The sequence below is a fragment of the Molothrus ater genome, chromosome 3 (assembly GCF_012460135.2).
Source record: "Molothrus ater isolate BHLD 08-10-18 breed brown headed cowbird chromosome 3, BPBGC_Mater_1.1, whole genome shotgun sequence".
NCBI classification, from domain to species: Eukaryota; Metazoa; Chordata; class Aves; order Passeriformes; family Icteridae; genus Molothrus; species Molothrus ater.
Genome location: NC_050480.2, coordinates 102,790,558 through 102,934,736, shown reverse-complemented (window position 1 = coordinate 102,934,736; position 144,179 = coordinate 102,790,558). Strand labels below are relative to the sequence as shown.

Sequence of the window (144,179 nt, the reverse complement as noted above, 5' to 3'; positions counted from 1 at the left end):
ATCACAGAGAAAGGGTCCAAAAGTCTAAAGAGCTTTGCTGCAAGATAATGACTGTCAAATAGTGATAACTCACGCTGTCAACAAATAGCATTAAGAGCTCCTGTTTAATGAATAGTGACTTGAGCTGGAGTGTGACATTCTAGAGATTAAAAAGCTTAACACCTGCACAGTCTACAGTTCTGCTTTTGTGAGTGGACTGTAATTTGCAGTTTTGACTTCTGGGTCAGTACTTAAGCAAAAGGAACAAAGATTTCTAACAATGGTAGCTTTCTATAGTTTGGCATAAGAAAAGGAAAAAAACCCTTCCTTTAGAATGAACCTGCCATTGAGGCTTCACTCAAAAATTTCAAGTATTAAAAAAAAGAAGTTGTTTTTTCATGGGGAAATTGGAGCATTTGGATTTCCCCTAATTTTATTGTAAAAAAGTAGAAATTAGGTAATTCCATCATCTAGCAAATGTAAAGCTTCATGGTTCCTGAGAGTATTATATATATTTAGATATTTCTATCCAGATTCCACACAGAAAATGCTTAGTTGTCAGCTGCTCTTGGCTGCCCTCACAAGAAATCACATAATCTCTGTGGCCAATTTTAACTGAATTTGACAGACAGGTTAAGATGTGAAACATATACCCTACAGTTGTTGTAAAACAGAAAGATACAAAGAAAGTGAACAGAGTAGTTCTCCAGTAAAGGAAAGGGAAAAGCCACAGATGAATTTTATTAAAGACATCAAAGGATCTATATGGGACAAATATGTAGGAATGAACTGCAGGAAAATCCTTTATCAAATTCATGTTTTCAGAACATGTTGGGTCATCCAAGGACAGCCAAAGACTCATGGGAAACCATCAGGCTCATACCTCCCCTTTCTGCTTCAGGTTTGTCTTGACATGGACAGACGTGGAAATGTTTTATTCAGGCTTCTAGGACAACACTCAGGAATTTTCTCTATGGTTTTCCTAGTTGTTTTTGCAACTCTCCAAGGCCAAGGAGTGAGGCAGGAAATGCTGTGTATCCTGGTCAGTGGCTGGGTATTACTGGGGGAAGGAACAAGGGAAGGAGCTGGGGGTCTGCATGGCAAAAGCATCGCTCTGCAAGAAGTCCCTGTGGTTACAAACAAATTCTTCCATGCCTATAATTTTAAAAGGCTGATTAAACTTGAAACTTTTCACACCAAGTGCCTGAGAGGATGACACTTGCTCAGCAGCTGCTGCCTCAGGCACTGAGAGTTGAGCTTCCAAGGCTGATTGTAAAAGCATCAAGGTATTTTATCCCATCTAAATTGTCCTATTATTATCTTTTCACACTACACATTTCTATGGTTGTGGGTATATCTCTCCTGGATGAAGAACCACAGATGGAAACAGAGTTGAAACTAAAGCTCCCCTGAAATAAAAAAAAACAGTTTGAGACCATATTCTTATTTTGTGAAAAAAAAAAAACCAACAAACCAACCAACCACCACATGAATCCCTGCATATCATGTTCTGCCAGTCTCCTGTCTGTATCTTCCCATATGGAAAGCAAGTTGAGTTAGGCTTCCCTCTGTGGTATTTTATGTAAAGCATTTGGGACTCCATCTAATAAGAAGCTCCTTTTGGTGGGGGCTGAGAGCATTCACCATCTTAGTGAATCAGATCTCCAGTTCTGCTATCACCTTTTACTCTGGGAAAATGCAAGAGTAAAATTGTTTAATAATCTGTTATTTTAGGCCTGTTCTAAGGGAAGTCTTGAAAATTAAAAAAGAATCTAGGTTTTTTATTAAATTTGAACCTATTCTCACATTTTAACCTGAGTAACCAAACTGGGATTTTGTCACACAGTACCACTTTTTTTTCACTTTGGATTTACATTAAGAAAACAATAGAGCTCAGACTGGACAATATTTGAGCTACTTCTACTGATTCTGTGTTTGCCGTAAAAGGTGAGAAGAAGTTCTCACATAAGAGACATATTTATTTAACAGTATGAAAATTACCCGCACATGGTCAGACAGCATCTGCTCTCTCAAGTACATAATATTCTGAGGTACATAAAGCAGCCTTATAAATGATTCTGGGTGCTACATTCTTTTACATTCCAATCCCTTGATGGGATATGTAGGGTCCTGCACCTGGGGAGGAATAGCTCCATGCCCCAGTGTATGCTGGCAGCTGACCAGATGGAGATCAGCTCTCCAGGGAAGTGATAAGGTTCCTGCATAACAGCTCCAACCTGAGACAGGAATGTGTCCTTGTACCCAGGAGGGCCAACAGCCTCCTCACTGCCAGCAGAAGGAGGGAGAAAATCCTTCCCCTCTACTTAGCTCTGGAGTGCTGCATCCAGGTGTGCTTCCACAGGGCCAGAGACAGGCAGGAGAGAATCCCGAAAGAGGCAACAAAGATGATTAAGATTGCCAGATCTTTCCAATGGGGGCTGGTCAGCCTCAGGGAAGGGATGTACCTGGGCAATGTGTGTGAATACCTGATGGGATAATGTTAGAAATCAAAGCCAGACTCTTCTCTGTGGTGCTCAGAGGCACTGGGGCACAAACTGAAACACAGGTGTGTCACTGTCATATTTTCTGAAAAATCCCTTCACCAGGATTTCTTCTCCTGTGAAGCTGAGAAGCCTCAGAGAAAAATGAAAACAATAATGATCTGATTGCTTCTCCTGTGTTTTGCTGTTTTGGAATGTCGTTGGAGATTGTTTATCCAATGTGTGAATAGTTTTTACTTAATCACCAATCACGGTCCAGCTGTGTCAGGACTCTGGAAGCAGTCACGAGTTTTTCATTAGTATCTTGTTAAGCCATCTGTAAGTATTCTTTCTCTATTCTTTAGTATAGTTTTAGTATAGCATAATATAATATAATATAATATAATAATAAATTAGCCTTCTAAGAAGATGGAGTCAGATTCATCATTTCCTTCCTGCCATGGGGGACCCTGAAAATACCACATAGGTGGTTCTATGTAAATGTAAGGAAAATATCTTTCACATTATGTCCGGGAGAGGCTGGCAATCAAAGCATACAGCTCCTTCATCCAGACCTGGTCACTATGAAGATAGAGCATAAAGGAGCTATTAGCTATTGCAAGGGCTTCTTAAAGAAATATCTTGGTAGTACAGGAAAAGAATGAGATACTCCTGAAAAAAATCTGTGATGGAAAGTAATTATTCTATGACCATGATCAGTGGACATGAATACTGCTTAGCATAATTGCTTGGGTAGGGAATATTGCCCTTGCATGTTGGGCATCCTTCTCCTCTGTTGCATTTAGCTGTATTTGAACGTGCTCATGGGAGGTGTCTCCTCCAGGATTTAGACTGGCCATAGTAAGATGTCAGGGTCCCATCTTACTGCAGTTGTGTGGTTCCCATGTTTGCCTCTGGTGCTACTGGTGCTTGGGAAGTTGTAAGGGTTAGGGAGACAGCAGATTGGGGAATCAGGGGTGCTGCAACTTCCTGATTTAAATCAGCTAGAACTGCACTTGAATACAGTGCCCTAACCCTTTAAAGTCATGTTCAGTTGTATGTCAGTCTGAACAATAAAATTTGACAGCAATAAAGACTGAGCAGGCAGGAAAGCTGACACATGATGTAAAGCCAGTCACAGTCCTTCTTATAAACTCTCATTACATGTGGGTATGAGGAATAAACCAAGTATTATTTTCCTTCAGCTGCCTCTGACCTCTCCTTGCCTTTCTGCTGAGGCTTTTCCCATCCCTAGTTCTCTCACAGCACCTCTCTACTTCACAGCTAAGCCATGCTTGCTTTTATATAAAAATGAACTGTAATGCAATGCAATGTACAATTTTATTTCTAACCTCTGAGATAAATTACTCATAAATATTGAGGTTTTTTTTTTTGGCATTGTTTGATTAGTACAAAGAGGAAACGTTAAGTCTTAAAAGAAGTAAGCAGTGAACTCACATGTATGTCTTCCAGTTATTTTTATATTGTAACTTGTGTATCTTCATAAAATAAAACCTCACTTTCTCTAAAACAGGATGAACTTGAATTTTACTGTAGAGTCCTTGGTTTTTGCAGAATTCATGTGCTGAAATTCGCATTGCAGAAGCAGGCCAAGATAAACAAAGGTTTTGTTACCATGAAAAGAAAGGCTATAATCTCTTGTCTCTTTTCTTATGCACTCAGAACTAAATCATCACAATCCCTGTTTCACAGTAAGGGAAATTAGTTCTATTTTGCAGGTGACAGAAGTTTCCCTCATAAGAATAGAGTCACAATGTCCTATGGATTTCTTCTTTGTTTTGACATCTAATATGGGATGAATTGCATTTCAGTGGAAATGGGAAATGTCTCCTCTACTTACCTTGTCCTCATCCCAACTCTCATGCATGTCAGAAATGAATATCTTTGAACTTTTGCCTCTTTGGTAGAAACTGGGCTCTGTTGAGATTTTTTCAAGGGTAGGTACACAGATGAACACAAAGAGATGAGATCACAGAAGCCTCTTCCTCTGAAGATGAAGCTGAGAGATGGATGAACCTTGATGCAAAGGAAAAGCCCACTCTTAATAAGACATTAAGAGTGAAATAATCCTAATGGCAATGTGATAATTATCATGAGAGCCTTGAGAGGAAGGAATTCATAGTACTTCCCTAAAGAGGAGAAGTCTGAAGATGGGCAACTCCTGGTCCTGAAACATTCTGTGAGTAAACGTCAAATGAGAAAGTGGCTGAAATAATTTCCTTCATTCTTTGGTAGAATTTCACAGGAAGACAAAATGTAGTGAGAGAGACTTCTGAGGCTGGATCTCTCCCACTCTTTGTTTCCTGTGAAGGAAAACGACACTTTATTTACAGTCTTGTCAAATCACTTCAGATTACCTATATATCTGAGTGTATATGCTTTGGTGTAAGAGATTCTTTCCCAGTCATGTCAATATATGCACATGCACAGTCTTACATATCAATGTGTGGTAGGTGTTTGTATGCCAGATATTGTCAGTGACAGATTGCTATTAAAGACTGACAAAGCAAAATGATGATGAAGAGCAACAAAGAATATGTTGGCTCATTCTCTTTTTTAAGCTAAAGATGTTTTGTGAATTTTCAGTTTGCCTTTTTATTGAATTTTTCATTAGTAATAACACTAAGTTCAATACAGTGTTTGGGTATATATTTAATGAGCTATCCTAGTGATATTCTCACTACAGTGTCAGGCATGAAATGGAAATACAGATCCTTATTTCTTATGATATGCCCAACCATGTGAAATTAGCATTGAAAAACCAAATTTGATTTGCCATTTATGATCACAGGAAACTGAATCCTTTTAGATTAGATATTTACCTCAAGTTGCCTTCATCTAGATTCTCTTAATTTTTCTTAGAACAGGTCTTCAGATACTTAAACAGATGAGTATGTGTAACTCCAGGGAGATAAAAGTCAATTTTTAAAGCTTCATAATATAATTGTTTAATATAAACTAGAAAGATATACTTACCATCTTAAATACAAGGTTAACAGACATTATTCTTCATATGGAATCAGTAACACTACTGAGACACTGTATCATGCCTTCTCTGAAGTTGTAATGAAACTATGGGATAGATCTCATGAGCTGTTCCTGACAGATAGCCATCATCTGGAAATTTGCCAGAGCTTTTTACTGTTTACTTACCTGATGGACTTCAGCTTTCAGTTTCCTTCACTTTGGAGCACAATTCCTCTGAAATAATGGACTAATGGAAGCTGAGGATCTATTCCTGCTTCTAGCAATTTTTGAAATGTTCCTTCCCATGAGGAGAACAAAGAATAATTTAAAATACATCTAAATAATTTTGTGTGTGTGTACTTTTATGGTCTGTTAAGTGTATTGAGTCCTTCTCAGACTGATGTCAGCTTGTGCCTTTAAACTTAGAAGTCCCAGTTTTGTACATATAATGAAAGAAATCCTGTTCCTGCATTTTGAGTCTACTTTGCATTGTGAACCAAAGTTTGGTAAATGGCTACAATCTGGTGATTTGTTTAAGGAATGCATTCCTTATTTTTATGAAAATGCTACATTAGACCTGAAGGAGAAAAGATAAAGTTCTGAGCAGATTCTCTAGTTTTTTTCATCTCCAGATTACCTCTCTTCAGGCTTCGGAAATGCCATTGAAGTGCACCCAGAAAACTGATGCTTGAGTAGGGATAATGCAATCTCTGAGATCTCTTGTGCTGCTCAGACAATGCTAGGCTGAAAAGCAGTTCCCTTTGTTGTAAATATCTCCAACAGACAAACCAATTAGAAACACAGAGGGAAGCAGAAATACTTAATAATGATGCAATCAGGAAAAGAGACACAAGTGATGTTAATTCCTTGCTGAAGGTCAGAAATGCTGCCACCTTTGAACCTTTTAGCTCCTACTTCAAACTTAAAAAGTGGAGAGTTGTTCACAAAGGCCCTCAGAGGGTTTTAAATTCTCTGAGTCTCCTGAAGCTCTTGCTGAACTCCAGAGACAGAGGAAGATAAGGTGTCATCCTGCTTGCTTGGCATGGCCAGACCTGCAATCCAACAGGGTGGGTTGATTTGCAGACAGTGACTAACTTATCTTTTCCATACTATGCAATTTCTCTGAGTCAGAATGAACTTTAACAGTTTGGCCGTGAAAAAAGGCAAAGATTTGGGCCAGCTGCTTCCACTGGGGGGGTGGCTCACCTTTACTCATCTGCAACCTGTGAGTTTATTAGTGTATCCACATATAACCAGTGAACCTCCATGACAGATGGTGAATCATGTCTTATTTCCAGTGCATGAAAAGGCTTTTCAAAATGCTGTTGACTTTAGTAAGTGAAACATACTAACAAGGATTTTCTGAAGTCTGATGCTATGTTTGGATTCATTGAAAATTCATTATCTGAGTAAAAATCTAGAATTATTGTGCCATTAAAAAAGACATTGCAAGCTGCCATTTGCTTTAGAACGATGTATAGTTTATTATGTTGAAACTGCTACCACAGAGAAGTCACAATGATTTGCCTTGAAGACGATCTATGAATCATGACTCTAGGAAAAACAATTTCTCTCACATAGCTTGCTGAAAGTCAGTTCTCTTGGCATTTGGTTTCATGATGAAGGGTATCTCCTAGTCCTCAAAATTTTAATCTGGAATCTCCTAAACAGTAGCCCTTTGATTTAATAATAGATTAAATATTCCCATTGTTACTTATGCTGTCTTTCAGCCCATCTTTTTTTCCATATGATGTTTGAGCAACATTACCAAAACATGGTAATGCACAATGCCCTAGATAAGATGTCAATCGCTGCGGGGAGCTTAAGTTACATATCTAAGCATGATTGTGATTTCGGGAATGCAGTAAATAAATGTAAATGCAAATGCCTTGCAGCATTTTCTCACCCCCTGATAAAAAGTTGCATTTGCGCAATAAGAACAATACACACAGACTGAGCCCATAGCAGATATTCAAACCACAAGGCACAAGTTATATAGAGCTACTATAGTTTTATTATGTCTTTTCTTCATTCATATAACATGTGGGATAATGCTCATCATTGTAATCTCTCATACTGTAACAGCAGCTTGCTAAATTTGAACACCAGTGAGAACAGAGAACAACTGCACATTCTTGCCCTTCCCTCACTTCTTTTCCAGCTGCAGGTGGGAGGATCTTTCTCTTGGACATGGAGAAATTGCTTGATGAGATTTAGAGTATTTTTCTTCAACAGAACTACTTTGTCTGAGACACTGAAATACTTTCATGAACTGGTGATATATGAAGTTTGAAAGAAGCACAGAAAATGTTAAGTATTGTTGTATTTAAATAAAGCAATTCAGGGAAAAAAATGTAGTTGAATGGATGCAAAGCTATTCAGCCCCTCTCTCTGTCCTACGTCCAAAATACAAAACTCACATTTCAGCAATGATCTTGGAAATCTCATTACATTGCAGAGCAAGAAATCCTAGCAGAATCAGAGCACATTGAACATTGTATATAAGATGTGAAGCATCCAAGAAATCCTCCTGAATTCCTGCATTCCTTTCCTGTAGAACTACATCTATGCAAGGTGTCAAGATACTGAGGAAGGGATGAGATCTGACCTAAGGCACTTGTGTGCTGCTATTAGTAAACAAGAAGTAATGACAGAATATGTACAGACTTTCATGGATTAAAGTGTAATTACACTAAGCAGATATAAAAGTAATTAACTGGTAAACTGCTGTGCTGTTTGGAAGATGGAAAAACCATATATTTATCTCATAATCACACAGATACCACATGAAAATTAATTGCCATGTAATTATACGATCAGCATTTGCCATGTTCAAACAGTATTTGTGCCCCTTTAATTTGAAGTGCCACTTCATTTTAAAATATTAAATTACTAAACTCCTTGTGACTGTGATCTAAATCTAGAGAAGTAATCGCTGTGTGTGGTAAAGCATGTAAGAAAAAAAGTCACTGAATGCTGAATGACCCAGTTCACTTTCCACATGCAGAAGGAAAAAAATTAATTCTGGCTGATGGAATTTCAGAGTGTCCCTCTTTTGGATTATTTTTTCATGTGCTCTTTAAAATATTTCTGTTTTGACAGACCTAGAGGTTTAATCTAGCCTAGCTCAAGACAGCAATTAAGAGTATGCTCAAACCCAGCTAATCTGCTTGAAGACAGGAGGTTTAGAATATACTTTAAGGTCAGGGCAGGATTCAGTGCTGTGTTGCACAGAAGTAAGTCATAGCTCTGAGCTTATGGTTTTTTAGAGGTAGTGCAGTGATTTTCAGCATTATTGGCAAAATTTAATATGCTGCTCTAAAAAGACAATTCAGGTTTTGACTGACCCCGGGTTCATCCTGCCAGAGCAGCATGAGAACCAGAAGAAACGGGATAGAGGTGGATGAGGAGTCAAGGAAAAAGTCCTGGGGAAACCATCGTGCTGTTGCAATTGAGACAAGAGGCAATGGCAGAGCACAGGGTTTGAAGATTTTATGGAGGTTGGAGCACCATAAGCAGTGGCCTTGACCTCTCAGCCTCTCCAGGATGGCAGCAGCAAAGAAAGCTGATTTTTTTCAGGGCTCTGGAGTAGCTGTGGTGAGCAGTGAGCCATATCCAGCTCACTCTCAGCAGTGTGCTGCCTGGGACATCTGTCTGCTTGGGGTCTGGGGTCTGCTCTGTTTGCATGAAATGAGAGATATTTTTGCCTCACATTGGAACAGTGCAGTTCTTTCTGTGTGATGTCCTGGGCAGTGGCCTGTTACCCTGCCCTAGCATTGGAAAGCAGAGGTTGCTTTTTGGATTGAGAGGGAAAACTAGGCTCTGTTATTATCTAGTGTCACTGTCATCTAGTTGCTGTGGGAATGTGTTTATTGTAAGAATATCTGCCTTACGGTGATTTCTTAGACCATCAGCTATCATTCATATTTTCAAGTTGATAATGAATAATCTTTTATCTACACTTCAGGTGATAAGACACAAGGACTTTGCCTGCCCTCAGAAAAAAACCTTGGAAGTTAGTACAGTAGCAGCACAGAGCAAATAATTGATTTGGTTCAAGTAAAAACTAATGAATTAAAGTGGAAAAGTCTGCAACAATATTATCCTTGAAACTTTATAAGACTTCATCCCACTCACTGTTTTCATACCTAGTTCAAGTGGCAGGTTCCATCAGTGCTTGTCATTTATTAACATTTGTATATTGCTCTGTACAGGTGAAATTTTGATGACTTCACACAATGCAAGGCGGCAGAGAATGAGGAGGGTGCCTTTCCTGAATCCTGAAGCAAAAATGCACAGATTCATCTCTGATTGATTATTCCTTCAAGGCAAGCTTGTTCCTCACCTCTCTTCAAAATCTGCATCATCCAGAGCTACTGGAGGGCAAGTGTAAGAGGTGCAGAAAATCCACACCAGGATCTGTTTGATATGGTTGACTACTCCCAATCTCTATTGATCTTTGGGAGCTGAAATTCCAGGTCTTGATCTGAAATCTGCTTCTTTCAGTAACTTCAAAATCAAAGGCTAGAGTGCACTGTCTTTTTCCAGAGCCAGCTAGAAGCAGTATTATCCCTGAAGCTCCATGAGGATATAGTTCACTTAACATTTTGCTATTTTAACTTATATTTTTCTTTATTGTCTCTTTTTCTTGGACATATCTTTTGACCATTTTTTTCTAGTTTGGTTGTAAATTATAGAAATGTGAATGGTATTATTCATCATTCTTTAAGGAGCTTATGAAGACATCTATTCAAACACATGGATGGGTCATAATTTTTGTTCTGACAGCATGAAAGGCGGTACAGTGCTGGGCAAGAAAGCTAAACTTTGTATAGATATTCATGGTTTCATATTGTTAAAAAAAGGAAGAATGAAAGACATCCCACACACCACCAAGAAATTCTGAGTATATAAATACAGAGTGTCTTTTACCCTCTACTTTTTTAACTCAGAGTCTTGCAATCTCTGCATTCAATGCTTTCCTGTCAAGTGAGATTAATTTTTCATGCTGGCAACTAAGGAGCGTGGAAGATCAAATCCTTAAATAAAATCAATAACTTTACTCGAGTTAGACCAAAATTAATTTATTTTGCTTACTACTTGTGGTCCCAAACTCTCCTAGCTCTCAGTGGGGGATTTGTCTAAATAAGGCTTGTTGTGTGTCCTCCTTTGTCTTTTCACCATGTAAATTATTTTCTGCTCTGAAATTCTAAGTTAAGAAGCCACTAATTTCTTCTGCCTTTCTACATTGGATGAAAGAATACTGTATTTAAAAAACCAAAATGCTGCTCATTAATCATCAATAGACTGAGAAAACTGCTTCTAATTAGCTCTAACCATGAGCAATGAGCAGGATAGAAAGAATTCTTTAGAATGACATTGTGCTCTTTAAATATAAACACTTGTTTACTCAAAAAGTACTTTGGGATTTATCAGAATGACAATTTCTTTAGGTGTTCTAACAGCTGGGAAATTATTTGTTTGCTTTGTTCTATTTCTCACAAGCTGATAAAGGGATAGAAGCTGTCCACAGTTTTTTTGTTTTTTATTTTGAGTGGAGTTTTAGAGGACTGTATGAAATATTCAGATAGGGTGGTCATATTTGTCCTCTAGTTGTACTAATAGAAATCCAAAGAGATTGCCAATGAGGAGTTATGGTAGATTTACATCATTACAAAGACCAGAACTGAGTGTATGATGGTGCATCTGTATTTTTACATCTAGGGAAGGGCATTTATTAAATGGTGTACAGTATGAACCAGAATATTCACATACTGATAATGAACTAAGAGATGTGGAGCTACCTTTAAGTCTTTTTGCAGTTTATCGCAGTTAAGCTCAGTTGTGTATCTTTGAATATATAAAAAATTAAGAATTTTGAATCACCTATCCCATTTTCAAAATACCAGTTCAAAATGTGTCATGGTTTAATGGAGCCAACAACCAAGTCCCCACAGCTGCTCTCTCACTTCCCTCCCAGTGGGATGGGAGCAAAGTCAGAAGAGTAAAAGCAAGAGAACTTCGGGTTGAGATAAAGACAGCTTAACAGCTAAAGCAAAAGCTGCACATTCAAGCGAATCAAAACAGGGAATTCATTCATCACTTTGCATGGGCAGGCAGCTGTTCAGCCATCTCCAGGAAAGCAAGACTCCATCACTTGTAACAGCTACTTGGGAAGGCAAATGCCATCACTCTGGAGGTCACACCCTTCTTCCTTTTTCCCTTTTCAGCTTTATATTCTGAGCATGACACCCTATGGTACTCTCTGCTACCTGCTATGAAGGAAATTGACTCTACTCCAGGCAAAATGAGCACAAAATGAAATTTGATTAAGCATGTAGATTGAGATAAGAGAAAAATTAAGAGAGGTATATATTTTGGTATTCTTTATTGATCAAATCCTTACTTGTGAAGGTGAAACAATCTGATATGATCTGTTATTTATATGTCAAAATGACCATACTATATGGAATTGATGTGGGATGCTGAAAACCCTTGCTGGAACTCAGCCTTATAAAAGTGAACAGCAGGAAGAGGTGTGTTTTTCCAGGATCTTACCAGCTTTCTTTGCAAACAACACTTGTTTTCTTGAAGTTCTTCTGCCTAAGTCACTAATACTTGGTAGGGCACCTACATAAATTGACAAGATTTCCACATGACGCTGTATTTTACACATTACTGTGTATCTCCGAAATCAGAATGTTTAATCCCATAATTCTTAATATTAAGATTGAAAAACTTTGGTTACTGTCTTCTGAAATGCAAAATGAGAATTATATTCCCAGTTTTGCTTGGTTTCTATTTTCTCCTCTAGACTTTCTGAGCATAGGATAGGAACTGTGGGTCATAAAAATACCATCTGCTGAGACAAAGACACAGACTACATAATTTCTGAGAAGGTGGTACAGCTGCCAGTGCTTCCACTATGTAATGTGTTGCAATTAAGGATATGTGGTTGAAAATGCTATATACCCTTCTGGCGTTTTTTCCACAGAAAGGATAAGAGACAACTTTCACTTACAATTACAGGCATTTTTCACTTAAAATTGTTTTGAAGACTTCTGTTTCTGGAGCTGAAAGACATCAAAATTCATATACATTCATGATATGTTCCTGACACTGATTTTATGAAACCCTGTTCTGATGCTTCTTAAAACTTTAAACAAAAACACAGCAGCAAAATTACATCACACAGGAAGGTAATATTAATACTAGAGAAATATTTATATATACAGTGATATTCAGGATGGTATTGTTACTGAAGATTGTGCTCTAATTTGTCACAGCATCTTCAGATAGTTATTAGCCTAATAATCATGGTAAGGACTGTATCTGCAAAGCACTTTGACACTCAAATCTTTGTCTTTGTGGGACATATGGCTCCACAGAAAGGAAATGCAAGGCATTTTTTTGGCACAATGGAAGGAGTCAGTGTGAAACTGAACCTTTCATCTCCAAACACTTCATAAACAAAACCAGACACTGTAAATATCACTACCCCCATTTCAATAGATGAGGAGAATATAATTTACTTTCACACTGTCATGAGTCATTCCAAGCAATTTCAGGACTGCTCAGTTTCAATTTCTTTGCTTTTGTCAAAAATAACACAGTGATGACCAGACTGCTATTACAGCCTCTTGTCCATAATTATTTCAGGCTACAGTCTATTTACATTGGACAATGTGTGTGGGTATAGAAAAAACCTGTGAAGGTAGGACAGCACATGTCTTATGTGGTATTCATGCACATGTAAAGCCAGACGTGTAAGAGCTAAATTAAAAAGTTTGATATAATACAACTTCTATTACTGTTTTATTTTTGGGTTGGGGTTTAGTTTTTTGCTTGTGTTTTTACTTGTTGTTTTTTTTTAATTTTTTTTTTCATATCAGTAAAAAATTACAGTAACACAAAGTTGCTCTTGAAAAATCTGTGACTTTACTTGCTTTATTCCAGACCACTTCTTTGCCATTATTCATTGGGTAATTTCCAAAAGTTGAGTTGGGCTTATTCTCCTTTATTGGGATTTATTAAGATCAAACTCCTTTTTTTTTTTAAAGAATTTGGGTCTATTTGAGAAGAATGTTTACTGCAATAACAAGATGACTTGTGTATTTGGAGTGGAAAGACAAATGGATAAAATGCCTGGCACACCTGTTGAACACAGTTAAGTATTTTTCTGGGTAAGTGGAGTGCTTCATAAGGGAGAGAAGCTGAGAGTGATTTCATTCAGTATAGTTAGAATTCATGACAGGTTCCCTTTAAAACACCAGACCTCTGCTGGCAGTTCTGGCTTCATTCTGGGTCTCAAGTTCCTTTTTACAAAGGCACAATTCCTGTCATGGCTCGATAAGGAAAGTTTTAACAACATGACTACTTGACATGGCATCAAATTATGGGATTTTTATTCTTTGAAAGGGTTTTTCTTACATCTAGATCAGAAAAAAAGTTTGTAAGGAGACTGCAGGGTAGCATGATGAGGCCTAAAGGTTTTAGCAACATTAATGTTTGAATCCCACATAAGTAATCAGACTAAAAGTCAATCACTCAGGTCACACTGAGTTAAAATACACAGTCAGAGGAGCAAAAGCTTCAAAGATTTTTAGGAGTTCTAAGAAGACTTGTGGTTACCACTTGTATAGTTATCTTCACATTCAAGCCGTGCAAACTGAAAATTCAAAAAGAAACTGCAAAAAGACGAAAATAAAAAAAAGTCTAAAAGCAACATTTATACTCTCAGACATGTAATAATCTTGGATGTTTCATCAAGGAAGTTTTAACTGCAGTAACTTGCATGTGTATGTGAGGGACAGGAAATGTGATTTACTGTAACCAATGAAGAATTCACTGAATATTTAGATTTAAACATTATGGTAATAATATTTTTTTCCTGCCAGTACAATACAGTTGCTTTCAAGTAGAAGGCTTTAAAGTTATGTGATGGAATTCCACTAAAATCTTGAACCACACCAGAAGTATATTCTATACATATGATGCATATAAAATATGCCATTAGTATTATATATATAATTAATATTATATATGAAATATTCCATTAATATTGCAGCAGAAGTCTTGCAAGACAGGTTTCACCTCTATAGAGAAATCTCTATAGAGATTTCACTAGAACTATAACTAATGTATAGCCAGTTGTAAGAGAGTCTACAGTAGCCCTTCACTCTTTTATTCTGGAGATGTCATAGCAAAATAGGAATACCTGATAAGAATATAGGGTTTACATGTTAACCTACAGTCAAACACAGAAGCTGATATAGCTGGCAAGATCATGTGACAATCTCTCTACCCAATCCACTGGCCCAAGTCAGTGGGGTCCAGAGCCTCAAGGTCCATGCAGACACTAAATAAATCTGTGACATATTTCAAAACTCATTCTGCCTCTTGAGATACCTCCTGCAAAAGCACTGCAGTAATGCTCCCCTAGGTTAGCAATATGATAAACGCAGATGTGGACATCAGCATGGTAATGTAGAGACAGGCATTGTACTCAGATGGAATAATACAAAGTAGGCAGTGATTTTGATTTTGTTTTTGTGGAAAAACTTGTCTGCAGTGTAAGTTCTGCATTTGCATGTGTGAGACTCTGTACAACAGCTATAGCCCCAAGCTTGAGCTCCAAGTAGGATTTTAAAATATCAGTAAAAGCCTGCAGCCTGAAATCCTGGATAATACTGTCAGACCATAAATATTTATGAACATATACTTTTGCAGAGATGTTTTTGTACTTTTACAGAAGCTTGTTTCACCTGTACTCTAAGTCAACAACATACTCACCAACTTTAAACTGAAAGCACCATGCCTGGAGTAATACAGTAAGCCTTGCCCAGAGCAAAGTGCTGCCTAAGGAAGCTATGGGAATTCTGAATGAGACCTTGCATGCATTCTGCCAGCTCCAAGTACAAGCAGAACAAGCTCAGGGCTGGCTGAAAAAGATTTGGTAGATCCTGAAAATAAGCAGATTACAAGCTCTTCACTGAAAACTTAAATAATGGCTAACTTCCCAGTTTTGAGAGCAAGGGTGAGACCAAACTCTGAGCGACAGTAGCCTTAAGCTATCATTTTCACTTAATTGTGGAGTGCTTGTATGTTGGCCCAGTGCTGCATCTTAGAGGATGAATAGAGCATGGGTGTACCTGAGGGTGCTGTTCATGGTTTGGTCTCAGCTGCCAACTCCGCCCCGTGCAGCTGCTCCCTCACTCCCCCATGGTGAAACAGGGGACAGAATTGGAAGAAAACTCATGAGCTGAGATAAAAACAGTTTAACAGGTAAAGCAAAAGCCATGCACAAAAGCAAAGAAAACAAGGAATTAATTCAGCATTTTCCATTGACAGGCAGGTGTTCAGCCATCCCCAGGGAAGCAGGGCTCCTTCAAGCATAACAGTGACTTGGAAAGACAAACACCATCATTCCAAATGTCCCCTACCCTTTCCTTTTCCCCCCAGATTTATAAGCTGAGCATGACCCTATATGGATATGGATATGGCTGTGGTCAGCTGGGGTCAGCTGCCTTAGCTGTGTGCATTCCCAACTTCCTGTGCCTCCTCACTGGTGGGGTGGGGTGGGGTGAAAAGCAGAAAATGCCTTCACTATGTGCAAGCACTGCTCAGCAGTAATGAAAGCATTCCTGTATTATCAACACTGCTTCCAGCACAAATTCAAAATATAGGCCCATACTAGCTACTATAAGGAAAATTACCTTCATTCCAGTCAAAACCTGCTCACCACAGTGGTGAAGAGTCTTTGGTTTAACTAGCATAATTTTTCAAATATTTGTAAGTTTTTACATAACCCAATTTTTTTTTAGTGTGGAAGGTCTTTGGGGCAGTAACAATATACATCTGTCTTTGTGTGCATATTCAATGCATATATTAGTGTTTATTCTTAGATGCTCCAGGAGGAAAATGGTGAATGCATTAGAATAACAGAGGGGAAGTCAAACATAGACACTGGAGGCAGAAGTCATAATATTTTTAAGAGTGTAAGGTGGAGGTAAAACTAACTTCCTGATCTAAATTCTGATAGTCCATTGTTTGTTTTTCAGTGTTCATTCTTGCATCATTTATCAAATATTCTTTCTGCAGGCAGAAAGCATGTGGGAAGAGATCCTGAAATCCTTGTTTTCTAGCCAAGAAAACTGTGAGAGAAATCAGTTATTCCTGAGTGGATTCAGACCAGCAAACCATGCTTGTTATCTGTTGTTTTCCCCAAATTCTACAGGATATTAGCCTGCTGAATGCAGATTTCAGGCACGACAAGGTCCTGCTGTGCAGAGAAGTGCAGCAGAGGGGTTTTGACCCTCATCTCTTCACTCCTCCCTCCACATTAGTGCAGGGCAGTGCATGGTAGGGCAAGGCAGAGTCTGTGTGACTGTGCTGCAGATTTGGCATCTCCCAAGGATTGAATTCTCATTCCCTGAGTCTGAAGATTCAGACTGCTGTGCTCCTGGGGCAGTACAACTGCATGCTCCTGGCTATTCAGGGCTCACAATAAATTGACAGTCTCACCCTCAAAAATGTTGGATTTTCTCAAAGTGAGAAAAGTACTGCTGGAGAAAAGAGGGACACATTTCAAAGTCCTGCAAATAGCTTAGCTCTGTTAAACTTGGTGGAACTTGACCGCTAACATCAATTCAGGATTTTGATATTTTGGCAGAAATGATCCTTGAAGTTTCAGCCATAGTGAGTTCATCATTACTGTTATTTTCTCTCCAAATTTCATGGCAGGGAGAAAAGAAATAGCTGTGAAATCTTGTTAGCTATCTGAAAACCATCTGTATTTTCTTAATGAATGCTGCACTCCTCTTGGAACCACGAAATATGCAATATTGTATGTTGACTCTAAACCAAATTGTGCGGAATTGAAACTTTGCATATACACTGAACTTTCCTTTATTTAACAGATTCTCCTGTGAAATCTACCGACGTGATATTAATCATTTAGCAGCTGCTACAAGAAGGAGCTCTCAGAAGCTTTGACTTAATGTCTTGCACTGGAGTAATTACTAGGCTACAGGAGCTTGATTCTATGCAGGGAGAAATTCTGAATTTTGGCTCATTACTTTTTATGATGGCTATGTCCTTTAGTGTAAACTTGTAAGCAGCCTGTCTATACTACAGCTATAAAACACAAAGATGGGGGAGGAAGTATTATTATATGTGCAGCCTACCAGAAATCCTTTAAAATCCTTTGAGGAAACCTTCAAATAGTACCAAATGTTAATACAGAATAGCAGTAAAATATTCAGCTCAGTTTCGCAAAAGAAGATGGATATTTCATAAGTGTCCCAGAAGACCTATGAAATGTCAAAGCTTATAAGCCATTAAGTATTAGGCTGCTTTGATTCTGAATTCAGAATTGGTGTGCTTTAATTTTTGCATTATCATTAACACAATTATGCAATACATTGAGGTTTCACAGAACATTTTAAAAACCAAAATAGCATGAAATGTGGTTGGGGGATAAGAGACAGGCTGTGCCAGAGAATCTCCTCTTCTCTCACCAAAATAGTTCACACTTCATTATATGAATATTGTGAGATCTGGGACAGGTTCACAGCCACGCACATCCAAGCCACAGCCCCACTCCCTGTTGGCAAAGGAGACAGGCATGAATCACATTTATACCAGGCCTGACCCTGGTTTCCACTAAAAAAAGGTTTGTACTACTGAGGTGAAGACCCATGGTGCATTTTCCCACATTCTCCAGTTTGGACAATGAAGGATCAAGGCTGAGAAAGTGGCCACAAACATACCTGCACTGTGAGCTAGATGGCCAGGGAAACAAAGAACTTATAATAAATCCAATTAAATTCTTTGCTGTATGTACCTAACACTTGCTTGACCTCGTCCACTCATTACTTGAAGAAATGGGATAGAATAATTTGACTTTATAATCTATAAATTGCTGAGTTTATAAGAAATCACCAGCTATAAATCATGTGTGGGAAAGAAAAACTTATCTAAAATAAGTATTGTAATAAAAACTGTCAGGGACCATTAACTTCAGGCATTGTTACTGCTCTGTGAACGTTGCAATTAGGCATCTGCTTAACTTTGAAACATTAAATAGTCACAGATTAAATGAACTAACTGTTTGCATATTCAACACTGATTGTAAACTGTTTGCAAAACCACCACCACAGTGGAGACTGTAGACAGCTGCTTTTGACTACTGTTTTTTCTTATGTAATTAAATGAAACTTTTCCTATTCATTTGTATTCCTGCACATGGGACCATGTCTTGAAGGAAATGCCACATTTGCATCTACATAAGTGGAAGGTATGGAGATTAGGACATCCTACAATACCTCTGTGTAACAGGACATTTGATTCTTGAAGAGACCTTACCTTTGAACTTGGAGAAGCTGAGGTCCAGCTGAGGAAGCTCCACAGGGATGTTCCTGTATTAAAGCATCACAAAGAATGAAAAAGAAAATGAGCCACAGGTTCCCTGCTTAACTATTTGACACTGATGGTCAATAAAGCAGTAAAAAAATCTGTGGCAAGAACTCTTTTGCTGCCTAGCAGATCCTTCTCATTTTCCTTCTCCCGACTGTTTAGTCTCGAAGTTCTCCTTCTGAGAAGGAGAATGTTCTCTCAGAGAGTAAAGTGCACAAAAATCAGACAGAAATCCCTGCCACATAGGACAAAACCCACAGCATTTCAGAAAAGAACACAATGGCATTTTTGAGGACAAAGGAGTGAGCTTTTTGCTAGGGTATGAAAACATTACTTGATGGGAGGAGTGGGCAAGAGGAATCTGCAAATGTTTTTTGGCTAGCAGAAAGGTTATGTGAGAATATGCACTTTAGGGCTCTGATCCTGCCTCATCTCAGGGCCCATTGTGTCTAGGCACAAGGACTGACAGCACACCTGGACCCCAAACCCTGAAGCTTGGAGGTCCAATCTCATGCTGGCTCTAATTCAGAGCAGGGCCTGTCCAGTGCTTTCCCTGCTGCTGGTTGTACAGCCCACGGTGGCTGCAGAAGAGGAGGTGCCTCAGTGCAGCTTTGGGAGGTGTGTTTGTCTCCATGGTGACTTCACCTGAAAAGAAAACTGCTGCATTAGACAGAAATGAATTTCTGCTGGATTTTCTGATACACAACTTTCCAATTAGCCATGCTGGTGTTTGAGAATTGGGAGCTATTTCACTCTGTTTCTCCCTGGAATTTCATGCCAGTTCTTAAAAGGAGGACTTGCAAAGAAAACCTGAATGTTTTGTGAAACTTAACTTTCATCAGAGACTCCAACATACAAGGATTAATCTCTTAAGTGAAACTCTGTGTAGACAGGAGATCTATTTAGAATTGCCCACCATGTTTCTAGCACTCTAGTATGTATAAGCTGGGGAGCTGTGTCTTGGGATGTTGTTTAGACCATGCTTTCACTTCTTGTTGTATATGCACTGGTTATCCAATAATATCAGGTGCTTGAGGGTTTATAGGATTAGCTACAGGCTCTATTTTTGAAAGCAGGGAGCAGTTACTTAGGTTGCTTATGTGTGGGTACTGCAAGTGAAATGAAAAGCAACAGCAGGTAGTGATAGTAGTTCAGACTGAACCAGAAACCAGCATGAAATGAGTCCTTGTTGAGTTTGCTCTTTGAATTAGCCTTTCCTTTTTGCTCTTAGGACCTTGCCATGAGCTGTAGGGGTGCTAGTGCAAACCTAATGGAGTCTCTAAGACCACACAAGGGGCCCCTTTGGAGCTGGATTTTGTATCTCATAGTGATTCCATGTCTTTTCTGTAGAGTTCAGAAATCCTGAGCATTCAGAAAACCTGCACCTTTCCCTAAACCCAAAGGCACACGTGTAGCAGACTGAGGGAGAGATTTAATTCCACATGCTAGCAAGGATTAAATCTTGTGATGTGTTGGATGTCTGTATCTCATCTTAAAGTCAATCAAAGTTGAAGGCATTCAGTCTAGTCCAAGACTGAAAAAATAGAGCATAATGTCTCCCATAAAGGGAAAAGAAGGTCCATATTAGCCTTAATGTTGCTGGTTTCTAGAGTTTATAATTCTTTTGAAAGAACACTGGTGCTGTTTTTTGTAATATCTAGTTTATGGGTTTTTTGTAATATCTAATTTGTATCTACTATCTCTTGCCCTCCTAGCAATCCGTCTGTAAATACTCCTACTAACAGAATAGAATTTTGAAGTGGGGCCATGAAAAGACTTTCTACATTAAACTGAGAGATAGGAATGAAATCAGGCCCATTCAAAACTACTGATGTTGTTCTCAAGGCTACCTCTGCAGTTAAGATGATTCAGTTATTAAATCAGATGTAAGATTTCTGCCCATTAAATAGAGGGTAAAATTCTATCAAACCAATTAATTGTTATTTTTTTTTCCTCTCAATCACAGCACTGAAAAACCAGACTGTTTTTAGAACTCCAATGCTTTATTCATAAATGCACTTTTAAAACAATGATAAGTTTTAAATGCTGCTAAACCAAAAATCATTCAAGTTAGAAGCATATATATATATGCTTTATATGTTTTAAATGCTATAACCACTTCCTTTCAACCAAAAGAATTAAATAGGGATTATTGTATTATTTATTTTAATGTAGTTGGAATTATCTTTCCCACATACAGTCTTTCCCTACTGATTACCTTTATTTTAAGTTAAAGAAGAACAAGAAGAAAAAAAAAAGTCAAGTGTCCATCAGGCAGCTTTGCTTTGCACAGACTTCTGAGCACAGCAAGTGAAACAGAAACCATCTCTGCAAGAAAAGCGCTTTATAATTTAGAGTGAAGTACACAAAAATCAACTGCTCTGTGTTTATTGCCTCATATGGCATATGAAGGATATTGCCACTCAAACTTTTTAAATAGCTCTTCAAAATGGGATTGTTCTGTATAGCTTGCAGCTGTTTGCAGTTTTATAAGTCTGGAGGAAATGTACAAATTATGGACAGATTTGCACCCATTCAGCTTTGTATCTCAAAGATGTTTTAGAGATCAAGCCAATGCAAAAAAGAAAAAAAAAAGAAAAAAAATCAGCTAGAAAGAATGAACTTGGAAAGACTTGACTTTGCCTTACAAAATGGTACAGCATGTCAGCTAGGTTTCCTTTTCATCACCATTAATTTATTTGGATGTAAGTTCTGAAAACTCAGTGGTTTTTAGTAAGAATTTAAACACAGAACCTGGATAATAATTTTGGGTGACCTTTTATCTCTGATTATATAGCAATGGCAGAAGTCAGTTCTTTAAAACTCAGTGCAGGTCCTGGAAGAGATACTTGAATGATTTCAGGCACTAGAAGTAGAGTATTTTGGTTATCACAATGCCTTCCTGCAGCTTTTCTAGTATCCTAGTAATAGTACACATTGTCTTTCAAATCCCATGCTGAGTTTGTCTGAGATCCAGCAAAACTCCAACCCCATTTTATTTAGAGTATGTGATTTAATGTCAAGGGGAAACACAAAATTGTATCATTTTGTAATAACTTCTTTCAGCCTAGTCTTAAAATTTACAACTGTAATTGTGGTTTCTCCTAGTTTCCAAATAGCCCTCAGGTATAACTAGCCATTTCATGTTTACCCTTCAAAACTAACAAGCAGAAAGCTGTTTTCACCTGGATTCTAGCCCTTGCTCCAGAAAATTAACATTCCCTCAGAAAATCTTCCTCTACAATTTACTCTGTGTTTTACACACACCATGATCCTTTCCCCTCCCTTTACACTCATTAATGCTCTCTGCACACTAAAACAGTTCTTTGATCATTCAAGACCGAAAAGTCTGTGCAAATCAAAATGATGTTATTTCATGCTGGACTTCTGATGTAGAATATACTTCATCCAATTTATCTCCACAGAATTTAGATATTTATATGAATAAACTATTTATATATTTATATTTTGTACTTTCAGCCATTTACCTAAACTTCATTTACAGTTAGTGGAGAGAGACAGGCATCTTCAAGTATATATTGATCTTAAATATCTAAAATACATCTCTTATTACTCATTCAATGGAGGTATTTGAAAGGAGAAAGCTTAGGTGTCAAGACTTAGACATTAAACTATACACCCAGCCTTAAGACAGCTGAACTCAGGTGATATAAAACAGCTTTACCATAAATCTAGTTGGTTCCTTTGGGCTCATTCCAGCTGTGAGCCTACTGGTCTCCCTGTATATTGCCAAAATATTTCCTGCTTTTTATTTTTTCTTTTCTTTCAAATCAGTTTGTGTAAACATATATCCAGCCAATCTTTTGCTGGATATTGAGATGCGAGGCAGTCAAATTCACATCAGATGATATAATGAGGATATAGTGCTAGAATAGTTAACTTGCTGTGAAATAACATGAAAAAGTAGTAATGGTTTTAGAAAAAGTTATCTCTTCAGGGCTGCTTAGATCTACCCAGCTGTTTCACATTGCTTATGAACTAGATTTTTTATTTTTGAGATCTTTGATTTTGGAAAGAGTTGATGTCTCAATACCCCTAGAAATCCTGCGTGCAGAACAAATGTGTGGAATACCATTACAGACACTGGGCTGTCCCTTTATTATTTTTCCCTGAAAAGAAATGGAAATAGATTAATAAAAATGCAAGACTCTGGACAGCACAATACAAACCAGCAAAAGTATTTCTTTTTTTGCCCCCTCTCTTGAAGTATTTTTTTAATTTACTTTCTTTTTTTTTTTTTCTAGCTGAATCCATAAGTTGACCATAGCAAATTTTGTGGATTGTGAATAGTAATTTCTAAGAAATGTCTTATTTGCTTTACACTTCCCTGACAGTTGTTTCTTTTTGAACCTCTCAGGCTTTCAACCACTTTCACTCCCATCTTTTATGTAATAAAACCCAATTTCCCAGTGTTGCTTCCTTCTGCTGATAGTTCTTCTAGAACAGCAGTGAAATTCTCTCTCATCTCCTGCTTTGCTTTTATGACACTGAAATTGTTGTGTTTCCAGCCCAAAGTGATGTCTTTTTTTGCCATGCAAGCAGTAGGGAGCTGGTGCTGAGCTGTGGGGCTGCAGGAAGAGGTGTCTTCAGCTACAGCCATGCATCACAGCCCCACACATGTGGGGAAGGATGTGGAGGATAGAAGTGTTCCCCCACCACTTGGTGGGACATTAGGAGAGAAAATTCTATGTACTTTACATAGCTGCAGCCATTCTGCCTTATCCACATTTCTGCTACCAGTACACTTTTGAAAAATTCCTGAACTTTGAGTTTGGGCTCATGAGCTTTCCTGGAGCAAACTGATGGCAGGTGACAATTCTGTTTTGCTCCTCCCACCACACAATATTGGTCACCTCACTGGATAAATCCTTTGATCAATGTATGTGATGTACAGCAATCCAGTCCAGCTCACCCTATTATCAGCCAAATAACTTCAAAGAGAAATTGAAAAGATCAGAATACAATGGTTCTTTTTAAATGGAAGAAATAATCTAAAATTTAAAAGGCAAAATTCACTAAATACAGGTTCAGCAATCAAGAAGGCAAAATCAAAGGTGTAAGTACAAAATGAGTAATAACTGAGTTGTCAGAGATACTGCAGTGAAGGCTGTGAGAGTTGTAGCAGATCACAAATGAAATATGATTCCCTGCTGGGATATTATAATGAAAGAAAAAGTATATCGCATTCTGTGTTGTATTAGCAAAAGTGGTGAATAAAGGAACAATTTACTTCCTCTGTTAAGGACTGCTGAGAAACTGGAACTTGGGCAACAAATTTAAAGAGGAAACTAGAAAAACCTTGAGAAAGACCACTGAAATTAAAGAAAAAGCACTTGGAAAGCAGTTGGGCTTATTTGATCTAGAAAACAGAGCAGATGGGAAAATGGCAGCAGGCTGTGGCTACCGAAATGCAAGTATGAGGATATTCTACATAGTGATCAGAGGTAAAAGTTACTTTGCAGCAAGAAAGATTCAAGGAAACTACTCATAGGAAAAACACTTTTATCCCTCCTTTATAGGATGAGAAGGTCCTTCCTGGGTAGATTCTGGCACCTCACTGGCCAGAGATATTGTAGTTAAAACCAGTTTACCTCCAGACATCATGTTCAGTTCTTAAGTTCTCTCCCTGACAAAAATGCTTTTGATTCTATAACATAATCTCTGCAAACAGTCAGCCTTTAAGAACAGTGGCTGTTTTATTCATTTACTGTGAAAATGTTTTAAAAGAGATAAATTGTCCCAACTTGAGAAACAATGCAAGTACAAACAGAAATACATGGAAGCTTATTTATTCCATTCATAATTTACTGTGGAATCTTGCCAAGGTGAATTACTTCCTTCCAAAATATTTAGTTGAAGGATGAAACAGATGGGCAGGGATTTTTTCTTGCTATGTGTCTATTAAATTATAATTTATGCCTACCAGCCTATGAGCTTTGTCCAGCTGGGAACCCATACATATGCAGATTCAGTCCTAGTAACAGATTATATGCTTAGTAGGTAAATCAGTGGGTACCAATTTAAAATCAACACAAAAGAACTTACAAAACAGACTAAAATCGAAAGATATGCTGACATAATTTTAGAACAAATTCCAGTGAAATTAGCTTTATGTAATTTTGGAACTAAAATAGATTTTTTCTCCAGCAGACTCTTTGTTGAGCCTCATAGATCTAGCGTTGTTGCAGAATAATCTAGTGTGTGTAAATTGTGTGCTATATTAGTGATGTTCCTCAGTGAACAAGCCAGACTTTCACCTAAAAAGACTGCTTGGCCACAATATTTTGATAAAGAATTCTGTTTGTAGGTATTACCAGTGAGTTCAGACACAAACTACACCTGGGAACTGAGCATGGAAAAATACAAAAAAGGGATAGAGTATTTTCCTTGATAATTCAAGAAATATTAAAAAGTAAGCAAGCTTTATTGAAATAATCAGTCTTGCCTGCAGTTGTATGAAGGTTTAATATTGTGCAGAGGTATAATCCAGTTGCAGTCAATAAGGTCCACTCAGGAAAAAAGGTAAGTGAACATATCCCTGCAGTCAAATTTGATGAGTAGCATGGGAACAATTGAGTGTTGCCATCCCAAGAATGAAATAGAAGGGTCTTGTCAGTTTATTGAGGCTTCTGCCAGAAGCAGGAGGAAGACAAAGAGGATCTGAGGCAGAAACAAAAAGAATAAATGACATTGCAAAGTATACACCTTTCATTCACATTCAGCCAAGATATCTGATGGTATAATCTTGCTGCCATGAGGTTAATTCAGAATAGCTTGGGATATTGGACATAAATTCAGCTCAGCATAACCTGATTTTTTTTTTGTAAGAAATGTTGTTCATTCATCTGGTTCTAACCATCTAACCATGTTTATGCGTAAGCTGTGTTGTTATGCAAATTTGTTTTACTGAGTTTTGATGATGAGGTCATAACCTATTACTTTAGAGAAAAATGCTGTGCCAGTCAAGAGTTTGGATGGAGAATGTTATTTTCTAGTATTGTAGTGAAAATTAGAACACAAGAAAATAGTGGTGGGGTTGTAAATATGCTAGGACTGCTTTATCTGTGTGACTTTTAGATTTTAGATTTTAAATTTTAGATCTGCTAGGTTGCACATTCCTTACTCAAAACCTCAAAAAACACAAACCAAAACAATATATATCAAATTTTTGAGGATTTTTATCTGAATGGTATGGAATTTTTGAAGCATGTTGATCTAAGTAATGAATTAATATCCTAATTTCCTTCTGAAAAGTGAAATGAAATATCTGTGAAATAGGTGAATTTGGAACATCTATTTAGTTGTGTTTACAAACATGCAAATATTCATTTGATTCATTAAAATTCTTCCATGCCAGGCATCTGATTTGCCATGGTGAATTTCTTTTACATTTCTACTAGTATATTCAGTCCCAGTTTGGTAAAAAATGTGTCCTGAAATGCAAGGAATTTCAGCAGATACTTGTCAGAAGAGCCAAATTTCTTCTGCTTGCTTTGATATTTCTCTTGATCACCAGTTCCCGTTCTGTGCAGCTCATATTTGGAAATATGTACAGAATCTTGCCTTCTATTTCAATTATAAGGAGGGTATCCTTTTTGTCTGAATAGAAATTGTGTGCTGTGGTTTAATGAATGGATTATTTAATCAAGAGCTATCAATTCTCCAAATGCCTGAAAAAGATTGGGTTCACTCTTACACAGTTGAACTCTGCAGGAGGGCTTTCATAGTAATCAAGGGGAGGTGGTCATCAAATAGCACAAAATTTAGACATAGATTAGGTTCACATTTTATGTCATACCAGTTGTAAAAAAAATTGATTTCATTAAGGAGGAATTGCCACTAAAAAGGGGTAAAATCACGTTAAATACAGGAGAGTAAATTGTCTGCCAAACTGATCATGCATTGAACTGTAACAGAAAAAGATTTTTCCTAAATTGAGTTTATGGCTCTTTTAGCATAACATGATTACCATTCCCAGAGAATATGACAATGCCTTTTGCAGGTGGTGGGATGTGATATGTTTTAGTTCATGAGAAAGACTGTTCACAAGTTTAAATAGGTACCTAGTATTAAATGCTTAAATATATACTTGAAATTTGGCTGCATTTTACTAGTGAAATATGTCCATGACCATTCTATGGGACTAGCTACGGTAGCCACACGTGTCCACACCAGTCAAATCTATCCTCCAGAACAGAATAGCCACATATTAAGTGCCTCTTGGCATGAGATGACTCCTGAAATGTGCTAGGGAGGTACTGGGAGGGCAGCAGGTGGTCTGAAGCATAAGTGGAAGCAGGGCTCACTTTAATAATGTACTTATCTAGATCCCTCTAGCAATGTAACATACTACATCAGATAACAAAAGCCTGGGATGTGATGGAAAAAGTGACCTTGAAGATCTGATTCCTACTGTCAGTGTCTGCATTTGACTATTTGGCCCATAGTTTCACCAAAAGCAGATTTAAGAGAGAGTTGTGCACTCCTCAGTCGCTTTAGGGGCAGGTTGGGAAAGAAATTCTGTGGGGTCAAAAGTTGTGGAAGTCCATAGAGCCAAACAAGGATGAGCCTTCTGGCAATTATGAAAGGACTGAGAGAACTGCATCTTTCACTTATCTGTAACTCCAGGAGGCTAATGCTGGCTCTGGAATTACTTAAACAGAAACCAGACTATATTTTCCAGAAAGAGACCAAGAATTCTACTGGTGATTCCAGCAACAATGTCATGGTGCTGACAGCAGTAGTGAGGCAGCTCTATCCACACACTGCTGTCTCCAAGGTGTGCAGCTGGCTTGTCCCTGGCAGCACAGTTGCTTAGAATTTCTGCAGGTGCAGACAGGAAAGCTTTCAATTGGCTCACTCAAGAGACTTCCTTTGAGATAAATGATGCTGTTACAAAGGTCTGCCACCTGCTGCCATGTCTGAGGCTGACCAAAAGTGGTGCATGCTGCTGGGATTGCCTGAGGAGTGCACACTGTCAGATGTCTAAGACAGGGATTTTAGAAGTTGCCCAGTGAAGGTGGTGCTGGCATTGGTCTGCAGAATGAAAAGCACTGGCCACCGGCGGGGCAGTTCTGAGATGCTCTCATGGAAAGCTCACCATGGCACTTTTGTGTGAGGGCATAAGGAGGATCAAACTGGGTAGACTAGGAGTCTCTCCAGCTGGGTGATCTGTCTCCAAGAACAGACACAAGCAGATGTCCAAATGTGCAATTTCGTAGGCTGTCGAAGAATCATTTTTTAATGGCTGTTTGGCTGAATGCTTATTTGTGAGCAGCTTGTGTTTGAACGAACAGTTGGGAAATGGTTGTCCTTTAGCAAAAATTCTTAGCTGTCATTCTCATGTTTAAAACATTTTATCTGGACATTTGAGAAACAGAATTTTTGTATGTGAGACAAGAAAAATATTGTGTGAAAAGAGCTCTATGTGAAACTTACAAATTGAAGACAGTCTGAAGAAGAAGGAAAAGTTTGGAAATTGGGTTAAAAGTGAAGCAGCAGTTGTTTCAGCACAGAGCCTGGCTTTGTCTTTCGTGTTGCATGCAAGGTGAATGATTGAACCTGCATTTCTCTAAGTGTGTAAAAATGGCACATATTTATAGTGATGTATGGTAGAAGGAGATATGTATCAAAATTAGACATATTAGATATCCCCTAAGGATATGAAGCTTAAGCGATTAATTTCTCTCCTTCTCTTCTTGTATCTACCTGTTTCCCTTTCTGCCACCCTCTTTCACACTTCCTAACTTATCAGCAAATCAGCTGATTTCACAGTGTTAGTAGATATAAAGATAATACGTTCACATGATTTTCATCAAAATGGACAATGGAATAGTCCAAGCAGACCTGTAAAGTCCCCTTTCTGAAAGAGAACCTGATTTATTAATGCAACCCCCCAGAGACATGAGGGAATCCACAATTGAGAGCTATTATGACTGCCCTAATTGTGAGTAAAGCTTTAATCAGTTCTCATGCCTAATTATATGCTAGAGAATCCAACTACAAGACCTGAATTCATAAACTAGGCTTCACTGCTTCCTCTGCTAGAGGATCTTAAAAAGAATATATGTCTGTTAAGAGTATAGGGCTGCTGATAAGCTCTGCTGAAAGACTGCTGTTGAGGTAAATTGTTTTTGGTAAAGAGGGTGAAGAAGAGCACCATATTGTCTGGGTAAAAAAAATGATGGTGAAATGGGATGTTTTGAGAAACTTTTTAAAACCAGAACACATTGTGAAGGAAAACCCACAGAAGCAATTAGCTTCAGAGGAGATAACAAAGCTTATTAAGCATGTATTCTTCTGTCCATGGGGTGTAGTGTCATACAATGGAGATATTAGAACAATGAAATCAACAATGCCTTGAAATTAACGTTTCTGGACTTCACAAGCAATTTCAATTATATTATGCTAATTGGGAAAACAAAAGCTGTGTAAGACTTTTAGATAACATTGGGGTGCTGAGCTGATAAATGAATGAAGGGAATTCTCCTGTAGTGGGAATAAGTGACTGAAAAACTCTTAAAGGAGTGTAATTGGGGAATGCCCTCAAACTAAGCAATCAGCCACTGGGAGAACAATAAGAAACCACTACAAGACCCAAGACACCAGCAATCAGGTTCTCCCTTGGGGAGGAAGATGGAAAAGTTATCAACTACTTTTGAAAGTTTGAAGTTGGTATGACCAAGCATCTCAAGCACTGTGTAGATGTCTAGTCACTCAGATTCAGAAAGGATAAATTCCTCCTAGCAGCTAAGAATATCAGGAGATGGCAAACCCGTGTTGTGGGAAGAAAATGGAAGAACAAACTAAAAATGGAGATGGATTGCAATGCTATGGAAGCACATCATGAGCCTAACTTAAGGGAGGAGAAATGTATTTTCTCTCCTAAGATAAAGCACAGTGCTCTCACAAGATGAGATGGACTTTCACAAGAAGGAATGCTCTGACTCAAGGAACTGAGATTTCAGAGCAGCAAAACACTTTCAAAAGTAAGTTTTGGTGTAAGTATGAATTGTACACTCAGATTTGCTGAGAGTTGCTGGTTCTGGGTGTCCTGGCCTAGAATGTGTCCTTTCCAGTCAAGTCTTAATATCATGTTGCCAGCAACTGTATAAAAAAGACAGACAACTTCTAGAAAACCAATTGGTAGGAAGGAAACAGGTCTCTTTTCAGTAAGGGTTTTCCAAAACCTTAAATGTTTCACTGAGGACAGGTTAGAGTTGTCTTAAAAGGACTATGCTGAGAGTTTAAGAGAAGAATCTTTGAGACCTCTTTATTAAAGTTGTGGTGAACCTGTAAAAGTATGCATTAATATCCACCCCAGGGAGGTGCTCCCAGGTGACTTAGTCACGCCATTCACTATGGATTAAGAAATTTAGAAAAGTGCCTAAGGCCTGTTTTGTGACTAACTGTGGTGTCCTGTCTTGGTTCGTCCCAGTTCCTCCCCATCCGTTTGTTGGTGGTTCGGTCCGGAAATCCCCTATTCCAGTTCGTAGCCTGTCAGTCCATTAACCCCTCCCCTGTTTCCATGGCTTTGTAGATGTATCTAAGTTTTCTCCACCCCAAGCTCCCTGTCTGTCACCTGGCTACCCATCCCTTCTTTCTAGATTCTTCCCTCTTGGGCGCCGGGTGATTGGGCAGGGACTGGGGACTCCTCCCTCAAAGCTGTTTCATTGGATAGATTACTTGTCAGCTAAGACTACACCTACCTCTGTTGCATTTCCATTGGTTGTTGTAAGTGTCCACCCCTACCCACCCCCTGTCCTTATAAGCCTGTGTCATCCACATTTTCCTTGGCTCCGAAGCTTCCCTCTCCCTTCCCTGGTTCTCCTGTTTCTGGTGAATAAACTAGTCGAGTTCCTATCACCTTCGGAGTCCTCCCTTCTTCCTTCGTGCGCATCGTGATTGTGTCCGTGGAGCGGCCAAGAACCCACTTAGGCGCGGACTGGACTTCGGGTCTAGTAAGTGCCCTCCACTGCGGGCTGGGCTGGTGAGCTCGCCAGGCACTCTCTTTCCATCAACTAGCCAGCGCAACCGCAACTAACTTTCCTGGAGAATTCTAGAGATTTTCTGAGTTGAAAGGTTTAGCAGATCCCCTGCAGAAGTGCAATGGTTTGAAGTGAGCTTGCTCAGCTGCTGGACCAGTACAGACAGGGGTTTGTATTTTTGTACAGCCATGCTGTGCAACAACTGAGCTCCTTCACCCTGCAGTGGGCTGTGCAGACAACCCAGATAGCTCAAGTGTAATGTCAGTCATCAACTCTGCCTCAGTTCTTTAATGCAAGGATGAAAACATGATATTTATATAACACATTTTATATTAAAATAAAATATATTTATAAAATAAAATATTTATGCAAGACATCAGTTTTTCTGGAAAGTAAAGGCCGTAATTCTGACAACATTTGTGCAGATGCTTTATATAAGTGTGGAAAGAGTCTCAAAACCATTTAAGCCTACAATTTGCAACATCAAAAGAAAACATTTTTATAGATGCTAAAGGGTCAGATCTATTTCACCAACTCTTTGATCTCCTTGGTTGAATGGGGCTGGTGGCTGTGAGAATTATTATCATTTGGTGCACATTCCTGCATATTTTTGCTGATAAGATAGAGCTCATAAACTATTTTTTAATTTACAAATATATATTTGATCCTTGCAAAATAGTAAATGACCTCTGCCTTGCTACACAATATGTTTATCTGTAAATGCATTCATCTTGAACACAAACTTAAATTTAATGCATCAGAGTCATGTAAGATCACTACAAAGATAAAGGGTTTGATTCTGTAATTTTTGTAAGCGGTTTTGAGTGTTCATATTAAGTGCAATTGCTTACAGAGCTTTTTAATATCAAACAGATAGAAGATAAAAGAATTTTTCAGTCATCCAACATGAAAGACTTGAAAAATAATGGAAACAAAGAAAGCTGCATGTTTGAACACATTCTCTTGTTGATCTAGCTCTCATATGGCTAGTAGGTGGCCTACAGGACTAATCCTGCACACCAGGCAGTGCTATCCAGCTCTCAGGAATGCCTGGAGATGCATCTGCCCTTTATTATTTCTGGGAAGCTTGTCCAGAGTGCTGGAGAGTTCTGTGGATTCAAAGAAGCCAGAAGTGCCAGGCAGATCCTCGGCTGAGACTCAAGGGCTGTGCTGAGACAGAGCTGATAAACCCTGCTGTACACAAACTGAGCCTGTGCAGGATGATATGACTGTAGTAAATATTATGGTATGTCTAGATGCATTTTGGTTGCTTTTTCTTCTATTAATCAGGGATTATTGAATAACTGCCTAAATTATTATCCTGTGGTGTTGGTCTGTGCCCTCAGCATCGCTTGCTGTCTTTGAGCTCAGGTCTGGGACTGGTGTGGTATAACTACATGACATTCTAGATCTGCATTTGAGTAGAAGGTTTCAAGGGTAAAGCCACCACTCTGGATGTAATTGTTACATCCAGCAGATTGCAGTGCAATATATTTGTTTGACAAGCAGAACTGATTAAAAATCACCCGATTGCCCATGTACCTCATTACACTTCATTTCAGTGCATTAAACTTAATGTGAATTAAATCTAATTCAGTGACAAGGAAGGGGCAGTGGCACGAGGATGCTGGGCTCACTACTTCAAGGTTACAGAGCCTTGTATTTGTAGCCGAAAATAGACTTTCTTAAAATGTCAAAATGGAGAGAGAGGATGTAAAGATACACAGTTGGTGTAGAAGGACAGGGAATGATATGTCTGAGGAAACGACATGGATATAAGATGAACAGAATGTCAACAAATATAAGAAACTGTGGTAACAGGACTGGGCAGCTTAAAAAGCAGAGTGAAGTTCATAACTTGTCAGTGTGTATGTCTGAAAGCTGGAAATCAGCCATTAAATGATTGCTCCTGATTGCAGGAGTAACATAATTGTGGTATGGCAACAGTCTGTGACTATATAGAAATTATTTTGAAACCATTTGCAACTCTTCCGTATTGATTAACCATATCCCACTGAGTATCTGTTCTTCATACATGAGAGAATTCAGATGACAGAAGACAAGAGAAGAATGAAAATGCAGTTAGTGATATGTTCCTCATTCAAGAATTCTGTCATGGAAAAACAGACCCCTTTAGGAAAAGGAACCATTTCAGAAAAAAGTGTTAAAATTAGTGTGAAATTTCTCAAATTAATTCCATTTAGCAATTACTGGAATCTTAGGTTTTTGATTAAAGACAGAAATTTTGATAGTAATTTTGATCTTTCAAAAAACCATCAATCATAACATCACAACTAATTTTGATTGGAAAATGAAACCTGATAATTTTTCACATTTCAACACAAGCACTTTTATTTTATTCCTTCTTCTGATTCATTGTACATCAAAATCAATTGTAATAACAATGGTTATTGAACTGCAAGTCATTAAATGATTTTTAATGTGATCTTAGATAGGATTAAAGATGAAAACACTCTGAGTAGGTGAGCTGAGTTACTCTCAGACTCCATTTACTTTTTCAGACTTATGACTACCTTATGTATACTGGAAATTTAGGAATTCAATAGTCCTCTGTACACCTATCTATAGAAACCTGTTCTGAAGTATCTTAAGCTACCACCAGGTCTTTGGTCTAAAGATTTGTTATTCCATCCAAAGGGTTTATCAGAATGAAAATATATGTTGAGATGATATATTTCTTGAAAGGTGGCTTCTGTTTTAGTCTGTGTGAGAATTGACATGGAGTGTTTTGTATTTTGAGTGGTGGTAGCTGCCTACTCTCAGGCTCACTAGCTGCACACTTGTTTCAATGAAGTGTTTTCTGCTATAGTATCAGCCTGTGTAGAGCTTATGAAGAGCTTATTGCTTGTTTCACTGCAGGAAGAAGTTGTGCCAACAGCAGCCTTATTAGCCAGAGATGTAGTTTCAGCATCTATAATAGCACACTATTGCTGGCAGGGTTAGAAACCTGCACACCTTCTGTGCCTGACCCTTTCTCTTTCAGGTTTCACTGCAGTGCTGTGCTTTCAGAAGCCTATCATTAAGCTGACTGCTTCTGACATCCAGGGCAGGGACCTGGCTTTCCAAACACACAAGGCTTTGTTGGCATATCCAGGGGAAGTTTGTGAGAGAAGTAGAAGTGGATAATTTAAGTAAAAACGCCTGTTTTAAAGACAGAAAATTGTATGTTCTGCCCTAGATTGAATTTTTGAAGTGGATTTTGAATGTAAGAATGTGAAAGGGTTGTGTGTGTGAGTGAAATGCGGCAGGGTCTTCGGTCACACATACTATTGAAAAGTCAGTCTGTCCCTGTACTTGTCAAGGATGAGCTCAAGATGATGATAAGTTTGCTTTAAGTAAATGGCAAGAGTTAAATAAACTTTTAAAGAGTGTATCCAAGTTAACAAAGGTTTGTTACCTCAGAAGTAAAGTAAATTTTCCTGTCTGATAGAAAGGAAAAGGTTCTTTGAAGACCCCTAACCTATTCAGGGTGCACAGCAGTCAGACATAATATTATGTCTTGGATAACCTGCAATTTCTGTGACGAGATGATCTTTCCTACTGGAAATACTGCATTATTCATTACATTTATTTCAATGGCAGCTATTTCCATTGTTTGCATAAATATTTAGAAATAAATCTGACACCATTGTTTTAACCATTTGCTATTTTAGATACAGTTAATCTCTGCAAATGTAGGTTATTTGTACGGTAGATAAAGCAATGAAATACGACCATGTAAATTACTATTCCACTCCTCAGAAAAAAATTAAAGATCATTGTTAAAAACAAGGCAAAGTAACGTTAATTACAATATCATATTAATTCATCTGTGCTGGTTGCTGTGCATAGTAAACTCACATGACAGTCTGTATGAATTCAGTCTGACCTTGAGCTCTTAGAGGAATTTTGTGTGCAACAGCTTAAAAAGAACCAAAATTCTGTTTGTGAGATCTCTGCTAGAAGTCATGGTTATGAGTAGCAGCAATCTTCAGATCAGGCTCTTAATGAGAAGTACCACAAGAAGAAAAAGTGTGACATCAGACCTATGAAATAATGATCAGAGACTATAGTACACTTGGAATGTTCTCTTTTTATTTTAAATATACCTATTACAATATTTTGTTAAGCTTATATAGAGCACTATTATTTACATGATTCAGTGTTTATCCTTTAGGGAGAATTCCAGTGCTCAATAAATAAGAGTCAATGATCTGCTCGTTAACCACCTTGGAATCAGTGTTCTGAAATATTAATTTCACATAAATGGTGAGAGTCTTTGAAATAATTATGGTAACCTGTAGTTTCATTCAGTTGGTATCTTCAGTCTGCAGTTAAATTATGTTGAAAACTCTGAACATATCTATAGGTAATCAGAAGAAAGTTCAACAACAACATCATACTAAAAAATTACCACAAAACATCAGTGGTTGACCTCTACAGTTTCCAGATGCATCTCAGGTGATGGTAGTGTTCAAAGGGAAGAAAAAAACGGTTTTTGGTAGACTCCCTGATATAAAATGTCTAGATCATGGGGCAAAATATACAATCACTAATAAATAAAAAATACACTTTTTACAGGATCTTTCAACATGGCATCTTAGAATGTGCCTGCAGGTAAGAATGGTTTCTATTATTTTTATTAAGATTCAATTTGCCATGGTTACTCTTTCTTACACATGAGTTTATGCATTATATATATATATTATATAAAACACATAATAGTTGTCAGTACAAGGAATATAATTAGCTGGGAACATGAAGAAAGGGTTCCTATGAGATCTCACTCAGTGTTATGGGTGCAAGTTCAAATGTAAAAGAAAGGGACTTTGGTCCTGATCTTGCACTAACACAATAAATGCAGTCCCCACACATTTCTACACACAGAAGTTTCCCTGCTGAGGTTGTCCCAGTCCTGCCTCGACAACCACCCCATTTTCATGTGACCCATCACAGAAACTGAGATTGAATCAGGACAAACAGCTTGTTTTTTCCTCTTAATCCTCATTAATGTATCTCAGAGGTAAAACCCATGGCACATTATTTAGGTAAGTGAATGTCTATGACATTCAGCTATGGCACACAGTTTTGTTTCCTCAACATTCACAAAGACAGCAGGGAAATGCAGCTCGTAACTACCGGGCATTTATCCTAGAAAATGTGACATTGTCATCATTATTGGACTAGAAACTTATGTTTATTGACAGTGTGCCCATTTTTCAACAAAACATCATTGATTTTACTAGCATTACAGTTTGGCAAAGAATAGTTTCTGAATTATCTCTGTTACAGATTTGAATCTCTGGCACATTTAAGACGCTCACCCACCTATTCAAATAATATTTTAAAGCAAAATTAATGTTTGATATAAAATAACAGTTGTGTTGCAAATGTGGAAAAATAGTCTAAGAAAAATAAGTATAAAAGTGATCTCAGGTTTATGAATATGTTTCATATAAACAAGTCCAGGTGAATTATCTGTGTTAGAAATGGCCCTTCATAGGCTGTGTCACAACAGAACATCACATTTTTCACAGTTTACAATAACACAGTTAGATTCACAATGTAATGACACCTTATATCAGAAAAATAGTATTTTACAAACTATACATTTGGCATCTATTTTTAGATTTTTTTTCTGTTTCTTTTTTCAGTTCCTTTTTTATTTTTTCCTTTTTTTAAATTTTCTTACAAAATAGTGCAAAATTACAGTGCGTTAATAGAAGATTTTGTAAATCCTAATAAAAAGTCAATATACTTAACTGTGTTGTTCATTCACTGGAAACAGTTTGGCACATTAGAATTTTGTATAGATGGAAAAGTTTCTCACTTCTTTTCAGCGTGTCCATGGATTCTTTAAAACATTAAATTACACCAAGGGAGTTAACTTTCCAAACTTTTTAATCTCAGCTCTTATTTGTGTTACAAAGCAGCAAAGAAAATGTAGGTTTTGTAATTAATTTATTTGCCAAACAGCATATATCAGGCTGGCTTTTCTTATGATGTTATAAAGAAATGGATTGATGGGAACATTTTCTGTCTGGTGACTGCTAAAGTGCTTATTTATAGTTTCAAGGTTCTGTAGGAAATTTGTCCCAACTTTATATATATGTGTTGGTTTACCATATATCTTTCAAATTTTGCTATCAAACATGTTTCTATATCTGGATCCAACTAGGCTATATCAAGCCAGGGGGATAAAGTTTCATCAAATCCTCTTTTCCACTGGACTAATTCATAATAAAGAATAACAAACAGTTGCTTTTGCTGCCAACTTGCAATGATTAAATTATTTTCCTGCTAATTAATTACTTAAGAATGTTAATGAGGAGTTCCCCCAAGTATCAATAATTCATTTGCACAGACTGGCACCACACCTCAAAAAAATGAAAATTCTCTTATTACTTGGAACAGCAAAGTCTTCTGCATTCTCATAGGCAGGCAGGGTATAGGCTACAGGAGTGAGAGTGTCTTAAACCCCTCTGTGAGTGTGCCATGAAGAGGGTGTCAGATGAGTCTCAGCTCTGTTCTTTGCCTTCCCTGGCTGAAAGCAGCAATGCAAAACCTGCGACCACAGAACCACCTGCTAGAGGCTGCCAAACAGTGACCTGTACCAAGCAACTCCTAATTCAGGCTGTTAACCTGGGGGTCAGAGGCTCTCTGCCACGTGAGCAAACCTCTGAGATACTCATTGCACAGAGACTATTGCTTTCAGTCAGTTGGTGACACTAAAGATTGCCAATTAATTACATTTGCGATGGAGTAATGAAGTGACTTCCTCCAGTACGAAAACTGCTGGATGATGTCTCTAGGCCAAGTTATTTCTCACAAGTTGATGATTTTATCATCTGTATCACCCTCTAGCAATAGTGCCATGAATTAAAATTGCCACTGCATAGTTTATTTAATCAATTTATTGGTATTTCTGTACCTTTTATGAGCATCTCTAACCAGTATACTTTTTACATTGATTCTCTGAATGTAGAATTGTCCATAGCACTAACTGCACATTCAAAAATCAGAAGGGAAATTTCAATGAACAAGACAGGGTTTTCTACCCAAGCCATTCATCCTTGGCTCAATCCTTTGTTACTAGCATAGGAATCTCCCAAATCACCTGCTAACTCTGGTAGAAGATTTGCCCAAGGAAGAAGCAAAAGATAAAGGTGAAATAACTATCTTGCATGAATCATATTGATTGATTTTTAACATTTTCAAATCACTTTTATTAAAAACAAACAAAAAAGCTATAACAGAACTGTCAGCCAAAATTAATGAAAAAGCCCACCAGCTGGTAGGTGAGTATGCAAATACTTCCCCTGGACTCTGTTCTCAATAACACACTAGTTTTGACCAAGGAAACACTTGAGTACTTGTTTAATTTTCACTGCTAGGTTTAAATAGGTCAGAAGCTTCCTTGTCAGCCTACACAGAGACACCTCTTGTTCCCACTTTGCACACACAGTGATTACTCACAGTCTCACCTAGAATGAACCAAATACTTTCCTCAGAGGAAAATCAGCTGTGGCTGAGACTGACTCTCTGTAGGGCACAGTGAGTCCAGATTTCAGGACATGACCAGGTTTTATGCTTTCATCCTTGGACAGGCCTTGAAATACTATCTCAGCATCCTCAGCCTCTCTGGCTTCCTCATGTCACATGGAAGTTCAGTGACCCTGCATAGCATGGGCAGGCTGTAAGCTGAGGTGCTGTGCTCAGGGGATGGCCTGAGGTGGTGGAGGAGCAGAAGAGCTGGGCCAAGATTTATTGGTTAGACACCAAATCAGAATGAATCCAGGGCTTTCAGTGCAGACTATTCAGTACTCAGCCAATCTTTACTCTCTATGTACATGATGCAGAAGAGGCTGCACAAATTGGTTGCTGATGTCTATAAATTCCACTCTTTGGCACAATTCCTAAAGGCAATGAAAACATTCTCTGGAGCCCCAGTGCATTAAAGCATTTAAGATGCTCTTAAAATTAAGGACACACTTAAGTCTCATTGTCATCTGCATACTCTTAATGCCTTTTTGTATCGTGTCCAGAAGGTGTTGCTTCATGAAGACTTATAAATCAAATAAGAAAATAAGAATAAAGATCCTTGAATCTAGATAAGAAATAGAATTATCTTACTGACAAACCTTTCTCTTCTCCTGAATGTTATTCTGCATCTAATAAAAAAGATAATACAAGGCTAACAGGAGTCCCATTCTTGAATAAAAAGGAGCAGTTATTCGTTACTTAACTGCTTGTTTAGAGATGGGAGAAAATTATGTGGTTTTTTTAAAGCCTATTTTGAGAAAAAAAAAGGTGAGTGTCCAGAGAGAGCAAGTAGTTCTTTATTGTGTTCAGTAGTGTCCATTTCCCATGTCTTGCTCAGCCTGCATGAACTATACAAAGCCCCACATTGATGCTCTCTCAGTCCAACTTTCATTTTTTTTGATCTGTTTCTTAAAAGACAAATATGTTGCTGGATGTCTCACACTTTCAGTGGGCTTCACTCAGGCTGCTGCTCACTGTGGTATAGACATATGGAATGAGGCATTCAAAGAAAGTGGCAACAGGATTCCCTAAGGAATGGGGATCTCATGCTAAGCAAGATCTGCTGTGGACATTGTCTATGAAATTAAAGGAAAACTGCTTTAGAAGGATCTGCTGCCAGTTTTGTCTTATACCTGTCCACATTCAGTTGGGTAGCAATGCATGTGCCGTTAATATTTTATCTGGTTGGGTCTTATTTTCCACACTGAGAAAAGCAGTAATGTTGATAGCTCAGTGCATGACAGAGAGCCTAAAATCATCCAAAGTAAAACAAAGGATGGTGATTACCCTCTGTCTTCATGGACTGCTTAGTTAACTTGGGACGAGTGCAACTCAAGATTGCTGTGGGCTAGCAAACAAAAGAAACTGAATGTCTGAAAGAAATTTCTTGAAAAAACAATTAGGACTGGTGTGATTTCCCAACTTCTAGTTCACTTTTTTTAGGTAATTATCTTCTTTTGCCAGTGGTACCAAAGCACAATACCTGTTTTGTCTAGTCCCTTCCACAGTTGCTTAAGTTTGCTCATTTTCTTTCACAGTGATTTGTTATTTGAGTGTCTATGGTTGCTGCCCATGTAGAGTAGATCACAAAAGAAGCACAGACCTCACAAAGCTGAATATCAGGTACAGAATGGAAGCAGCCTTAGGTGAGTTAAGTGTCTAGGTCTAGGTAGGCAGCCTTCATGCATGCATTGAGCACAGATGTTTTGTATCCATTGCTTCACATCATTTACTACATAGGCTGAACATACCCAAAATTGCTTCATCTTCTGTCAACAAAGATATTTCAATCCATAACTGCTTAAGGTCTGATACTTGCAGATCACCTTAAAATCTTCATTAAAAATTAGCTCAATTTTGTTCCAGCGCTTACTCTTCAAGAATGCCAGTGAGGCATTAGGGTCATGTACGTTTTTAGGACTTGGTAGTGATTCTTATGCACAATTCTGAATTAGATTTCTCTCCTGTTTTATTAATCTTTGAAGCAATTTTAGCAATGTTTCCTGAATGAAGTATATACAAGCCTTGTGTGGAGCTTTTCTTCTTGTGAAGAGAACAACACTCTTCACTCCTTCCAGTTCCATCAAAAGACTTTTCCATTTCTTAAAATTCAGCCTAAGATTAGCCATGCTGGCTGGATCTTGTGCTTACAGAAGTAAAGACATTACTTACAGGATTAAAATTCAGAGTATATTTCAAAACTTTCCTGTGTATACACTGACCAATATTTCACAATTTATATATTTTATATATTCTTGCTTGTTATTACTATAAGGACTTAGCTGAACTTGCTGCCAAGGAACCAGTCTGAATCCACCTAAGGCCTTCTAACACATAGAACAGCTCTCACAATCTGAAGTGAGGAATGGTTGTACACATTCACCCTTCACTGAGGTCAATTCCCAGCACTGAGGGAATCAGGTTATTGAGCCAAACCAGTGGTATGTTCAGTCACTGAGAATTTCACAGTCCTCCTGAAAACAAAATGTTATGATGTCCTGTAGGACAGACTATAGGCTAAAGAAACTTGCCTCAAAATCATAAGATACTACTTATATTACATGCACATCAGAAGTTTGTTTTTAGAAGACTCAGTTTCCTTGTATTGCATTAATATTCAAGGTAAGCTTATCTTGCTGCATACTAGAATGCTGGTGAGTTTAGGTGAGTCACAGTATACTGAAAGCTAGCTGGATCAGAATACAGCTTTTGAAACCACAGGCAGAGCAGAAGTAATTCTATAATTTTTCCATGGGGTTTTGAGTCCTATAAATTTAACTAATTACTCTTACAGCCTTTTGTGTTTCTATTCCAGCCTGTAATAAGTCCCACTGTCTTTTGCTAAATATTTATAATTTATCTCTCATTTCCTTACTGCAGCAACTTTTTTGTCTGCAAATTTAGTCTCAGTTTCTCGATTAACTACTTTGCTTGATCAGGGTCTTATTCATCTCACAAGCAGAAGTCTTTCCAGTTTAACTTTTTTCTTTTTTTTCCTGTAGCAGGTGTGATTTGCAGCACTGACCTGAAAATCCTAGCTGATTTGCCTTCATTTGATACTAAAGCATACCTATACATTTATGTCATTAAACCAAACTTGTACATATGAATATATATAGCAATCAGAAATTTGTCTTAGCTGATAGAAAGTAGTAAAATCAAATTATACATGTTTGAAGCAGACATCTTAAAATTATGACAATCATCAAAATTTCGGTTTTGCTATTAGAGCAAATTTGATACTTAAAAACCTACTTATATTATCAACTATTGATAGCAGTTTTTGCTCTGAAGATTTCATTTTTAATACCTCTCATACACAATATTTTCAACCCCCCAAATTTATTAGCTTAGTAAGTTGAAAGTTTATATAGCCTCATAGCTTATTTGCTGAATTTCAGCAAATTTCTCTCAGAAAATTGACTGCTTAGTAATTTTTCCCCGCGCTTATGTGTCATAACATCAAGTTGTCCAGCTACAGTTAAAATTCAACAGATCTTTACAGAATTGGGGGAAAATTCAATATTATTCAAGAAATTATATGAGAGAGCTCTCTAAAATTTCTCAGCAAACTGCTCCTAAAATCCATAATTACCAGCTGAATTCAGTGCATAAGGCTGATGTAATCAAACACCTTTTTTAAAAAATCTGTTTATCTCAGTGTAACACTATGTAAAGCTCTGGTTCAAGTTAAAAATACTTGAGACATATTGAAGGCCAAGGTTTTGCTGCATTTGAATACACTCAAAAATTTGATGAATCTGGGTTTTGGTCACCAGGATTGGTCATTTTCTCTAAATATGACTTCTCTTTTCTTCAGAGGGTAAGAAGAGATATTCCTAAAGCAACATAATGGGTCCATTTGTTAGGAAACCTTTTTAGAAACAAAGACTATCCACTATTCTAATACATTTAAAAAACTATAGTTGTAGGTTCATTACCCTTAAAAAGGGGGCAATTTGTCACACTTCCATAATGTTAGGTAATGTACTCTACTGTGCTCTTAAATGCAAGATGGACATAGAAACTTTACTGTCTTTTGAACTGTTACACACATTTCTGTCTGGAACCACAAATTATGCTCTTAAAATTTTCTCTGACATTTAAAAATTGTTTCCTCATTTTCCAAATAGGTTAAACAACAAAGATAATGTTAAAAATAAAAAAAAAGTTAAAAATTACTGCTTCAAGTGAAAGACTGGGACTTGTTTCACAGAAAATGTGGAAAATCTTGTTTTAAATTTATAATAAGCAATCAAATACTCTTCAGTGCACATAATTAGTATATCTATTATAATTTGAAACTGAGTACTGATGACTGCTTCTGCTGATCTTTTAAAATTTCTTACAAAATATAAATAGGATAGCCAAAAAAGAATAACTGATAAACCATGATGTGAGATTCTCTTTTCCTTCCTTTTTTTCTCTTTTCTTTTCCTCTCCACTTGGACTGAAGTCCTTTCTGGCTTCTTCAAAAAAATGCACACACACACCCACACACACCCACACACACCCCCCACAAATTAATTCCAAAACCATTTTTCTAAATTTCCAATGGACTTGTATTCCTGGTGTCTTTTCACGTGATCACAAGCAAGACATGCATGTGATTCCCAGAACCTAGGAAGATGCACTGAAAAATCCTTCTTCCAGTTGAAGTAACTAAGATACATCTTATTATTTTTGTCAAGCATCAGAAGATATTCTGCTAGCTCTCTGGGGGAGAGAAAATCTTCCACATGTATGAAAGAGTCTGCTGGAATGTAATTCTCATAATTTTCTCTGGAAGGGCCCAGTACAACTGGTACTGATCCAGCCAGAAGAGCATTGTAGAGTTTCTCAGTAATGTAATCTTTGTGGATTGAATTTTCAAAGGAAAGGTAGAATTTGCACGTGGAGATAGTTGGAATCAAGTTTTTGTCATTGACGTAGTCTCCGAAGGCTTGTCCGTAGGTGTGGATTTCAATGTATTTGCTGAGCTCGTTGTAATACTTCACTCGAGCGTGCTCAGGGTTCCAGTTACTCACAACCCAACAGACCAAGTTTTCCTTACTTGGTACTTCAAATGTGAAGGAACTGGTGCCAACCATCATGAAGCCATAAGGCACCTGGATATCTGAGTCACGTCGGTAAGTCAGGGTCAGGTTAAAAAGGTGTTCGATGCCACTCTTTTGTGGAGTATGAGTTGGAGACTCCAAGTTCATCCAAATCCACTTCTGGAACGGTGGCCTGGCTTGCTGAGGTAAATTGGCCAGATCCCAGCTAATGTCTCTGTGATGAATGAGGACAGCGTGGGATCTGTTGTAGAGCGAGCGGTCAATAGTCAGATGGCACCCGGGGATGTTGAACATCGTTTGGCAGGACGTTAGATCGAACGTCTGACCAAATGGCCAAACCCAGATCAAGACAGTAGTTTCATTGAGATTATCAGTTTTGGAAGAAAAGAAGTTCTTCATTTTCAACACTGAACTGGCTGATTCTATAGGACCAGAAATCCAGCTATTTGTTGGTTTGATATAAATTAATATAAATGCCATGAAACAACCAAGGATAATGAAGATAATAAAAAATGGACGGAAAATTCCTTTAGATGTCGATGTCATAATTTGCTCTGAGAAAAAAAGAGGAAGAGAGAGAAAATAATATCCATATTAAATTACATATATATGTCTTGTTTAAATAATCACACATCACAATAGGTAGAACTTCAATAACAATGAACTGCAACCTCAGAAATTTCTTTTGAATGGAGAGGGCATGGTCTCTTGCACTCTGTGACAAAGTGACAATATTTCTCTTCTTCACATTAAAAGCTCACTGACAAAAGGAAGATTTTAATATGTCTCATACTTGGTGAATCAGTACATATTGAGAAACTTTTTTGCTCAGAACCTAGGCCAAGCATTTGAAACACAGAAGACAGAAAAAATTACCCTTTAATTCTATCCCTGCGTCTGTGTAAAGGACAACATGCTGCAGATTTGTTGTATTTGTATTTTTTGTGAATGTGGAGGACATAGGGTTAGAGGATTGAGAAAGGAAGGGACTAGAACTTTAATTGTTTAATCAATAAGACTTTTATTAGAAAACTAGTTCATGTCTGATGGCTACATAGGGATGAACATTCATGCCTTCTCCAGGGAACTCCTAAAATACCTAGGGGAGGAAGCACTAATAGAGAGTTTCCTTATGCAGCCACATATCTCACATATTTCCCACATAAAACAATAAAGAGAAATTAATATAAAATATGTTGTTGTATATTTCATTATGTTTTTACGTGTTAAAAATGAGGAAAAGTAAAGATATGCTGCATCATTTTGAGGTATCCTTTTTTTCCCATGGGGAGATAGGGCTGAGAAGTTCATATAGCCTCCTATAGTCTCCTATGTCCTCGCTCTACTTGTTTCCTCCTGAGAGAAGTGATTAATCTCTTTCCAGAACTACTCTACCATATGGTTCTTGCAAAACCTAACAACCCTAGTTAGGGGTTGTTAATTGCTAACCTTTGATCCTGAATGTAGCCCTAGAACTCACAGATGTTCTAAAACTAAGAAAAGTCAACCATGCAGCACCATGGCACACAAGGGAAAAGGAGTGGAAGTCTGTTACCAGGAAAAAGTACTCTGAACATACTGGCACACTGTAAATTCTACAATGTGTTACAATTACTGTAAATGTTGTCTGACTTTCCTTTTTTGCACATCTTTCAATTTGTTGCGTTTTGTTTCCTTGGCTAGATAGTGCCACAAAAAAAATTTATAAAAAAACCCACCCCTATAGATAGGAAAATATATAATATTATATAGATGTGTATATATATATATATATATATATATATATATATATATATATATATACAATCAAAGTCAAAGAAAGCAGAAAGTGAACTTCAGGCCTTTAAAACCACTTCCATAGCTCATCTCTTCCTACTATGAAATAAATCATTAAATTCAGAATGAAGACATGGTAGAACGTGATTCAGATGTCCACAAATAGCACATAACTTTGCAGCCTTTGTGAGTGTAAAAACTGATGTGTAGTGAGTGTAGCACTACAGTTACAACAGAAATGTTTTCACATTCATTGTTGAGGAAAGGAAGAAGGAGGGAACATCCCTTAACTTAGCTTTACTCTAACACTGTCTCTTGAAGGAAAGGGAATTTGTCACAATATCTCCTGGTTTTGGGTATATGGATGTTTTTAATTCTGGTTTTAGTTATAGTGGTGGATTAACCTTGTCAGGCTGTCAGACCCACCCAGACACTCTCTCACTATCTCTCCTCAACAAAATATGGGAAGAAAATAAGATGAAAGTCTCATAGGTTGAAGTAAGGACAGGAAGGTCACTTATAAGTTACTTTCATAAGCTAAACAGGCTCATCTTGGGGCAAAATAATGTAATTGTCATTTAAAATAGATTTATATAGTGAGAAACAAAGACAAATACTAAAAAAAATTTCCCCCCTTTTATTCCCAGACTCAGCTTCCTCCTTCATTCTCAACTCCTATACCTCCTACCCACTCCTGAGCAGTGCAGAGGGATAGGAATGCAGGTTTGTGATCAGTCCACAACTATTCTTCTTAGCTGCTCCTTCCTCCTTATACATTTCCCTTCCTCCAAAATGAGTCCTTCCTATGGGATGCAATTCCTTCAGGGAAAAAAACTTAGCTCCTGAGTGGGCTGTCCATGGGATGCTTCAGGATACATCCTCCTGTGAGGTCCTCCCCAGGCCACCATGGGCTGCAGGGGAATCTTTGCTCCAGTGCTCAGAGTATGTCCCCCTATCCTTCTTCTCTGACCTTGGTGCTCACAAAGCTGTTTCTCACTTTTTCCCCCTAATTTTCCATTACTCGTGCCTTTTGAATACACTTTCCCAGAGGTGCCAGCACCTTGGCTGCAGGGTTTAGCCATGCCCTGCAGTGGGTGTGTTGGGATATGCTGGAATTGGCATGGGGTGGCCCTGGCTGCTCTTTGGAGAGGCTGTCCAGTTGTGCCTGGGCACAAACACCTCCTACAATTATATAAAATATATGGAATGCTGAGTCTGGTGCTTTTGTCTAGGCCCTTTTACTGAAGGACATAGTTTAGCAGGCCCCCTCTGATTTCAGCAAAATGATCCTGAGGGGAGTAAAGGAGGGGAACGGTGTGTCCATGGCTTTTCCACTTATCCACATCAGTTTAAATCCCTCTGAAAGAAAAATGAGGCTTTACAGCAACATTACATTGGCTTTTTTTTAGCCTGTGTTGATTATTTCTTGAAATTATGTCTAGAAGGAAGGATATGTCCTATGAGAGCCTAAGACTGCTTCCCTGCCTTACTACAGAGAAAGTAAGAATTGGACCTCTAAGGAAGAAGGGATTTAGGTTGAACAGCTCTAGGAGATGCAGCTGAAAAAAAAAATCAAGAGGCTGAGCTGATATTCATGTAAAGCTGTTCTTTGTTTCTGTGCTTTTGAAAGTGATACACAGCACAGGTATAACTGTATCACTGAACAGAGAGTGTCAGCTGAGTTTGAACAATAGATTGGGACACGTTTATTCACAGGAGCTGATAATTTTCTAGGGATTAAAAAGGATGATGAAAAATCAGAAAAGGATTTTAACATTGTGCCTTGTAACATAGTCACCCTCCAGTTATAAGCCTTTTGACTCAAGTCTCTGACAAGGATTATTTTACACTAAGCTCTTCTGCTAACTACTAACAAACCCCTGCATCATCACATGACAATTCTTACTGCATAGGAAATGACCAGATATTATATCTTCTGTCCTCTGCCTGAAATTCTAGTTTGTCCAGACTCTTGCATTTGTATAGAAGCTTTTGAAGTGTAGAGCCAATGTGAGGATAATCACTTGTGGTTTGTGCTACCCCAAGTACCAATATTAACATCTGACCATGTTAAACAGATGAGTTTGCCAATTTTTGTCTCTACTGGGTTTATTTCCTCTCCTGGTTTTGCTGGCCTGTGAAGGCATGTCCCCCTTCTGATGGGAGCATGGTTTTTAGTTTTTGCCTTTTACCAAAACACAAACCTACATCCAGGCTCTATAGCCCTTTATAGTCCTGCATCCTTTGGATTCAGAGAACCAGCCATTCATTGTGCAGTCTCACAGATCCATTAGGTGTATTGGCATCACTGTCATGCTTTGCTCTGAAACTACTGCTAATGGGATGGTGGAAAAAGGTTCTAATAGCAGGACCCTTTAAAAAATTGAATGAGAGTCTTGCAAGGAAGCAGAGGAACTGAGCAGACTCCTAAAAATACCACTTAACCATACCCAGAGGAGCTGGACAGGGTTTTTTCATGGAATTCTATTTTTGTATTCCATTTTGTGGAATACAGTAATAACTATTAAGATGTATATTGGGAATAGTGGTGATTTTTCGTCATGAAGTACTAACAGAATCAATAATTTCGGTGCTTCCCAAGGCAGATTGAGGGACCCATGGAATGGACCAGCAAACTCTGCTTTCATGGCTTTTGGGATTTAGTCCTGGGCACAGTCAGGCAGCAGTAAGCGCAGTGAAGGCATGTGTTAGGCACTTGTTGACACATATTATTTGCATAGCATCCTAAAATGGTCTGGGTTAGAAGAGATATTTTGAGAATTAGCTTAGTGTGTACTACTAGGACATAAAGGTTATGGTGCACTAGAATTCATAGACCATTTTTTCCATAATAATCTCCAAAATGAGGATTCTTTTTTATATTTATTTATGTCCTTCTTTTTTGTGCCCAAGATAACCATTAACATCTGACTGTAATTCTCACTATAAAGGTGACACTAAGGAGACATTTATTGCAAGCCATCTATGCAAGTCACCTTAGTTCACCCTTCCCCTTTCATGGCTTTTCTTCCACCCCAGAATGACAAATTTCCTTTCTGTGGATTCCCTCCCCCATGCATGTCGAGTCTGAAAGGAGAACTTTGTCAAAGAGATGTGTTTACTGAGATTTTTGCCAGCTGGAAGAATTCTGTACTTTTGATAGTTTTGTTATAAAGTACATTTCAGAGTGTTGTGGAGTAGCAAGTATTTTCTAGGTGCTTTTTTTCCCAAGTTGAAAGTATAGTATTTTATCAGTACAAGACTGTTTTTCTCAGTACAAAACTTAGCAAGGCTTCTTTTTAAGTGCAAATCTTGGCATTCCATCAGGGAGCAACTGCATTTAGCAGCAACAGAAACAGGGAGATAGTAATGGGGTATCAGCCCTGTTAACCCCAAGTTTACCAGGCAAGGCTTGCAAAAAAATGTCTGGTTTTGAATGCATTATGTTTATTAAGAAATAAAATTGAATTTTATGGAACTCTATTATCATATTTTCCGTGCAACTGGGACTTCTCAGTCATTCCAGAAGGGACAGATATGTTTTGGGGTTTTTTTTCTGATTATGCAATACTGCAGTGGGGAGAAAATATGAACTTTCTTGTCAATAATATTGATGCCTTTTTCTCTGGCATTTTTTGCACCGATTTCTTCAGTTTCTCAAGGTTTTGGCAGTAGCCCAAAATATATCATTACTTGCAGAGGTATAACTTTCATTACTAGTCTAGTATTGAGCTTTTCCAAAGGGAAAGGATAGTATTTTAAAATGAAAATGAAGCCAAGAGTCTTAAAAGCATGGACACTGAATCATGAAAAAAAAAATCACAATACTTTTCACACCTTAGAATTCTTAAGTGTTTGGGGCTAACACTTGTCTTCACCACCAGCTGGTCTCAGGATTCCTCAGGTAGAAATACTTAACCTCAAGATCCTCAAGGATCACTCCTGGCATCAGAGTGGGTGAAGAGCAGAAGGACTTTGAGGATAACAGAGGTGCCAGAGGTAGCTCCCTCTAGAAGCAGAAATCTAGGTAGATACTTCAGGGCCATAAAAGGACAGCTGAATGCAGTGAGAACTGATAGAAATCACAAGCAAACAATTGTTATTGTTAGAAAGAAAGCTCATCTGAGATCGCTTTCCCTGTCCTCTGGCATATTTTACCACCCTTGGCCAGGGCATATTTGCATTTATGATAAAAGCTGGATTTTCTCAAAGCACACTTCCAATTAGCTAGAGCTTTTTCACCTGCAGTATTGAAGAAAACCTGATTGCCTCAGGATAGCCAGTGTGTAACTTCTTATCTCCAAGTCACTGCTGTATGCACATGCCCCCGGGGGCTTTTGCTTTAGCTCTCTGAAACTGAGGAGTGCTCCTTTTATTGGAATTAACTCACTGCTCCCAGTTAAGCTTCCTCTGTTGCAACTGGAACAGCGGATTTTTTCTCCCCCAACATCCAAACACAGGCTTGTTTCCACACATTTCCATGCCTGTCCACAGATTTCTGAAAACAGCCCAGCATGAAAAGGCTCAACAGAGCTGCACAGAGTTAAAAGGCTGAAAACAGAATGAGCTGCTGATCTCAGACTGCATATTTTTATTCTACTGTTTACAACATTCTTTTTCTTCCCCTCTCCACCTCCTTTGTTTTCGAGTTATTTGTTAATTCCACAGATTCCAATTTTGTGTGTTTGCACTCTGAGAGCAGTATAGAATCATTTCATTCAGTGGTGGTAAATTTTACTTCGAACAGTTTAAAAAAAAAATTACCTAAAAGCACCCCGAGGACAGGTAGCCATTAAGATAGATTGCTTCGGAATGGTGCAGAACTTATCACTGGAGACTGGCAAGAACAAGGTTAGACAAGCACCACTAAGCAATGAGAGACCAAATTGTGCCCCCAGGTCCTAGGGCTGGGCTACAATGACCTCACTTGGTTCATTCCAGCCTTGTGCTCCTGGCAGTAAACACAGATTCTTATAAAATGAACCTAATAAGAGTACAAACTGGCAGTCAAAAACTGCAAAGAATTGCAGAATAAATGAATAAAATCATCCCCCATCCTCAAAGTTGTCTTGCAAACTATGAAGCAGCCACATGGCACAGAGTGAAAATGTGAAGAAAAGCAAAATGTTATGTGGACAACAGCAATTACAAAGTCCCTATTTTTAAAGGCTAAACCTAAATCTTCCTGTCAATTTCTAGATGGGGTACAGCTGCTTTTTTTTGTGAATGTCTGAATCCTGACCCCCTTGCTGAAGAAAATCCTATTCTCGGCTTCCTTCTCCAAATTGCTGTGCAAGGCACAGCATCCTGCTATGGCTCAGCAGCCCCCAGCCTTCCCCCTGATTGTCATCTATCCTCTCCTTCTCTCCATGGCAGTCACACACTGTCACTCTCCAGCTGCTTATGCAACAGCTCAGTGGTTTCTTACTGTGATCCAGTGTACAGCAAAAGACATTAGCCAGGGACACAGACTCTCTCAGAACAGCAGGGGAAAATGGCTAAAGCACTGCTGTCCATACCAGAGTGACTTTATGTCCACCAACACTACCACATATAAAAGAAAAAAAATACAGAAAAAAAAAAAAAGAAAAAAAAATCCTATCAGCAAGAAACTTTTCCAGACAATCCAGAGTTGGTGTCAGGACACTCCACATGGCAGCAGCGTTGCTTTCTAATCATGAGCTTATGAGTTGTTCTCAGAGGGTACAGGAGGTACCCTTTCCTTCCCTTGGCACAACTGGAAAATAAATGACATGCAAAGTGATCAGAACCTCAGCAGCATTGCCAGCCTTGGTAGCATGCAGACAGAACCTTTTTTACCTTAACTTCCACGTTTGCTTGTCCACATCACAGCTAGTTAATGACCAACAGCAATCTGTGAAAGGGGTGATGGCTTTCCATTCTGTGCTAGGTGTAGAAAATGGAGTTCTTCACCACTGTAGCTTAGCAGCAAATTTTATCTGCCTTGCTAGAAAAGAGCTTTTTATCTTTCTGAATATAAAGCTCATCCTAGTTATGCAGCACAAGCCAGTCCCTGCCTCTTTCAAAAGCCCTGAAAAGGCTCTGCACAAAATGAAGCTGATCAAAGAAAAGTGCTCCAAAAGCAAGTGGTCTCTTCCTCCCCTCTTTCCATGTGGTTTGGGAACAGCAAACTGCTGTTCTCTCTGATTCTGCCAGAATTGCAGAAAGAGCTCTTCAGCAGCTTTGTGACTGGCTTGTAAAACTGGAGCCGGCCAGCTGAAATATGAATAACATACCTGCACAAACTGTGTGCTTGTGATGGCCACCTGCCCACCAGAAAGCCCTGGTTAACTCACAGTGCCTGTGAAAATGATGTGAGCAAAGCCAAACAGAGAGAGAGCATCAAGTGGCAGGAGAAGAACCGTAGGCATTCCTGTGCACATAAGTTAAACTCCCCATCAAACAATCACGGTTGCTTCTGACTGATTTCCTAATATGCAGTTCCCCTGTATAGTGGAAAAACACCTCTTCCTGTGAAGAAGATAAATCAGAATCAGGAAAAAACAGAGGATGCCTACTTATAATATTGAACACTTACTCTGGGGTATATTAGTTCTGTGGCAAAGCAAGGCTTTTGGAGCTCTGAGCACCAGCTGTTTGTGTAGATATGATTAGAGGCTAGGTGCAGTAAGTACACCACCCTATCTTGCTGCAGAAGCAAGCTCAAAAAATTTAATTGAGGTTTAATGCTGCCTTTTGTGCAGATAAACCTGCATAGATCTGAGGATTTTGCCACTGACAACACAACTTTTGAGACAGCTCTGTAGCCAGGGAAGGAAACCTGAGAGGCCTTTAAGAAATACCATAAATTCCCCATAATCTGATCTCTGCTTAACATTTCACTTCTCTGCTTGCCTAGCACCTTTTCCTTAAGAGACTTGTTATATCTTTAGGTTTGGGATCTGTACTGATAGAACTGTTTTTTTTAGGATGCAGGTCAATATTGTTGCTTTAATTTGAAAAATCTTCTGTGCTGTGGATCCTAGTTGCCAGTGAGACAACAACTGCCCTAGAGAGAAAAAAAAGCTACTGGACTGCTGAAATCCATTGCAATCTGCTCTGTGGCCGAATTGGAGAATGCCATTTACTACTATGTTAACAGATAATAGAGGTGATAATTTATAGGCTTACTTTTTAAAATATGTCCATCCATACTCTTTGCAAATGAGACTTTTTCCCCTCACAGAATGGAAGGATGGGCATTTGTTTTAAAAATACAATCAACAGAACTGGGTTTCTGGACTATTCTGAGCTAAGAAGTAACTAAGTGTTCGTCAAGAGGATTCAGGATAGCCAAGAGTCCTCAGCCAGGTGCTGCTAGTTGTCTAGATGCCTTGAGCAGAACTCCTCACTAAGCCAGCTTTCCTAAAAGCCCATCAGTGACTCAAAACTTCAGGTTAGATTCTGTGCACAGAGAATACAAATCCTTCATATTGTAATATACTGAGTGCCAAACAACAGAGGCTTATTTTCCATCTGGGAAAAGTGCAATTCAAATAATTGATGGATTGTAGAGCACTTGTGTGTGTGAGGACACCAGCACTAATTGGAAGGAAAGAAAACCAGCACCAATCATTTTCATTGTGCACTGACAGCTATGTTCTCAAGATTACTTGTGTTGGTAGTACCAAATATTTCAAAAGAATAAGCTGTTAAGTGTAAGATAGAAGGTGATTATAAAACAAGACTCTTGAATGAAATACTTGTCTTGCTAGAGCAAGATTAGTAATTCACTATAAAGGTTATACTATACTGTAAAGTTTGGACACTGAAAACATGAGCAGAAGAGATCAGATAGATCTCTTTTAAGATCTGATACAAGTGCCTTTTTACTCAAACACAGGGAGAAAGAGCAAGATCCACAAAAAGTAAATTCAGAAACTTTCCTATTAAGAACTTTAAACATATGCATGCACACAAACTGAAACAAAAAATCACCCAAAACCTAAAGTGTGATAAAACAAGAATGAAAACATATTTAAAAAACAATATATATTTTAGATAGTGTATACTATAAAACCAGCAAAACTAACAATCCCTCAACCTCTCAAACTGTACACTCTTCTGAGAAAACAAAATTGCAGTTGAGAGAAGGCAGTTGTTAATTTCTTGGAGTGTGCATAACTTTCTCTTTGTGTGCACAACAAAAGGAAGAGCAGATAGCTGGAACGACAAGTATAACAAGCTGAGAATACAAAGCTTAACAAAATCACTGAAGAGACTTTTTCTGTGGAAAAGAAAAAACCTGAAGTTCATGAGTGAAGAAATAGCAAATACACAAGAGGAATGGGTCCAAGGAACAATTTTCTGAAAAAATCCTCCAGTAGCTGCAAACACCAACCTGTTCTAAGGTGATGTTTCCTTTTTACTACTTACTCTCCAGGTTAACATAGACACTGATGCCTCTGAGAGCAACTTGAGTTTAGAACATGTCAATGAAGAATATTCTGCACAGGCTGCTGCCAAAAAACTGCACAAAGCCAGCAGTTATTCCAGAGATCATATTTCTTTTGAAAAGGCTCAAGTTATTTGCTATTTCTTAGCTTATTGTCTTCCTTTTAAGCATATTAAAAAGAGAAGTTTAATAAAGTCTAAGTTAATTCTAATATTCAATTTGTTCTTGATTCTAAAGTTCAATTACTGGATTTTAGTGTCATACATTATTCTACTCTTAATAGAGAAAAAGGTTCCATAATGAATTAATGAATGTTTTGCCACTAGAGTAACAATTCAATGTACAATTATTTACTGTATCTTAGTAATACAAATTGCCAAGTAGTCTTTTTCCCATCTTAAGGTTTGCAATCCATAGTCTTTCTTTGGCACAACTTGACTGCTTATTAAAACTAGGCATTTAAAAAGTGGAAAGAAAGAGATTTCCTTTGTTCCTACAAAGCAAGGGAGACTTTATATAGCAATCTTACTCAGAAAGTAACTTTCTAAAGAAAATCTGGAGAGATAGGTAGGAGGAAACACAGAGAGAAAGAAAAAGAGCAAGGGAAATAGGCTGTAAAAGATTAAAAAAAGGGGTCTAGATATGAGGTCAGCAGCACTTAATGCTGGATTCCTTTACTTTAAGGAAATTGGTGTAAAAAAAGTGATGGCAAGCAGCTGCCTTTTCAAACAGACTGAGAATCCACGCAGTTAATTCAGTTTAGCAATTGTGGGTAGGACTAATATGATGACAAAAATGTTAAGAGGAACCTAAATCCCTAGCTGATTAGCTATCCTAAGTGTCCTAAGAAGCCCCAAACCAGAAACCAGGCTCTACTAGTAGGGATCAGGGGAGATGTTGCAATCCTGCAACCCTGAAAACCTCTGTTCATTTGTCTGTTAGTGCTGGTCATGCTTAAACTCTCTCTGACCCTCTGCCTTTCAGACTCCTGTGCTCTTAGCTGCCTGGTGCCAGCACATCCCCAGAAGGGGGTCATTCTTCACGAGGAAGGGCCACTCAAAATCGATAAACCAGCTATTACCCCAGCTCTGAGCCCTAAGGAAATAGATGTGCCTACAAGAGCAGACTCCATCTTAAATGCACTGGTAACAGCTGCTTTTTGTTCGTTTGAACTTAAAGGAAACAGGCAGAGGATGAAGTCCCTTTATATAGTAATTGAAGCTATGACCTATTTAGATATGAATCTTTCTTCAACTTCAAGCGATTCAGATCTCGATGATTCAATTTCCTTAAAGGCTTTCTAGCTCCTAGACAACAATATCTGTCGATTTTACAATGTGTGAAGAGCTTTAGGAATAGAGGTGAGCAATCCTTTTCCCCTCACTGGAGGCCTAGGTGCTAATCAAGACAATACTATTTTCTTATTACCTCTTTCTGTCTCCTGCCTATTGACTCCCTAATGATTTATGCCCAGGGGCACATCTGCAGCAGTAGAAGGTAGAGTCAGCTTCCTTTCCCATGCAGTTTACAACCCTGTAAAGAGAAGGTTAAAGAGAGGGTTTAAATCTCCATTGCTGGAAAGAACACAAAAGCTGGTATTTATTTTGGGTGAATAATTTTCTGGCTGCACTTCAAAAGGTGTTATTTCCTAACTTCTTCATAAAAGGAAGGGACTAGATCCCTGCTCTTGAGGGAGGATTCCCAGCTCTGAATCCAAGAAGGACTCAATCCTTTTAGAGCATGGGAAGTATCTTGGTGAAGGATGGAGGAAGGCACACCCCGGTTCTGTCTTGGGCAGCCTCTTTCACTGTTTGTGGTGTGTTGCACTTGTAGGTGCCCAACAGATTGTCCAGATTTTGTAGGTGCTCCAGGAACCCTAAGGAAGCTTTTGGGCTAATAACCAGACCTGCTACTGGTCAGCAGGTGGTGGGTGTTGAGGACAGCCTTTGATCTCTGTGGTTAGTTGTGGTCAAATGTCACAAAAAACAAATGTTAAAGTACAACAAAGACTTCTTCCCAGCCAAATTAAATGGAATTTCTGCTAGAATACATGTCTATTGTAAGTCCTCCTAAATGAAGTTTAATCAAAAGCAATGATAACAATGTTAGGAAATCATTATTTCACTGACAAGGATGTTGCTCTGCTGGACAGCACTGATTTACCAGGGCAATTAGAGCCTGCTGATACCCTGACAAGTCTCATACACAGGACACAGAACAAAGAGGTAGAGAACTTCCTGGCTCTTTTATCAGTTTAATCTGAGTTTAGTTGAGCAGAATTTAATTTGAGTTAGGCACAAATCACTTTGTCTCATAGATACCCAAAGTGTAAGACTCCTTTCCTTTAATAAAATACTTTCAAATCTACCAATTAAGAATACCATAGAAGCAAAATAAATGGTGCTCTAGTAAAAACAATACATTCACTTTTGAAAGATTCTTTCTCTAAAGAATCTTTTGGACTTTTGCAAGCATAAAGTTTTAATCAAGTCACAGTCAGAAAATTATTACTGAAACTGCTCTATGTGGAGTAAAGGAGGGGTGGAGATCAAGTCCGGGAAAGATAAGTAATTTTCACAATATCATGAAAATTTGAACAACTATTTGACAACTATGACTTAAATTTGCATCAAAATGGTTGAATCTGTGGGATAGAATTTTTTCTTCAAACAAGCTTCACCTGAAGGTAGTATATCACATTTATTCAGATCAGATATCTTTTTTATGTATCTTTGTTACAAATCTCTGAAAACACATTCAAAATTTTTGAGGTAAATTAGTACAGAGAAATGGAAGACTTAGATTAAAGTCAGTGACCCCTTGATCTTTAAAATAAGAAAAACCCAACCCTTTGCAGAGCTACAGTTGAAATTCTACCAGCATAGCTGGATTTGCTGAAAGACAAGAAGTATCAGAGATGAAATTTTGCTCACAGAAACACTGGAAAACCTACTAGTTTCAGTATGGTTAGGGTTTTGTTCTTTCAATGGATTGCAGCAACATGTAAGAAGAGAAAAAAAAAGAGAGCTCAAAAGCTATTCCTTTGTGTTCCTTAAGGTTAACTTAGAAATAAAAATCCTAAGGTAACTCAGGAGACAGCAAGACAGATGTAAGTTAGAGTACAGGGAATATCTAAAATTTGGAACAAGGTGCAAATAATAAACATCCTCTCTTACACATGCACATACAGAATCACCCACAATCTGTAACTTCAGGAAAGATTTAATCACCTTTTTGAAATGTTTCTGTTTTCCCAGCTGCTGTATTTTATAAATACATACTTCTATGAATACCAATATATATATATACACTATATATGTGGCATTTGTAGCACACTGAATTCCTTACATTCCCTGCAATGTGATTTATCAATTATGCTTTATATTTCTCTGTATCCTCTCTACATGTGTAGTATGCAAACAAACCCAGACATGATGGACTTAGGAATGTTTAGGCACCACTGCCCAAGCTGCTGGCCCTGGATGGAGGCTGTGTCCCAGTGGGAGGTGCTGCTGTTGTGCTCTCCTTGTGAGATGTGCTGCAATGTGACAGCCAGTGGGTGCAGAAGGCAATGGAGTCACTGCCACTCCTGTGCTGGAGGGAAAGAGAGCACTGAATTCACAGGGGCACTGAGCCAGGGAGGGGTGGATGGGAAAAGGAGGCAGAAAGTAGAGACAGGTAATATTATTATAGGAAAAATAAAATATTTTTCATTCTTATGTGCCTTAACTCTTTTGTCAGAGATAACATGAAAGAACCTATTGCTCTGAAACAATTATTTCATCAGGAAACACAGCAGCAGGCTGAATCTTGCAATCCTGAAGATTATTTACAGCATGAGATGTATGAAACCTCTGTATAAATTACTGGAGATGGGAAATCTGCCTTTTGATTTCTGGAAAAAGTCTAGCAAGGAGCAGAAGGCAGTTGCTTAGACTAGAATTCTGATGAAATATGGCATGGGGGATTTGGGTGAATTTACTCCCCATTAAGCAAACAAGCATGTTTATTGATACAGCTGATATGAATAGAAAGCTTTAAAGATAAACGATTCTTAAATTCCAATTTAAGTTGCATTCATATTCTGTCTCCTTTTGCATTTTCAGCATCAGCAATTATTATCAACTTCTTTTTTATTACCAGCCAGTTTCTTTCAAGGCTTCTGTTCTTTAAGGTTTTTAGTGATGAGTAAGACAAATACAATTGTTTTCAACAAGCTATTTTTAGTGGATTAATTTTAGTTGCCAATAGAGATGTCTAAGATTTATGAGCATGTTTAAAAAAATAATAAAAAATTCTAAGAACATGTTAGAATAAAGCCTTTTAAAGGCTTTTTCTACACATCTTCTGTTTGTCTTTTGAGTTATTCAGGTTCCTATGTCATGTTCAACACCTTAGCACCTGGTTTTATTATTCATTGTTCTGAAATAATGCTCTGCAATGCCAAAAGGGAAGATTAAAATGTAAGTAGAATTTGGTACAACAAATCAAGAGAAAGATATGAAGATAAGAGGAGTATTTTTAAAAATTGAGTTACTTTGGATTTTTTGAGGTGTAACTACAGTGCAGAATACTTTTTAATAGATTCCAGATAATTTAATATTAACTGGAAAATAGAGTTTTCAGATCACCATCAAATAGAAAATTCCATACAGTTTAAAGGCAGTTTTGCTGTTTTAAGCTGTTTGTTTGAGTGCAAAGCAAGCATTTATTCAGTGTTTATGGTGTAAGCACTTAACTAGAAAGTAAAAGATTACTTAACAGTACTTGTGTGCGATTGACAGATATTGGAATTTGACTGCACTCTGTGCTACTTAAAATGATAACAAATGAAATGTGTGTACCCAGAAAAGCTGGTTTTGGATGGATGAACTTGATTTGCTGATGAAAGTAAAATGAAATAAATTACACTTCAACCTCTCTGAAAATGGCATGTAATGCTGAACTGAACTGTAAGTATTTCACTCGGAGACTTCAAATAGGTTGTCTAAGATTTTTTTAAACCTAAATAGAGAATAAAATACAATAATCTCCATGAAACTTCTGGAAAGATACTTTAAATTGTCATTTTATGCAGGGAAGCACGACAGAGTTTTGCAGAGCTGATGTGTTGTTAATATGATTATTCCATCTAGATTTATTTTCCCTTTCAGATTTTACATCACTGTTTTATTTATCTGCCTCATAGAAGGAAAATTAGATAAAAATAACAGCATGAAGAAAAATATAGATCAGAATTTAGCTTTATTGACTAAGTCAATATATTGACTTACAATATTTAAGAACAATAAAAACCTTTCCACTGCAATAATTATTTGAAGTGAAGAGTAAATTTTTAAAATTTATTTTCCAAAATCCTGCAGCGTATAACCTGTTTTCTACCAGTGAAGGACAAACTCAGATTTACTGGATAGAAGCTATAAACTATGGTGGAAATGAATTTCTTATTTTCATTGGACAAGATGAATTGGGTCCTTTGTTCCCTATTCTGTCTTCATAAACTGCTTCTAAAATGATTTTTTGATGCATTGTGCACAAAACTATATTTTGATCTACGAAAGTTCAAAGAGACTCGACCACAGAATGTTTAATTCTTTTTTCAGTTATAAGTTTGTCAACACAAAAATCTACCTTGGGAAAGTTGAGTTTGCTAACATTTTCTCAAGGGTGTTTTTTTGTCATATTTCAAACAAATTTTAAGGGAAGTGCAAAGATGCTTTCATGTCAGTGTACCTCATTAGGGAGAGATTAGTTTGAAATATTTAATTTTGCTCTGAACAAAAAGGGAACATTTCAGTATCACAAAATTTTGCAGAGGACAAAAAGTCATCCCAGCTATCATTAAGGTTCCCTTAATGGCTGGAAGATTTCTTCTGCTGTCAAGCTTGGAGGAGAGATTCACGCGTCAGGATGCTGTCAGGATGGGATATGACAACAGCCTCACATCCCTCTCATGAGCTGTAAGGCTGAATTACCTTCTAAAAAGAAAGAAAGAGGGGAAGAAATGTATCTCACCTTGATACAGACATAGCCTGAGTAATTAGTAGTTTCAATCAGGAGACAATCCAGCAACTGTTGCTCTAGCAACAAGCACCCACAGGAGTACCAGTGTCCCCAGAGCTTCCCAGTGTCCCCTAAGATTTCAGGTAAGGGCACTTCAGAGGTGCCTGAAAAAGAGCTGGTACCTGAACATGCACATGTACAATGTTTCTACAATGCAATGCTTCTCCTTATGGTCATAATCTCAGATACTATGGTCCTACTACCAGATTGACCTGCTCTCTTAACTGCCTCTCTGTTATATTTTCCCTTCCACTGTTCCCTTTTCATAATTCTTCTGACCCTGTTTTCATCTTTACTCCTTTTCTTTTGGGGGCAATGTCAGAACCTTTCAATTTCTCAGAATTAGAAGCAACTAAGGAAATCTGTCAGCTCCAGCAATACACAAACCTGTTCACTGAAGTATCCAAATAACACTGCCAATGCCTCTTTTCCTAGCCTTTGTCTTCATTTAGAGCCTTTTAATTTACTGCACATTTACATATTTTAAGACACATTAGCAGAACTTTGATTGTTCTTTATAGGGTCCAGCATGTTAATTCAGCAACAATTATTTCATACATGGAAATTGGTGAAATAAAGATCCATGAAAAGACTGGGAGAAAAGGACTTGGAAGCATGGCATTTTTTTTTCTTTGTGTACTGTTCCTCTGAGAAAGGGGGAAGATTATCAGTGGTCAGACAAGGAACATTAAAGAACTGGATTCCTTAAGACTTCAAGAGTGTGCAGGAGAGACAGGATCACCAGACTCATCCAGAGTAAAGATGGCAGAACAGAGGCAGTTTCTTGATAGTTATTTTTCTGTTAAAGACATAATATATATACGTCCTACAGTGCTATTTATTCTGCATTATTGAATCAGAATTGAAGAATCATGGCTTTGTTGTGTTATTTATTATGCAGAATTAATCTCCATGCCTACGCATGTTTACACTAAGGGTGCTACAGTTACTTTCATGGAGACAAGGTGCAGGGTGCATTACGTCCCTGACATTTTGTGTAGGCTCTTAATCTTACATGCATTTCACACCACTTCACTCTACTAATTCATTGCTAGGGTTGGACCTTGTTACCCCAGCAGCATACACCCCAAATTAAAAATGACTGCAGGATCTAATCACTGACGCTTTCAGGTGTAATTGTTACCCAGTTAATGAGCATGAATTGAAAATCCCATTAATTTCGTTACAACACTTTATTTTGCACACACTTTCTGGACCTGTGATTGCAGGCTTTGTGTAGATTGCCATGCAAATGATGCCTAAAGAGGATGACCTGAAACAGAGGCTAGACAGAGTTAAAGGAATAAAGTGGGTATTTATTGAAAGGCCTTCAAGGGATACACCTTGGGCAGTACAAGAGCTTGGCGATGGCTCTAGCAAAGGTGGACCCAGGATGGACACAATATGCACAACCTGTCATGAATTTTCACACTTTTATAAGTTTTGGCCCATTTACATGTTGGGGTCAATTTTCCAATTACAGCTTTATGTTATGAAGCCCCATCCTCCCAGACTGCTCTCCTCAATTCACCATTGTTTACACTTCTTGAGCCTAAAGCTGCAATGGTGTCCTTGGTTCTCAAGCTGGAAAAGGATTGTTTTGTCAAACTAAACTGTGAAGAGAACTTGCTAACACTATATATGAAGTTCAGAGTCACACACTAAAGCAGTATAGAATCTAAAAAAATATGAAAGCTAAAATTTAAAGCACCACAAATATCTAATTTGAAATAACAGGCATTATGTTCTATTATGTTCTGTCTGTGTTCAGTTCTGTCTGTTCCCAAACCCCATTTCCTCAGTGTCCTGCTTCTCAGATCTTCTGGAAGACTCTGGCTGCAGGTGACAGCACTGTGACCAGTGATGATACTTCTTTTTCCCATGTTCCTCAACATGCCTGATCCAGAGCCTGGATCTGGCCCAACATCTACCTGGTCCTGTTCTGATCTTTAGTGAGGTTCCATACTGGACCTCACTTTTAATATGCCTGTATATACTTTTGTAAGCTTTCGATATGTGTATGTAATTGGGAATCACTGCTCTCAAAGTTTCCCTTTTGATTTGCCACAGTATAAATATGACCACTAAGCTATAAAGTTATCTGTACACCAAAGTGGTCAAATTATGATGCCACAAAAAGCAGCATAATAAACAAAACCACAGAATGATATAGAGTATAACTATTATCAAACTGAGTACAACACACTAAAGTAACTCCTTCTGTAGCTGCCAGGGAAGAAAATCACTTTGACAAAGCAAAGCAAGGGAAGCTTAATAAATAAATGATACAAGACAATTCTTAGCCCTCTCCCTTTTAACTTTAATAGAAAAGTCTCCTAAGGAGAATAATTCCAAAGAGCTTCTAGGAATAGTGAAATGGATAGATGTTTTTGTAAGGGCAAAAAAGATAGGTGAAGCACAAATATGGACTTTCCTGGTCTTCACTGATCAGCACTTTGCCTTTTGCTTTGAAAGCTGTTATTACTCCCTAAATAACCTCCTTGTTGTTACTCCACTTTCTCTGTAATAGGGGTGGCAGCTGTTTGCTATCGTGCGTCACAAGTCTGAAGGTGTATTTCGGTGGTAAATACAGAGTATGAAACCCACTATTTGGATGTCATTCCCACAGCTCAACTAACATGCTGTCACTGTCATTTTAACATCCTAATTACATCAACATTGTCCTTTGTGACTCTCACTGCAGATTTCCAATCAAAATATATGTGATGAGGGAAGTAGCATTATTGCAATCAAACAGCTGAACAGCATCTCTAATCGTAGCTCATTCAACTTCCCAGACACACTACAGAACATAGATCTGAACAGCTAAACATGGCAGGAAATACACCTATGCTGTGAACTGCTGTGGCTTAGAGAGCTGCTGAGGAGCAGCAAACATGGATGAGAATTGCCAGACTTCAGTGCACCTCACTCCTATAACATTGAAGGATGGTAAAGAAAGAGCATAACCAGTATAATTTCTGCCTCTTAGTATCTTTCCTGAGTGCTTGCATATATGTATATGAATTCACACACACACAAAAAAAGTCTCACATGATTAAATTATTTGAAATGTTTTACCATCGGTTTTGTTTCAATTTCATGGTGAACCTAAATCCAGGAAGCCTGAGGTTCCTAGGTTCTTCAGCACTGTGAATACACAGAGATTCCATTTTCCCAAGGAGTACATTTCTAGAAATCACAGCAGTACTGCAAAGCATGAAAAAGTAATGTGCTCTACCCCAAAAACGAAGATGCAAAACATACAGTATTGATTGCAAAAAATCCTACTAGGAGACTGTAGGAAAGCAGCTCCTGAGTTTCACTGCTATTTCCAATAAAGTATAAAGAGCTTGCTGCTTGTTCTCTCAAGGCAGAGAGCCCTTAATGTGGAAGGTTTGAAATAGTCTCGAACAAATGCTCTTTTCTATCTTTTCTGATTGTTTTTCTTTTGATGCCACATGGGTCTGAACCATGACTGCAGCCTATTTTGTGTCAGGAGCAAAAGTGTAGCCAGTTGTGCTGGATACACTTGGCTGCAATGCATCATTAGGAACTGGTTTAGCAATTGTGTAGACCCAGAGTAGAAAAATATTTGAGTGGTGCTCTCTGTGATTTGGAACTCATGAGAGGTGTGGAATGAATATGGTCTGAATATCTCTAGCTCTATTACTGTTACAGAATAATTGCTCTAATTTAGAGAAATTTGCCACGGATTGGATGCTCCTGTCCTGTTTTACTGCATGGTAGGTCTATGTTAGTTAGCATGTGTGGTGAAATATTTTCTGCAGATTTTGGTGGTTTTGTTTTTTTTTGCTTTTCTCCTAAAATGATCCATGAATTTTACACTCCTATCCTCTGTTGACATCTCTACCAGTGAGAGCACTAGTGAAACAAAAGCTTCTTCCCCGATAATGGTATACACATTGCTGTCTGCACATTTGGTGAAGAAAGCAATGACTGTGGTATGCCAGTACTGTCCTTGCTCCTAAAATATGAAGAAATATGAAGAATATGTTTATTTTGTGCAAAAAATACATGAAGCTTTTATTCCGCCGGGGAAAGATATTCTGAGGTCTAAAAAAAGGTTTCAGAACTACTTTCTCTATAAATAACTAAAAGTGTCTCCTTCCTTATTCTGTTATTAAAGAAAAAAAAGGTTAGGATCCTTGCAGAGCTCTCAGATCTAGAATCTGTTCTTGAGCTAAAGCTTTATCCTGAACCATCAAAGCTGTCTGATCTGCAGCAAGTCTTCCCAAATGCACGTGGAGTTCCCATTCACATTCTAGTCTCTTTCTCAGTTTTTTCCTCAGATTGTCAATCTCACTACTTAATCAAGGTACCAGTTTTCAGCATTGCTCCCAAAGGATTGCTGAGTGTTGCAGCAATTGCCTGGCTTTGGAAACCCTGGTATAGCCAGATATGTTACCTGTACACAACCCTGTCTTTTAAGAGATTGTGGAAAGCATAATTACTAGTTTTATATTTAATTTTGCTATAAAGGATTTTATTACTCAAATGAAATCTCCCTCTACACCAAAAGGAACAAGTTTATTTCACTGTAAACTTCTTTACACTTTAAAAGTATAATTTAATTCCTTTACATTGACAACTAACTTCAGATTGCCATAAAAGAGAAGCCGTGATGGCACTTCTGACAGAAATTAGAAATGAGAGTGACCTATTATAAGTTTGAGTGTTGATGACATTTTACCTGGTCTGCTTGAATGTTGAAAGAGCTGATGGGGACAATGGCAAGTCAGATCTTATGCCTTGATTTAGATTCCTCAAACAAAAAATGGAGTTAAAGAGACTCACCTTCTTTGTACAGCATTCTGAAAGTAGGTACAGAAATTATCATGTAACTAATATCGTGTAACTGTTTCTCTTGTACTGACTGAATCCTCTGTTAAGTGAGTAATTGGGGTCTGTGACAGCTTTGGGCTTGCAAATCAGCGCAGATGAGATTCAGCAGACTGGAAAAGCAAAAATCAAAAAGTGATCTATCAGATTACTTCCTAATCTCAGTGTCATGTCAAGTGCACATAGTAGGTTGTAGTAATTGCAGAAGAAACTCTGATTTGCATTTCTGGTAGGTCCAGATCACCAGATCATAGCCTCAATGCGTTTGCTTTCCAAATGAGAACAAAATAAATAATTTTAGTTTGGATGTCATGGGAGCACCAGCTGTAAGTTACCTGAGCTGATGTATCCAACATTTCAGCATGGCTTTAGGGGGGCTGGCTGCCCTGGTGCCCTGCAAAACAACACGGAGCAGAGCTGACTCAATTCTTGAGTATGGCCAGATCCACTGTGCAGCAAAGATCTTACACAGCATAGACATTGTGGCAGTCCTTATGAATCACAATGCATTAGCACTCCTACTACTTTACACCAAAGGGCAATGGGGTCAGAACTTTGCTCACAGGAGGCACGTACAGGTAATAGTAATGCACTGCATGGACCTTGTGTGTAAAGGATTTCCTGTTTGAAAGATTGTCATGCACTTTCCCTTATTGACACCAAGTTCTTTAAGCTGAGAAAATACAGTTTCTATTCTAGTATGACTTCAAAGCCTGGAAAAAGCAGTTTTTAGCCTCGAGGTGTTATGAAGAAGGATAACACTGATGGGCAGAGAGGAAAAGCAGACTAGGCAAATATACCCCAAGCTGATCTGCAGTACAGCTATTATTATTATTACATTTTGTCTGCCTTTATATACTGTATATTTAGAGGCTTGGTAGTAGAGAAGAATTAGCAGTCCCTATTAATCTATTCATTACTTTCAGAGATATTTCAAATGATTTTTTAGTGGCATGGATCTAAACCCAAAGAAATCAATAAGAAGAAGTAGACTACTACAGTTACACATTAGAAAAAAGAAAACTAAAGTATTTATGTAGTTCTGTCCCATGTTACCTTCTTTTTTCTTGCTGCATTATCAGTGTAGTTATGCCATTGTAGCCCATTGCTATTAAAATTAGTTAACAAAGGTTATTTTTGAGAAAGTTTAAAAGTTTTCAGTTGTGCCATTGTCTCTGAGGCAAAATTTACTTCAAATTCCTTCTTCGGTTTTCTTCTCTCAGGTACTTCAGATTATTTTCCCAAAACATGATTTTCAATTCAGAGTTATCTTTTTAATGACATATGAATTACAACAGTGATCACAGATATTTTTTTTCTGTATTATAATTTTAATATGCTCTTAGTAAGCTCATAATATTGCTTTATAAACTTAGTTATAAGAATAATAAGGATGAATGAAGACTCTTATTTCTATTTTCTTTCAGAATCCATTCTCTGTGGGAGCTAAAGAAAAAAGAGCTAAAAAAAGGTGTTGTGACAATAAGAAGATTAAATATTAAGTGTCAGCAAGTGTTTCCATTTCTCTGAAAAGACATATATAAAATTAGCTTTTTAAAGCTTCTTACAGAGTATTCTATAACTGTTTTACGCGGAGTATAAATAAATCACCTAATTTTGGACTAGCCATTTAATAAATATAAAGAATCTTAAAGAAATTAACTCTTTTACACACAAAAAACTTGTTAATTCTCACTATGTGAGTCTAATGATGATGGCCACATTAAATTCCTGATTTAGTACATACTAATGGTTTTGAGAACAAGTGTAATTTAATCAAGATGTTGCAGAATTCTACAAAGTCCCAAGTCAAAAGAGTAAGCTTGGTGAAACGCATCCTATTTGTGGAAGGAATAAGGTCCCACTTTAAAAAATCACCTGACATCCATATGTGACAGTAAAACAATCAATGTTTTCAAAAATAACCTAGACATTTTAATTGGGACTTCAATCTTGTAAAAGTTAGGCATATTTTCTAAATTGGGTGTTTAATCTATTTTCATATTTGAGGAGAGAGACTACTAAGTAAGTAATTCACAGAATAGATGTCTTTTAGGAAGACTAGATGCTTATTTCTTATTTACTCTAGGGATGTAGTTATTAATCCTCTTTTGGAGTCAAGTGGATGAAGGAGTAGAATCTTTCTGGGTTGGCAGGTGGTGAATGTAAGGAACATCTATTAAATGCCATCCTAGAAAATCGGAGAATAAAATCCAAATTCCTTCTGTGTTTGATTTGGGTTCTTATCTTCCAGGAAAGAAATCTAACAACTAAGCTGTAAGGAGGAATTCAGAAATAAGGGTCTTTGTGCATCACAGGTGAGACTTAAATACTTGACTACTGTAACAGAATGTGATTCTTACCAGAACATTGTGGCTGTGGAGACAAAATCTTCCATCTGTGATGCATCCTAGAATACAGCAGCTTCATGTGACAGATTGCAGAATGGGCAAATATCTGTTTTAAAATGAAACAAAACACATTTTAAGGACATCTTGTGACATCATAAGTCAGTGCTTTCAGCTACATGTCAATTAGCTATCCTTCCTCTCTCTCCATGCTGACTTATGTGAAGTTCAGTCCACATAAAAATCCAAAAATCCTGAGGGGGTGAGACGTACTATAGGGAGAGCACGTTTTGATTTGAGAATCCTAGGAGGTAATGACATGTCCCCAGGCTTTTGGTAGCTCAGTCGCAGTAGAAAGGTCTGTGGCTTCCTCAGAGCCAAGCAGCCAATCTGGATTTTCATGCTGGAGACTCCATCAACAATTTGGATGAAGAGGTCTCCAGAGACAGCAAGTCTACACGGCAGCTGAGAGGGTGGAATGTCCCACAGGTGCCTTAACATTTGGACTTAGTAACATGAGGCTGTTGCCTAAGTCCTCTTCAATGAGACTTTGACTCTCTAGGTTCTATATGAAATATTTCCATAAGTGCCTGTAGGTTAAATGTTTTACTTTTATGTAAGGACCTGAAAATTCAAATAATACACCAGAGAGAGAATCTTTACTAAAGATTCTGGGTATTATATTAAGCTGTTAACATTCCTACTTTCAAATTCTGTCCTCTCCATGCCTTGTACATGCTTTTGAAAATGAGATTTTAGAAATTCTTTCATAACATACTGTGAAAAACTACCCTCCCATTTCACTGGAAAAATGCAGAAATTTTGTTGTTTCAAACACTGACCTAATTTTCATAACATCAGGTTTCCCTATAATGAAGAAATATAGTGTAAATACAAGTTTTTTAGGGCTTTGATATGTTTGAAAACAAAATCCAATTAAACTCCTATATTTGCTAATCTTTGTCTTAATAAAGTTGCTGTGGGTGTTATTGGCTGTTTATATCATGAGAACATGGCAAAGCAGCATGATTATTTTCATATTTGTGTTTAGATATTTTTCCATTATAAACACATGAGAAAATCTGCTTGAATCTTTTCAATATAGAAATCAGCAAATAGTTTTTAAAAGGAGAGAAGGTAATTAACTTCACTTCTTAATGATGCTCTTAATTTAAACTATGCAAGAGATGTTTAATGAGTGAGAGAAATGTTGCAGAAAAAACCTGTTCTTCAGTTAAAAAAACAAAAAAGAATCAGCAGAGTTTGAATCTATTTGTACATCTTCAGCAGACTTACTCTGTGACCTTAACCAAAGTGTTTCATTTTTGTACCCTGCAGTTTTTCTACAAAACAGAAATAATAAGAGTCAACTTGCTGAGAGATTGTGGGCCTTAATTGTTTAGTATTTATATCTTCTGAGAGAATATAGATAGGATTGCAGAATGTGATGAATGATTAGCATTCTTTTGCTATTACCAAGCTCTGATATTTTTGCCCAGCTATTTTATCATACAAAAATCTTTACTTTTTATAGCCCTGTATCCAACAACCACCCTGACTGAAATGTATTGAGCAACAAATATGAAGTCCTTCTCGTGCCTCTTAAATGTAATTAGTGCCCAAATTACTCTCAAAAGCAATAGAGAACAATAACAGTCTACCTCCACTGATTGTACCTGCCAGTTCCACAGGAAGATGAGTAGAGTGTCTTCTAGGTCAAATATATTTACCGCAATTTAATGGTTTAAAGCCCCCAAATCAGCACACAACTCATTGTCTTCAGGTTTAGCATGCAGCTTCCTGGAGACTGAAGAAAACCTCAGCTTTCTGCTTCTGATTGCTCGTAGGCAACAGACAAGATTTGTTTTGCAGGTGATAAGTTCCTGAAGCACAGGTCTGGCCCACACAGCTGCTGGATCTGGGCACCCCAGACAGAACATGAAGCAAACCTCTCAAGCAGAACTAACAAGAAAAAGGCTACATAGGTGCCAAATGCTCTCTCATGGTTGGTGAATTGTTCAGAGAAATTGCAGAGTAGTGCTTGTGATGAACAAGTACTGCTACTTTGAAGCAACAAGCAATTGCCAACAAATACTTACAAAAATTTCCTACCTAGTTCAACAGAAAGAGGTTAATGATCTTTTTTATGAAAACGTTTTCTTATTGTTATTGGTCTTACTTCATGTATTGTTACTTTGGATTGGGGTGTGTGGACAAAGGTCTTCAAATATCTGATGCAGCTAAGCAAGTGGAACTTCCAACCTGACTTATTTGTCAGCATGTACTAGGAGAGGGTGCATGTATCCTTTCTGGTTATAAAAATAATTTTATTTTGCATGGTGAAAATTATAATGCTTTCACACAAAATATGTAACAAGACAACAAAACCAGGGAATTAGTACTCTTTCCTATCTACATTTAATCTTGCTTTGTGGAGTTTGCATATATGTATTCTCATATACATATAGTATATATATATGAGAATATAGAGTAATATAAAATGCAATGACATCAGAAACATTCTATACCTTGACTATAGAATAAGCTGAACTATAGATCCTGAACTGTCATAAACAGGGTGCAAAACAGTGTATATAAAACTCTTATCTGTACATGTCTTCTCTACCTTCTTTTAAAATAAAAATCTAAAGGGCAGTGTCACTACCTAGGATGTTGCAGACTGTGAAGAGCATTTTATTTGAAAACTGCAAGCAGCAGCTCAAGATATAAATTCCATCATGCCATTACAAACATGAAAATGAATGAAACCAAAAAAATCCCAAAAGAAAATAAAGTCTGTCCACAATAAACATAGATCCAAAAATGGTTTATGAAAGTGTTGTGGTAAAGAAAATAACACAATAAAATAATTAAAAAATAAAAAATAATATAATTATAAAATATGGAATAAAGTTTGCTGTGTAATTATTTACTTATTTATTTTATTTATTATTTGAAATTATTATCTTTGTAATTTAAAATGGTATCAGTAACATGCAAAAATATGATAAATTTTCCTGTGATGAGAAAAACCAGCTTTTTCAGGACAGAATCATAGTCTCCTATCAGGGTTGAATAGACTTAACCATTTGTCAATATGACAGGTCTTAAATTCACAGAAAATAACACAGGGATGCAAAAAGTACTATTTCATATTATTGAATGCTAAGGACATCAGAGCTACTAGCCATGACAAGTGAAAATGACAAATCCAAACCATGTAGCAAGTATGTTAAATAATGTTTGGAGCAAAGAGTGCAAACTTTACAACTTACTGGTAAAAAAATTTTGAATGCCCTTAGAAGGACAAGATGCAGATATTTTTGACCAATATGATCATATGTTTAATGTGCCAAATACATTTACAACCCTGGAATCATTTACAATCTATCAGATTAATCTAACTATATAAGTGTCAGATGTGATTTGAAGAAGCAGAAGGAAGAAATGCAATTAGAATATCAAAAAGGCACAATATATTTATTCTGTTTTGAATTACTGCTGTCCAACTTTCCCATGTATTTGTCACACCTCTCCAATCTGACCTTCAGGGTAAAGAACCAAACACGCAAAACATCAGGTTTCTTATTTTATACTCACAGCCTTTTTTTGTCCTTTTCTAGCTATTTCAAATCCATTTAATATTTCAGTTGTAGTTTGGGTATTTTCAGACCTAAACAGAAGAGTTTCTTGTTTTTTTAATGGTAAAAAAGTGAAAAAAAATTGATTTTTACCTGGTTCATGCACTAAAAGATTTCTCTTAGTTCACTCTCATTGACTTTCTCAGTAAAACTCCTCTTGATTAGCCTCTGGTTTTCTCTGCAGTATGCCAAATTCTCCTTCAAAGCTGGGTCAAAGGCTTTTGAGTATTCCCAACTTGCTGGTGTGTAGGGTAAGGATTTCAGCTGAGTGTTGTAGCTTCCATTAAAACAGTCTGGTGTGCTAAGGATAAAACAAGCCTTGCACCAAACCCAGAGCAGGCCTTGGAGAGCAGCTCCAGGGGATAACCAGCATGCTGCACACCCTTACCTTCAAGCAGCTGAAGAACACTTGGCTTAAAGCATTCAGTAGATATGTTCTTAAAAGGCCAAAGTTGTACTTCAGGAACACATACTAATTTAAAATGGAATTAGCAGCTACTTGCTACAGTGAGATTTCCCAGAGAGAGACTCTTGAGGATGCTCTGAGCAGTTCTTTTACACAAAATATTGAAAATGAATTGCAGCACAAAACCTCTTAACTCCCTACACTTACCAAAGGCATCTTTTCCCACTCCCTCTCTTCCAATAGACATTTTTTTTCAGTGTTTCTGTTTACTCCCTCAGAGAAATCAGAAGTGAGTGTGTGTCTTTGCTCTTTTTTTTTCTCCATCTGATATCGCATTAGCTCTGAGTCACCTGCATTCTCCTGAGCTCTCAGTCTGATCTTGTCTAGGAATTGCACTCATTAGCTCAGCTGAAACAACAGCTCACAAAGACATCACTAGCATCATGTACAGAGCACAGAGTCAAGGTCAGGCTGCTTAACATATGCATTTGTTCAGCTGTTTCTGAATTTCCTCCTGCAAATGTGAGCTTGGGGACTGAGTGAGCTTGCTCAATGCTTCTAGAGATCCTAAATGGAATAATTTGATGTAAGGTTCTTACATCTGGAAAACTGGGTTTTCAGCTTTAATTATTTTTTTGCTGTTGTTTTAAAGGCTATTTTAAAATTTCAGCTACTTCAAATAGAAAAGATACTGTTAGAGTGTATTACATTATCTGAGAAATACTTAAATACATGTAAATGGTAGCTGTACTATAAAACATGTGGAAAATAGTAAAGTTAAGACTAAAAAGGAAGTTGCTATTTCCTGATGGCTCTAAACTATGATATATATAATGAGAAAAATTGTCACTTTTGTTCAAACTGAAAATCTGAAGTACTTTTTTTGTATACAATACACTTTATTATTCAGTGGAATTTGACTTGCACTTTTGCTTTAGGAGTGATGTCTTGCTTAATAGAGGATGGACAGAGCCTACTTCAAACTGACTTGATTTGTGTAATCAGGTAGCTCAAATTTTTTTAATATTTTGCAAAATTATATGACCACAGAACCTGTTCCTGTATGAAGATGTAGTTTAACTGGTTTATGTAACACTTAGTTGAAACTTGTAAAATATTATAATAATAACATATCTTTTGTCAAGTTCCTAGAGGGCTCCATCAAAACAAAAATTCAATTGTGTTTGTATTATGAACATTCCCTTGCAGGTGGAAAACTTGCCACAAGAAATATTTTGCCTGAGCCAAGATACAGTAAATGATGGCAGCAAAAGAGGAGAAGAATGATAAGACAAAAATAGAGAAAGAAAGATCATGCATTTAAGTATGCAGGTCCCAATGGCTTTAGAAAACTTTAAATATCTGATCTATATCAGCCATCCTATTTGCTAGTGAACTCATACCAGAGTGCTATCTTCTTTTTTTGGTGTTTTTTAACTTTTCTTTCCTTAGTTGTTAATGGCAAGATCAACTTGAGGAGCCTATTGTAGCATTAAAGGGCAACCTAGAGGGAACTTGAAAGGTGTTTCCTACCACAGCAGCTAAATGATGTGAAGATGGACAGGTTCCAAGGTGAGCACAATGGCAAAAACATAAAGGCTGACTCTGATGTAGTAGGAAACAGGAGAAGGAGAAAGAGCTTCAGAACAGAAGCAAACCTGTAATATCAACTGACATGACTATTTTGGCAGCTGTATTTTATATGAGCAGAGCAGAGCAATGAGGAGCCTGGTCAAAAACTTAAGAGAGCAGAGGAGGGCTTTAGCAGCAATAAAAGAAAACATGGTATAAGCTCATCTGAAGGAACCACATGGCTTTTTCATGGCAATAAAGGCAATGGAAAAGGAGGAACTGAAAATTTTCTCTTGCAAGTTAAGGCATCGCTGGGTTTTTAATGTTGGATTATCTGAACAATCTGCAAGCACTGCCTCATGGCAATCCAGTCTAATGGTGGGAAGGGATGGAACATCTAGGTAAGAAAAACACAGAGTATTCCTATGTCCACACACTATGTCAATGTTCTTATTGCTGACCCTCATTTTATTCCCTTTCTTTCCCATGTACTTTAAAAATATTCTATATAGCAAATATTTTCCAGTGTGGTCTTCTGTCTCTCCAGGCTGATTTGTTTTCTCAGTGCTTGCTGAATACTCTGAATGAATAATCTGAAATCTTTAAATCTAATTGCATTATTTATTATCTTTTTGAGTAGACAACTAACTCTGCACTTAGCCTCTGAAGTGGTGGAACTTGAGTGGATGATGTCTTGTTTGCCACAGAGGCAAGCATTGTCTTCTCTTTCTCCTTTTGCAATGTGACTACCACAGTGAAGGTTCTGTCCCCTTAATCCTTTTAAAGAAGAGACCTTTTCTACAGGATATGTCCTCTCAGAACACAAGTGAGGAGGGAGGGTTATAAAATGCATTTATACTTCACAAGTAGAAGCCAAAAGGCATTTATAGCCAGTAACAGGGATGCTGTTTGTATGAAATATGTCTCAATAACTGCACTGCTCCTGAGTTAAATAATTTCCTTACCCATTTTTCTATCATTTCTCCATCAAATTACAAGTATGATATCTGAGTGCAAAATAGCCCTAAGATTGCCCTGACATCTACAATTCTTTCCCAAACTGAAAGATTCCATCCCAGATAACACTCACAAATCGTCTTTCCATCCTGCAACCACTCACTTCCCTTTTAACATTAATCTCCAAAGTGAAATTATCCTAAACACTCTTTGAAATACATCCTTCACAAGTGTTAGGAATAATTTCCTCTGCTCTGAACTCATATGCATCTTCTAGTCATTTATGCAGGCAGCATATGGCCACTTTTTTTCTGGCTTTCCTGCCTTTTCTTATAATCTAAATCTTGTGGCAATTTTGTAACTTTTTTCTAATGAAAGGAAATTGAAGAATGTGAGAATACATGCTCAGACTCACTTGTCTTAAGAACTAGGAAAGGGTTCAGGCAGATACAATTTAATGCTGCAAAGCCTAAAACTTCCACACTTGGAGCCAAGTGTAATGTTTGCACTGAGGAGTGCATTGTGCTGCTGAGAAGGGGAGCACTTGGAGTTGGGTTTGCAATATAAAATCAGGTGCCCCTGTTCCCTTGAACAAATGGAACATCTACATGTGTACAAGAGGGATTTGCACTTAGCAGCAGCTGAAACAGTTTGATGCTTAAACCAGTCCAGAGCAGGGTCAATCTACAACTCCATTTTCCTTACAAGCAGGCATCTTCAGGTGGTAGGTGTCACGTCTCTTAAACAGAATAAGGGTCCTGAAGCCCAGCCCCTGCCCTTGGCTACCAAATAAGGTGTTAAGTGGCCTTTCCTTCCTAGATGTGAAGGATATATGATTGTAGAGTACAGCACTCAGAATTGTTAAGGTTGGAAAAGACCTTCAAGAACATCAAATCCAAGTAAAAGCAAGTATTTTCAGAAGAGTGACCAAGCCAACAAACCAACAAACTCATTGCGGAAAGATGTTGGTGAAACAACTTCTATTTTTCCCCTGTTGCATTTTGTCAGCCAAGAATATGAAAGAAATGGCGGCCAAAAGGATTGTGTTTTTTCCACATCTCACCAGTGCAGAACTTTGTATTACAACACACACCTAAGAAAGAGTGTTCTAGAGGAATCCTGCCAATATGCTCAATTGTAGGTCCTTAGTAAATATAATGTTTGACCTGGAGATAATTGAAAAGATAAGAAATAAATTCTTCCTGTGCTGAGAAGGCATAAAGCCAGAATAGTTATAGTCGGTTTAAAACACTCATCTTCAAAACAGAGGCTTCACCCATGAAGCTCGGATGCTACTTTGAATTTAGACTTGGAAATTATTTTTTTTTCCATCTGAACCTCCTGAATGTTCACACTTAAACTAAGCAAAATTACTCATGACCTTAACATTGAACACAAACAAAGTATTTGGATGGTATGGACATGAGGTAAAATATATGATTCTTAATAATGGAAGTGGGATTTTCCAAGTTCCCGGCTGGGTTAGTACAAACTTGTCTCCCTTATCTGCCAACCCATATATACAACCAGCATGGCTACTTTGGTTCCAAATTACAGGGCACCTAGCTGCTTCTGTTCTGATGGGAAAGCCCTCTTCTCTTTGGGAAAGAATTTTGCAAATCTTGAAAGCCTTTTTAAACTTTCTCCAGCTTCATTCAAGAAAGCCTATTGGTTACTGATGTTTACACTAGGTAAGTTGTCCTCATGGGAATTAGGCAGCATAATACTTTCTAGAACAGAGCTAGTCTCTTGAGACCTCAAAGCCTTCCTACATAAAGTGCTGCTTGTTGATAATTTCTTTCTTGGTTCACATATGCACAAAAATACCAGTAAGTATCTAAATAGTATTGAAAAACGGATTAAAATTTACTCGTGTTCTATTACAAAAAGGTACAAAATACTACATAATTGTCTTTAGAACTAAAATGTTTCACAACTTTTTAACATTTTATCTCCTTTTGCTGATTCAAATTCAACTCATATATAAAAATAAGTAATTAAAAAAAAGTATTAAAGCGAATGTCTAGTCTTTTGATAATACAAATCTGCTGCTTCAGCCTCAAGTAGTTTCTCTTCCTGTGCTGTTAAATTGATTGACAGTCAATCCACTTTGTTCATCAAAAGATTTGAGGAAGCCATTTCCACCACAAGTTCTTCTCTGTAACTTTTAAAACATCAGATAACTTATTTTATCTTTCCAGATGAAATGGCATTCATTGTATCTCAGGGGTTTTTTTTTGCGTGTTTGTTATCCATAGGTTATCTTAATTTGACTTTTTCTTTTCGTCAGTTTTCTGTCTCTTTTTCATTGTCCCAGTTTAATCTGATCCTGTGATTTTTTTTCCTAGAAGAGATTTTTTGCTATTCATCTTAGTTGACAACATAATTTTTCTTGAACTATTTCTTATGCTCTTGTCTAACTAGCTATGATATAAATCTATTCCACTTGCAGAAAGGGCAGTTTGTACTTCCTTAATTTACCTACTTCAAGACACAAAACTGATTTTAATATAATTTTCAATATAAGCCAAACATGTTGTATTAAACTAGAATCACTCTGTGTTTCTCCAAAACTCAAAATATTCTAAGGATGTTGGTATTCCTTATTGTGCTAGTTTTCTAAAGGAACTATAAAAGTAATTTTCATTAATGTGTGTTGATAATTCTACTGAGCTGTTACTCACGAGTAGAGAGTTAAGCACAGGCAAAAGCATTTCCCAGGAATAATTTTAAGATAATGATCATCTTGGGTAGTTATTTAGAGAATATTGTACTGAAGCAATTTGGATTCAAGCAGCCTATTTTTGGTTTGAAAAAGGCAAGACTAAGGCACATGCACATGATTCCTCACACCTACACGTGAGCACAAAATTTTTTGTACCTCAATCTAAAAAAAGGGAACATTACCTTCAACAGCTGTAATGTGGGACAATAACATAGTAGCTTGGCCAATAGATTTAAAACAAAAAAAAAAAAGTTATTTTTCTTGTGTAAGTTCTGCTTGATTGAAAAGTTCATGATCATTTCCCAAATCAAGAGTTATATTTTCCCCAGCATATATGTCTGTATCCTGTGTCCTTTGGAGACACTGTAGCAATGTGTAGGTAAATATAAGAGAGCAGAACAGGCTTAATAAAAATCAACAACAGATTTGTTTGAATAAGGATTGCATGATCAGGATTTTTACTAGCAGGCTGGCAAGTATCCAAGGTTACAAGTGCTTAGAGGGAAAGAATACACAAAGAGTGAAGGCAAGCTGAAATTTAGGGTAAAAATATTTTACCATTTGAGAACTCTTGTCTTGGGAATATATAGCAACTTTATATTTTCACTTTATTTCTGCAGTGCTAGATCATACAAGCCTGACCTGTGTTGGCCCTAGAATTTCCATCTGTATGTATTAGGGCAAACTATATACCTTGGAGCTATTCCCTGCTCAGTCTTTCCAGTTATTATTCCTAAAACTGACACACATGAGTTGGCAATAGTTGAACTAGTAGAAGATAAGTGACTTTTTGCTGCATTTCCCCCTCATCCACTTAAGAAAATTAAGTGATGTAGCATAGATTTTATATGTAGAAGACTTCTCTTCCAGAGAATTATAAAATATGTAATCCATTGGTATAGAATTTTTCTCTGAAGTGAAATGTCCTTAATGTTGCAAATGGGCAGTTCTAACCAGCTCATTTTTGTCCTTTTGTTGGTGTGTCCTTCACATGGGTGTGATTCATGCCACCAAAATAGTGTCACAGCTAGTGTAGAATTGAACATTTATCTAATAAAAATAATTTCACTGCAAAAATATTTTGGTTTTTTTTTTTTTCTCTGCACAGGAATTAGAATATCCAACCACTATGAAAACTGAAAAAGAACTGTGCAGTTGTCCTACTGACACTACTGCACTACCAAAGAAGACACTATTGCCTATAGAAGAATCCAAATTCAAATATAGGAATAAAATGGATAAGGGAGATGAGCCACAATTAAAACAAAAACCAAACCATTGAAAAAAGCCCCACTCCAAAGGGTTCTTTGCCCAATCTTTTGGGCAAAGAACTGAGTTGGTAACTAATTTTCATCTTGTAGCAGAGCATGGGAAAAAGAATAGTGAAATAAATCAAATATATCTAAATGAAAATATAATATATGAGTAAATATATGAATGAATATATTTATAAATATATAAATGAATATATAAACCACTTTATATTTAAGCTAAAATTTTTTTAAATCATCAGCTCACTTTTAAAATTGCAAAATAATGAAAACATCAGTTACAAGAACTAGCAGTAAACATCTCTATGACTCAGGTTTGCAATTCCACCAATAAACATCATTTCTCTGTGTCTACCAACTTATTTAGAGACAGAATGCTTGGTTTTAAATAAAATAATGAAATGCATTTTAAACAAATGTAGTTTGTTAGTTACAGATAATCTCTTCTGTTGTTTATAGATAATCTGTTATAGTTAGATAATAGATAATCTGTTAGATTATCGATAATCTCTTCATAGCTTTAAACTCATCAGTATTCATGGTGTCCTGTTAAACTGTAAATTAACCATCTAAAGTGTTTGGCAGATGCATGAAATGCTGGTTTGGACCTTTTTGTAATCACACCACCTGAGTCTCATTGTCTTCATAAACCAAGATATTATCTCTTTTTACTTGGGCCAGAAGTGAAGAGAAAGTTAAAAACCAAAACAAAGCCTAATTTCACTAGCATAAATATGTGTTTTCCCACAGACTTGAGTGAGAAAGTCTTTTGTCTTATCTACTAAGCCATCTGGTACCATTAAACTGCTGAGAATTGATCAGATGGAAAAAATCACTGCAGAGACTAAGCATGGTCAGAATCAACCCTGTGACAATCATTGCCCTATTTTCACCAAAGTTCTTAACAATATAAAAGGCTCCTTTTCTTGGAAGTGGATCTGTTAATTTTTCCTTAGTGATCCAAAGTTTGCAAGAGTAAATGGTTTGCCTGATTTAAATTAGTTTTGCATGAATTTCTGTCTAATGACAATGGTTCAAGAAAAGAAAAAAATCAAAAGTCATGTTGTGGTGAGCAATTCTTGTGTGGAAGCACATCATGAAGGTGATTGTCTCTTCAGTATTATATTCTTTCTCTTTAGTACCATATTTTTTTTTTGTTCTTCAGACTCAGTCTTTTTTTATCTTTAGCAAATACAATACAAATCAAGAACAATGTGGAGTTCAGATTAACATAATTTCCATTACTTTCTCTAAAAACTGTTAAACAGTGAGACTGGGCTTCCATGCACACTTTTCATTACTGGCACATTTATGCTATGGTACTAGAAAGATGGATGCACCTGCTTGCTCTTTTGCATTGCAAAGAGCCCCCTTGATTTTAGTGAGATAAAGCAAGCCTCTGAGCATGCCTTTGCAGGATCAAAGCTTAGCTGCTTCAAACTTCAAGCTACAGTAAAAACATTACATACCTAGGTCAAGTTTCTTTTCTGTTTTAATAATCTGTTTCTGTAATTGCTTTGTTAAGTGCTCTGTTTTTCATCCTACCTTCTGTAATTGAATTTGTAGTTCAAACCTGTACTTATTTAGCAATTTATCAAAATAAAACTGAAGCTAGCTATGCTGCTTTTGATAAAAAACACATAATAAATAAAGCAGGTGAAATTTTTTTCAGGAAAAATAAAGTCAAACCAACAGGTTAGGTAGAAATTCATAAAACCTGAGACTTATTTAAACACACACATAAGAAATGTTAGAATGAGACTGGAAAGGCAGAAATAAAATTGTTTTCTTGCAGATTAGATGCCTATGAATTGCACAAAAAAAGATTGCCCAGATATTTCAATTTAAAGCATAAAATAGCTATTTGTTAAAACCTGTAATAGCTCCATGACTGGACATAAAATAAGTTATGGAGTCACACACAGGGAAAATGTTTCTGTGTTTCGCAGACAGAGTTTTAAAGTGCAGGCAACCCAATGAGTCTTATACCCTTTATATTTCAAATCATTTGCACGAATCTTACCACATGACTGTATTTCCTCTGAAGATTTTTCTTCCTTTCATTTGCATCTACTTTGTGCATTCATACCATACCAGTTTGCTAGGTGGAACTCTAATGTAAATGCCTTTAAAACTGACTTTCTGATTTGGGAGTTTTGCTTTGTAGATAGAAGGCAAAGTAGTCAGATTTTATATCAGGCACTCAGAATCAATTTGACCAGGCCTGTCTATGGTGGAGCTTAAGCTGCTGATTAGCTACAGATAGAAGTGAGCTTTATTGGATGACATAGTATCTAATTGCTTAGAAGTCACCAGTTTACGGAATAGATATAACAATAGAAAGTGGATTAATCTTTGTTTATTCTCATCAAGCCTTCAACTTGATTATTTACCTAGAAAACATTATGCCCAATAGAGACTGTCTTTGTGCTTTTTACTCTGGCTATCATAAATACCATGGCTTTGAGCATTTGGAAGATAACATTTAGGCCACTACTTTACTTCTCTTTTTTTTGTCTTCAGAACATGGTCAAAAGTCCTGAGTGATGGTACTGATTGCTTTTGATTCATCTAACTTTTCTTCTGGAGTATGTGAGCTAAGTACGTGACATTCTTCCTCAGGTCTTGCCTCCCATCTCCTGGTTTTGGTCAGCTAAAGACTCTTCCAGATGGTGAATAATCACAAGGAAAGACAAAAAATTATAATCAGAGAAAAACACTGCACACTGAGGCTGAGTGGGAGCAGTGTGGTTTCCTGTTCTTAATGATCTTCCAACTATGCTCCACATGCTGGAACTACCTGATCATCCACAATATTCTTATCCTTCTGTTGCTATCTTCCTAGTACTGAAATTAGCATAACTTTTTTCCTCCAGTAGCTCTACTGACTACCAATTAAACACAACTAAAAACATTTGCTTACTTCATAATTTATCTGTGCAATTGGGCCATCTTATAATTTGTTTCAAACTGTGCATTATGATCTCTATTATAAAATGCAATATGGAGGAAAACTTGTGCTGCTGCTGAAGAATGCATGGGCAGCTATTATTAATGTAAGTAGAAGTCAAACAGCTTGATGCTTTTAAAGTTTCTTGGCATTTAAATACCTAAATATTTTAAAAATTGTGGAAGGAAACAGGATACTTCCGACTGACTTCCATGTTAAAAACTTACCAGTATTGAGACACTTTAATGCCAACCTTATATATTCACCTGCTTCACCTCTATAAAGTGAAAGTAACTTCCTTTTTAATCAGTTTTGTTCTATTGGCCAAAAAGTCTTCATCTTTCCTTTAGCAGAAGTGTCTTTTGAATAGCTGAGCCCTTTTTTTGCCATTCACTGAGAATTTTCAAACTTTTGTGACCAGTGAGGCAAGGTTCTTTGGGAAAACCAGTATGCAATTAAAGATATAATGCATACATTCACACGAGGGCAGACTGACAGTGACAAACCTTGACTCTGACACTTCCGTGCTGTGTTTTAGCTTTCCAACCCAAGCAATATTATTCAACCCTATTTTTGTGAGTGAAGTACTGGTATGTGAGTTAACGTTTGTAGGAAGTGTGATTCAAATAAAGAAAGGATAGTCTGAACTAAATTCAAGTGTTGCACAACTTTCCAAAAAATGTGAATTCATTGTGCATCAAGTAGATTGAGCAACTTTCCCTACTTTGCTTTCAGAAAGCATTGACTTGGCATTATCATGTTATTCTATATCTTTTCATGCCTTTGAGGCAACTCCTCTGCTCTTCATCATTGCATGTAATTATTTATCTTCCTCCCAGGTAAGTTTATCCACAGCTATCAATATCTTCAGTCTGCAGGTAAAGAAAAGAGACTTCATTGGATTTCAAAGTTAGTCTACAGTAGATCAGTGTTTGGATACTGTAGTTTAAAAACAGGGCAATAGCAATTTGGAGGGATTCTTGTATGCTTGTACTGGGCTACACTAGTTTTTTGTAGAAAAGAGACTCTCAGGTGAAACTTTGTTGAAGTAAAAAATATACTCCTAAAAATATCTGTGGAAACAAGATCCTAGGAATCATGTAATCTTCCATTTCTTTTTCAATTCTGCCATTGTATCTATCCTGCCTTAAGGAAGCTGAGACCTCAAGGTGTGAGTGGTGAGAACTCTTGCTCAGTTCTCAGCACTTAGCCTGGCTTGATGAATATGAACTCAATACGAGTTCATCAGCTAAGAACAGAATGAATAGGATGGGATTTTTCTGACTGCTACAATTCTGAGATTGCATTTGAGCCCACAATATTCTTATTAAAATGAAGTAGGGAAACAAAGGCCCACAGGCAATTGCACATATAAACCCAAGTTACTGGGTCATAAAAAGATGACATATTTACCATAATTTTAACACAGTGTGGAACAAGCAGCAGATATTGGTCTCAGTGAACAAAGCTCCATCCTTTTCTTAGCATCTGGACCTGTAAATTTCTAAAGCAACAATGCCATAAGGAATACAAAGGTTTTCTGCCATCTGTTCTGTTTGATGAAGATTATTTGTTGCCCTTGTGATTTTGGAAACTTTCCAGTAAATATTCCAACAAATTTGGGCATAGAAATAGTCAGGTATGAGGCATATGACCATTATTGTGTCTGAGGTGCAATAAAATATGATGCAGTGAGGAAACACAAAGGAGAAGATAAAAATAGAGCACCAAACATAAGGAAAGAAACATTAACAGATATAAAGGATATTTGATTTTTTTTTTAAATTCACTAAAATTTCACAATGCATAAAAAAGGAGTAATATTAAGGCCATGACTTCGAACACTTAAAAGCAGTAAATATGCTGTTGAAGTCCTCATCAACTGCATAGAGGTCCCTTGTGGCTTTATGAGAAATTTTCCTGCCTGAGAGGAGCTCAGGTGACTGAGGTGTGGAGCTTGTGACAAAGATGAAAAGATACTGATGGCATATGTAAAATGGACAGCAGCAAAGAGCTCTAAAACAGGAGTACAAAGGTGACACTTGAAACTGGGAAGAAATTATTGTAAAATCATTACCTTTGGTAGAAGAATTGACAAGAACTTAACACATGGTATTTCTTTCATTTTGTGAGGCACTGCATAAAATTTAGCTTTATTGTATTCGAGTGCCTGAGAATGTCCTGTTGTCACTGTGAACTAATGAGGTACACTTTCTCTCATCTGCTCAAAGTTGCAGCAGGAATAGTCTCAGAATTTCCTATACAATGCCTTCCAAACATAAAAAAAATGAACAAAGTGCAAGTAGATTTAGGGAAACGTTGCTGTGACCAGAAGACTCATATCAAGGGGAATAGTGTTTTGAACAAAATAGAGAACTAGCTGTTCTGATTTCTATTCAGACCCTTAACACAGTCTTCTTTTTAATCACAGAGAAGTGAGATCATTAAAGATGATAGAGACCCTTGAAATTTTTCACTTGAGCTTTTTTTTTTTAATTCAGTTTAATAAAAAAAAAAACAAACTGTAAATCTTTAAAATGAAAAAAAAATTGGAAAATTACAGCCACTCCTCCAAATCTAAATGGGAAGAAGTCTCAGGTTTCTTTTCCAGTTTGAGTTTTGTGAGCAAGTGTTGGGTGTTTGTCTAGGGTCTCTAGAATCTGATAGAGAGCTATTGCAAAATTCAGGTTAGAATGTTCATGGCAAAATCAACTCTGCTATCTCAGCTCTCAATCTGTATAACTTTGCTTACTGTTGCAATGTTCTCCTGAGTTGCTATTAACATGTTTGACCAGTCAACAAACAAATAAAGCAAATAAAGTGTTTACTTTGAAAAGAAAATAACAAGGCTGCAATCCATAAGAGAATAGAAGCTGCCAGGGTTACCAGAGGACTACGGAAATATGTTCCAGTTCAGTATTTGTTCAGAGTTTTTTCTTTTCAGACTAAGATAGTCATAAATAAACTAAATTAAAGTGAAATAACATGGACTGTTTTTTTGTAAAGGCATCATCAGATAGAAAAAAAATACAATGCCTCTTTGTAGCAGTTGTGGGAGGACACAGTCCTGGACAGGAAAGCTTCAGAGGATATTGATGAAAAGAGAGCAAGACCATGAAATGGAAACAAAGTGATAAGGAGTCCTGGAGGCATTGATTTATGAGAAAGATCAGAAAGGTAAAAGAAATCTATTGCTAATCAGTGACTGAGGATGAAAGACAGCAATGGATGTGGGCACACTTTATAGTCATGCAGGGAAACATTACTGGAATAATAGGGGTTTTTGGGGATTGACAGCCCAGTGATCTCATTCCAAAATGATCTAAAAGAGCTCAGTAGGCTGAGTAACATTTGAAAGCAATGGAAATAGAAAAGGCAGTAATTGAATACAGGTGATAGAGACAACATAACTAGATTTTTAATTTCAAATTCAGTAGCATATTAATGTTGAACCAGAGCTGGGAGAAAGAATTGGCGATGCTGACTGCTATACTGGCTGTCCTCAGCCTATATCCTCTTTTTTCCATGGTTATCCCTATCACACTGGGCAAGGAAAGTGTAAGGATCATGTATGTCTATGGAGCTAAGCAGCTTATGGGGCAGGATATATACAAGATATTCATTTAGCCTAAATTCAATGCATGGGGCTGGGAAACCTTGATCACTCTTAATAGTGACTGACTCATCTGCCATTGTGTGAGCAATGACCCCTCACCCTAGTGACCACAAACAAACTGTGATCCAACTGGAAAGAAACTCTTGTTGACCCAAAATGAAGTATATTAATATTTATATATGAATATATAAATGAAATACTGAAGAAATTTTCTGGTGTGTGAGTTGATGAAAAGGTGTTAATACCTGCCTCCAAAAGGGCACCCCTGAGTTTACTGTATGAATTACAGAGTTTGGTTTGTACATCTGAAGGGGAAGAAAGCCAGAAATATGTTTACTTTTTTCTCTTTTTCATGACACAAAAATCCCTGTATAGTCTAGTGAAGAAAAAAAGCACAGCATGTCTATGAATGTACCTGTCTGCTAAAGATAATCCTGGCTCCAGGATTTCTGCCACTTGAAAAAACTATGAGTGGGATTTAGTATATAAGGAAAGACTGAAAATAGTATTATTTGACAATTCAAACAAGCTTGGTACTGCTTTCAACAAAGGTGGTTTAGATCATGTGTTCTTCTCAAGAAAACCTTTTCAGAAGCTAAGAAAATGCCGAAGTTGCACTAAATGAGCAGTGAAGATCACATGAGGGCACTAAAAATGACCATTTCAATAAAAAATTAGGTTAATTTGGACTAAGAATGGCTTAGCTTTCATGAGCTCTTTTGTTCTCACTGCTAGGTTGACTTGTGGGTGACCATCTTACATAGGCTTTTGTCTTTAGATAACTAAGATGTCTCTTGGTAAAAAGTGTTTTGGGTAAGATTTTTTTTTGCCTTGGTGATCAAGTTAGTGGGTAAGGGCTAATGGCCAGGGCTATGATTCAGAGTAATTTAAGCAGGCTGGAGGAATGGGCCAGAAGAAAAGGTTGCAAATTTCCACAAAAAATGCAAGGTCCTGCACCTGGGAAGAAGACCCTCTGTCATGACTGGGGAACAGGTCTGCTGAAAAGGAGCTGAAGATCTTGGCAGACAGGATGTGAGCCATCTCTGCCCTGGCAGGAAAGGCCAGCAGCATCTGAGAATCCAGGGAAATTATTAACCTCCACTATTCAGTGCTCACATGACACCCAGATCCTGTGGCAAGGTACCGGGTCCCCCAGCACAAGACTGATAAACTGGAGTCAGGTCAGTGAAGGACCACCAAGATGCTCGGGGGCTGGAGCATGCCCTGTGAGGAGAAGCTGAGGGAATAGTGCTTTTGAGCCTGGGGAAGAGGTGGCTTTGGGGACACAACAGCTCTTCAAACCTACAAGGTGGTCCCTGAGAAAACTAAAGCCATGATCCTCTCTAGTGGTACCTGGAGAGAGAACAAGACATGATGGACAAAAATGTAAAAAATAGAGAAAATTTTTCATTCTGAAGACAGCCAAGCTGGTCAGACATGTCAAGTAGTCTCTGTCCTTGGAGATTTACAAGACTCAGCTGGACACAAACCTGAACACCTGGTCTGATCTCAGATCTGAGACTGCTTTGAGCAGGACATTGGACTAGAAATGTTGCAAGGTCCATTTCCACTTCAGTAACTCTTGGATTCTTACTCAATGACACTGCCAGGTCACTTGGGTGGTCTTGCATGGTCTAGGCAGCTGTAATCTACTGAAGGCTTTAAATGAGAATACTGCATTGAACTGAAATCAGAGGGGACTGTAGCTAACAGATTTACTGGAGCACTAGGTTTAATACCTAATATCAAATCTGATCAAACGTGTCACAGATTTCATAAACACTTCAGTACCACCCACTCAAAGGAAAAAAAGGAGTAAGCCAGTTTCTGCTCACAGTTACAGTGACTTAAGTGTTTGCTTGTTCACATTTTTCATGTGCAAAGATGAGTACATTCACTGATGTCCCATAACACTAACAAATAAAATATAATGATACAGTGCTCAACCAAGGGAAAATGAACTGCACATGGAATTCATATAGCTCTCTTCTTGTTTATCTGTATAATTTATAAAATCTATAAAAATCCACAAACAAAATGTCTTAGCAAAAAGAAAAAAAAAACCCACAAAAAACTTTTTAATGGATTGAACCCTTGAACAAGAATAATTCCAATAATTCAATTTATTATTTAATCAAGGAATACAGAAGTCTGGATATGCTACCAAAACTTTTTAAAAGGCAAGTTAATAATGTTCAAGTGACTGACAATACAGCAGCATGATCCTTAGGTTTCATTTTGAATCTAATTTATTTAATCCAAAAAGCCCAACCATGAGCAAGCAAGGCAGTCATTTCCAGTTTAAGTAAACATTTGGAGGTAAAGAAACAACATACTACAGAAACTATAAATGTTATGGATTTTTTGCTTGATTTGCCAATCAAAAATTATTTAAAATACAAAGACATCAATTTTGTCCTATAATTATTTTTGTCAAGGTTACCAATTTTATACCTAGCCGACTGATTTTTTTTATGGTTATATTCTCTGCTGAAAAAATATTATATTTGAAATGAAAGACGATTATGGCATACCTGGAAAATTTACTTTTAAAATCTGTACATTATCTATATTAATATACATTATTATTATAACAAAGGTTATAAAGTTTATCTGAACTGTATTAACTTGGAGTGGATGCATATTTCCATTTATGTTTGTTGTGCTGGGTCATGAGTCTCCATACCACTAATAAACATGGTTTAAAATTATCTTTTTTGTCTATTAATTTTCCTTTTACATTGTGAATATTTCCTTTCTGTCTTCCTCCTCCTTCTACCTTTTGGAAGTTCTCCAAGTTGTCTCTATGTTTGAAATGCACATTTCTTCCCTAATTATTCTCTAACTCTCTGCTTCCTTCTCCTTCCTTGTTACACATTTGTCTCCCTTCTTATTCCAATCCATGACTTGACATTTGTTACTCTTAAAAGAGGACCTCATGGAATCTGTAATATCTCATGAGACATGAGGCAGAAACACACAACCTATTGAAAGAGGAATTGAAGAAGTTCAGTATGGGAGGGTGGCAGTCCCCACTGCACCTTAGATATCAGGAGTCTAGGAGTGATAGATGGAAGAGCAGTGCAATTAAACATCATCAGCAAAGAGCGGCTGTTGTGGTGGTGATGTTCAAGACAAGGAGGAGAAAGGCAATGTCATATTGTACAAAAAAAGTTACATATATATACATATACATGCATTATCATTGCTGTTATATTTCCCTTCTTTGTGTTGCTGCTTTCTGAGATGGAAAATCTCTATTATTCCTTTCAATGTATTTTGATATCAGAATTGATCTCTTTTTAAAGACTGTCTCCATTAACAACTGCATGATTTCACCACAGTCTGCATAATTAAGAAACTACTGTGACTATCCTAAAGTAATGAGAAATGTGCAAATTAAATTGACTGTGGAAAATGCTAAAAATTTCTAATTGGGAATGCATCCCCTTGGAATATGAAATCATAAAAGTACACAAATCAGGGCACTGTTTAACTTCACTCTAAGAACAAGACTTTAATTCTTTGCAAGTTACACAAAAAGCCAGATATCAAACTATCTTCAGAAGTCACACTAAAACTGTGATTCTGGAATTATATTCAAATACCAGAATATTGTATATATGTACATGTGCAATATGTATATGCTTTATATAAGGAGTTTTATATGCTTTATAAAAGCATATGCTTTTATAGGCTTTATTAGAAGAGTTTTACATATATATATACATGCATATAAATATACATATATACATACATACACACACATATATATACACACACATATATATAATTACAGCAGAAGATTTGTCTCCTGGACTGTAAAATGACAAAAGGTATCACTTCTCTGAGACTGAAATTAATCTTGTATCACATTCAAGAATTAAAGATGGCAACATCTATTTTTTTTAAAGGTGAGAAGTTTCCCAACTATATAACTTGGGATTAAAAAAAAAAAAAATCTATCAAGCAATCAAGGATAATATGCATAAGTGTCACAAATAATGAAGATATTTTGACAGAAAATATAAAAAATTACTAAGATTTAGTCAGTATAGGAAGAACTGATTTTTTTCTAGGGAGTGTAAAAAAAAGGCTACTTTTTATGAGGACTTAAAGTACTTATATGTCACATATAAAATACTATAGAAATACTGTATGCTTTCTCTTGAAAACATTGAAATAAACCAAGTTAGAGAAACACAGATGTTATTGGTCTGCATAAGTCACCATGTGTGACTTGTCTCAGACTGGTGGTTTCCAAAACAGTGACCTGCTGTAATTTTAAAACAAGATGTGTCTTTTTCCAAGTTTGATGTTCAGGCAAAAAGCTTTTAATCTTTGGGCCAGTTTTTTAGAATAGGTGGTCGTGCCCTACTGCCATGGGTGTAACATAAACCCTTACTTCTGATGGTCTTGTATTAGCCCAGCTCCCCAGGAGAATTTGGGATCATGCTTCAACAAAAATAAAGTGACAGGCACAAATCTGAAAGAAAGAAATACTGCCCAATACAGGTACACTGTTTAGGCCATACGATACTGAAATTTCACAGCAGGAATATAATTTGGTTCTAAAAAAGAACAACATGAGAGGGTTTGGGATAATATACCATGAACAGAAACCTTTTTAAACATAAAATTCTCAGAATAACGAGAAAGTTACAGCTCAGAATGGAAAAACACAATACAGCTCCACAGAGACACTTGCAAACAACTGCCCTGCACAAAAGACCTTAATCATATATGCTGTTCAGCTCTTGTTTTTAAGACCTCTAATAGTCATCTTTTCCTTTTTCCAATCATTAATATTCTATGAACATCTTTAAAGAAGAGGAAGATGAGATATCAGTGTGTACTGTCATAAACAAATTATCCCAGACTCTCAATAACTTCTCCACTTTCTGTTTGGGCATGGGGTTCTGGTATTCTGGCAGGTGCTACTGCTGATGTGATGGTCTAAAATATCTCAATTTCCCTTTCTTTCCATATGTTTTTTCCCTCAAAGGCACTGGGGATAACACAGATTTTGGCAATGCAGGGGAGGAGGGGGCAGGTCCTGTCCTCCCGAAGAAGAGATTTTGGTAGAGAGACCCTGGTGGTGATCCATGCTAATAAAAGGCAGGCAAAGAGTAAGGAAGGAGACATTTGTGGTGTGACCCAGCACTTACTTTACTAAAATGAAAATTACTTCTTGAAATTGTATTCCTAACACATTTTGGAGTATGTGCAGGCGCAGACATTTTGATTAGAATTTTGTGATCCCAAAAGGGAAAATTCTCCATGAGATGAAGCAGTACTTCAAAAATGCTTTTAGATTTTGAATTGTTTTCTTGGAGTTCGATGCTAAAATTCTAACTGTGGCCTCTGAAGTACCATAATTTGTGTCTTCTTTTGTAAGATCACATGCCATTTCTCAGATAAAATGCTACTATACCTGCAACTCTGCGAGTTCACCTTGTAATTATGTAATTTATTTTTCTTAGTTCCTTTTCCCCCCCACTTTTTAGGATGCTGCTATCTTTCATTATTTAAAGTACATTCAAAAGTACATTCAAAGTACATTCAAATCACATTTTTTGTGATTTATATTGATTGTGCTTTTATGCAATCATTCCTTTGTTCTCATGTCTGTGTTTCAGTGGTTGTCAATGTGCACATTTATTACACCATTAGCAGAAAATATTTCTCTTTAGGAGTAAATCCATATCTGATTTTTAACCTATTAATGTAATATTTGATAACTCTTCTTTTTTGTATAGTTGAAAGCCTGAATATAGTTGTTTTTTTCTTTGCTATCTATTCTCTAGACTGAATATATTAGCTGCTACTTTCTCCAAATACTCAATAAGTGTTATTAAACTATTTAAAGAGTGAAAAGTATTTTGAAATACATCCTTACCATGATATTTATGATTAGAGGAATTAAAATGAGTGAAAATGCATTTTTGCCTTTGCAAGATAAAATATGTTTCTGTTTCCAATTGCAAAACCTTAAATAATATTGTAATTTGATTCTCAATAATGATCAAATATTTGTGCTGAGCCACAAAGATCCTTACTCAAAGAAAATATACCAAATTATGCTACATGTAGCATAATGAATATAAGACTGAGGAATGAAGGCAGAAGGACAGTACAGTAAAAGCAGAGGAGTTCCCTGCATAACAGGATCATATTTTATCACAACTATGCTAATGTTTGGAAGGATAGATCCAAGTCAGGATTATTTATTATGCTATCTGGATAAATAGATACAACACATCTAAGTAGATAAATGACTGAAGAGATTCTTGCAGGCATCACAGAAGAACAGGCTGATCAGAAGGGCTTTAAAGAAAAGAGTAGGAGCCCTGTAGGTGTTTTAGAATGATGTAAAAGGAGATCATAAGGGAAAGAAGGGGTCATGGGAGAAAGGAGAAGAACTTGAGGGTAAAGTACCCACCTTGTGCCTGCAGAGTGTGCCAGCAGAACCACCACTGCAATCTGCACCTGAAGGATTGGCTAGTAGAATGGACAGCATACAAATGTGCATAATCCTAATGGCAGTGAAAAAGGGCACAAACCTTGGCAATGGCAAAGAGGAATTAGAACTGAAGGAGTAACAATAAATACAGTGACAAGCACTCATAGATTTTTAATCTGTATGACAAAAACAGAAAGAGAAAGAAATGGTGCAAAGGCACAGAATTATTTAATTTTCATGTTTTAAGAAGACAGCTGTGTCAAGGAAAATAGCTCTGGAGAAGATACAGTTTATTTCCAAACATTGCTCTCTGTAGTTAAAGTGTGCTGTCATATAGATACTCTACAGCTCCATGTAGTGACTTAGAGCTGTGCTTCACTTTCAGACTGATTATTGAGGTTTTTCACAGAAATGGTTTACTGGGAATGGAATAAAATTGTCCCCTAAAAGCAGGCATCATAAGTGACTGCCAATACGATGAAGATGAAATAGTGCCTGAAATAATGTTTGATTTGAGCATTCTTATTCTAAAGCAAAACATTACAAGAATACACAAATCTTGCAATGTATTTATTCTGCCATGGATGAGTAGTTTTCACTGTATGGTATTATTACAACTGTAATATTGACTTTCAAATAATTTAGTTGTTTTGGTTTTTTTTTCTAATAGGAGGACAGTGACCTACAAAGTACACAAAGAAAAGACTTCATCTAGGCCAGTCCTATTCCTGTGTTCTTTTAGGTCAAAAACCTGATCTTGTGAAGGCAAACAAGCATTTCCATACCTATCTGGACTCTGCAATCAAGTCTGCTTTGCTGCTGTAATGAGGATGAATTTATTCATCTGCTCAGTGAATCATAGGTGTGGAGTGAATGCCTGGTCTCTGTCCCAGCCCTTCTGTACACCTGCCCCAAATCTCTGGTTCCAGCAAGTAAGACCTCTTAATTGAAATAACACTGTTAAATAATCCAGAGCAAATTTTCATTTTTTTTAAAGCCCTGAAATTCTATTTCCTCTTTAAGTCAAATTCTGGACCACAACATGTCACACAGACTGAGCAATTTACTGAGCACTTAATTATCGAGTGTAAATTTTCTCAAGTGCCTCAATAATGACTAAAAACAAGTAAAGGTGTATCCAGAAAGAGGTTCAATTTAAGCTGAGTTTTATGAATTTAATATTGTTCTCTTGGCCAATTTAGATGTGGGTAATTCCTGTCTATATTGCTTTTGCAATTCTGCTGGAAAAGATGGGTTTCCTTTTTCACCTTTTAACATCTCTACTTTGCTGTCATGTGTCATCAATCTGTTGCTGCATTTTGACTCCAAAATGATCTTTGTTTATTTTTTGTGGCTTCATTTAACTTAGTGCTCATTAAATAAGGGGCCAATCCTTCATCTTCAATTCACATCTGTACTTTTATCCACATTTATGTTCTTTACTTATTCAGGCTATTCATTCATAAGAGTAAAGTTGAAAAAATAACCTTTGTAATTTAAAGCACTTACAGATGAACCAGGAATTGATGTTCTATAGCAGATTTCTAGGAATCTGCTAGGCAATCTCTTGGTTTTTTTAACCAGTGCTATAGAGCTTAGAGAAAGATTCAAGAAATTCTCTCTCTCTTTTTTCTTTCATAATGTATGTGATTTTCTCAGTTAGGTGTTTTGTCCAGATCTCACAGAGACTTGTTTGAGCCTCAAAACATGAAAATATGAAGCCTCAGGACTTATCATAATGTTTCTAAGTAGCAGTGGTAATAAAGATGGTAGGTCTTGTTTTTTATTCCCTTTTTATTGTATGACACAAGAAATAATGTCAGTCTGGTAATCTCAGGATTGTTCTCACTATATTATATCTTATGTAACCAATCACAAGTCTGCTAAGTTGGTATAAAAACATCAGAGCCTTGCTGGTTTATGTCCTTTTTTTTTTTTTTACTTTGCACTGGTAAACACATGGTAATAAAGGTGAAGGGAGACAAAGACCTTCCCTTTAGACAGTTTAAGTTTGGATCAAAATTGAAGTTCCTTAGGTTAATAGCCTAACACCCACTAAGCTAAATGCCTACTAAATTCCGTGCATTGGATGAAATTTCAGAAATTAATTCCATTTGGCTTAGAATACAAAATATGCATTTCTAACTTAAAAGAAGCAGAGCTCCTTTATAATGTGTATTTTTGGGAATTATTTTAGACTTGTTGTCAAACAGGCTCACTTAACTATTCAAAAAGCCTTGCAGTTTTCATTCTGCATCAGGAGAAAAAGCTTGAACAGTGAAAGGGTCAGGCAGAGAGGGAAGTGCATTAGTTGAACATGCCAAAGGGTAACCAACAGAGAGAGAAACCACTCATCCTTTTAAATTAAATTGCAGTGTGTGTGCTGTGTATTCTATATTCAGTGCTGTTCTTTTTATTGCTATTGAAGTTCTTTTCCAGTTCAGAGCCAACAGCAATAGGTGTAACTGATCTAGATTAATTTACACCGCATTTTATAAAATTTATTTTGATAAATAATTTTTTATTAAAATAATCTGTTTCAGCATATAATTATCAGCTGCAACGTTCTCCTGCAATATTACCAGTAAATTTCAAGTAAACTAGCTGCCTGAGAAATAAATAGAATTTAAGTTCTAAATAAGTAAAATATAAGTTCTACATCTTAAAACTTTGAGATCAATAGTTCTGAGGCTGTGGAATGCTCTAGTTGTATGAATACGATGTGAATTAAGCTACTGCCATGACTGATGAATTAAAATGCATTATTTATTATTTCATCTCAGTCTCATTTAAATCTTTGGCTTGTTCTGATTTGTAAGTTGAATTCTCCTCATTTTCCCCCAGTTACTTACTGACACAGCCTACAGAATTGCTTTTAGGATACTCTAAGGCAAATCTTCTTTTGCTTCAGTAGACATGGTAAATTCCTAGCAGAGTTAAAATAACAAATTTGTTTAAGAAACTTCAGTTTCTGAATTGATCTCTTATGCTTGAGATATATGCTCTGCTTTAGTACTTTCTAAATGTGTGTACTGATAAAAGACATGACTATGAAACCAAGTTAGGTACCATGTACCATGCTGTTAGGTACCATTTTAATATGAAAATGCAATTTGAGTTTGACTGTGAGGATGTGTTCATAATTCTCCATTTTTGGGTATTTTCTGAGGCCTTGAGCCCTGTATAAATTCCACAATATTTGGATTGGGAAGTATCAGAGCTAAAGGTCGTGAAGATATGAAAGTCCATAAGGTTCTGTTTCTATGCTATGTTCTGCCAGGCTGAGCTATGCTGAATGCTCTGCTTTGTTTTGGATGCTGTCTGTTGCTAGTACTGATGGATAAAAATGCTGTCCTTATACACCATCTCAGCACCAGGGATGTCTAGAGGAATGAGCTCTAAATTTAGTATAGGAGATTAATGAAAGCAGCTGATGGACTGGACTAGTATTTCTTATGTTAGAATAATGTTTGGCAGTGCCCATCTAAACATACATCTATGGCTTCAACAAAGTCTTATGTTAGGGTGTGGTAGTGTTGCAAAAGCTTTGAAAGCCAGGCTCTGACTATTGGGTGTGTATAAATGCTAAGTCCTAAAATAACATTAGTCAAGACTTAATATATTTTGTCTCATTTTTAAAAATTATGAGCCATGACTGATAAGTAATACCTAGAACTTCGTAATCTGTGATTGAAAGATCAAAACAGTGTAAAATAAATTCTTACTTCCTGTTCACAATAAAATTGGTGTAAATATGTATAGAGAGAAGGAAAAACCTATATTTCAAAAGTAAAAATGTTTTGCTCTTGAGACAAAGCAGGAAGGTCTTTGGAGCAGATTTGGATTCAATATTTTTATATAAGAAAATCATGAGTTTTCAGAGCAAAATTGGTGAAACAACACATTCAATGATTTTTTTGTTTCTTTGTTTTGTTTTTCTGTTATGAAAATTCTGGTCAGAGCCATGAGCATGACCAGATTCCTCCTGTGTAAATGACATTTAACATAGGATTGGAGAGAGCTGAGGTCAGATATTGAAACCCAGTTCAAGTATTTGATTAAAGAAAGATGGCTGATGGCAATGAATTTAGGATCACACTTATAGGTCAAAACCCAAGGCAGGGCCTGAGGGTAACTTATGCCACATGGCCATGGACAAACCTCTTTCTCCTGAAGTGGGCAGATTTATCAATATTGCTGGCTGAATTGACTCTGTGTATTTTGCCAGACTCCAAACCGTGTTTCAACATTTCTTAGCTCCAGAGAAAATTAAGGCAGGGAACATGCTAAAAACTAACCAGTGTAAGATGATGATAATGACTTGCTTGTTTAGCTAATGCTGATGTAGTGTCCTGCTTTCCAGTCTTCCCTTCATTTTCAGGGCTATAATTTTCAGAAGTTCAGCAAAATGTAAATATTTCCGCTCAATAGAAAAGGGCTGAGAAGATCAGCTCAACCTTTCAGTACAAACACTCTGAATCCCTGGGTACAAAGGCACTGGCAATAGAGCATCTGAGCAGGTGAGAAGAATTGTTATGCTCATTTTCACCACAGTAAGGTCAGTACTGGGAAAAGGGTATCAGCTTAGTTTTCCACAGAAGTTATAGAAAAATCTGTGGCAAGTCATCAAACGTCCATGTGACTCACCTCTCTCTTTTATTTAGTGCTCTTGCTATCCTTCTCTGCCTTTAAATAGCAGACAATACCCCAAGGTGCTTTTCCTTTCCTGATTTGCAGTGATGGTTACTCAGGCATTTGGCTAACATGGATGTTGCCTCTCTGATACTTCCCATTCCAGAGCTTGCCTGTTGGAGCAGGGAACCTCCACAGATGGCTGCCCTACAGGGCTGGGATGCATATGCTGTTTTCTTCTTTGAGTACCAGTGTCTTCAAAACCAAACACTCAGGACTGAAAGCACTTTTAGTTTTAAGCTTATAAGGCTTTTAAGGTTTAAAGTGATGCTTGAATTATAAGTTTTAAGCTTTTATATCTCTATATAAAATAATATAATTATATTTTTTAAGCTTTTATATGCAATTAACGTTTTTAATATAACAAGTTATATCATTTAAGCTGCTGCTGCTGCTGATGTAAGTGATCTTGCTCATAGTGAGACAATGTTTTCTAATTAGGCTTTAGATGCTACTTCCAGAGATAAGACCACATCTGAAGCTGCTTTTTAAGACTGGGTATCTAAATATATTCAAATTATTGAACCACGTGTGCATTTTGGTTGCACAACTTTTAAAATATTTCCTTACTACTAAGTAATAAGATGTGAAGATGCTTTCTTAAATTGTTTTTTCTTCCAAGAGGAATTTGTTTTGATCTTTTTACACAAGTTGCAAAAATTTCAGGCTTTAAATTTCTTGATATACTGGATAGCAACAGCTCTCAGAAGACATCTCTTTGATTCTATTTTTCTTCCCAATTCGTTATTACAGATGCTATGTAATGTTACAATTGCCAGTCAAACTTAAACGAAATTCAGAATAATTAATCAGATAATATTCTCAAGCTTATTTTTTTAAATTTAGTCCTTCAGAATTTGAGCTATGTGGGTTCATGATCAACCAATACAAAGGCAACATTTTTCTGTAGCTTTTTTTTCCCCAGTACATATTGTGGAATTTGCAATTAAATGAAGGCAAAACGATGCTGTTCAACTTCTCATGGAGTTTTATCAATTCTTTTGGTGTACAAAAGATGAGCTACATCTTACTCTGGCAGTTTAAAGGCATATCACTCTACATAGACAGGAACAGCACAGAGTGATACAATGCTTTGTAATCCTTAGAAGAAAACCTGTCATTTTGTACTATAGCAAAGCATACTAAGAATCATTTAATTTACACATTGCTGATACAATGACACAGAATAAGGCTGTAGCATTTTACCTGCACTTCTATAAATCTGAATTTTCAGCTCTTTTAAGATGGGTAGGATTTTGGTGGGATTGTTATAACTGTACATCATGATAAGAAACTAATCCCTTTCACAAAATTCCCATGCATGCACAAGAACCTTTTAGCCAGCTGTTTGAGAAATGTTTTTGTAAGGTACAAAACATGAAAAGGCATCAACTTAGAGGTGTAGCCCAGGCACTCAATTTTTGAAACAAAATATTTGAATGAGATTGGGACAGGAAGAGTATTCCCCATCCAACAACATGATGCTGCAGACAACTATGAGATATTCCTTCCATCCTCCTGTCTCCTTTTCTCTCAGGATCATGGAACTATTTATATATCCATATCTATATATCTATATCTATCTATACATAATCCATCTTCCACTAGCATCTTGTCACAGTTCTCTGCACTCAATAGGAGAAATTGATTTTCATCATGAAAACAAAATGAAGCTTCCTCATAAGTAGTATCCAGAATTTATTCATATTTTTAAACCACATACTTTTCTTGAACACCATGTAATACATATTTCTGACAAGAAAAATTGTTTTGAGGTAAATGTCTCAAAGGAAGTTCAGTCATTTCTGACCACACAGCCTACTGTACACAGAATAGCTAAAGAAGACAAAAGAATTCATTGGTATTCTAGTGATCTTCTAGACAGACTGCACACAAATCCCAAAGGTTAATTTAGAGCTAAATTAATTAAGATAGCACGTAATTAATAGCACAAAAAAATAAAACAGCACATTTTCAGGACAGTGACAGGACAAGGGACAGTGGGCACAAATTGAGACAGGAATTTCCATCTGAATATGACAAAAATCTTCTTTATTTTGAGGTTGACAGAGTTGCCAAAAGAAGTTGTAAAGTCTCCTTCTCTGGAGTTATTCAAAACCTGTCTGGCTGTGATCCTGTGCAACCTACTTCAGCAGATGGATTGGACCAGGTGATCTCCAGAAGTGCCTTCCAGCCCTAACCATTCTGCAATTCTTTGACTATGATAATATACAAGATAAGGCTATGATCTTTCCAGAATTTTTCAGTCTGAACAAAGCATTAGTTCTTAAGTTTGTTCTTAAAAAAAACAAAACTTATCTGCATCACAATATATACAAAATATTTAAGAAAGCAAAGAATAATGAATTTCTTATGCACTTTCATTCCTGCTGAGTTATATCATTCAATCATCAGTCCTTTCCTTCTATTTTTTCAGCCACCTTTTCCTTAATCATAAATAAATGCAAAGGTGTAAATGATTCATTAGTTCAAAGCCAGCTAGGGGGAGCAGGGAGAAAACATGAGAAATACTATTCAGATGGAAAGGAGGTATTCAGGTCAGAAAAAGGGTAAAATAGACCAGTGATGAAAATTACAGGAAGGACAGCCATTGTTTATAGACATTAGAATGCCACTCATTTGAGTACTTGCATCTTTCCATTAAATGAAATGACATCTTAACAGAACCCATTGCATCCTATGCAGGAAAGCAAAAATGATAAATTACTGAATTTTTAAAAAGCAGAAAGCACAGTTCAGGAATATTTGATTACTTTTTGTTTTAGGAGTATCGGGAGTCTCCATTGGTTGGCGCTGACTGACCAGGCCAATCAGGACACATGGTGTCTTCAGCCATAAGTAATAATTGCTTTTTTCCATGCTTGTGGTCCTGAAACAGACATTGATCACTTCATAGCTTTTAAGGCCAGGAGAGAACACTCTACTCATTTAGTCTGACACATAATGTGACATAGGAGGTAAAACACCACCAATGACATCCATATGAAATCCAATAGTTTATGGTTTAATACAGTACATCTCTGGAAAGAAACCCATTATTGATTTTAAAATGTTGCATGATGGACAGAAAATCTACTACTTTCCTTCATAAAGTGGCCCAATGGCTATTTTCTCTCACTGGTAGAAACATGTCTCATATTTCCACTCTGAATTTTTCTATCTATAAACTGTAGGCAGTGAGTTTTGTTATAGCTATAAATAACATGGCATCCATTAGCCCTCTCCTACTGCATCCTAGCTTATTATTATGTTATAGGTCAGTCTCTTTATTTCCTCCCCATGGATACACTGTCCCCTTGAGTATTTGCCTGTGAGGGGGCCTTTGAGTCCCATGATTCATTCTGAGTAACAGCTAGAAATTGGGTTTTCAGACTACTGCTTGAAACTGGGAACTAGTTCATGTGTGGAGACAGTATAAGGTTTTGAATCTTACTAACCACTCAGCTGGATATGTAAAAATAATTTTAAAAAATATCAAAGAATCTTATGAAGATGATGGTGGATCTTGCAATTTTATGTCTTAATATGGAAACAGCCCCTGCAGATTGGCAAATGGGACAGCACTTACAGATGGCTGGATACGAAGCAAATAAACTATATTTAAGTTATGTAGTCTGAAGGGGCTTCCTTGTCAGTCTGAACTATCTAATGGTCTGCAGAAAGAGAGGTTCCCAGGAGGAAAGAGGTAAGAGAGTGCCAAAATACATGATGTTTTCTTGACCATAACACCTACAGCACTAGCAATATCTGTATGTAACATTGCTAGAAATGCAAAATATGTATTTTTTTATTTAGGATAGGAGACTCTTTAAATTTAAAAATGTGGTTTGTTAGTGTGTAGTTAGCAAGGTTAGTTAGTTTGTTAGTTTGTTCCTTGGTCTTGGGTTGTCATGTTTTTATTATCAAGTGTTAAAAATTAGGTCTGAACTTGAAATATTCTTAGGAACCCCACAGATAAATGCACTGGCTAATTTTATGTCCTTTCATGTTCCACAAATGTATTGTAGAAGCCCTATTTGACTAGGGCCAATGAAGTATTCTAGATATGGAAATTAGTTTCTAGATTCTGAATATTCTTTTTTCTGAGCAAATTTTTCTCTCTTCTTTCAGAACAACCCAATTTCCAGTATAAGCTGCTCTTCTCCAGCATCTCAAAACCAAATGAGACAAACCAGATTTTCTGGATTGTTCTTATGGCACAACCTAGTTTCCACAGAAGGCAATGGAAGATTTATCAATTACTCTAATGGGAGATTAAATGACAACCTTGACAAAAAAATCTAACCATAACTAATCAGCTTTTGTGTCAATGTTTACTCTGCCAAGTTGAGCTGTACTGAGGAGCCAACCTAAAACAACAGGATACCTGATATTGCAATTACCATCCTGTCTGTCAAAAGCCCCTCTTTTTTGACAGCAATGCCATGATTTTGTCACTTGAAACCTCTTTAATTTGCTGTAAGAACTCATAGATGGTGTTCAAGCAGTTGGTGATGGAAACAGTTCTGTGTTTGCAATGGACATCATAAATAAAGAGTTCCTAGAACCATGAAAGACTAATTTTAGGATTTTTTAAACCTTATTTTTGCAGCATAAAAGCATCTAATCTGGGCAGTAGTGCATGTAAACTTGTAGTCCATGAAGGCAGGTGGTAAACCATGTGACTGACCTTATTGCCTTCCATATTAAAGTGAAAGGACCTGTGGGCAAGGATAGAGCAGTGGATGCCACTAGCATGGGTTTTAGCAAGGCTTTTGATTGTCTCTCTCAATGCTATTGTATGCAAGTGAGGACTTTATGACTGAGTAGAAAATCTAAGCGTAGAAAGATGACTGGAGGGTTAGACTGAGGAGCGGGCATTTAATCTGTCATACTCTACATGAAGGAGAGTAACAAGGGATCATCACAGGGTCTAACTGGGTACCCCTTCTCCTCAACACTTTTGTCTGTGACCTGGAGGAGGTAATTCTCATCCCTCAACCCCCAAAGGCCAGGAAAGGCATCAGTAACTTGGAGACAGCACAGCAAGGGCAACCAAGGTGCACAGTGAGCTGGAGCACTTGTCCTTTAGGAAGAGGTTGAAGGAGCTCAGCAGGAGGAGAGGCAGCTTTGGGGAGACTGAACAGCAGCCCACTGTTAGCTACTTGTGGTCATTGAGAAAGTGGAGCTGGCCCTCACAGTTGTGAGCAATGGAAGGGTGAGAGACAGTGGGCATAGCTTGAAACATGAAATGTTCAGACTAGATGTAAATAGAAACAGTGGAATAGGTTGTGTGGAGAGGTTGTGCTGTCTCCATCCTTGGAGGCTTCCCAGGTGCAGCTGGATAAAGCCCTGGAAAACAGTGAGTTGGATGATAAATGTTCTGAGGACTCTTCCATCCTTGATGCTGTGATTTTAATTCTTCATAATAGCTAATTGTCCCCCACACAGGCTGCCTAACTGCTATGGAAGGAGCCTTTCTTGGGTTAAGAGGCTTGGTTTTTAAGGTGCCAGTGAAACAGGAATATCATCCTATCAGGGAATGTAAATAGTGGTAATAAATCTCCATTTATTACCACCATTTACATTCCCTGATAGGATGATATTGCTAATCATAATGCTAATCATAGCACGGGACTCTTAAATGACAAGCCACTTCTTTAATCTCACCCTTGTAGTAGTGACCATGTCTTTTCCCCTGGAGAAGCCATTTTCTGTAAATTCCTGTCATAGGTATTTAGATATTTTCCTCCTTCATCCACACATTCATACACACACTAACCATGAAGCCACATTCCAGCTAGCTTCTGAGCTGTATTTATGCCAATTTTACTTATCTCAAAGAGCAGAAGGTTACTCTAAGTCCCTATTTGTGCTTGGGGATGTGAGATACAGAGCAATGTTGCTGTCCTGCTTTCTATAGACACTGGACTCCACATTTATCATAGAGTCTTCCTTGAAAATTGTCCTTCTGCATCTCATTATAATCAGATGAAATAGCTAAGAACCATGGTTCTGCTGGTCATGCTTTATTCAAGCAGTGCCTATTTATCTATTATAGCTATGCTTGCTTCCAAAGCAGTACTTGCCTTCAGGTCCAGTACTCTGCTAGATGTCTCTGATGAGCATTTGGCTTTTAGCTCCTTACAACTATGACCTATTCATTAACTAATACAATAGTAGCTAAATTACAAATTCAATGGCCTTTGGTACCATGAAAGACAAGTGTCTTAAGCAACAGCAAAGTCAATAATAGTTTAAAGGTATGTAAAGTTATTATCTGGAGTACAGATGTGAGAGGGGAACTGATAGTCTGAAGGGTAAACTTGATAGCCTAGGATAAATTATACATGCCTAATTACTAGATAACTATTTTTCTACCACTATTAAAATGTAGGATAAAAAGATATAAAATAGAAATAACCTTGAAGATCTCTGTAGAAAGGTTGGCTGGAGGAGACATGCAGCCTGCTTGATCTTCTTTACACTCTGAAATGAGTAGGGGGAGACTGAAGAGCAGGAGATGTCTATAACAATATAAAATCCTTCAAAGAAAATATATGAATATGAATTGGAAACTATTGTATGTGTCTTAAGCTTCTTATCTTCATTCAATTTTTCATCAATTATAAAGTTAGTGAATTTAATTTGTAAATAATCAGTGAATCTTTCATTTACATGATTCTAGTTGCATACATTAACAAATTTACACAGCTTTGAAGAACTCTGTCCTTTCTTGTTTTTAACCTCCCAGTCATGCCATCTGGTTCTGTGCAATGGCTGCTGAAATAGTTCTTTTCCTTTCTAAGGTGACCTTGGGTTGACTTCACATTTCACATAACTGATTAAACTTAGTGGCAATTATTTTCAGATATTTTAACATACTCTGAGTCTTTTCTCATGTACTTGCCAGAAATCTAATTTTAAAATGAATTTGCACATGTAACATTTTCGCTATTTGCTTTAAGTGTATAATTATACTGGTACCACTGTGAAGACACCTCCAGTGTGTCCAAAATGGGTGTAAAGACCTGCCAGCAAATGTACTCAAGATGGTAATTTGGGCATTATCTTTCAAATGTACAGGTGTTGATGAAACAAGTGCAAGAACGCAGTCTTTAGAATTAGGCCTGTAGAAATAGATATATTCCAATAGGTAAATGTCTTGAGTACTCTAATGTGCAAAGTGCCATCCTGGTCATTTATTCCATGTAGAAATTTCTTTGAATCTTTGCCATATGATGAGGCAAGCCCAATTCAGCAGGCCTGTTGAAATACCAAATAAAATTCAAATATCATTCAGGCATTTTGTTTCAATGATTTGATTTTGTATTGTCATTTATACTCAGAAGTTATTATAAATTAATTAAAAGACCATCTGAAACCCCTCAGGTAATTTTCAAACACAATGAGAATTTCCCTTGTACGGATACTGCTGTTCCTGTCATTCTGTGAAGATATTTTAATCAGATATATTAATTTTTCTCCACTAAAATGGAAGGGGAAATAGATGATTATGGTCTGTCCCTGCTGTCAGTAATGCATAAATCTACTGGCATAAGTAGGATGCACAGGGTGTAAGTCAATGGCACAAGTCCAGCATATTATTTCACTTGAAGTATAGCAGGCTGTAACAAAGCAAAAAGCCATTCTGTGTAGGCTGTCATGTGTAAGAAAGCCAAGACGCAGAAAGATTTATTTAACACCTTTGGCAATTAATATACATATGTGTTATGATAGCTCATGGAAGCAGTTGGCAACAGAACCCTCTAAAATAGCAGTTCAGCTGAGATGCTCAAGGATACAGGAAACCCACTGGTGACAAAGGATGTCTGTCTGAAAGCTGCCTCTTTCTCCACATTTCTCTGTTAGTCTTACTACTTGAGTTGTCTGTTTTATGGTTTTGTGCAAGTGAGACACACACCACTTCTCCTTTTCTAGGTAATTTTGGTCTTAGATGCTCAATACCTTTCTGTTCTTATTCATGGGAAGAGTCTTTTGCTGCTTTGCTGCCCATGATGACTTGTCTGTATTAATAGCAAGCCATTGCAAGGTGGATGAGCCTTATTTTAATTTCATTTTACCAGTAGGGAGACAAGGCTCTAACTGGTCAACAGTGACTTTTTAAGATTTTAATGTCTTCCTATAGGTATTGGTCTCCTGGTAGCTGATAAAAAAAATGAAAAGGCATTGCCCTCTGAGCTGCCACTGTTCACAACCTATGAAACTCCCACAGAAGCCACACATTTCAGTTTCAAATGATATGCTGAAACATGTCTTCTGGATGTCATGATCCAGAAGATAATATACATTCAATTCTTCTACTAAGGCAGAAAAATTCTGGAGCAAATAAAAAGGGATGACCATTTCTTAAAATACGTCACCAGAAATCAGGAGACCTCACTAATCACTTTCATTTGAATTTTTCCTTCTGTACTATTCTATTTTCCATAGGTTTGGCCAGTGGAAGTAATTATTTAGGAATGGCTCTTCTAGAATGGCAAAGGATAAGGAATCTCTAGGAGGTTGCAAACTAAGCTAGAAATAAAGAAGTAAGTTGTATTTTCATTAGGGCTTATCTGTAGTTTAGGGGAAGCTCTTCATATCTTTGCAGAAAGTCACTTTTTTAAATTAATTCCCAATAAATTATAATACTTCTTGTTGAATCGTGTTTTCCTGCCATGGCTGTTGGAATTTATAATCTTGATAAGGGAGATACAAGTAGAGTGAAAAATGACAAAAAATATCTCAGTTTGCTTATATGCTTTGCAGTTTTGTACTCTTCAGAATCTATTTTTTTTTAGGGCAGCAATCCAAATGTCTCCTGTTACCCACAGTAAAATTTAAATGGTGGCTTTAGTGGGCTACTCTATAGAAGTGTCACTGCTGACTTGGGCTTTTTTATCCTGTTTTCTGTTGCTGTACTGAAACTGCAGAAACTGAGCAGAGAATTGAGGAGAATAGAAGAGAAGTGGGCTCACTTTATAAAAGGTGATCACATCAACTAACATAATTTAGTGTTTGAAGGGACAATTATTGCAGTGCAGGTTCTAGGCTCTCATGTAATCTTCAAGATAGGCTGAAATATTTCTAAGGTTAAAGTATTGCAGATAGCAAGCTTTTTCAGGACAGTTCCTGTGGCTGAATTCCATGCTCACTCAAAATTGAAAATACTGTACTGTACACTGGATGTCAAGGTCACAACATTTTTGCTTCAATGACCCTTTATCCACTGGCTTTTAAAATTAAGAATGTCATTATCCAACATGGACTTTGTAACCCATGTGTTTAAAACGAACGTTGGGAGGAGTGTGTTAAAGAGCCAAAAATAAAGTAAAATAAAGCAAATATCCCATATCTAGAGACCGACAAATTAAATAATTGACTAATGATTATATTGTTTGAATTTTTTCCCTATCTAATCTTTGCAAATATGTTTCTTAAAATTTTTGCAAAATATCTTGGTTTAGTGCCTGTCTCAACACCCACAAGAAATCATGGAAGAAAGACATGAGCGTCTTATAGCCAGATTTGAGACCACAGGGCTTTTTGACCAGTCAAACACAGTTGTAACCTGTGGAATATACAGTTGTTTTATCCTTTACTAAAGATAAGGAAAGGACCTACAAGATGCAATCAATCCATAATAAATGGAAGAAAAAATCAAAAGAAATCTCTGTTAACACACGAGAATATTTTAAATTGGATCTGAACTGTCAGAATCCCAGCTTTCTATTTAACTGTCATTTGGTTTTCCTCAAATAAGCAGGAGATTGATACTTTAAGAATGCCAGTTAGAACTGCTACAATGAAGTATGACCTCTTGTGTGATCATGGACAAGAGCATTTCCATGTATGTCTGTCAAGTTTATAGCAAAATCAGCTGAGGAAGTCCAAATTCTACTGCTAATAAATATTCCCACTAGATACCCTGGAGAGAGACAAAGAAAATGAAAAAAGAACAGAGAAAACCACATATGAAGAGAAAAGGAAAAAAGAGGCCACACAAGAGCACAAAGTGAGAGGTAGATTTGAAAGGGAAACAGAAAAGGGAGGGGGATGGAAAGGTAATGAATACATGTTAGAAACAGGAAAGCTTTTGATAACACCATACCATGAGCTTGCATTTGTTCTTTTCCCTCATAGAATATTTAAAAGTATGACCTGTGGAATTGCAGATGAAAACACAGGGATGAATGATACATACAGCACAGCATACTTAAGCCCACAATTAATGATTACTGTGGAGTGATGTCATTATGGGGCTCACAAGCATTTCAGAGGGATACCAACCTGCAAAGAGTGAAGAAATGAAGAAAAGAAAGTGCTCGAACGAGGAATTCAGTTAATTATGTCTTGCAGAAGGCAAACAGATGAGAACCCTTTCATTTTTAAAAGCTCAAATACTTTTTTATCATTTAATCACAAAAAACAGCACTGGAAGAAGGCAATACTTCCAGGCTGAATCAATTCAAGTACAGTTTATTCAATTGGAGACCATTCTCTTACCATTATTAGTAAGAGAAATTAATTTTTAAGAGGCAGTTTAACATTCTCAATTACTCAGAGGAACTGAAAGTATAATAAGGAGCTGGTGGAATACAACTCCTGTAAAGGAAAAGTTACTTTCAAAGGTTAAAGGCATATAATTTACAATAAATTTCTTTCCTTGACTGTAGCTGAAAGTCACAATGTGCTGAACTCTCCCAATGCTCAGACTACATAACATACTGATTCACATTTTTTTCCCTGGCCTTGAAATTGGTCCATCACTTTACTCCTTTGGAGCTTGTGCTCTAATGTGACATGCTGGAAAATCTGCAATAATGAATTATAATATCTATAGCAGTACTTAAAATACAGTCTCAGATTATAATCTTAAGTAAGCAAGTATTGGGTCATCCTAAAAGTAATTTTTATTGCTCTTTCAGAGTGAGATATTAAAACAAAAAATTGTAACAAAGTTTTTTTCATTTTTAAAATGTACTTTCTGGCAGGCAAAGGCTCCAACTGAAAAAGAGTTTATTTTTATATTTGGAACAATTTAAGTGTCTGCACTAAAATTTAGTGAGTGGGTTAATGACCCTCCATTTGAACCTCAATTTCATACACTTCAGTTCTTGCATTTAGATAATTTTTCACCTTAACAAATCAACAAATAATTTAGCTTCCTGGGGAATACAGTATCAGAGCAAAATCCAGTAGGCTTTAAGTGAGATATGTTTTAACTTTCTAAATAATACTTTTGTTTTGCAAAGCTTGTAGAATATCACGCTGCTAATGAGACCTTGCAGTTTCAGTGGTATCACTTTGTCAGTGCAAACCATTTTCTTATAATTTATGTTTTCTCAGCTGGTTTTTTTGGTTAACAAAAATGAAATGGCATTGCTCAATTTTTTCAGCTTTCAGTGAATGCTTTTTTACTTTGCAGTAGTCATTTTTAATTTTTATTCACAACACATCCTAAAGTAGACTGGGAACTAATAAGAGACCTTTGCAGGACTGTGAAAGAATTATGGACCTGACTGTCCTTGCCTAGCTGCCCTAAACCAACCCACAGCCCAGGATCCCAGTTTAGCACCCTTCAGAGGTGCTGCAGGGTCTCCAGCCCTGTTCCTGACCCCTTATTTTGATTTCCTGGCTTGTCCTTGGCCCTGAATTGTTACCTGGTTTTTGGCTGGTGTTCATCAACCTGTCATCAGGGTCTGTTGCCATCACCACCCTGCTTGTAGGAAGATGCTGGCCTGGGCATCACCCTGTCAGTGAGCTCACACCTTTTGGGCCCTGAGCTGGGCACCAAGAAGACAAAAGATCCAATGGCCCCCAGAATTCAGCTCTGCACCCAGAGCTTCCCCTGCCTCACACCTCCTCCAGTGTTTCCACACCCACTGAGAAATGGTTTGTCCATCTGATGCATCTAATACTGCCTGCCTTTACCCAGGGGACAGCAGGTGTCAGTCTGTGGCAGCACCATTCCCTCCTGGCTCTCAGGAAAGGCTCTAAACTGAATTAACTCCTTAGTGGAATCAATGGCTGCCTGTGACTGAGCCACAAACATTTACAATGGAAGAAAGCTCAGAATAGATGGCTGTGGATGATGTACTTGCAGTGCTTGGAGCAGAGGGTAGAAAGTAATAATGACTATGGTAAAGGGAAGTGAAGTTGAACAAGGAAATTGGGCTATCTGTTCTCAAGAGGTCCCTTCTCATCTACAGGATTCACTGATTCTGTACAAGAAGATACTCAAGTTTGCTCCAAAGTGAAAGAGAGAAATAAAACCAGAATTGACCAAACTGCAAAAGAAGTTGAAGGTTGTTTACTTTAGCCTACAGTTTTGTACAAAACCTCACTCTCAGGATTGCATCTTTGATATAAATAACATATACAGATAAATAGTGATTTAACTCTAATGGAAAGGTGAATGTAAGGCTAAAATTAGTGCCTCAATTCATGCATTACAAGTGAGAGGTATAACATTTTAGGTACTCAAAGCTTAATTTGATGATTTTCAAAGAGAAGCATTAATTTTGTGGTGCTTGAGATGACTTGATTAAATCCTGGAACCACTGAAGTCTGTGTAAGGTTAGACACTGGCAGAGCTTTGCATAATTTCCTCTCTGCAAGAGAGTAAATAATTTACTGTGTAAGAGTCATTACACATATCTGTTGGAATTCCTATAGTGCATCTGCAAGTGTTGTAGTGAATCAATTCCTCCCATTCCCCTTCACTTGCAAGTTGTCTTACTAGTGTATGCATCTTACCTGGCAGACAGTGTGCTTGCTGATCTACTCTTTTCCATATTTTTTTCATATTTTCCATTTTTTCCATATTATTCTTTTCCATAGCCTCAGAAAAGTTTGGGCCTAGCCTGTACAAATTCCTGTGTCACCACTAAGGCACCATCAGCACCACAATATTGAGTAATTAACTGAACACACAGCTTAGAGAACTCAGAAGTGAAAAGAAGCACTGCGGCTGCATGATGCATCCAGATTCTTCCTCAGCAATGGCAACTCTGCCAGGTCTCCTCAACCACTCAATAAAGCCAAATGAACTGAATCAAATGGGTATTGGAGACCCCCATGTAAAATTCTGCAATTCTGACCTAGGAAACAGAGGTGAGCCCCTAAACTCTGCAGTCAAAAGGGTAGGTCTGTATTCCCAGCATGCTGCAGAGCGTGCAGAAACGCTCAGAGAAGCACACTTAGCTGCACACTTTGGACCTGTCCACATGGAAGTGCTGTCCAGTTCTGGCCACAGCTCACAGTCTCAGCTACTCCTACACAATGAGATACTGAACAACTTGCAGTGCCTGCAGTGGAACCCACATTAGAAGTTATAGTCTATTCAAGATGACAACATATGAGCCAGTGACAGGAAAAGTAGAAAACTAGGACAGTTTGGATTCACTCCTGGTAAGATGTGATATGCTTCACCTCTCACCACTGACTGGTCTAAAGAAGGAATTATGACAGAGCTGACTTCCTTCTAATGCAGTTTGAAAATCCCATGCCAGGGGGTAAGACATGATGAGAAACAGAGAAATATTCCATGTAAGCAAAATAAATAGGCAGACAAATTAATAACAATTTCCCCCACCCAAATAAAAATATTTAGAAAACTGTTTATATTTAGAATCTACTGCAGACCTGCTATTTCCATCAAAAACTTTTTCATTATGTCAGAAAATTGAATTCTGGCAGCAGAGCAGATCACAGAGTGAATCTCTGACTGCTGATGAATTTTCAATGTACTTGTCTTGAATATTCCATACCTGAGACCATCAACTGTCTTGGTGTGGACAACTCAAGACAGTGGATTTTTTTTTTACTGTCTCCAGTTTATATGTATGAAGAACTAATTTGTGTTTCCAACTGAAATGTCTATTCTTTTCTAAAAATAGTGCTTATAAACCATAGACTGCAAGTGACTGACTGCAAATATGAACTTTCAACCAGAGATGGAAGTTTCATCTATGTATAGAATAATAGAATCATAGAATATTCAAAGTTAGAAGGGATCCCCATGCATTTCCCAAAACTTTTTGCTGAGCACAGCAGTAACTTTGATTTCCTTCTGTTCCATTTCTACTGGCTGCTCTCTGTTCCTAGTCTGTATCTACATGCTGTAGTTGTTAACTGCTGCTGTCTCAGTCCCTATGGAAATGGAAATAAACTGAGATGATACTGAAAGGTTGCTAGGAAACAGTCAGATGATGGTGATGAGGAGGACAGTATCCCTTATTCAGGATATTTCTCTACAGTTTTTCAATCTAGATGGCCTTTGACAATTTACCAATTATAGGTGCTGCTAAAGAATTGCATTAAAAAAAAAATCAGGAATGCTTTTCCCACCTGCACTTAGGAAGACAAATGCAAAATTTTTTGGACAAGATTTTGATGCTTTTCTTAACTGCACATGGAACAACTCTTAAAATTTATTCTAACTCAGGCTGATGCAGAGTGCAGTAAATTATCTGACAAGTTATATAGCACACTTATTATACTTCATATATCTCTTTATAGCATACTCACAATGAATATTTGAGTGCTTTCCAGTAGTGCATTAAGTAATGTGACTAATGCTTGTTACATGTTTATTCTTTCATTCCTCTCCCCAGGGGAAGATGTGTCTACTGTGTAATGTTTTGTTATACAACATATAATGCTTGTCTGACTGTTTGTCTAAATGTTTATGTTGCAGAAGGAAAGGTTAAGAAAATCTAATTTGAACTTGGAAAGGAGGATGGCACTCAACTTGTTCCGGACCTTGCCTCCTGCATGAGTCGATTTCTCAATCTCAGACTGGCCCCAGCAAAAACACTGTTTTCTATTTAATAAGATTTATCGTCCTTGGAAAGGTTTTCCTTTGCCTGTAGAACAAAATCGTCAATCACTCCTTTCATTCTGGGCCTTCAGTTTAGATACCCTGGGTGCTGGTCACAAAAAACCACAGTGTAACTTTAGAATCCAATTCAGTAGCTGTGAGGCTGGAAATCACCCTCTGTAAACCACAGCAGTTGTTTGTCAGCTGGAAGAGCTTGAAATCCCCCACTCCTCCCTAGGCTACTACCACAAAGATTGTTCCTCTTGCCACATACCCTTGCTGTGACCTGCCAGGGTGACCAGGATTGACTTTCAGCAACAGGGTTTTCTGATGGCCTGTGTTTTGGGAGCAATGCTTGCTTGTACCGGAAGCTTCTGAATAGGAAAAATACAAGGATTGGCAGTACACAGGCCCCAACAAGAAAATCAGATTGCTGGTGGAAAAAAAAAATAGGTGGAAAGGAAAAGAAGGGATTTGTTGTCTGGTTTATTTTGATATATTGCAGAAAACTATTGAAAGAAATACCTTTGCTAAGTTTTCAATACAATGCAGAATTGTTTAATAATTAATGAGATCTGTAGTGAGCTGCAAGCAAATTTGTAAAAGGGAGGTATAAGAGAGATATTGATTTCAGTTTTATCTTTATTTTATTTGTACTCTATAAATTGTAAAATTTCATCATAAAATGCTTACTTCACTCTTTATGGCATTTTTATACTTAAGTTGTACTACTGCCATTACTGTGTATTTTATATTTCATAGCACATAATGTTTCTCATAGCAATAACAATGTCTTTCCTGGTAACAGTCAGTATCATAAAGAGTTCTGAAGGTATGGCATAACTTCTGGAGATGAGTCTTACAGCAATCAGGACCATGTGCCCAGGCTAAAACATCTGGAATGGCCATAAGGCTCAGTATTTGCATATTAGCAAAACTGAAAACAAAAGGTTTCAGCAGATGCTAGCAAATTCAGTGAAAAGACTACCTACATGCAGCAATGAGTGGATCAGTGCTCATTAATACATACTGCTCTTATTTGTCTTCATTTTCAGATGGCAAACAGCTTCTCATGGTTTTATGTTGCTTTTTTGGTCTTTTTTCCTTTGCAACTTGCAATTATCTTTAAAAGACAAAGGAGAAGGTAATGGATCAATCAGGTTTTTACAACTATTTTTCAGGAGAAAAGTTACGACTACCCTAAGAGATTAACACTTTTTTTCTTCTCTGCTCTTCCTTTATCTTTTAATAGATATTTTAGTTTGTCAAAACTGTATCTGAAATTCTTGCTTTTCTGAAAGGATATAAAAATAAACCTTTGTGTGCTATACTATACTACAGAAAAAAATAGTGGTTTTTTTATGTCCTATGTTTATAAAAATATAATCAATGAGATATATAAAGGCAAATTAAGATTCCTTTGCATGCCTTCTTGTACCACTAAATGCATTTTTATGTTGGCAGATGTTTTCCTCTAAGATGGAAGTTTTTCTCATCTCATCAGTAAGTTACAAGTAAATCAAATGATGACAGTGAAGGACCCATCATTCCCTACAGTATAGCAGATGGGTCCCATGCTTTAATTAAATAATGTTGCTGCGGGCACTATGAGTGAACAGAGGTGTTGAAAACTTCAGTGCTACAGAAATCGCTGCCATAGAGCAAATGCAAAAGTGGCTACTTGGGGAAATATGTAAGAGGAAAAGTCAAAAGTACTCTACCTTCAAAAAAAAATTGGAAATCTGCTGCTGTCCTTCTTACCTGGCTATCCTCTTCTCTGATCCTCTTTATACTTAACTGCATTCTCATTAGAATGAATGAAAACAAGTTTGTTTCAGTCCTCTCCTGTTTCTCAGTTGATTTATACCAGTTGTAACAACACAAGTCTCAGAGGACTAATCCCATAAAAATCTATCAGCACTGGGGTGTGTTTTACAACAGCCACCTTCAAAATCTTCCTGTGATAGCATCTTTTGTAATGTCTATATAACATCTGACAGCATCTAAATCTCACATGTTTATTTGTCTATCATCTTTGGGTTACATTCTTTCATCAGGAAATTTGCTATCATATTTGTCCCAGTTTAAAAAGCAATTAATGGTTTTTTTTTCCCATTACTATCAGAAAATATTTCTATCTCAGGAAATAAAATTCTCCTTGGTAAATTTTTATAGACAGAAATTTTCATTCCTTTCATTTAGGTAAAATTTATTCATTCAGAAAAATGATGTAACAAGCCATACTATGATGATCTGAAGGAGGTTATTTCTTTTTTAGGAAAAGTTAAGAGGCCTAATAAAGATGAGAATAAGAGGGCTTGTGGTGAATTTTTACAAATATATCATAGTAAAAATGGGAGATAAAAAATACTTTAACTGAAAGGTGACAGCCATTGGTAATTTAATCAATAAATTCCTCAAATATGCTATCATATACTTAATTAAATCATAAAAAACTTTTCTGTTGAGGTTCCAGGTTTCTCTCAGTGCAGCTGAGAACTGGCTTTAACTTTGGACCTGAGTCATGACCTTGTGCTACATAAAAGCCCTTGCAAGAAATCAGTCAAATATTACTCATGATAACATATTTTGGGTTCTTTTCACTTAAGCTTATGAATAAAGAGTTGTCTTATCAGTCCTCTATGTGTTCTTCCTTTCTCCTACACATTTCTCAACATTAAAATGAGATTCTGTCTTTCTAAAAGACATCATAGATTTATATTATTTATTCAGAAAATTAAAATCTATGCTACAATTGAGTAACATGGAAGTATTTTTTAAATCAAGTGAAAACCACATAGAATGGTTCAGCCACAGTATGCTACAAAAAATAAAACTCCTGTGAACCCTAGCAGAGTCCAGAGTCCTGGAGTGACAATAGCTGTGAAAAGTAGTAAAATAAAACAACAGGCAGCCTGTTATTTTTCTAAGCTATCACTTTTTACACAATTTAATGTCAATGCCAGTATTCATGCACACAATTATATTCATGATTGCATGTGGAGACAGTGGATATAATTGAGATGTTAGTGGAACATGTACTCATCAACTGATAATGTCTCAATTTAAAACCTGCACACAAACTGAGTGGGACAATCACAGTTAAGAATTATAACAATGGAGACTAAATATGTAACTGCTGCTAGCTGTAAAAAATAGTGATAAAGATGGTCATCAGCACTGTCACCAATTTACTGCATCCCAATTTAGTATTTTCTCTGCAAATCTTCTATTGTATGTATGGGCTTTGGTTTCAATAAGAAGAGGTGTGAACACAATTTCAGATTGCTGGCTAACAGACGGGTATATCTTTTGTGGGTTTGCCTTCACCTAATAATTGTTTTTCCTTGCAAAATTCTACAGAAAGTGCTTTACCTGTGCAGCCCAGAAATGGAGCCAGAACCTGCAGTCACTGTCTCAGAAATAGTGCTACCATCTTTTACCTTGTGAGGATGGTACCAGTTATCAATGTTCTAGGATTCACCATTGCTTCTGGTTTGGGACTTACTAGAGCTCAATGACCTGGATAAACTGGAAATAGTATTGACAGAAATAGGAAGTCAATATGAAAATGATCTGGGAAATTGGAAGAAATATGAAAGAGCAGGGAAAAGACAGATAAAAAGGACAGAGAAGAATTAATTAATTAATTTAATGGAAGGATGGAATGGAAGGATATGGGATTCCAGATAGTAAGAACAAAGTGAAGTTAGCATCAGAATAAAAATTATCTGGTTTTGGAAGATGCTGGTGAGTTCAATGAAGACTAATTAAATATATTTTATTGATGAAAATAGAATCCTGAAGAAACTTCTGAGTATTTGAACCACTTAGACATGTTTTGTGCTATGAATGAAGGAAAATTATGGAAGGAAGTAACCTTGAACCTGTATTTTGAAAAAGAATAATGATACATTGTCTATAAGTGGTCACATCTGTCCTCAAAACCACTTTTTGCAGAGGACAGCTCAGACAAATCTCAATCTGAGCAGCTCAAACCTAAATTTCAAACAACACAAGAGAAAACAGTGCATGATCTGCCAAGTATCATTCCATACATACGTATTGTTCCTGCTTTTTCATTGTTACTTTTTGTGCAAAAGGCAGATGGATGAAATATGTATAATTTCTAACAACCAGTTCTGGATTTAGGGTCTTGTAAAAGCTATGTTAAATCAAATGCAACGAAGGATTAGGGCCTGGAAAGTTGGGAAGCAGAACAAGTATCAAGTTTCTAAATATTGCCATTAAATAGGAAATACATATGCAACTAGACCATCTAAATTTATGTACCAATTACAAGCAGTATTTGCATGCTTAGCTGGCTTTCCTCAAAGGCTTACCCACCTCTTTTTATGCTCCCAATTACACAGACAATTGCTATTATTAGGCAAGCAGTGCAGATGAATCTGTCAGAAAATTCATTTTGCAAAAGGAAGGAGAAAAATATTGTTGGCAAGGGTTAGGTTGTTTCATTCTGTATCAAACAATAGCTTCTCCAGGTTTTGAGGATTACTTATCCTTCCTTTTGTCACATATCTAACATGGAATTCAAGTTCCTCTAAAACTGAAATCTTAAGTTATTAAAATACATGGAGTCTACCATGACCTTGCTCCCTGACCTTGCTACCATGCTAGCAAAACAGGTTCTTTGGGAACATTCTGCTGCAGAAGATATGGAAAACTAAGTAATAAAGATGCCTTTTTTTGTCTTAGTTTTTGTTTATCTTTATGCTATAATACAACAAGACTATAAGTTATTAACCTAAAACTATGTGCTAATCACCGAAAGTTTGGCAATGTAGAACAGAGATATTTATGAATGGGAATATATCTTATAATATTCTGCATAAGATGTGATTGCTTTCATTTCAAGTGAATTGGGGATGACTTCTATAAAGCATGGTAAAAGAAAATTTCAGGGCACTTTGTAGTAGATATTTGCCTGTTAAAGAGTTTTTTTGGTCTGTTTACCTGTTTTAGACTATGTATTTTTGTTGGTTTGTTTGACGAGCTTCTCCTCACAAAAAGATGATCTTCAGAGCCATCACATGGCATTTGGGGGACAACCAGGGGATCAGGGCCACCAGATGTTGTGCCAAGGGAAACTTAGATTGGGTATCATAAAAAATTCAGTCAGGGAGAGGGTTGTTAAGCATTAGAAAAAGCTTCCTGGGGAAGTGGTAGAGTCAGACTCTGGGAGTATTTGAAAGACATGCATCTGTGGCATTTAGGGACATGATTTAGTGTTGGACTTGGCAGTGCTGGGTTCATGGCTGGACTTGGTGATCCTAGAGGTTTTCCAACCTACACAATTCTATGATTCCATTACGTACAGCAGTGTTTCCATTTGCTCAGAGAAATTGTGCTATTGTAATTTGGGTCAAAGATGATGTACTCAGCTCCTACTGTACTTGATAACCAAAAAAGTGTGCTGCCATTCTGCTGTAACAGACTAAAGCAGAACTCCACCATGTGTTAACTTGAAACTTATGAGCACTTGCAAAACAATATTAAAAGTTAAAAAGTGGAAATAATTTGTAGTATTTTCATACTTTCTTCTTTGGAACAGAGCAAACAAAGTGGAATTTCCCTGAGGATTGGTGGTGATTTCTTGGCACTTCCAATCAAAATAAGTTTTTTATTCAATAGCAATTGATAAGACAGCTATCAGCTCTCTGGCTAATTTTCCCTGCTTATTGTTGTATTCATGTTAGCTTGACTTGTTCCATTTTTCATTGCCAACATATTTTCAATCAATTTTTATGCTGTACATTCCGCTGTGCTTTGTTTCCTGCTGTATTGTGAACTTTGCAGTGAAAATATATTATAATACAAGAGATGGAGAAAGCAGCCACAGGAAGCAGCCAAGACAATAATACAAAAAATCTATATTAAGCCAGCTGTTATGTTTGACTTCCTCATGCAGGAAGCCCTGGAGGAAGAAGTGAGAAGGCTTAGTTGAGAACAATAAGTTTGGCGTTCTTGCTATATGTGCCTTTCCATGACATCCCAAATATTTCTCCTTATCATTCCCTGCTAAATAACTCAACACTCCAGTCTTATTCCTGCTGTAAAAAGCCCTAATCAGTAGCAGAGGCATCTATGCCTCCTGGGCCACATAGATGCAAATTCCCATTTTGGTGCTGACCACCGCTTGAAATGTGTCTTGATTTTGTTGTTCTCAAATCTAGCCATCACACAGGCTTTCAATATTTGGGAGCACAGAGCTATGCCAGGCCTGCTCACAAAAAGGGAAAGAAAAAATATTTCTTAGAACAAGAAAAATGTTACCAGTCACTTGACAGTCACTTCTACCTATCGTAAGCACAAACCCCCGTCCCCAGGAGACATGCTTTACATTAATCATCCTACATTATGCAGCCATTGGGTACAGAGATGATGAAAGTTGTGCCCTTTGTGAGGTTGTTATTGACAAGTTTCACTGTGCCTCTGTGATGAACAGCTCTTATTTTTCTTTCCTCCCACACATGTTTCTAGGCACACAAAACAATATTTAGCCTTTGCGGTATGTCACAGATTCAGCTATGATTCTTTGGTAATTAGACACTATTAGTATTTATTTATGCCCAGTTTTATTGGGTTTGAATATCTTTGCTTAAGTATGCCTTATGCAGCAATTATTGGTGTTCTCTTCAAACCACCTATAATTCAGTTTCTTTCCTTTCTGTGCTTACATAAAATACTATAAGCATCTTCTTTAGGTAAACAGAAAAATGTGCAGAATGTATCATTAGCTGGGATATAGAAAAATGAAGTGTTCCTGCAGAGTAACTAGTTTTGATTATGCCTGCTTTTCCCCCACATTTTTCAATCTATTTTCAGCTCTTTTCTCATAGGCACGAGGGATTTTACACTGTAATAGCTTCTTCGCTATCCTCAGAGGAAATAAAAGTGATAACAGACTTTTCTATTAAGCAAGCGGTGAAGTCAGTGTGCTGACAAGATGTTAATTTTTTTCAAGTTTCCTCATTTATTTTTTCTAACGTCACTTCATTGAAGATAATTGGCCTTGTAGTTTTAAGCTCAGATGGCAATTGTGTTGTCACTTGTTTTCTCCATTTAAAATATTTGTAAATTCATCCACTGATACTTCAAACATTTATGCATTTTTTCACATAGGATTATTATACACTTAGATTTTATTAATTTAAAAAGGATATGCTGTATTACTTCTTCAAAGTAATGCCAAATCATTCAATTATGTCCTTAAATTTTGTAGCATTTCTCATTTTGGAAGAAAGCCAGTTTCCCACCCTTTGCTTTCTTCCTCACTGTCCCTGCCCTCTATTTCCAATGGTCATGAAAAGACATTTTCTTTCTCGACTGCTTCAACATTGAGTGCTCCTCTCTTGTTAAAAAAGTCAAGCATTTCCTACTAAAACTTAAACTGACATTTTTATTATACTGCTGATTCTGCTGAGTGAGAAGACCTTAGACAAAGGGCGCTTTTATAAGGGAACTATTCACAGGAGGCTCTGTGCTTCTCAGGGATGGGAAAAGCTTTACCTAGTGACAACTAAGGGCAGCAAAACAGAACAAAACAGAATGCCCTAACAGAGCCTCAGATTTCCCAAGCTGAAAGACTGGTTGTAGGCTGCAGCATTGACCCTTTAAAGGTAGGAGATAATAAAGCTGAATATCAAACAATAAAAAGAAGGTGTGTCCAGAGAGATGATGTAATATTTCCTCTGTTTTTAAGATCATGTCATAAAAAAAGACACAGAACAAGGGAGACTGGAAATGTCATAAGTGCAGAAGAGACATTAGGCAGACAGTTCTGATAGTAAGAACTGCAAGACCAAATGAAGATGAAAAATTAGTGCCTTTGCTAATAATTTAAAAGTTAGAAATCACTATTTTGCTTAGTTCAGTACCCAAATACAGCCCCCACCTCGAGCTAATTTGGCTGCTTACTTAGGATTTAAAAGAAACAATTCTCTACCTGGCATATTTGGCTTTAAATAGAGCCATTTTATTATTTATTAATTTTGGACACATTTAATGATATAGAGTTATGTGCTGTTGTAAGGAGCTCAAGGATAAAATTTCATAGGGTCAAATACCATCCCTTGTTTGGCCATTTCCCTCTTGTTCTGTTTTCTTCAGCTGCTCTGAACATTTTCCTCATACTCATGAGCAGGACACAAGAATTACAGCCTTCAGTATACCTGCTGCCTGAAGATGATAATCCCTACACCAGATCATGAACAGATTTTGTTAAATATATTTGAAGAGACAGTATTTATTAAATTTTATGGAGCAATGAAAATTGTTGGGGTTCCTGAATTAGGAAGGTCTTTTGAAGCCCATGATTGGACTCCATATACTGCAGGTCCCTACAGGTTTGCTGTGGAGTATTTAGATAATCAAGCTCAGTGCATGCCAAGAGAACAGACTTCATTTTAAACTGGCAGCAGTCCATACCTACAGACATGAAAGAAGGGTATCTATCTAAGTGGGAATTATATATAGCCCTATTGCCTGACAGTGCCCACTTCCATGTTTTCTTAAAGATGAACAACCCACTTTTAGCAAAAAACTAATTCAACTATTCCCTTTGAAATAGAGAAATAAGGAATACATACAAAGCAAGGTAGCTAGCAAGCAATCATTTTTAAATATTTGAAATAAGTGTCATCTCATTGATGTCTGGAGGGAAAATGGGATTATCATACAAGTTATGATCCCATTCTCAGAAGTGGAAAGGCCAAAGGGAAAGTGATTTTCTTTGTAGAAGGAGGTAGCCTGGGTGATACTGCCATAAATGTCATGGATTTGGACATGACCACTTGCTGCCAGTCACACCAGTCTTATTTTTATTTTTAGCAAAGTCCAGCTCAGTCTTTTCAAGCACTTAATATGTGACTACCCTCATAAGGAGGCTTTGGATGGAATTTGGGGGAAAATTGCACCTCAATAATTCAAAAATCAGGCTGCATAAACCATGCTTTTTGCACCTGTCTTAGTAACTATCACCAGTCCCTTAGAATTTCTATTAAAATCTTTAATTTTTACAGATGTGTTTCCCTTTCTTGCTAATTTTAAAAGTAACTTCTATTTCTCTAACTGGAAATACATTCAGAAATAATTTGTGTAATGCAGACATTGTGCTTTCAACAATTTATCTGCAGTGGCTGTTGCAGTCCTCAACATTTCTTTTTCCTTCTCTGTCTTTGCTCAGCATAAAAGGGTTTTATTTAATTTTGCTGTCTTTAACTATTTCCTTTAAGACCCTTCTCTGGATGAACATTTTCACTTTGTTACATGCTGCTGTTATTTCTAGTCTTTAAAAAAAGCTTTATTCCCTGCATCTTAGCACAACTTGGGAAGATCATTAAATCACCCATTCTGAAAGATCGGTTCACCATAATTTCTTTCTAAAGATAAAAATCTTTAATCATAGAGAGAAAAATCCTCTTGGACATAAAGTTATCATTCATTAAAAAATTTTCTCTCAATCTTGTTAAAAACACACACAAACCAACCCAAAACTTCCTGAGGCTGGGTTCACGAGGAAATGCTCCCTCCTTGAGGAAATGGCAATGCAGGCATGTTCAAAATCATTCAACTACAGTAAAACTTGAGGAGTCCAGGATTAACTACAGACAACTGAAAAGTCACATCCTAAACTTGTTTTTATTCACTACAAATTCTGTGCCTTGAAATAAAGCCAAGGTAACACATACTTACTCTCCCAAATCTCAGATAAAGTGTAAGAAAATGTTCATTCTTTTAAATATTGAAATTCTATTTATTCTTCTTTATCAATCAATGGAGTTTAAATATCTTTAGGAACACAGCCTGTGTAAAGAAGCAGAATAAGTTTCCTCGACTCCAAAGGAACTTCTTAAGGAACTGTTTTAGGTTTTTTTAATGATGTTATTTGTATAGATATTAAAGTTCTAAATGTGGAATAAAAAAATAGATTCTTAATCATTAGTGCAATAATTTCACCCAGAAAGATGTCTCATATTTAGTATCACAGCAAGAGCTTTTTATACTGCCTCTAAAAATATATGCTGAACTGTGTTTAATTACTTTCTTAAATAAATAAAAAATTATTGATGCTGTAAAGAGATAGTAAGATTCAAAACCAGAATAAATTTGAAATGCCAATAAAAAAATAGATTATGCTGACCATACTGAAGCAATTTTGTAAAATTAGCATTAAAGATCTAATGATATGCATGCAGTTTCACATTATTTAAAATAAATATATGTATAATCAGCATAATTCAGTTTCATTTAGGATCACTACGAATCTATATAAAGAAAACCTATTTTTTTAGATCCAATTTACTCATCTTGACACAGTTTTAAAAATTAAGCTCATTTCCAAGGACTGAAATTTACTTCTTTTACCAAGAACTGGCAAGTTCTGGAGAATAGACTGATAACACTACAGTGACCATAATGGACAGAAATCAAATTGCATTGAATGCAACACTTGAGGTCTTTTAAACATCCTTTTAAACAAGTATGACAAATGCCAATGGTGGAATATTATGGGATGAGGTTTTCTTTTATTTGGGCAAAAAAAATACATTTCCTAAATTAGAAAAGAGTTTAGAAAACAATTTTATTCAGGAGGTGTGAACAGTGTATGCTCAGGATTTCTCAGAGGACAGGTGTTACAGATCTCCTTTAATTTCCTTTGAAAGCAGGGTTCCTTCTGTGGTGTCTGTGAAGAAGGAGATCTGTTTTTTTCCAGATCTTCCAAGCCTATTTTGGAAGCCTTTCACGGTGTTGTGAAGGACTGTGAGGTTGTTTCCCTTTATGCTTGTGGTAAGTTCCCTGTGACAGTTCCCCAGCTGATGAGAGGTTGCAGACAAGCCTGGAGGGTACCCAGGGAGCTGTGCTGGCTGCTGCAGCCCAGCATTTCCAGCTTCACAGCAGCAGGGAGGAGCAAATCCTTAGAACACCATGGATTGTTTATTTCTCTGGATGCTCCAACACATCTGTGATGTTCTGACCTTGCACAAGGCAACTGGGTCATATACAGAGCAGTGGGAGTGATGCTGTGAAGGTGTTCCCTGGAGGCCTGATGCTTGTTCCAGGTGTTTGTGAGGCTCCCTAAATGCAAGACTTCTAATCTGAAACAACGGGAAGAGCGCGAAGCGAAATAACATTTCCTTTAATACTACATGCCAGAGCTTAGAGCAAAATTATGTTAACTGCAAACCTCAGCTAGCAATCCAGATGATAAAACTTTCCAAAATACATATCCAAAGTGAATATTCTCTGAAGTCTGTGCTCCAGTATTAGTCTTCTCAATCTCATCCAGTGACATAAGAGCTGGCTCTTAAGGGTGGTAACCCAATGCTCAAAATTCTTCAAGGACTTTCTCAGTCTTGTACCAAAAGTAAAAGAGTGAAATCCATCTAGAAATCAATATTTATCTGCATAGGACTAGAGGACTCTGATCCCTAAGTCATGTAGAGGATACACTGTTGGCCTACAAAGTAGTTACGTATCACAATAAATAAATTGAATTGAGGGTTTCCATTTCCAAAACCCATTTGTCAAAAAGAAAAAAAAGGAAAAAAGTCTGTGAACTAGACCCCTTTTTAATAAGACTGTAAGAAAAACCCAAACCAAAATCAAACACAGTGTGACCTAAAATTCAATAACCTAAAGCAAACCAGAAGTTTTCCTGAAAATTTTAGAAACAAAATGCTGTATTTCATAGGGCCATTAAATGACTGCTGTTATAATTCTTTAGAATACTATGCTCTAGAATGTAGTCTGGGATTAAAATTCAAAATGAAAATTATTGTTTGTGAGTATTACCAAGGAAAATAGGAAAATTCATTAATTTCTAAAATTATACATTAGATAATATATTTAATCTGTTACAGAACAATGTTGATAATACATGAAGAAAATCCAGATGCTTATGGAGTTAACAGTTCCTAAAACATAAATAATACATAAAGCTAAATTTCAGATACAATCTTTTGTGATTAATGATAAAAGAAATTACTTAGTAAACATGAAGTGTTAAGTGATAGAATTACTACTACCTTTTTTCTTTGGCAAAACTCAAACAAGAACCTCTCCTGTGAAAGTGGATAAGCATCAGATACAGAAGATATTAAACAATGCCTCCTCTGTCCATATGGAGAGCCCAGAATGCATGTTGGCAGCATGCAGCCAAGGACCTGAGTATTTTCCAAGGGAAAGTGATAGTCAGAGGAACAGTTTCCAAGAAGTGGCATGTACTCATGGTGCAGCAGACCTTTAGTTCTTTGTACAACTGATTTAGTTCTCAAAACTGCAGTAGAAAAGTGTACACCCTTAGTATTCTGTCCCCCACCCAGCTATTTTTGTTACAGTCACACCTTTCTCCCACTGTTTTCTTGAGGTATAATTTAAACCTGCATTTACTCATGCTTATAAAACCTTCAGCAATTTCTGCTGGAGAAAAATAAAAACCACAGATGGAAATACTTGACCATCTTGGAACGTACAGTAGAGTAGGTGAGATTAATGAAGCAGTAATATATAAAGAGCAAGCCCTAATGAGGAAGTAAAATATGCAGAAAAACAAAGGCCTAGTGTAGAGCATTATGTTTATCAGAAAAAGCAGCTGCTCTGGGAGAGCTGCAGCTCACGACATCAAATCATAGTGAGTCATCATCACCAATTCCCCATGCCCTACCCCATAACCAAAAAACACACAGGCTAACCAAAGGCTCAAGCATAAGACTTCTCTTCAGTTATGAAGCAAGATGAACAGTCAAGGGGACTACTAGTTTGTGAAAGATTATAATCCCAGCATTAGTTATTTCCATGCTGATTACTCACCCTGATTTAAATTCCCACTGGTGAGTAGGCACACTGATGTCAACAGTACTACCTGCTCAGGTACATGATCATCCAACTATGGGAAATAAATTTGGATTAGGATTCACCAAGGTTAAGATAGTTCAAATTACATATATCAAAAAGACAATTTCTTAACAGGTTGCCTATGAAAACTATTTTGTATAGAAGTGGACTGATTTTATTCCTACTGTCCTTCTTTTTGTTACAAGAAATGAAACTTCTATAAGACAAAAAAATTGCCTTTATTTCTGCACAACTTCATAGTCCTGACAAGGGTCAAGAAAAATAAAATTACTAAAAATGTGTCAAATTACATAAAGAGTATGTATAAAGTAGAAAAACAGCCCGTCTCATTTTTGAAGCACAGTTTTATCCAACTTCAGGGTACTCACTCAAATTCATTATCACTCTCCAGGCTCCACCTGAATTACCCCAGTAGCATAGATTTTTTTTGTAGAACTGAAAAAGAGCTCAAAATAGTAGCTCAAATGATATGAGACTATGAGGTGTTCCCAAAAATTAAGTGAATCAAAAAGAAAGACACATGAATGCTTTTAAAATATGCTTTACTTTTTTTTTTGTTCCATTTGCTTGGGTTTTTTTCTTACAGGATGCCTTTTGAAGATATTGTCTACATTCATGATATTTAGAAAGTAAGGATTCAGAAGCACATCATCCTTCATCATGCTCTGGTTACAGATATGATTACTTTGATTAACTTCTATCTACCCTCATCCTGTCACCTGAAAATTATAATTTCTCTGATCCAGAAGTTCAATTTCTCACATTAGTACATGCTCATAATTTATTTTGTCATTGAGGTTAAAATATCTAGTGTAACCTAAATGCTTTAGATGGTATCTGTTTGCTAACAGAACTGAGAAGACAATAATATGCTTAGAAAGGTAGCTAGGAAGGTTTTTGCATAAAAAAGTATACTATTACTGTGTGTGTATTTCTAGCTTTCTCTCTTTTTTATTTTTTCCCTGTCTAATGGCATTTGAGATTTTCATGCAGGGCTATAATTTTCTAAGTTGGAGCATTAAGAGAAAAAAAATCATAGAATATATCACAGAATAATGAGATTAGGTATCACCAGCCCTCTCATGTGCCCATAAGTGGTAAGAAAACTATGCAGTGAATTTTTAGGAGTAGAGTCAATGTAAAGATATTGCTGCTATAAAACCAGTTCTAGTTTCATTATTTTGTGTGCTTGTTACTTTTAAATCAGAAGTCCATTAAGAAACCAATGTGTATGTGAAAGAATTAAAGTCAGCTTTCTGCTCCAAGAAGCCAGAGCTGGATCTCACACCTGCTGTCTCCATGCTTTCTCCTGGTGCAAAGGCAGCTCAGGGAAGTACAGGTTCACATGCTCGTGCTGTCCTGACAGTTCTCAGGGAGGGGCACCAGCAATTCCCTGGGAGCAGGACAGCTCCCAGCTCATCTCTGCTGAGAATGACAGCTGTAAATTTAGCTGAGCTCTGCTTTGATTGGTTTAGGAACCCCTTACACACAGATTGTCATTTCCTGACCTAGAAGTACTTTTAGGCAAAACAACACAGTTATATTGTGACAAAGAGTAGTAAACCAAAACAGAGACCAGTCTATTCAAATGTAGATATTTTTCTTGGCAAACATAGATTTGATTCTATCCAGCCAGAATACTTTCTCTTGCAAAACCCTATGAAGCACTAACACTACAAGGTCTAACTTAAATGAAATCTATTCAGCTGGTAAAATGATAATAACTGTACAGAAAGCCAGACTTGCTTCTCAGGCTTTCAGAAAAATTGCAGTTTTATCCTCCATAGTCTTGCAGTTCTGAAAGAAGTATTTATATATCATGAAAATCTTCAGAAAATTTTATTTGGAAGGGCACTGTGAGCATTTATTGCAAAATTTAGGTTGTGTATTTTGATTTAGAAGTAACAACATGCACTTGTCTACTAGCATTCAGCTTGAATTCATTAACAAAAAATAACAAAAGGACTTTTCCATAATTTATTTAAGTTGAATTACTCCTCTGGAACTGAATATCATGATGTTCTCACTTTTTTCCTTCTTGACATGTTCTTTAATATAGATGTGCATACATGTAGAAATTGGAGGGTGAAGGAATATTGCATTGCTTCTCAGGAGAGCATGTACTCTGTAGCAGCAAATAGCTTGTACAAGATGTATCTAAGATGTTTCTGAAGGTTTGTGATGGTCTGTCCAAAACCAAGTTAGAAACTGAAACAACGTGGTAATCTGGAAGAAACTTGCTAAATATGTGGACTTTTCTAGTCTGCTTGCTATTAAAAAATTTCCCATGACTTTTTGCATTCTGCCAGTGAATTAGGCTGGTTTCAGCAGTGTTTCTTTACACAGTGTGCAGTGCTGCATGAACACAGCTGTGCTGCTCCACAATGGCTTCTGTGCTGGCAGCTCAAATATCTGTGTGCCACAGTCCTTCACTTTCCCAACTGCAGGGGTGGCACAGCAAGCTCATCTGGCTCCTTTCCTGCTCTCTACACATCAACCACACTGGAAACTGAAAGTCTTGTAGAAGTATAATTTATAGTCTTCAGTAATGCCATCATATTTTAAAAAGAAGTCTCTATGGTACATATTCTCCATGGGACTCACTGAAGCCCCTCTCTAGTGCTAAGTAGACTCTCTCCTTTATAGAGGGAGGGAGTCTAAGAGACAGGTCCAGAAAGTGCAGTGAATTGCCCTCTTGGGATGGCTTTCTCTCAACTAACTACAGAACTCTGGAAGGTTAGCTGACTTCTCGGTGGCTAAAGTTACCTGAGGGAAAAACCCCTCATGAGTGCGTTTTGAACCTCCCCACGCTCACAACTTTGGGTCAATTATATATAACATTGCAAGTAAGATCATGACCCTCAGTGAGAGAATATTGCTAGAAAAGATGGGAAGGTACAGAAGATGAGAAAGGTGCAGATTACTAGCAACAAAAAGGAGGAAAAAAAATCCTGGGATTAAAATACTTAAACCTAAAATTTAAGTGGCTTCATATGGAAGGTTAGGCTATCTTTCAAATTAATTAAATACTTACCTGTCAGAGGCACACCTCTATCTTAACTCACATACTTTAAAGAAAACTCAGGGATTTTGAAATGCAAATATTTAAAGTTGGCTTTCCCACACATATTAATGTGCACTCAATCCATAGCTGAGGAATTGACTCTAGCAGGAAACAATGACCATTCTGGCATATCTGTGCTTCAGAAAGAAAAGATAGACTTTGCAGAACTCACAGAGACATAAACTCAAGAATAATCTGAAAGATTAACACATTGCAGAATAGATACATTCTAGTCACTGGACTGTAAATCCAGGAAAAACACAAGTAATAATTGGTCTATCCAAGAACTACACACGTAAAAATGAAGCTACACATTATAATCAGAAAAATAACGTTTTCCAACCTGTTAAAACTTACATAGATACCTTTTTTTTTTTTGCATGAAATCACATTGCACTGGGTTAGAGGAAGCTGTAAAAGGTCAATGCATGAAGGCAGTTTACTGCCTGCCTACCACCAACAGATTGCAGATATTTTTGCAGACATTGACAAAATAAATATTTGGGAAATTCTAATGCTCTTGTCAACTTAATCCTGCTTCAGAAAGGTTTTCTTCTAAACAGAGAATAATAAATGCCAAGGGTTTGTTTTCTTCCATTTTCCATATCAGGGAAGATTTACCACAAACATTAGAGTTTTCTCTGGAATTATATCTGTAATTTGAAAATTCCTCAAGGAGCATTAGGAACTATGAATGCCTAGCTGAATTTGAATAAATTATATTTTTAAGGACATCAGCAAATCAGTTTTAATGCTACAGAAACCTATGTAAAATAAAAATGTAATAGTTATATTAGATTAAGTTGAACCATCAAATTAATCCAGAGGTGATTTCTGGGACACAGGACCCATGAAGACTTAAAAGTCTTCAACAGGAAGAGCAACTGGTAAAAGACTGGTAAAGCCCTTTTGAGTAAATAGTCTGTCAAAATGGACTATTTATGGGAAGTGATATCAAGTTTCATCTGAAGCCTAATTCCCTTAACTAAAACATTAACTTATTCATTTGAACATTAACTTATTTTATGCTTTTGCCATTTGAATACATTCTGACAATAAATGGAGACAAAGTGGTGAAGTAATAATGGAAAGCTATATTATCACTCACTACACTCTATCTCCTACTTGAAAGGAGAGAGATCTTTAGTTCCCCAAACTGGATACTAAGATCTTGCTCTAAAATGTTACATTTACAATATGTTTCAATTATTAGTACCTTCTTGTATTTCTTAGTGTTGCTTTTTAATGCCCTAAAATGTACTACCAACTCTATCAAGGGATTCAGTTGCCACTTTGCTCAATGCCAAGTTGAGCATTCAGACACCACCAACACTTTCCATCCTCCAGACAAGTGCAGCACAGTCCCAGCTCAGGGTGCTCATGCACCAGCTCCCTCAAACCCTGACCCTGCCAAGGTACTTGGACCCCAAACCTGTTTTCAAGAGGTAGCAGTCTCACAGTCTAACCCCACAGAGAGAACCACTATCTTTTCTGAGAACACACTTGCCAGAGCAGATGCCACGTGCATGGGAGGAAGAAAAAAAAGATAATTTTCTGAAACTGCAGAAAATTAAATTCCTCTCAGGAAACTGACACTTTATCTGATCTACAGAGAGTATAAGAATTAAGATTGTCTGCCTCCCAGGAGGTTCCTATTAACCAGAAAGTATTTGTTATTTGACAAGACAACTTTTTAATTTTCCCCTCTTGGAACTATTCGGTTTGCTTTTAAATATTTATTCAGCCAAATAGCAAGCAACTCACTCCACAGACCAATGTTAGTCTGCTCTTCTGTGAAGAAAGGGGGTCAGGTTTAAGTTCCTGCTCCATTAGCTATTTAATCAATTATCAAATTGGCAAGGTTTCAAGAGGAGAAAGTCACTAACTTCATCCCAAAATAACCATTCAGTGAGTAGCTAGGGCACATTTCTGACCTGAAAGTGCCTATGAGTGAAATTTTTTTCTCAACTCAGGAGTGTGTTTATGTGTTTAAAAGGTCATCCACCTCAGTGGTAAGTGCTCTAATTACTGGATATTTGGGCATCAATTAGCAGCATGTTCTAATAATTTTGGAGAAAAGGCAGGTTGTTCTTATATATTTATTTTCAGAGTACAGTAGAGACCTCCCCAGTGCCGAAAGGAGGTACCTTAAAAGTGTAGGTTTTATGTCTATTACTGTCCCATGACATTTTCTTGAAGCTATTCTTCCTTCTGCTCAATGATTTCTCTGGTTGCCCCTCTTAGCCATCTATCTCCTGTGCTTTGAGCAGGAAGCCTAACTCAGGGTAGAGAAAATCTTTATAAACAAAGCCCCTGTCAGATCAACATTGCAATGCTTGATGGTTGCGTTCAAAGAAGTGTTAGGGAGCTAAAAGCAGACTGATCCACACATCTCTTTTGATGTCTGGCCCCCATGCTGGATGGAGCATCCATATTTTAGTGTTTATGAGTTGTATGGGCATGCCTAATAAGGTAAGCAGTACACACTGTAGTGGGAAACCCAGAGAGCTGTGTAATGTCATGGCACTGAAAAGGAACTTTGATACAGAGGAGAGTGTTAATCACAAAGTCTGTTTTAAATTTTACCCAGCCAGAAGTTAAGCAACCTGTATAAGATTAAAAAGAGATGCATCTATCTGTTCAGACTTCAGATTTTGTTAGCCAAGTAAACTTATTTTTAGAAACTGGAGGGAGGGTAAAAAGAAATTGAATCAAGCTTTTTTTTTTTTAAATAAAAGGATAAGAGATGTGCCGATGTTCTCCTAATGATATTGTGATTAGATTTGCTGGCCAAAATATTGACAGTCTGAGTTCAATTTTGCTGATTCCCTGCTCTAGTTGTGACACTGCTACTCCCAGAGACTGTACCGAGATAAAACATTGGCCACACCTGCAGGAACCATGATCAGAATGGGGGAAATGAGTATTTATTTGCCCACACAGTAGGGGTGAATGGCTCTTTAGTCTAGTGCCTGACACAGCTGCCCAAGGAATGAGTAACTGACTGCAGTACTTGGTCAGTGAGCCAGAACAATGAAATATTTACAGTTCTCAGGCTTGCTCAATATTCAGAAGACTTAAGGCTCTTCTGGGGACAGGAGCAAATAAAAATTTCAAGGCTAAGAACTGAGTTAGGAATGTACAATTTCAGGACAAGGTGGTGGAGTTTGTTGTTGGGAACCTAGGAAACTGCCCTTGGACTGGGAGACACGGTGATGGTTTGCAGTGAATCCCAATTGCCTCACATTGGTTTGGTTTGGGAGCAGTTAAATCCATGCCAAGCTAATCCACCTTGGGCATGGATTAGATTTCTCTTGAAGCAAAGTAAACTGGAAGCTCTGCCTACAGTCTGTACCAAATGTACTGTAACCTGCAGTGGGGACAAAAGGTTCTGAACTAATTAGTCCTCTGAATAGCCTCAAACTACTTTCAGGGTAATAGCATTTTGTCTGAGACAGGAAACTGGATCTAGTCTGTGGTAAAACATATTGATCATGCTTAAATATAAGGATCTCCATACCAGATGCTTTGATCTACTGCTCGGCTCCTATTGGGCTGAATTAGTTGCTAATACAGACAAAAACACCCAAGTCACATTTTCTGCTGCATAAAAACCTCTACAGAGCTGTAAGTCTCTGTGTGGCTTTTGCTCTTGTTCATCACAGGTAATTGTTAGTGAAAGCTTCAAATTTCCCCCATTTATTTTTCCCTAGGGCAAAAAAAAAAAACTTCAATAATTAAGTAAGAAGGAATAATTGGGAAAATGATACAAAGGACAAGGTGGAAATTAAGAACTGAAATAAAACAAATACAAAGGAACAAAATGCAGGAAGAAAGTTTCACAGAAGGTAAGGAAATGTTAAGTAATGACTAAGAGGGAACAAACTAGAAAGAAAAACAGGTGGTAATGAATCAGGAGGAAAATGCTATTTTGAAGCAATAGTTTGTAGAAAGCCTAAAAATATATGTGTTTCATATATAGAGAGAGATTGGTTTTTTTGTACATTCAAATGTATACATACCAGTAGACAACTATCTAGACTGATCAGAGACTATCTTCCCAAGTCTAACCAGCATTTACTCATTGCTGGTGAAATAGCCTATGATTATCACACATTGCCTCCTCTTCATGGCATCAAAATTGTTGTCCATATTTTAGGGAAAATCTATGCTTAACTGATTCTGTACTATATGATGAGGCATGGCTGAAGCTGGGGATTGGGAACTTAGAGCCTTGGCTTCCATTTGTAGCTGTGCTTCTCTGACCTCCAGGGAGGGATAATTCTGGAGTTATTTTTTTCTACCTACCTGAAAACCATAGATAATCCATAACCATTACAAGGCATTAAGCACTTACAAAAACAGGGCACAAACATCAAAATTACTTATTCTATAACAAGAAAGGAACAAATATCTGCATAGTAATGTGAGCAAAAAGAAATACAAATTAGGCCAATCAATTAGGCAAATCCAAAAAATTTCAAGAAAAAAAAATTCACTTCATAAATTCACCGCAGCAGATTGCTCTATTGGGAAACAAAAAACCCCAAAACAGATGAGTTTCAGGGTGGAGGATTTTAACCAGGCAGGGTGCCTGAGGAGATCATCTGCTATTGCAGACCAGGAAGAACAGAAGTATATATTTGTGTGTATATACATCTGTATAATTTGATATATATGCATATTCCTTTGTAACTGTGTATCTATATATGTATGTGTATTTATGTATGTATACACTAAAGAATTATATATATACAAAGCAATTATGTGGTTAAGACACAGTGATTCTCTCCATCAGATTAAACTACTGCTGTTATACACCTTAACACAGAAAACTGCAGGTTTTCCAGTAACTTCTAGCAGGACATTATATAATTCCTGTAGATCTAAAGCTCTAAAAGCATCTAAAGATCGAAAGCATGAATTTATCTAGGAAGAATGAAAGACAGCTTGGTATTTTTACACCAAAAAAAAAAAAAATCTTGGAGCTGTGCAATTTTCAAGAAAATGTTGTTTTGAAAGAGGTATATTTGTAAGGTTTCTCTTCTGAAATACCTTTCCACTGCAGTGTCTTTTTCGATTTTAAAGTAACAAATTGGTTTGGTTTTATCATAATCAATCTTTTAAATTTATCTACCACTTAGTTGACCTAAAGCAGAGTTACTGACTGAAAAAAAAAAGTTCACTTCTTAAACATTCAATTTGTTTTTGTTCTTTTGGAGAACTGGTTAAACTGTAAAATTTCCATAAATGAAATAATGTTTTCAAATGGCCGAGTGCTTCATTGATAATGTAACAGACTCTCCTTCTGTCCTTTTATTGAATTGATTCATTCATATTGTAGTTTGCATGTGCAAACACATAGCAGCCATCTTCCTATTTATTTCATTGATTGAATAAAATTAAATTATTTTCAAGCTCATGCTGGATTTTATCAACTGTATAAAAATTCTCAGCCTTGAGTTTCATAGCAGTGCTGCTGTGTTTCACTCCAGTGCAAGTAGTTTGGAGTTCCTTCCCATTGAACATTGGAACCACTTGCCATGCAAGGCTTAAATGTCTATTGTCTGGAAAGCTAAAACAGATGTAATAGTTGTTGTTATATTTTTTTTTCATTATGATTGCTTTAAAAATACAGATGCTCTCATCCATTTGTGCTTGCCTTCTCTAGGATGTCTGTGGAAAGAAGACTTTTCATCTCAATGGGGTCTTAAGGAAACATACTTCTAGCTATATGCATTTTAACTGCCAAAATATTTAAATGTCATTTTAAAATTTCTCATAGCTTTCTCCCTGAATATACTTTAGTTTGAATCTCAGATACTGTCAGCTTGTGGCAGGTGGGCATGCAGGCCAGTGCTGGAGGTCCAGCAGGTCAGGAAGCTATGTACACAGTTCTGAGGCTCAGTGAGGTCAAATAATTGGAGATTTTGTCTGTGTTCCCCAGGAAGCTCTGCTGGGGAGGCAGCTGGTCCTTCCTTTGCTCACCAGGCAAGCTGCCCAGAAAGGGTGGCTGGTAAGCATCTGTAGGGAAGCCATGGAGACCATCCAAGCAGTGAAGCTCAATCCCTTCCCTGAGCTCCTACCTTCCAACTCTAATACCAGTCCTAATACTGAATGTAGGACATCAGCTGTCTCAGTGTAGCTGGTTGAGGTGTTTGTGGCAAACATTCTCACTGGAAATTCTCCTAATTATTGCAAGTTCTAGAATTAGCAAGCTTGTTACCTTCCCAAAATCCATTTGTTGGATACTACTGCATTTTCTTTTCCCATTCATCTAAACGAGGTAGCTTAAAAACTCTTTTTTAAGTCTGGTAGTTGCAGGAAACTAATTAGCATTTGTGTCAGAGCAATCTTACTTCATTATACTTAAACATTGGCCTTTAAACTATGGGTATTTAGAACTGCTGAACAACAGTCTTAAGCAGCTAGTTTGTGAAAATCTTCTATTGTCAGCTTAAATAAATCATAAAATCAGTATAGCCTAGGTCGAGAGCCTTGGCTGATAAATTTTATTCTAAACATAACATACAGGCAATAATTTAATTGTTTTAAGTGTAGTTTGGTGTCCTCTTATTCCATTTAAATGCAATACTCAGCAGCAGTGGCTGTAAAATATTTACCATTTCAAATTCTAAGTTGCATAACTTTATGTTTTTCTGTTTTTCAAGATAAATAAGTAGTCTTCTGTTACTGACCCACACTGATGCCAATTCTAATTTCAAAGCATGAATTATTTCCATTGAAAAATAATCTTAATGGAGAATTCCAGCTCAATTTCTACCAAAAGTTCTACCCTCTCCCTCTAAGACAATATTTTCACTGCTTTGCCAAACAAGGGCTCAATTCTGATAAATTCAAGTACTTGCCACATGAGTAACTTGATATGCAAAATCAGTCAATTTATTGGAATACACACTCCCTGTGCTCTGCATTCTCACAAATAATTTTAGGATTGATGCCTTCATTCACCACAACCCTAATTTTAAGGAAGGTGTTTCTTTTCTAGTTTAAGCCATGGAAGAAAATTTACTGAAATACTATCTTGTCAGAATACAGGTTCCACTCATTTTGCTTCCCAAAATTGAAATAACTTTGCTGGGTTTAGTTTGAAAGAAAAAAAAAAAAAGAAGATTTAAAACCAGAAATATTTAAATTGTTTCTGATATGCTGGTATGTGTATTACAACACACATACAACACCTTTTATTCTATCCAAACGTTTTGGTGAATAAACTGTTTTTTGAGGATTTCTAAATTTGTGCCTTTTATTTCAAAAGGAGAGATTTGAAATTTGAAATGTCACAGAGAAAACTGGTTTTGTTGCTTTGTGAGCCTGCTTCACCCCGTGGTGTCTGGCATGGTCTCCCTGCCACCTGCGTCCATCTGTCCTTGGTCAGTAATCTGCTCTGGGCACTGCTGTTGGTACCTGACTTCACAAGATGTGGCGACTCATTTGAAGAAAGTCCTTGAATATACAGGGAGTTAATGCTGCTTAATTTTAAAAATAAAGGCTCTTGACAAATACAAATTGCCCCCCCACCCCCCCCCCACCATATTCCATATTTCAAAAAGCCCATACTCATTGCCTCAAAGAGAAAAATAATTTTGAAGGAAGCATATGTTTTATGTCATTGTGACCTTCAAAGCTTAGACCTTATGGATCCCTGCCTCTCACCTCTGTTCTAACACTGGAATGGGAAAACAGGCTTTCCTGCAGTTTCAGCTCAAACACACTTTCTCAGTTTGAAATTCCTGTAGTAGCTGTCCTGGATAAACTAAGAGGAAGAAGACATCTGTAGAAAAGACAAGAGACCTTTGAACAGGTGGATTATTAATTAAATATTCATTTTCAGTGTTGGTGGCTTTCCTTAATTCAGTAGCATTATTTACATTGTAGGTTTGGACTGTAGCATAAAATGATTACAATAGTTTTAAGCTGATTTCTTTTCCCAAAAGAGTACTAGGCTTAAATTAGACAAAATAAGCCATTTTACATAAAGATCCATGATAAAAAACAGATATCTATTTTCTCTACACTTGTTTTTGCATTCAAGTATTTATTTGATCTTTTAGTGGCAGATATGGGGAGAAAAACCCAAACCTCAAAACATTAGTGTTAGAATGTTTCAATTTAGCCAGGTATGGGAGTGTATGGTTAAATAATTTTCTACTATCAAATCAAAAATGAAGCATTGTTTGGTAAAGAAATAAAAATCTATGAGGCTGTTTGCTCATAGATTATATATGTATTCCAGAATCAAATATCTGGCATTTATAGTCTCTCTACAAAATAAAAAATACCAAACCAAACAAAAAAAAATCTGTGAAAAAACTTTTTAAAACAAAAGAAAAATATTTGTGTGTAGTTAATTCATTTCCTCTACCCCAGTCTCTGAAATACAAATAAGTAGTTCAAGTAAGCTCTCCTTGAAGAACTAAATGTCCCAGGGGACTGGTAATCACATTTTTGGAGCCTTTCACCTCTAGTTCACTGATTCAAATACAGCCAACATGCAGTAGTGACTGAAAATCATCGAGATTTGAGAGCTGGTTTGTGGCCTGTGTGAAATGAACTGGAATTTCTCTCCATTTCTTAGAGGATCCTGAGCAGGCACTCGCACTTGTGAAAGCACTGATGCCTTAGCTCCTTGCAGGATCCAGTCGGGCCCCCACAGAGTCACAACCAGGGCTGAGGTTATCAACTAAAATCCCATTCCAGACAAATTTCCTCAGTACATTGATCCCTTGGAGCAAATTGGTCCTTAGGCACCTGGAAGATCTCACTGGGCAAATGTTTTCTCCTTGGCAGGAAGCTAGTGAAACCAGGCTGAAATGGCAGATCATTCTGGGGTCACCACACTGCACTGTTGCCTCCTGTGCCCCACAAAGGCTGGGTGAAAAAAGAGTTTCATTTTCCAATTCTGGTGATCTAGTACTTTGTACTTTCAATTGGCATTAGTTATACTTAATTTAGGGAGAAAAACAGCAGAAAAATGTTTCTTCCAGCAGAAAGAAATAACTATATTTTTGAGGGCAAGGGTGACTTTGTCTCTTTATTTAGACAGAGGTTCATCCATAGTTAGGAACAGTTAATAAAATGTCGTTTATGGAGATCATACCTACCATTTATAGAAAATTTGTCTGACAATATTTTTTTCAACATCCAAAAACTATCTCAGTTCTGTTTCCAAGGGAAGGCTTTACATTATCTCTTAAATGATTGCATCTCCTTTATGCTCAGGACTTATCTTCACAAAACTTGCATATGTTTATACGAAAATAAAGTAGTTTTTTAATGAACATTTAATATCTTGTATTAGGAGTTTCCTCAGAGGGAGGAAAGAAAAGTCTATCTTCATTAACCCCTAAATAGAACGTGGGGAAATTAAAACATTTGGATGTCGTGTCAGTTATATAGGTTGTCTTCTATGATGTCACATTTGATTTTCTTTTTTTATGACTTTGACAGCATCATATTAAAAATTTGATTGCACTATGACGGTACAGGCTTTGAATTATTCAGCTTATAAGTGCAGTCTTGCAGGAAGGCTGTTTTGAATTTCTTGCCATTTCTGCAAAACTGACATTTAAAAAAATGCAAAAAGAAAGGGAAAATGGTTACCAATAACTAATTAATAACTTGAGCTTGGCAAAGGTAACATCATTTTAATAGAATATCACACAAATTAAAAGCAGATTAACTATCATGTGCCACGTTTTTTAAAAGTCACTTGAAACATTATTCTCAGATTGACATTTTGGCCCTGAGAAATAGATAGCAAGCCTCCAATTCATTCTCAGCAAAGTCAGGACTTCATTCTAACTGAAGAAAGTCCATACATTTCTAATCTGATTTCAGCAACTATCACTCTGAATTCTTGTGCTATTTAGTTGAAATACCCATCTCTTCTCTTAGCACACACTCATGCTATTACTGTTTACTGAAGTCAATGGGGCTTTTTCCATTTGACTCCCATAAGGGAGTCAAACAGTCAACACTGGAGTCTCTTGGGCAATTTTTGCAACTCTTTCAGGATTTATACTGTGCTTTTTCCATGATGTCTTGTTTTTGCCAGCTTTCCTTTTTGTTCCATTTTACTACTGTCTAGTGTTAAATAAGTGCAATCTGTTGGTTCATTTGAATCAAATAACTTTATTTGTAACCCTTTTCAGAGTGTCCAAATTTGTCTTTTCTTCGTTAAGACTTAAGGTTATTTTTAAACCACTAAGGATATTTTTAATCACTAAAGATAGAAACATCTACCCTTCATCTTGATTAAATTAATCTAGTCCTTTCGTGTCAGAACCTTAAAGCAAATAATGCCATTTTAAGAAATGTTTTATTCCCACTCCCTAATATGAAATTTTAGTGGTATTAGATATGAAAATATCATTCAAAGTCAAACCTTTTTCCAGTTAACATGACTATTATTTGGTCACAATTTAGCTGCCCCTAGCAAAACATGTATTCTTTCTCACAAGAATTATCTCAGCTGGGCTGCCCGGGCAGGTAAGAGCTGTAGGCCTGACTACTGCTTAGGAGGGTAAAGTGTGGAATATTCCATATGAGATACAAAATAAACCCTTCTAGCTATGATAATGGGGAAAAATACAAATGATCTTTTTGTGTCCCCATTCCTCAAAAATGGATAGCAGGGTTGTCTTTGATTCTGCTCACAGCAGTGCCTGGGGAGAATCTCATACTGAGTTAGCTGGGATCAGAATCATGACGATGGTTATACTACGAAATGGGCTTGCATTCCCTCAGAAATACTTGATGTTTATTCAAGAGCTCTGTCTGTCATTAAACATATGTATTTTGCTGTTCTTCCTCTCTCTTCCAGCATCTCTAAATTCCAACTCGAAGATAAGAGTGCCTGTTTTCATGATTAGCAGTGAAAATTAATTATGGATCACTTACACTACATTATTTTAGTTCACTTATTTAACCTGAATCTAGCCTGTTTCTACACATGAATCACCCTGGGATAGCATTTTTTCATCCTTAAATAAACATTGACATGTTTGTGTTGCTTTCCTACTGATAAGCCAAACATTTCAAAATGTACAATTGGAAACAAGATATCACAATTCAATAACATTTCATTCTGCAATATCAATATCAGTCTTCAAATATTCTGATGGAAATAAAAATGCAGGAGCTACCAGGACAAAAAATTCTCTGTCCCTATCATTTACTGCCCAATCTCTACCCAAGCAAACTCTGGTAGAAGATAACAAATGATATCTACAAAAGTGCAGAGTAAAAAATGTCAAAGTAGTACAGCCCACTACCAATTTTATGAGTTTTAACATCCATCCTCCTCAATGGTTTCAGGGTTTAAACACTGTGTCCAAAAAAACCTGACTAAACTGATATCAGAATCAGAGTGTTTCCCTTAGAACTATATGTGTTTTGACTGAGAATAGGCTGACCATTAAAGGTGATAGAGAAACTTATTTCCATAATAACATTTAAATCTTATTGTTTCAAACTGCCACCAGCTGTGGCAGGTAAGATGTGCTGAAATCATTCAGATGAATCTCATAGAGATTCCTCTCTGCATTACAAGGAGAAAACTATCATCCTGTGACTTGTACAGAAAAGCAAAATCTACAGTTACAAGATTTTTCAAATGATGTGCTTTACTTGTATGTGAGAACTCTTGAATCCCTTTACCCAGTGTAAAGCAGGACTAAAGAAATTCTCTGCAAGTAAGAAACAACACTATGAAAAAGTATCAGTGAAACACATGAAAAAGCACAAGCCATAATCAAGCTAAAATTACAACAAAATTTAGCAAAAAGCAGGAATTAGGTGGGGGGGGAAGACATTTTCCCCCAGCCTCCTCCAGTCATTAGCGTTATCACAGCACCCGCTTCTGGAGAAGGGAGTGAAGATTGAGTGTGAATCTTATATTTGTACTTGCTGTCTATTTGGCAAAGAGGCACGAGGCTGCTTTATTTATCTTTTTGATAATTTTTTTCTTTTTTCTTGTCCTTTTGAATTAAGGCAGTTTCCAGGTCTTCCCTGTGCCAGAGATAAAAAAAAATAAAAAATAAAAGCATCGGGGACCGCTGCTGCCATAACAACCCTTCCACAGGGAACTATTGGGATACAGATAGTTACTACACTAGCTACCACCAGCCGTGTGCATCATGTCACATAAAAACCAGAAAACCCTTTTCAGAGACAGCATCCCGCCGTTTGCACTCGCGGTTCTGGGCAGCGAAAGAAGAGCAAGCGGAGACTTCCAGCCCCTCCACCCCCACCCCCCTGCCCCCGTCACTTTATTTATTTAATTATGCCGGTGGAGGGAGTGTTAGAAAAGTCCATTTGAGCGCTGAGCCCTGCCCGAAGCCGCCCCCGAGCCCCGCGGGAAGGGCCGCGGCTCCGGGAGGGGGACCGGGACCGGGACCGGGACCCTCCGCCGCCTCCCTCCGGGCCACTCCGGGGCAGCCGCCGATTCTGCCGAGCTGGGTCCTCCCTCCCCACCTCCAAAGGGTCCCTCGCAAAAGTTAAGGCGCTGCCCCCTCTCCGAGCCGCCCCGGGCGCCCGGGGGTGCGGGCTCGGGGGCTCCTGGCCCCGGCTGGGAGCGGCGCTGCCGGGGTGTCCATGGGAGATCCCCCTGGGAACGGGCAGCGGTGCCCGGGAGGGGCAGCAGGGCGGGAGCCCCGCTGCTCACATCCCGGCGGAGCGGCGGGGACATCCCGGCTGCCCCGCGGACCTTCCGCACGGGCGGAGCGGGCCGGGCCGGGACCCTCCGCTCCCCCAGGGCGGGGGCAGGGCGGGAGCGCGGAGCCTCCGCCGCGGCCCCGCTCCCCCAGCACTCACCCCCGGGGCCGCTCCGGGATGGGAGGCGCGGGAGCGGGGATGCAGGGCAGGTGCTTCTCGGGGCGAGGGCGCCGGGCCCGGTCACTCACCCGTCCGAGGCGGGGGCTGCGGATGGCGCGGCGGCGGCGGCGGCGGCGCTGCCCCCGGAGCGCGGGGGGCTGCGGGGCAGGAGCAGCAGCGGGCGCGGGAGCAGGGGCGAGCGGCGGGGCCCGGGCTGCTCCTGGGCGCGCTCTCGCTGCCCATCCCCGGCGCTGCCGCCGTCGCCGCCGCCGGAGGAGGATGCGAGGGAGAGTCAGCCCCGGGCGCGGGCACGCGCAGCGGCGGAGCGGGGAGCGGGGGGGGACCGGGAGCGGCGCGGGGGCGCGCAGCGCAGGGGGAGAAGCTGGGAAGCTCGGGCTCTCGCTCTGTCCTTCGGCGCTTCCATCCCCTCGTCCCCTAGCCTTTATTTTCTCATTTTTCTACCCCTTCTCCCTCCATCCCTCATCCCTGCATCCCGCATCCTCCCACCCATCCGTCCCTCACCCCTCCATCCCTCCACCCGTTATCCCTCATCCATCCGTCCATCCCGCCATTCCTCAACCCCTCCGCTTCCCCGGCCGCGGAGCCGCGGTCCCCCCGCGTCCCCCTCCCCGCGCTCTCCGCCGCAGGGTGTCCCCGGAGCTCCCCGGGGCACGGCAGGCGTGATGCTGCCCCCGCGGGCATCCACACTCCCCCTTCCCTCTTCCTGCCCCCGGGAAGGGCGACCTGCTCCTCTGAAGGACAGGAGATCCCCAGCCCCGCTCCCCCACTCCCGCCACAATCCCTAAAGAAAAAGCACCGCTAGACAGAGCTTTCCTATCCTGCTCTCCTGCTCTTCCTTTCTTCTGCTTTTTTTTTTTTTTTTTTTTTTTTTCCCTACACGGCCGGAGGAAAAAAACGGTTCTGTGGTAGGGAAAAAGGGGGTAAACAAGGGAGAAACATAGAATACAATAATCATTGACTGCATGAGAAACCAACCTTACACTGGATTAGTTTTTAAAAGCAGTCTTTCAAGCCTCCTCCTGAAACCTAAAGGATTTCCTGGATGTTTATTTAGGATCAAAAATAATACTGATCATTAAATATAAAAGAAAAAAACAGCTCAAAGTACATTGTGTAAAGATGAGACCTATGAATCAAGTGAGTCAAAAAAAAAAAACAAGCACACCAAAAGCTGCCTATCAACTCTTTATCCTTGTCCTGAACTCTCCCTGCATTATATAATGTTGATAACCTGCTGCAAGTACATTTGGGGAAAAGATACTGCAATGATGAGAACATTCTGCTTTTTATTAGAGCACATTAGTATCCTTACCTGACAAGTAGTTGCTTCAGAGGTTCATTTGCACGTTTCTCATCAACCCTCCAAGTAAACAATTTACTCGATTTTCAGTGCAGACATATGATTCCCTGGTGTCACTGTCTCTGTCCTAGACGTTTCTGAATGGCTTGTGGATTAACTTACTGTGCTCTTCTGCTCTGCCTTGTACCAGGAGCTGTGCAGGTATCAACAGCTCCCACTTGTGAAGCCAGGAAAGAGAGAGATTGGGTAGATTTCCACGTAGCTCCACAAACTGCTGATTTGCTGTAAGGGCTAGAGTCATTTAGAGAGTAGGTCTGCTCTTCTAGCAGGTTTATTCAGAAAGAGAGGCCTGACCCAAAATTCACTGTAGACAATCCAAATATTTCTATAACCATGGTGGGAATTGGTTTAAACCCCTGTGAGCTTGCTGCTGGTGTGAAGGTATTTTTGAGTGCAGCTATTCTAGTGAGAACTCCCTGGGAACAAGAAAAATTACTCCCAGGGAGCAGGAAAAGGTACTAAAATATGCATCTTTTTCATAAGATTATTGAGAGAAGGTCAGGGACCTGTCTCTGTTTCCCTGCAGCTGTTGGCAAAAAATATGTACTAGAAGGCAGGTTACAGCCCCTGGCTGGAGGATGTCTTGTGTCGCTGTAGCCTCAACCAAGCTACCAAATACAAAAATGAAAGGGGAGGGAAATTACAGGTCCAGCTCTGGGCATCACTAAAGTCAGTAGGAGAAGAACTTAATGTTTCATTTTGAACCACTGCAGCCTGCAAAGAAACTCAACAAATTAATCTTTCAGTGTGCTTTTCTTCTCTGGTCTCAGTCCTGAGATTAGATCTAAGCACCATTCTAACTTGCAGATTTTTACTCTTTTGCCTGTATTTGTCCCTCCACCCCTCCTCTTTGCCTTCTCCAGCACAGGATCTAGGCTGTTAAGAGAAATGGAAGCAGTCAGAGAAGGGAGATAGGGCAGTGGGAAAGATTTGGGCTCTGTATAGATAATGACATCATCTTATCTAGTATGAGAGGCAAAGGAATTGGCTTATATTTTTTAACATAGTTAAGATAGGAGTTTAAAATATTTCATGTAGTTTTTAATATAGTTAGATTTTTTTGTTGTTTCTCACTTGTTCTCTGCTGATGAATGACTTCAGTAGGGACAATACAATAGTAGTCTGGTAGTTAGAGTCATTCCTGAGAAATGAGAGGCTGAGTGTACACATTTTTTTCACTGAGATTCAGAATAGGAAATGAACCATTGAGGTCCTGCCTTTCCTCAGATGAATGCCTTTAGCTCTCCTATCTTTGACTACAAATTTAGCTTACATTAAAGCAAGCTTGTATGTGCCCACTGAATAGTTTTTTTCACCAAAATTATTTTGTTGGCAATTGGTCAGTTCTTCAGGAAATTACGGGGCTTACATCAGATTCTTGCATGCTCTTTATATATTTGTGCAAGGATTTATGTTTATGTACAATGATTTAGCTGTTTTTAAATTACAGCAGAATTTTGCTTATGAAGAATACAAATATTAACCTTTACATTTCAAAGTAATTGTAGTGAACTAGTTTAGTCTTAGATACTGGGTTTCATCTCTTCTATAAAGCCATTGTAATTGCAGTAAATATTTTTGCTCATTGAAGATAAAATGTAAGCTTTTTGTGATGATAGTGTTGCTATATAAATTGCCTTTGCAAAGGCTGGCTGCTGAGCTTGCCACCTTAGACTGGAAACACACTTATGCTGTCTTCTGTCTGAAGGTTCCAAAATATTTTCTGAGAGCACAGTAATAGGTTTTACCCACATAATGGGAAATGTGGATATTAATAGATATTTTTAAAGTAAAAAAGCACAATACTGTCAGGGTCAAAAGAAACAGAACAATATTACAAAAATAAAACAAAAGAAACAATTCCATTCTCAATCAGTTCCCCAGCTGCAAAAGTAGATTATTTATCAAAATAATGTAAAAAAAGAAAATTATTTATTTTTAATCTAACATGATCTGATTATTTACATGAGTTGTTTTTAAAGCACGAATATTTAAGAGCTTACTGAAATTCTTATGTGCTGTATCTAAATGTGTGCTCTTCCACTGGTGCTGTTTCCATAAAGTTAATCCCATCAGTGTTTGCAGGGATAGGCCTCCTCTTTTTGTCCATATTCATTTTAAAGGATCCAGAACCCATGCCTGTGGGAGTCCTGTGTGCATTTAACTATTTGCAATTGATTAGGGGTTAAGCGCATCATTTAAAAATCTATCACCGTTTGGCTCTCTATTCTTGACATTCATTAGTCATGGCTTGCCTTAGGCCTGGCCCCGTTTCTGTGGCTGGATTGCCCAATGCCAGCACCTGGAGCTATGCAATCATCCTCAATGACCTTGATGAGCACAGGGGCTTGATGCACTTTGCAAACTTGGGGACAAGGAGTAGGATCCTAGACTGGGACCAGAATTGTGTTGTACCGTGAGAACTGAACCCAGAGTAAAGCTTTGGGTCTGATTAAGTTTAACAAACAACACACAATGTTGTTAATTGAATCTGAGAAAGAACTGTAGGCTTTCAGAACACACTCTGAGTGGTTTAAGTCTCTCTTTTTAGCCACATTAACTGTCTGTTAATGTCTTCATTTTAGAGAAAATAAAATAAATAAATAACTAAAATATTTTCTATATGGAAATGTAGATAATAGGTTATATTACTGCTTTCTTGTATTCACAGGAAATTTTATTTGCCCAAGATTAAGTATAAGTAATCTGCTGTGAAGTAGGGTGCTTTGGGGGTAGGGGTTTGGGGTTTGGGGGTTTGGGGTTTACTTTTTTGAGGTAGGGGTTTGGGTTTGGCTTTGGGCTTGGGTTTGGGGTTTTGTTTTTGGGTATGTGCATAGTACCATTTTTGTTAACCAAAGCTGTTTGCTAAGCAGCAGTTCCACATTATACAGGATAATCAGATTTAAAATTTAAAATTAAATGCCTCTGCACTATGACTCATAGGACTTGAAAAAGTGTTTTGCTCTAACAGGCCAAGACAAAGCAAGGACTTGATTCTTAAATCCAGAATGGTCTGAGGTAGTACTATCTTTAAAGGGACCATGCTGCATCTAAGCCTCAAACTCCACTGAGCTCAAAGGATGGCTATGAAAACTGCAAGTATTCTAGTTAAGACTTTCTGTCACGAATTTCTGAACAAATTTGGTCATCTACTCTTTCCAAACACAAAAAAACTTTACAGGGAAGCTTATATCAGCTGGTGAAAAAAGTGAGAGAGAAGAATTGAAATACAGCTACCCCTTTTCTGTTACAGGAACAACTTAGGAGAGGGAAGATGGAATCAGAAACCAAACATATGGTATACAACTGGTATAACTTCCTTCCCATTTTAATCAAGTGTAAAAGGGACAAATAATTGAACTAAGGAACTTCAAAATGCTTACAGATTCTCATAATATGCAGAAGATCTTTACAGTTCTAGTCTCCAAGGAGATTCTTGAGTAAATAATAATGACTTTGGCCTCTTGGATAAATGAAGATGGATGCACTGAGAAAAATCTAATTATAGATTTCTCCTGCCTCTTTCCTGCCTTGACTCTTATCTTGTGCACCAGTATTATATTGTTGATACTTCATATATAAATATTTCAGTGGTGGTACACTAAATGGAAGCTTAATACAGGGAAAAGGGAGCACAAAAACTTCAACAGATTTGTTTCTATGTTAGTTCAGTGTTAAATCTGGTGGTTTTGGAAACAAAGAATCTACCAATTTCTTTGAAAATTACCCAGTGCTACCAAGTCAATAGAACTACACTGCAAGCTCTGTCTGTTCTGTGTATCATCAACAGAATTCTTCATTAAGGGCCATGTCTTCACTAGGAATGATTTAAAGTTATTCCTACGGTAATGTGCCATAGTAGTAACTCTTTCTAAATAAGGATGTACCTTCTTTTGTGAAACTTATGTACTGCATACTTTATTTGATCACCTCTGAATTAAACAAGCTAAGCAGCTGAACAAACT

At 37.4% G+C, this 144,179-nt stretch overlaps 1 protein-coding gene and 1 long non-coding RNA gene across 15 annotated transcripts in view; both read right to left on the bottom strand.

Annotated features, from left to right (window-relative positions):
- The window catches only part of LOC118685421 (uncharacterized), an 8,249-nt gene extending 3,659 nt beyond the window's left edge, over nucleotides 1-4,590 (bottom strand). Inside the window, exon 1 of the long non-coding RNA XR_004979963.1 lies at nucleotides 4,321-4,590. This is a non-coding gene — a long non-coding RNA (uncharacterized LOC118685421). The remainder of the gene's footprint in view (nucleotides 1-4,320) is intronic.
- Nucleotides 4,591-34,944: 30,354 nt separating this feature from the next.
- FUT9 (fucosyltransferase 9) lies at nucleotides 34,945-140,308 on the bottom strand. 14 transcript variants are annotated; one of them, XM_036379993.1, is made up of 5 exons: nucleotides 138,834-138,868; nucleotides 66,952-67,045; nucleotides 64,544-64,701; nucleotides 55,091-55,195; nucleotides 34,945-44,024 (listed from the first exon to the last, which is right to left on the bottom strand). In XM_036379993.1, exon 5 carries the CDS (start codon nucleotides 44,014-44,016, stop codon nucleotides 42,937-42,939), a length of 1,080 nt encoding a protein of 359 aa, XP_036235886.1. In that variant the 5' UTR covers nucleotides 44,017-44,024; nucleotides 55,091-55,195; nucleotides 64,544-64,701; nucleotides 66,952-67,045; nucleotides 138,834-138,868; the 3' UTR covers nucleotides 34,945-42,936. The 14 variants fall into 14 exon arrangements, with proteins under 14 accessions (XP_036235886.1, XP_036235885.1, XP_054370237.1 ...); XM_036379992.1 differs by lacking the exon at nucleotides 55,091-55,195; XM_054514262.1 differs by lacking the exons at nucleotides 55,091-55,195; nucleotides 64,544-64,701; nucleotides 138,834-138,868 and adding an exon at nucleotides 140,167-140,178.
- Nucleotides 140,309-144,179: the final 3,871 nt, after the last annotated feature.

Coding starts and splice junctions, on each gene's coding strand:
- FUT9 (XM_036379994.2), bottom strand. CDS start 139,076: ATGGGCAGCGAGAGCGCGCCCAGGAGCAGCCCGGGCCCCGCCGCTCGC. Junction 44,025..138,922: donor GCAGCCCCCGCCTCGGACGG/GTGAGTGACCGG, acceptor TTTTTTTCTCAG/AGCAAATTATGACATCGACA.